This window comes from Cygnus olor, chromosome Z (assembly GCF_009769625.2).
Source record: "Cygnus olor isolate bCygOlo1 chromosome Z, bCygOlo1.pri.v2, whole genome shotgun sequence".
NCBI classification, from domain to species: Eukaryota; Metazoa; Chordata; class Aves; order Anseriformes; family Anatidae; genus Cygnus; species Cygnus olor.
Window position 1 is genome coordinate 18,601,129 of NC_049198.1, and position 144,179 is coordinate 18,745,307.

At 41.5% G+C, this 144,179-nt stretch overlaps 1 protein-coding gene and 1 long non-coding RNA gene across 3 annotated transcripts; one reads left to right on the top strand and one right to left on the bottom strand.

Moving 5' to 3' along the window:
* Positions 1-7,901: 7,901 nt before the first annotated feature.
* Positions 7,902-55,538, bottom strand: ANKRD55 (ankyrin repeat domain 55). Of its 2 annotated transcripts, none has more exons than XM_040541545.1 (11): positions 55,169-55,538; positions 48,419-48,541; positions 46,557-46,687; positions 44,063-44,172; positions 40,746-40,806; positions 36,944-37,072; positions 24,926-25,110; positions 23,093-23,260; positions 20,986-21,644; positions 15,083-15,184; positions 7,902-8,330 (listed from the first exon to the last, which is right to left on the bottom strand). In XM_040541545.1, the coding sequence occupies exons 1-11, from the start codon at positions 55,206-55,208 to the stop codon at positions 8,062-8,064; spliced, it is 1,977 nt and encodes a 658-aa protein (XP_040397479.1). In that variant the 5' UTR covers positions 55,209-55,538; the 3' UTR covers positions 7,902-8,061. The 2 variants fall into 2 exon arrangements, with proteins under 2 accessions (XP_040397479.1, XP_040397478.1); XM_040541544.1 differs by having other exon boundaries at positions 20,986-21,647.
* LOC121062008 lies at positions 24,931-27,713 on the top strand. Its single transcript, XR_005815369.1, has 2 exons — positions 24,931-25,233; positions 26,840-27,713. It is a non-coding gene; the product is annotated as an uncharacterized LOC121062008 (long non-coding RNA).
* Positions 55,539-144,179: the final 88,641 nt, after the last annotated feature.

A 144,179-nucleotide genomic window follows, 5' to 3' on the forward strand; every position in this document is an offset into this window, starting at 1 on the left:
ACGATGCCAAGTACCCTTAGAGCACCACAAACAGTGACATGGAGAATGGGAACTGTACCATGTAGGTTTCTGCAGACTATACCAGACTCAGCAGCAGCTATAGAAGACAGGCCCTTGACAATGTAGGCTGGCAGGCAGGGAACACTTATCTGATGTGCCTGGAGTTTGTTTCTTGGCTCCATGTCACAGCTGCTTCACATCAAGTACTGCTCACTACCAAAGCTTGCATTGACACTGGACACCTAACAGACTCTGGTCTAAACTGTCTCTGTGGTGATGTTGAGCTTTTCCACCAACAGGGACAGCACAGGAAAATCTTCGCTTTTTCTGAAACCAAGGAACACAAGCAAACACTATAAATATAATGAGAGAAAAAATCCTCTTTAGAACACAACAGCGTAATAATGTATCATTGCAATACTTCTGTCTTCTTCAAAATTGTTATTATGGTGCAGATGCCGTGTAGCAGATCTGATGACTGATGGTGACAGTGTGATCACATTATGGAGGTTATTCTGGGAGTTATTGAAAAATACTTGAAAGACTACACAGTCTTTGATCACAGCCAGCACAGGTTCATGAGGGGACAGTCCTGTTTAACTAACCTAATTTCTTTTATGATTAGGTTTGGAAGACTAGGGAAATTATGGGCCCTCTCCGGAAGGAAACAGGAAACCTGGTTACTGGGGATATGGAGGGGGAGGTACCCAAAGATATTTTTGCCTCAATTTTCACTGGCAAGAGCCATAGCCACATGGCCCAAGTCCTAGAAAGCAAAAGCAGGGACTGTGAAAATGAAGAATTGCCCACTCTGGGGAAGATCAGACTCAACACTGTTTAAGGAACCTGAAGGTGCACAAATCCATAGGACCTCATGAGATACATCCATGGGTTCTGAGGGAACTGGCAGATGAAGTTGCTAAGCCACTGTACATCATATCTGAGAGGTTATGGCAGTCTGGTGAAGTTCCCACTGACTGAAGGAGAGGAAACAACCCAATTTTAAAAAAAGGGAAAAAAGAAAGAGATGGGGAACTACAGGCCGGTCAGTTTCACCTCTGCAAGATCATGGAGTAGATCCTCCTGGAAACTATGCTAAGGCATATGGAGAATAAGGAGGTGATTGGTGACAGCCAATATGGCTTCACTAAGGGCAGATTGTGCCTGGCAAATCTGGTGGCCTTCTACAACAGGATTACAGCATTGGTAGATAAGGGAAGAACAACTGACATCATCTACTTGGACTTGTGCAAAGCGTTTGACATTGTCTCCCATGATATCCTTGTCTCTAAGTTGGAGAGACATGGATTTGATGGATGCACCACTCAGTGGATAAGGAATTGGCTGGATGGTTACACCCAGAGTTGTGGTTAATGGCTCAAAGTCCTAGCGGAGATCAGTAATGAGTGTGCTCCTCAGGGCTCAGTATTGGTACCAGTGCTGTTTAACATCTTTGTCAATTACATGAACAGTGGGATTGAGTGCACCGTCATCAAGTCTGCCGATGACACCAAGTTGTGTGGTGCAGTTGACATGACGGAGGGAAGGGATGCCATCCAGAGGGACCTGGGCAGGCCTGAGAGTTGGGCCTGTGTGAACATCATGGAGTTGAACAAGGCCAAGTACACTAGGTCCTGCACCTGGGTTGGGGCAATTCCAAGCACAGATACAGGCTAGGAGGAGAATGGATTGAGAGCAGCCCTGAGAAGAAGGACTAGGGGGTGTTGGTTGATGAGGAGTCAACATGAGCTGGCAATGTGCACTTGCAGTCCAGAAAGCCAAACATGTCTTGGGCTGCATCAAAAGAAGCATGGCCAGCAGATCAAGAGAGGTGATTCTCCCCCTCTACTCTCCTTTTATGAGACCCCACCTGGAGTCCTGCACCCAGCTATGGGGCCCCAGCACAAGAATGGTAGAGATCTATTAGAGCAAGTCCAGAGGAAGGCCATGAGGATGATCAGAGGGCTGGAGCACCTCTCCTATGGACACAGGCTGAGGGAGTTGGGGTTCTTTTCCGGAGAAGAGAAGGCTCCAGGGATACCTTATAGGGGCCTTCCAGTACCTAAAGGGGGCCCACAAGAAGGCTGGGGAAGGACTCTTCATCAAGGATTGTAGTGATAGGACAAGGAGTAATGGCTTTAAATTAAAAAAGGGCAGATTTAGATTAGATATAAGGAAGCAATTCTTTACTGTGAATGTGGTGAGACACTGGCACAGGCTGCCCAGAGAAGCTGTGGATACCCCATCCCTCAAAGTGTTCAAGGCCAGGTTGGATGGGAGCTTTGAGCAACTTGACCTAGTGGGAGGTATCCCTGCCCATGGCAGGGGGCTTGGAACTAGACTCCCTTCCAAACAAAAACATTCTATGATTCTATGATCCTATGTTACCCAGCTGGTTGACCAAGGGAAGCCGGCTGATGTGATTTTTTGGATTTCAGCAAAGTTTTCAATATTGTTTCTCACTGTATCCTACCGCACAAAAAGCCCACCAAGCAGCTCAACAAATACATAATATGATGGGTCAACAGTTGGCTGGGTTGGGCTCAAATGCTTATTGTAAATAGGGTTACATCAGGCTGGCAGCCAGTCACTAGTGGGGTTCCATAGGGCTCCATTTTAGGGCCAGTTCACTTAATGCTTTCAAAAAAGACTTGAATGCAGGACTTGAAGATATACTAAGAAATTTTGGAGATGACACTAAATTGGGAGGAGGTGTTGACTTCCTCAAAGGTAGAGAGGCTTTGCAGAGAGATCTTGACCAATTAGAGGGTTGGGCAATGGCCAACAATATGAAGTTTAACAAGAGCAAGTGCTGGATTCTGCACCTGAGAAGAGGCAACCCTGGCTACATGTACAGACTGGGGGATGAGAGGCTGGAGAGCAGCCCCACAGAAAGGGATCTGGGAGTTTCGTTAACAGCAAGTTGAGCATGAGCCAGCAGTGTGCCCTGGCAGCGAGGAGGGCCAACTGTGCCGTGGCATGCACGAGGCACAGCATTGCTAGCCAGGTGATGGAAGGGATTGTGCTGCTCTGCTCTGCCTCCAGTACTGTGTGCAGGTTTGGTCCGCAGTATAAAAAGGACATAAAACTATCAGAGTGTCCAAAGGAGGAATACAAAGTTGGCGAAGGGTGTAGAGGGCAAGACATATGAGGAGTGGCGGAGGTCCCTTGGTTTGTTCAGCCCAGAGCAGAGCAGGCTGAGGGGAGGCCTCATGGCGGCCTGCAGCTCCTTCACGAGAGGAGCGGAGGGGCAGGTGCTGAGCTCTGCTCTCTGGGGACAGTGACAGGACCCGAGGGAAGGGCATGGAGCTGGGACAGGGGAGGGTCAGGCTGGGTGTTAGGGAAAGGTTCTGCACCCAGAGGGTGGTTGGGCACTGGGACAGGCTCCCCAGGAGGGTGGTCATGGCACTGAGTTGCCAGAGTTCAAGAGGTGCTTGGACAATGCTCTCAGACATAGGGTCTGATTGTTATGTAGTCCTGTGTGGAGCCAGGCGTTGGACGCAATGATCCTTGAGGGTCCCTTCCAAATCAGGATATTCTATGGTTCTGTGATTCTGTGATCAGACGAGCTCTTAGAGCTTTTTTTTTTTTTTTTTTTAAAGTCACTATTCTTTTATGCCCTGAAGTAGTAGCTATGATGCTTCTGATGTTTTGCAGTAAAGGTATATATAGATTGTACATATTTCCCTTTGGTGATGACAGAAGAGTGCAATATTTGAGGTGAAGAGGTAGAGATCTCCAGCTTCGGCAGGGGCAGAGGGTTTAAAATGTCCTAATGGGACCGAGTTTTTGAGGATGTAACTTCCTCTTTAGGCATTCATACCGGAAGAGTAGGCTTTTTCATCAGATACGCTGCTTATCAATAGAATAGCCTTTTAAAGATCCCCATAATATTTACAACTGTTTGTTTTACATGTGAACATTTTTCTCTGTCTGAAAGAAGAGAACAATGCAAACCTCCTGCACAGTTTACTGGAAGCATGCAATACAGTATCAATGGATAAATAAACAGTCCACTGGATTAAAGACCACACTGTTTTCAAATATATTTTCAAATTCTACTTATAAGAATGATATATGGTAAGTAGAACATGTTCCAGTAAGGAAGTATATTGTGTTTTGTTCAGAAAATGTATCCTGTATGTACATATATTTTCTTAGCTCTGTGTGCCAAGCCAAACTCCCCAGACAACTGAGTACTGCAACGCTGTATGAATTAACACTCAGCTAGTGCCACAGGAGAATGTGCCAGAGATGTTTAATCCCTAGGCAGAGGGAGAAAATCTGTGTCATGACCTACTGACCAGACATTTCTTGGCAATTGCTGATCAACTGTTTTAGCCTTGTATTGTCTATCCTGCCATTATCTTCCAGGAAAGGTCTGAGCAAGAGGTCAATGTAGTTTAAGTAGGTACTGGTTCATTTGTTATCTTTGGTGCAGTGTGCTGCAGTGAACACTTTGCACTCTTCTGAAGGTGAAAGACTTCAACATTGTTTGACATGTTTATTTACTGTAGAATTTGGCTATCAAAGCCCAAGGTTAAAAATAGCTTCTGGTGGGAACGTTTCTGAGAAAAATATTCAGTGCTTTCTATAAGCATTATTTTTTTTTGAAGATATATGTTTGGTAAATTGTGAACCCCAGAGGGTTCTGGTAAATGGGGTTACATCAGGCTGGTGATCTGTCACTAGCGGGGTTCCCCAGGGCACAATTTTAGGACCAGTCCTCTTCAATGTTTTCATAAATGATTTGGATGAAGGACTTGAAAGTTTTTTGAGCAAGTTCGTGGATGATACCAAATTGGGTGAAGCTGTTGACTCTGTCGACGGTGGTGAGGTCTTGCAGAGAGATGTGGACAAATTAGAGAGCTGGGCAATCTCCAACAATATGAAGTTTAACAAGAGCAAGTGCTGGATTTGGCTCCTGGTAAGGGGCAGCCCTGACTATACATACAGACTGGGGGATGAGATGCTGGACAGCAGCCCTGCAGAAAGGGATCTGGGAGTTTTGATCGACAGCAAACTGAACATGAGCCAGCAGTGTGCCTTGGTGGCCAGGAGGGCCAACTGTGCCCTGGTGTGCATCAGGCACAGCATGGCTAGTCAGTTGAGGGAAGGGATTGTCCTGCTCTGCTCTGCGCTGGTGCGGCCTCACCTCAAGTACTGTGTGCAGTTCTGGGTGCCAGACTATAAGAAGAAAATAAAGCTGTTAGAGATTGTTCAGAGGAGGGCTACAAAGATGGTAGAGGGTCTAGAGGGGAAGATGTATGTGGAACAGCTGAAGTCACTTGGATTTTTCAGCCTGGAAAGAGCAGGCTGAGAGGAGGCCTCATGGCGGCCTGCAGCTCCCTCACGAGGGGAGCGGAGGGGCAGGCGCTGAGCTCTGCTCTCTGGGGACAGCGACGGAACCTGAGGGAAGGGCATGGAGCTGGGACAGGGGAGGGTCAGGCTGGGTGTTAGGGAAAGGTTCTGCACCCAGAGGGTGGTGGGGCACTGGGACAGGCTCCCCAGGAAGGTGGTCACGGCACTGAGCTGCCGAAATTCAAGGAGGGTTTGGACAATGCTCTCAAACATGTGGTCTGATTTTTGGGTGGTCCTTTGGAGACCCAGGAGTTGGACTCAATGATCCTTATGTGTCCCTTCCAACTCAGATATTCTATGATTCTGTAATAAATGCATTAGAAAAAAGACCTGGATCTCCATTCAGATTACCATGTATTTAAGACTGTCTCTGTTCTGGGAAACACTGTAGTCTACACTTACCTTTGAACAGGCAATTAGTTTTGCATTCCTTTTCTGAAAAAGCCCATTTCCTGGGTTAAAGACTCAGGGAAGAAAAAGTAGTTTCTTCCTAGAAAAAGACTAAGAAAAAAAGGTGGGGAAAGAATAGAAAAGATCAGACAACAGATGTCTTCTGCTAGCTGCTCACACAATTTTTTTGTGTAGAGAGGAGACAGTGGTAAGAGACTGCACCTGAAATTCTGCATTTTCTGAGGAATTTTGTTTGAAAGACAGTATTATCTTTGATCAAAAATGGTTCACTAGTCAGGTTTGTACACCCTTGGTACATTAACAATGGTAATGCCTATGCTGACATTTAAAGTTAATATGGAGGCTATTTGCTGCCAGACAAAGCTGCATGAACTACCTTTTCCTTCTTGTCATTGCAGCCATTTCCTCCTTGTCATTACCTCAAAACCATCGGCTTTGCAATACTGATTTTTCAGTTTTGTTAGTGTTTTAAGGGGCGCACTGAAATTTGAATGATTCTATGACATCTGAATGTGATTTATGAGCCCCCTGTCTCTTGTGTGAGTTGGAGGATATGTCAAAAGGCTGGCATCAGAATAGAGAATTTGGGGGTTGCAGCTGGTTGGCTTCCTGGGCATGGAAGCCTAGGGCTTCTGGAGAGCAGTGCAGCTCAGGCAGTGACCCTGTGCAGTAGAGTGAAGTCTGCAGGGGGGACTCTGGACTTTTTAGTGAATCTGGACTGAGTAGGAACGGTCAGGTGCAAAGACAGAGCATACCAGAACTGATTTTTCCTTTGATCAAGCATGCTTCTGTTGTACAGTATTTCTTCCATCTAGCCTTGAGGACTAGGTTGCCTGTCAGGCAGAAGCACATGAGCTTTTTACTGTCATGGATTTCAGCAAGGAGCTGGGGGCTTATGGCACTTATTCAACTTGAGATTTACACCCTGCTATTTGGATTAGAATATCTGTGCTTTTTGCTCTCAGTGGCTGTCTGTGACAACCACCAGCCATACTTCTATTTACAGTCATTACCACAAGGCAATTGGAAACTGCAGCTCTGTGGACAAGATTATCTTCTCTTTCATGCTAGGTTTGTCTTTTACTGTTACACAGCAAAACAAACATTTGTACAGCTAATAAAACCTTTTTCTAGAGACAGACAGAAATATTACATCCTTGTTGGGTGAGCTTTTGATGTAGGACTAATGTAAGACAGGTTTACCATTAATGGTGATACAGATGAGGTGACAAATGAGGGCTGTCCTCCCCCTCTTGCTGCCCACAGTGTGCTTTCCCCAGTGGTCTTTGGTTAGTCCTAACAAAGTCCCCTGTAATCAGACATGGAGGAGCCTCCTGGGTAATAGCAGTGAGATTTAGATAAGAATCCTGAAGCAAGAGGAGGCTGGCATCTTTGTCAGCCTCTAGGAAAGAGCCTTGCGAAATGTTTAGTCAGAGGCTGCAGCAGTTGCCAAGGCTCTTAACGAAACAGCAGTCTAGTTAGATTTCCTTCAGTTTGTGGCTAAAAGTGATAAAATAATGCCTAATTTCTCAGGACCATACAATCCTTGTTTTATGAAATCGTCAATGAACATCTCCATTTTTGTCAATGAGAAGTATAAAATAATAAATGAAAGAGATATATATCTTTCAATGTAAGGCACAGTTTTGAACATGTGCTATAACCCTGCCTGTCCCACAAGGATTAGTGTTTCATTGTAATTTTTTAGCTTGTAGAAGGAAAGAAAAGAAGAAAAAACCCACAAACTTACAATGTAGAAAATATGTGAAAAATAAAGAGCCAAAAAAAGCTCATTTGATAAAACTGCCTTTTATTTTGAGCTTACATTTTTTATCTTAAAAAGATATTTTTGATGGCACACAGCTTCAGAATCAGCACCTTTGCATTTACAATCTGCAGAGAATCCCCGTTGATTTGTAGTTCTCTAATTCTGACTTAAATCACACAGAAAATCTTACTCTTCCTGTTTTCTGCGGAACGCTTAACAGCACAGTGCTGCAACAAGATTGCATGTTATGAGGGCTCCATTCACAAAATAGATTTACAGAACATTAAATACGGCTTTAGTATTTCCATCATAACAAAAACTATAATGAGGATGCCTATATAAATACACAGTGCAGCTTTTGTGATGCGCTACCCTTTTCTTTCTTTCTTTCTTTTTTTTTTTTTACACTCGAGTTCACAAGAGCATCAGTAGTGCAAATTAATGAGATTTTACTGTATACTTATCTTGTAACAAGCTCTTGGATGTATTTCAGCTGATGTGTTTGATGCCAGTTCAATGAGTTAATTTCCAGTGTCTTGGTTGGTGAGGGATTTCTCAAGCTCTTTCGCAGGGTTGGATTTCTTCTGGCTTGGGATTGCAGGTAGGACACGGCTTGGTTTCAGAGGCTCTCCTGATAGACCAGGCAAGAAAGAATACAGCATATGACTCTGAGAATGTCCCCTCTTCTGGGATCTGGAGTTTGGGGCTGGTGGGAGAATAACTGCGCCAGTCCTTATGGAATTTAAAGGCAGGGACTTAAACTTCTTATCACCCTGAGATGGTAGCTGAACTACAGAAAAAAAAAAAAAAGAGAGAGAGAAAGAATGCACAAGAATGAGAAGCATGACATTTTTACTAATGATATGTTTGTTGCTTTCTTTGAACTGTTCATTTTTTTTTGTTGTATTGTGTATAAATAAACCCGCATTTGAAAGATGTGATAAATATATGTGTAAAAAAACCCTAAAGCCTGTCAGGGCTAATCTTCAGCTGAAGAAAAGAATTCCAGTATCAAGAGATTTACTTCATGTTTGGTGATCCATAAGACCCAACAAGTTCAAAGGTTTACTTTTGATAAGCACAGAATCTGTAGTTTGTCTGAACGAGACTTGGTCTGTTCAGAGAGATTTCCAGAAGACATTTTTTCTTCAGAAAACATAGGCTTGACTGAAACAGAAATGTTCCATGGGAATATATTAATTTTAGCACAACTTTTGTGTGTGGTAGCTGGTCTATAATCCAGGGTAAATTCTGGTAAAAATATTAGGAAAATGAAATGGAAGAGCTTGGGAAAATGTCTCGGTTTCTCTAGGCACAGTCAATCATGAAGGTAGGTCCAAACATCTGCTCTGCATGTCACAGGCCACAAGAGCAGCCCAATACCCTACTGCACACTTAAGACCCACGCTGAAACACAAGAGCTACAGCTGTTGCACGTCTTGTGCTTGTCAACAACCTTGTGAGAAACTGAGGATTTAGAGCACCCTTAACCTCCACCTCACACCCAGCAGTGTAACAGTGTTTGTGCTTTAGGGTTAGTACAGTTCTGTGCCTTCTCTAAAGAAGCTTGTCCTCAAGCTCTTTCAGTCAGGCAACTCTTTACTAATCACACAAGTTTTTAAAAGGAGAACTCAAAACCTTAATTATAGACCTCTTTATCTCTGCCTTAGACTTTATTGTGGATTACACTAGACTCTATTCATTTTATTCACCATTTAATTCACACGCTCTTTGCCTTGGCCAAACTTTTTTTTATTATCAATTTATTTATTTATTTATTTATTTATTTCCAGTCTAGCCATGTCAGGGATTCCCAAAAAGAGTTAACACCTATTTTGGTTACAGATCCTTCCTCATTATTCTTCACATTCGTTTTTCCTTGGTTGCAGTCTCAATCCATCTGCAATTTCCTTCCATCTGCACCTGTCATGATGAATATACAATATCAACATTTGAGTCTGAAATGATTCATGCTACTAGTCATGGCAGCCTCCAGAAGGTTATTTGGATTTTCTGCCCATTTTGATAGCTTTTCCTTTGAAATTAGCCACAAGTACTTCCTAGTGGTTAGGTATTAAAAGCCATTCTCTGACTGGTATCATGCTGGTGTCCTGGTTCTTTGCATGCAGAAAGAATTCTGCTATAAAGTACTCTGCTCAAAAGGTGACTTTCTCAGCCAGGTGTTATCACTTCATTTCCTAGTTAACCTCATTGAAAACCTGAGTATTCTTGTTTACATTTTTCCCAGCAGACCCTTTGATTATTCCTTTTTCATAGTGAGAAATGTTCCTGGTGCAAACTGAGAGAAATTTTACACAAATTAGGAATGGAGAAAAGTATCCTCTCTTAATGCTATGAAAATCATGTGTAATTTCAGAAAAACATCTGAAGGTAATCTAGACTTTTACTGTTTGAATAGAGAATATCATGATAAATAAACTTATTCTTATTAGAAATAACAGGCCAAATAATCAATTGGTATGAACTGAGTAAGTACTGCAGTCAATGCGTCTGTAATAAGCTGGACCTTGCAAGTGAATTTTAATCTAAAAAAAAAAAAAAATCCCCCCAGATAAACTAAACATTAAACACACTTGAGGAACTTATAGACAGAATAGTGGGCAGAGTGTCTTGAAGGCTGTAGATTAAAAATACAGAAAAAAAGAGGTCTTTGGGATTTCAGATATATTAACCTAACTTTCATACATAAAAACCTGTCTGTGCTGGTGTTTCTCAGAAGTGAGTCTTTGAACATGTGAAGTCAACCTTCTCACTGTTCATCAAACAACATCAAAAAGAGTTACTTGAGGTGTAATTATTTCCTGGACAACATGTTTACAGTGCAAAATGACCTTGATAAATTGGAGAAATGGTAAGAAATTTAGATAATGAAATTCAGCAAAACAACATGCAAACTACTATACTTAGGACAAACAAATGAAGAAAGAAAAAAAAAAACAACACTATCCAAGCCACCAAAAGTACACATGAAAAATGGGAAATAGCTGGCTGGGTCAGCAACAGTAGTACAGCTAACTGGGGATACAGTCTGTGCCCAAGTCGGAAATAAAACTGCAAAGTTTCAAACAGAAACCCCACAGCTTCTGTGCCACAGTAAAGCAGAAGCACAACAGTTTTATCATGCAAGCGCTTCTGTGCTAGTAGATTTACCTAGTTTATAATTAAGGAGTCAGAAATTTGTCCTGTTGAACACAAATGAACCTCTCTAATGTCTTTAGTGGGCAGTAGAAGAGTTTTGCAGACGTGTATTTTTTCACTATATTCATTACGACAGAGGCTGAAGTTCTCCTTGCCATCTTCCCCTGTACTACATGCCATAGATGCATTTCAGCTTTCTTTATTTACTTATCGGGGTGGTAATTCTCTAAGAATCACCAGATGTCTATCAGGGGCAAAGCAGAATCTTCACAGAGAGGATTTAAAAATTTGGAAGATTTTTTTCTTTTCAGGCTAATTTCAGTACAATTCAAATTGTGATGGCCAGACCAGGCAGTATTGTACCAGACCTCCTTGTCCCTTGTCAATTTAATGTAATTCACAGATTATGTTCAAGGTTCATTTGTGTTCAGAAGTTCAGGAAATGGCTTAGTTGTTGCTTCCAACAGCAACAAAAAAGCACCATTAATAATTTGCTTCAGTTTATATTTTTTTTTGCATGAGTCAGGGTTAAGTACAATATATTAGCCTATATCTTTTCTGGCACGTGATTAGAATGCTTTGTGTTCACAAAATTTTGGCATGAAAGCCAAAAGCGTACTGAGAGGGCCAGTTGTTTCTCTCTTTGGGGCATAGGCATATGTTCATGCATTCAAAGTTTACACCTGTGTGAAACATCTCCAGAACACTTTATGTACTAGATAAGCCCTTAATGGTGGGTTTAAGTAGGGTGTAAGCAGTTTAGCTTGATTTCACCTCCATGCCATCACAAACCCATACTCCTTGAAGGAAGGAAAAAACATCAGCCAAACATCCATACTGCCCACGTACTATACTCAGGACCTTTGGTTTAGGATGTTCTGTAAGAATCTCAGGACTGGGACAAAGATGACTTTGAAATAATACATTATTATTTGTACTGAAACACAGGAGTTTGGATGCAGCACTGGGGTCTGTGAGAGACAGAACCCTTCAGGCAGGTTGCCTTACATCCAGAAGCTATATAAAACATAAGCACCACTTTGTGTTCATATTTGTGTTCAGAGGGCAGAGTTGGTTACCCAAAAGAGAGTGGTGCTGTAAGACCTACTAATTCAGGGAGCCTTTTTCGCTCAGCAGTGACTCCTGAGCAGTTGCTGTAAACTGCAGAGACCAGAATACTGCTGTCAGGGAAGCATTCCCGAAATATTATGTGCAACCCAGAAGAGGGGATGGTCTTAGACTCCCTCCCCTAACATGGATCATGGATCCCTAATGCACGGATTATGGTGACCCTCTGCAGAGAGGAGGGTGCTTCATGGAATCCTTTACTGTTAACTTGGGAAAGGAGAAATTTCCAGTCATGATAAATAAAGGCAAAAGTAACTATTGATCCCCAGAAATTGTTGTTAAATGACCTGCAGAAATGAATCTTTTTTTTGTTTTGCTCAACAAGTAATAACCCCAGTGTGGCTTCAGACCTTCTGTGCCACATGAAGAAGTGAGAACAGCAGAGTTCTCTTGAATTTCCATATTTGCTTGGAAAATGATTCTGGCACGGTGTGAGTGGTGTGTGATGGCTGTGAGTTTGCTATCCAGGGGTTCTTGGGAGAGTTGCATGATGAAGTAGGAGGGGTGTTTGAGTGGAGGAGCAGCAGCACACAGCATAACAGAGATGCCAGGTCATGAAAAGGCTACTCACGAAGACATTTGACGTACCCCTTTGGCCCTGGGAACATCTGGAGTGTGAGAGTTTATAAACTATGTTTTAAAGTCATTGAAGTATTCTTTTCCTAAGCTACCATATCATTCCTATTATCTTCCTCCTAACCTGTATCTTTAAATATTTTTACTTGGAGGTTAAAGCATCTCTTCCTTTTTTTTTTTTTTTCCCATTGCCCTTCCTTTTCTGGGAGATGTTTCTTCTTTTTGTTTATTTCTGACAAGTTTCAGTTCTCTCTCTAATTTATGCTTATTTTATCTTTCCAACTCCGTGGTTGCCTTTTTTTTTTTTTTCCCTCCACTGGTTTTGTTGCATGTATTTAGCACACATCTAGTGTAACAAAAGAAAATATTAGAAAAACAAAAATGTTTGTACTCAAACTTCTTTGCTGGAACCATATGCCTGAGTAATGGCTGTGTCTGGAACAGTAATATTTTTAGGACTGGATGGTGACTGAAATCTTGGCTCTGAAACAGTTACTTGGAAAGCTCCAGGATGAAATGTGTCATTTGTATTAACAAAGAAGAAATGTAATCTATTTTGCAAATAACTTTCCTTTTCTTTTATTAGCTTGAACTGATGCTCAAGCAGTAATGACACCTGGATAAATGTGCTATGTTAGTTCATTACAAGATGATTATGAACTATAATAGTTATTATCTCATATGTAGAGTACTTTTTTTTTTTTTTTTTTGCATGAGAGTAGAACTAAAATCCTTGTTTGTGAATTTCTGCAAAAACATCAGTGATTATGAAATCTATTTTTTTTTTTAGGATTTTGCTTACAACTATGTTAAATAGAAAACATAAGGAATGTTAATAGAAAGCTTGAAAACACAAAGAAGACTTGGAGCTGGGGTTTTCAAAGCAGTTAGAAGATTTTCCTTCTCCTGAGGAGGCAGGCAATACCACCTCAGTATTCTGCATATTCTTCTTCTTCCTTTCTCACTTACTGTGCTGCAGCAGCAGTGGAGGATTCTGCATTTCCCCTATGCAGTCTGATGTTCCCTATAAAGCTACCTCTGCTGTTTCATTTTTAGTAATGTTTTCATAGCTGCAGAATGGCTTCAGAAGCTCAGATCATAGGAGGCAAAGAATCTTTAGCTCTGAAATTTCAATGCTTTAGGACCTGGCTGATCTGCAGGATTGCAAATAGCAAACTGAAAATCCTTGTTCAAAATACGTGGAGGGATTTGGACTTTGTGGAGCACAAGAGTGTGAGGGCAGGACAATGCCGGGAGTAGTGTTTGTATGTGAAATTTATATGTGCATCCTGCCTGGGACACTCACTAAGTCTTGACACTCCTCCTGGGCTGTTGGAGCAGGATGAGGCTTTACCTGCCCTTCGGGATCTTGCTTCTTACTGCCTTGAGAATTAGGACCTGGCTGATAGTGCAGAAGAAGAAGGCTGATGCTCTCTCAGTCCCTTTATTTTAGTTCCCAAAACAGTTCGTGTTAGAATGAGAGAAGCGAATGGTTCCCATCCTTGTGTAAGAGCTGGTCCAGCTGCTGTGCTTAGGACAGAGTGAGGTCTGTCTTGAAAATCATCAAGGATCATCTGTTTCAGAAACCTGATAACCTCAATCTTATCCTCTTTCCTCTGATTTTCACTAGCAAAAGGATGAAAAAATCAGTGTCTGTTATGATATTTTTCATGCAGTTCGTGGAAGAGTCATTCCTTATCCTGGCTTTCATCTCACATATCCAGCCTTTCTCCAGTGTGCAGTTTTGAGGGTGTTGTCATCCATCTCCAGTGACTCCTTACATAGTGCAAGTCACCATGGTACGTCATGTCGTACCCCCTGTGAAATACTACGAGACGTATAGGCATCCACAAACCTTTCTGAGAGTGAAAAATCCCATATCTATGAGAATACCAGTCTCTGCTCTGGAAAACAAATGTAACACCAGACTCTCCTCTCTGCTGATTTAGATCATATCTGTTAGATCAGCTCTGTGGAACTCACTGGAGAAAAGGGTTGAGATCAGCAGCACAAAGTCCAGCTGGAGGTGGGCCAGTTACTAGTGAGATACCCCTGGATCTGATACCAGGGCCAGTACTGCTTAACATCTTCATTAATGACTTGGATGATGACACAGAGTGGGTGCACAGCAACTCTGCAAACAGCCAAAATCTGGGAGAGTGGCTGATACTGAGGGTGGAAGTGCTGCCATTCAGAGGGACCTGGAAAGGCTGTTGAAATGAACTGACAAGACTCATGATATTCAATAAAGGGAAATGCAAAATCCTGCAAAAACCTGGGGAGGAGTAACACCCTGTACCAATACATATAAATGCCTGACTGGGGAAAGTAAAGAGGGGGGGGCCAGAATCTTCTCAGTGGTAATCTATGAAGGCAAAAGAGTCAGTGGGCACAAACTGAAATACAGGGACTTCTACTTAAACATAAGAAGAAACTTTCTACTTCGGGGGTAGTCAAACACTGGAACAGGTTGCCTGGAGTGGTTGTGCCATCCCATCTTTGGAGACACTCAAAACCTATGTGGTCCTGAGCAACCTGCTGCAGGTGGCCCTGCTGTGGGCAGGGGGTTGGACTGAACAATCTCCAGTGGTGCCTTCCAAGAAACCTCCCTCAAGCACTCAGCTGCCACTTATGGAGGCACACAGTATGATACCGTAGACGAGACTTGGTTGTACTTACTTTTTTGAGCACAGTGGTTAGATATAGGAGCTAGGCTGTTCCGTACTGGAGAAAGATCTTTTATTTTGGGTTGGCCTATGGACTTCTGTTGAAAGTTTTTACCTGTGGAAGAAAAAGATAGTCTATTATTGTGAGAAAATAGTTGTAAATAATAAGATGCACAGTAGATCTCTGGTTTCTTGAAAAAAAAAAAAAAGAAATAGTATTTCTCAGGGATATGTAACAATAAGAAAGCAATGATTGAAAAAAGCTCTTTACATATTTAAAAGAATGACTGATTTAGTATAACTTCTGTGCGTACACTTGCTCTCATATAATATTGTAATTGGTGTTCAAACAGACATGTTCCAGCAGCCAGGTCCACATAAGAATATTTGGACACTAGATGTGAAGAAATGTTCAATTAGACAGATTTGATTTGAGAATAAAATTTTAGAATCCTAGAATCAGAGAATGGTTTGGGTTGGAAGAGACCTTTAAAGACCACCCAGTTCCAACCTCTCCTGCTTGAGCAGGGACACCTCCCACCAGGCCAGGTTGCCCAAAGCCCCATCCAGCCTGGCCTTGAGCACCTCCAGGGATGGGGCATCCACAGCTTCTCTGGGCAGCCTGTGCCAGTGCCTCACCTCCCTCTGAGTGAAAGCTTTGGTTCAAAAACTTTTCTAATATTGTCTCTGCCTTTCCAAGCACTAGAACACAGAGTTCAACTCCTGGTTGGAAAATCAGGCTAGAGGAAGTCTGTCAGCAGATGAGTTTTGAGAGGGTTTTGCTGCAGATGAAATATAGCAGAACTGATACAAACTGATAAGGATTCTTATTAAACTATGTTTCTGGCAATTTGCTTTTACCAAGAATAGACACTAGAAAATGAAAGGTTGATGTTCTAACTGTGGCATTTTACTGGCTTAGACCAAAGTTGACTTTGGTGTTAAAATAGACGATGTGTTAGGTGATATAGTGCATTTCACTACAGAAACACCACATCAAATGTTATTAAAAAAGAAGAAACTCAAAATCCAAATCAACATTTTCCCCAGATCCTTTCTCTGACTTGATCATATTCTGTGATGTTGGCGTCCCTCAGATTTTTCTTTTTTGTTATCCCCAGTAATGTTGGTTAATGTTAGTTAGTTAATGTTATCCCCAGATCTGAGGTGATCCATGTAAGGAGCCTTGAGATGTCTTTCCAAACCGCTGCTTGCCCAGCATGGCATTGCAACACAGCTCATTGCAGAACAAGCATATGCTCTGTTCGCATGCAGAGATGAGGGGAGGCACAGGCTGGATCTAGTAGAACATGTTAAGCAATAACAAGAAATGAAATGATATAAATTGCTTTGATGGCTTTGTGGCTGGTACTTGAATACATCTGTGTATTACTGGTCTGTACAAGCTAAACTATAGAAAAGCAGTTACAGAACAGTTTCCTAGAAGTAATTACTGAAGTAATTGTCAAGACTGCTGTACAAACGTTACTAGCTAAATGGTTTCTGTGTGAAAAGAGCTAAGTTGGTGTATACCAGTTAAAACCCACACAGAGCAGTGCATTCTTCACCTTGGCATGGAACAAGATCCTGGTCCAAAGCCTACAGCAGCTGATAGACATTGGATCATTCTTTTGGTTCCCATGGGTAAAGCTAATGTGTATTGAGCTAAAGCACGAAGAGTCTGTTACAGATGAGCTGCGTCTAATACAAACAGACTTTGTTCTCCTTTTCCCATGTTTTACTCTTTATTTAGTCTTTAATATCTCTCCAAGGTAATCACAAGGTGTGTGTAAAGGTTGGTAAATGTCTTCTACACATATTGCATCCTCTGTGCATAAAGAAATAATTATATTGATTCCAAAATAGAAGAAAATCAAGCCAGCTGCTCCCATTAGCAATTCAAGTTGTATTGGTTTTATTGTGATGCTTACGCTGAGCACTAATGCCTTATTATGTATGTACCATTATGGCCTTGATGAGGGTATGTTGTTTTTTTCTATCATGAGATATGTTTATTTCATAAATGGGGTTATCTGGCAGCAAAACAAAAGTACAAAGCATAATCATATTTGCGAGGCTGATATGAATGCTTGGAAAAAAACCTTGTCTACAGGTTCTGGCATCAAGTGGAACTATTCTTCTGTTCTTCCTTCCTATATGCTTTACATAATATCAGAGAAGAAAAGGATTTTTCTTTCTTTAAGACATCATCTTTGTCACTCCTGAGGGCATATTTATGATGGCATTTGAAATGGAAAAGAAGCAATTTCTAATTTCTTGTTTGTAGAATGCAGGACTGTTCACGTTTTGTTTACTGACTTTTTTTTTTTTTTTTTACAGTTTGATCTCTCATTTTACTTCGTGTTTGGATACACATTTGCATTATAGTTTTGTTTGTTTATTTGTTTTGTGGAAAAGCACTGATGTTATGGTGAATGTCTCGCTGTAAATCAGTTCTTCACTTTGAGTAAGAAACAGCCACATTGATCAGCTTTGCTCTACTCTTTCCTGACATGAACTGTTTCCCTTTTGACTATACCATACTGCTTACGCCAACAGATGAGTAATAATAGCCTTCCTTTTAATGTTACCTATTCAAGCAACTAGAAATTACTGGACTGTTGTACAAACCTATTAAAAAGTATTGCGTTAGACCTGGCAGGTTAGTAATCTACAGGATGAATGGGTGATAGAGGGAGGCTCCATCTGGTTAGAGGGTGATAACAGCTGCCTTTTTGTTTGAGACAGCCCTGCTTTGTCCATGTTACGAGGAATTTCTTCATTTATACCATTTTCCCAATGAAAAGTAGGTGGCAGTGCATTTTGCAAAAAGAGATGATTGCAAAGGTCACAAATGCAAAATGTTTCAGATTGTGGATGCCAGCTCAGCCCTGTGGCTGGCAAGGACTCCTCCTGCAATATTGACAGTCATTTTTGGTACAGTCCATCTCTGTTCAACTCAGCAGAGAGTAAGACAAAGCAGTTATTCTGAGATAAACCGGTGGTGTGATAGGTGAGTCTCACTCCTACCCACAGCAACCTCTTCCCTTTGAATAAGTGTTAGGGCTTGGCTAGTAAATTGACTCATCTTTCATTTCCAGGAGCACAGAAAACAGAACAAAAAAACTCTAGAAATCCCCATCGATATGCCAGCTGCCCTGATAGCAGTAAGTACAAAAAGTAGCTCTGACTTTAATAAAAGGCGTGGTCATGCAAGACAATCAACACCGTGTGTTAGCTGAGAAAATATTTTTCAAATTGAGCTCCCCTAGTTTATCGATACCCACGATCCTGTCTCGGATGTTCAGCGATTCGAAAACTACACGCAGCCCCCGCAGCCATGCCTGGAGAAATTGAGTATTAACACTTCAGTGTCCACCAAAGACCAGATGCTGTTTTCCCCCTCAGCTAGGCCTCCTGCAGAAAAAAAGCAACGAGGAAATGTCTTTCTGAGAGCACCGCCTGCGCGGTGCTGCTGGCTGGGTTGGAGCCAGGGCATGGTTTGCTTCTGATCCCTGCAAGTCGTGCAGGCACAGCACTTCTGTGCGCTGGAGACCTGCAGGCCCTGAAGCTCATACAGTAAATGCAGTTCTAATTCACTGCAAGGCAGGTGGCTTTAATTATGGGGCAGACGGATTTAAACCACACACATGAGCATGAAAAGGGATAAGCTGTTCTTTTTAGCATGAGAAAATGCTAAACAATATCTGGGTTGTGCAATGTATTCCTGCCAGACACTCTGCCTCCTTACATGCTTTTATTCCACTCACTTCAATGGAAGTCCTTTATGCCGGCTAAAGGAATTTTTTGTTGTTGGAAAGTTTTGTTAAAGGGAGCAGGTACACAGAGAGCTGGGCTTGCAGCAGTCTCAGGCTTTTTTCCTCTGAGTAGATAATAAACTGCCAGAGCTCTGTTCTTCCTCTGGACACAGAAAGATAGCTCCCATTGCAATGATTAGAAGATTTCCTGTAATTGATGTGATTTTCCCTTGTTCATGCATGTAGACTGCTGCTCCTCTACTGAGTCCTAGTGCAAATGATGGAGCACTGAGTGGATGCACACAGTCTGTTCTCAGTCAGTTTCCTGTTTTTTTTTTTTTTTTTTTTTTTTTTTGTAATAGGATGTTCTTTCCCATCAAAATGGGTGGGATGGTACTTTCCCATCAAAAGTATTCATAGGCTAGCTAATTCCACCAAGAAGTATTCCCCTATAGTCATCCTCTGGTTTGGTTTATCCACTTTTAGTTCATTTCTCCTTCTGCTGAACAAACAAAAGATCTCAAACACCTCAGCCTCACTGGGCCCTATTATATTTAGGCTGTAAGGAAGCCCTGCAGGTTTTCTTGTCTTCCACATGTGAGATGAACCTTGCAGAGTTCAGTGTAGAACGAATAATGGTGGAGCAATCCTTGATAGCTATGTGGAGTTTGAGGTTTGTATGGTTGAGTGAACAGCTGAAGACTGCACAGTAAAAAAGTAGTTACACCTATAGACCAGGTCTATCGAGTTTTCAGGAACTTGGCCTGATGTTCAGGAAGTGGAACTTTTTGAATAGCTCCTTTTTATGCTGCAAAACTATTTCTAGCCTTTATTTGCACAATGTAAAATCACCTGTCATTCTGAAATCACCTTACCTACTCTCATTATTAGAGAAGTGAATAAAGATTTACTGTTGTACATCTCTCTTTGCTTAGGAGTTACCACAGCTTGCAGTGCCATGCAGAGTTCAGTAGCAACCTGACCTAACCGAGGGTTCCTCTTGGACAGGGTTTCTGTTCACTCCTCTTTCTGCTGGAAGATAATGGCTCATGCCTATTGAGGGGAGATTAGATTAATTCATTGTATAATGTTTACTCCTTGTAATGGTGTACTGGTAGGTTTGGCAATTGCTTTTGCTTGCTTCATTTTCAGCTGGATATTACAGCGGTTGGAAGGCATGCTAGATATGTTTAATTTTGGCATGAGACTAATCCCAAAGGTGATGAGGTTGGAGACTCTGATATGTTAAAGTGAACTCCAGTGTACAGGCCATCCAGCCAGATTCATTTAAACATGGATGAGAGTCAAAGTACTAGATCCCAAATCTTGCCAAACCCTGGTTTTGAGTTTACCTCAGAATTCTGATACTCTACTTCATTATTGTTACACTTCAGTTTCCAAACCACAGCATAAAAGCATTTACGCTCTCTGCAAATTTAGCAACCTGAATTCAGCCATGGAAAAAACCTCAGCACAGCACATTAAACCAAAGAGCTGGCACTTGGGGCTGGGAGAATGGGAAAGGGTGATACTATGGTCTGGAGTCAGGTAAGTCCATGTGTGCTCTGCTGGATGGCTCCGCACCATGCTCATTTCCTCGTGCAGACATACACTGACTTCACCAGAAGCAACTCTAAACAGAGTTAAAGATCCGAATGCAGTACTTCTCCCTTACACATCTGGTTCTAGGGTTAAATGAAGACAGAAGGCAATGGGCATGGCAGTAAGTATTAACTTTCAATTCACAAAACATGTATGTGATCTGGAGGCACTTACCTTGCTCAGGTACCATACTTGTCTCCTAATTACCTGTATTTTTGCTGCTAGGCCTAATCAGATCTCTGATTCTCATAATTAGAACTCTAATGCCTACTCACAACTCTGATTTCCCACACCTTAGCTTCTTGCTTCAGCTGTCAGCTCATGTCCTGACATACAATATCTGCAGTTGCTACTGCTTAGAATAATAGAATATCCTGAGTTTGAGGGGACCACAAAGATCATTGAGTCCAGCTGCTGGACCTACAAAGAAAATAAACTGAAAAAAGATATTAAAGAAATAGAATCATCATGGGGCAGACTTACCTATCTTTTCTTACTCAGCTTGCCACATCAGCAGAGATTGTAGGATATGGGAGATAGAGAAGAAAGAAATTACCTGATGGAGAACTGGGGAGTGAGGGAAGGCGGGGAGGGCACAAAAGCACATGGTGAGATCTATCAGAGTTTACGCCATTTATCATTTTGTCTGCAGGAGTTCTTGGACAGACTTTGTAGGAGTGTATTTGGTTAGAGTCTGTGTTCCAGGGGTTGTCCAGCAAAGCCTGGCAGTTGCTTCTGTGATCCAGCAAGTCATGTTCACTCCTACTCTTTTGAGACCTGTGTGCAAAATGGTGGGTGCTGGTGCTGGAGGAGATGCTTGAAGCTGTGCTCTGGGAAACAGTGAGGAAGGAATTGCCCACCGTGATTGGGGGGAGGCTCTGGGTTCGGATGGGCAGAAGTCCATGACAGTCTGGAGGCTTCTGTTCTGGTATGAGGTACTTTGTGTCTGTGCTCCTTCTTTTGAAGTCAGTGGTGGTCACACACTCATCCAGGATGTCTTTGCAGTTTGTGTCCATGATGCAGTCAAAAGTGGTGATGATATCATCTACTTCCGAAGTCTCTTCTGTAGGATATCTGTCTCTGCTTCTGTCTCTCTGATTGGTTTTCTGGTCCTCTTTCTTCTTTTTGCAGAAGATATTGTTCAGCATACTGAATCTTCCTTCTTTCTTTAGGAGTCTATTGTTTGGAGAGGGAAACTGATGAACCGGCTCAGATCTACTGAAAGTACAAATCAAAATGTGGTGCCATTACTCAGCAAAGAATGAAATAAACACTGCCTGTGTTAGACCACGAAATGGGGTACATACTGTTCAGATACATTTTTCAGGGTGGCTCACAGAGGGAGAAAATGAGGACTCCAAATTTATAATTAACAAAGACTGAAAATGATACTGCATTACTTCACTCTTTCTGGTGGGGTTCATTGCATTACACCTACCTTAAAGCAGGCTCAGTGCAGCTATCAGGAAAAAAAACAAAAAAACAACAAACTTTTCTGGCTTCAGTATCTACCAGCTGCAGAATCATTATTCTTAATAGTGAGACAAGATCCAATAACAACAAGAAGAACACACAGGGATCTTTAAAACCAAGTAGTCTTTGTATTATGTCATATTAGGAAAATGATATTTCCAACAGCACAGTCATTCAGTCATTGCTAACACTGTGAGAAAGACACTACTTCACATTTCTTTTCCTTTCCTTTTCTTTCCTTGCCCTTCCTTGCCTGTTTTTTTTTTTTTTGGAGGTCACCAACCCATGTATTGAACAGGCCTGGCACAGTTTCAGAAGACCTATCAAGATAATTACCTACAGCAGTGTTGCTGTAGTGGTTTTTAGATGAGATTTTGACTAATCAACTTTGCAGACCTACTCAGGCAGAGTGCAGTGCAGTAGTAGTAGGAGGAGATGTAACACTACCCGTGTCTCACCATTTGTAACACAGGAAATAACACTGCCTGCTGACTGGAAAGGAGGGGCAAGCACAAAGAAATGTGATGATAAATGTCTTTGTAAGTGTGTGCTCGTTTACCAGAGTTGAAGAACTGAAATGAATTAAATGACAGCTGCTGAAACCTGAGAAATATGAAGAGAGAGGAAGATCATAAGCAATGGTAAAAGAATTATATTTTTTAACATAAAAAAATCAGGATAAGAAGAGATAATTGGAGTAGAGAACTGAAGTAGACTAAGAAAATAATCCCAAGCCCTTACCCTGAACATGAAAATTTAAAATTTATTTTACTATCTGTCTGGCAAAACTTCTTCTTTTTTTTCAATCTATCTCTCTGTCTGATTACATGAATACACAGCCAGTGTGCAGAGATTTCAGAAAAGTAAAGGGCATATATCTAAAGTCCAAAAGATCAATCTAAAGGCTGTAAGATAGATTTTGTGCACAAAGGTGTCTGAGCAATAGCTATACCCACACTGTCTTGGTTCAGAACCCTCTGCTGACTGGCAGACTAGCACTGTAACCACAGTGATGAGTCTTCAGTAGATGACTAATTCTAACATTGCTATCTTGGTGGAAAATTTGGGTTCAGTATTGCATATGAATTGAGCCATCACACAGGACTCAAACCCTTCAGCAGCATACAGAAAGTAGTGAATTTATTTTCTAGTCAGTGCTAACATGAGCAAAGTGTGAACTTTTCCTTTACCTGCTCTCCTGAGACAGCAGCTTGATGCACGCTGTGTGACCACAGTACATTGCATATGTCAGAGGAGTGTTTTCATTGATGTCTCGAGGGCTGCTGTCTATCCCCAGCTCTAGTAGTGTCTGCACACAGTCAGCTTTCCCTGCTGCTGCAGCCCAGTGCAAAGGTGTCCTAGGGAAAATGGGAGAATATCATTAAAATAAATTAATGAATGTGCTATTGAAACTATTATTGACACAACGAGGTGTGCTCCTATGCTATTTGTCCAGATTCACAACATCCATTTTAAGGAATTCTTCAGCAATTTATCCCACATTGATGTAGTTCCCAGTAGTAGGAATAAAACCGTAGACCAGCATCTGTCTATGTGCATCTACTTGGCTGTAATAAAGGTAGATATGGTGCTGGAGGATGCCAATGCATGCTATATAATAGTATCACTTCTGCTGCTGGAGTTGTAGAGTGGGAGAAGCTTCTGAAGTTTTCAGAGCAGAATTTGAAAAAAATCTTTGTAGTGTCCACCACAGAGGGACAAGCCCTTCTCATCTTTACAGCAAACACAATTAGCCATGGTTGGCTTATGGCTCTCCATGAAGGCAATAGGAAAAGAAGCCTCTCTAAAACAATGAGAAGGACTGGACACATCTACCAGGCTGTCATTGTCTCTGCCAATTTCTGTGTTCCTCGGTGGGCACAGACTGGACAAGGTATAATTGTCTTGAATCTAGAAGGAGAATCAAGCTGATTTTCTTATTGGCAGTGGATGCTCATCTTTGTAAACTTTTGTCCACTTTCAAAATTGTAATAATTTGCTCTTGTGAAATCTCTGAAAGCACAGAAAACACCACAAGCAAAATGTGCAAGAAGAAAGAATAAAATTGACTTTTCTGTGCCCTTTCTTGCAGTCACAGTGATTTCAGATGGGTGCAGTCAGAAACAACATAGAATGGAAAAGTACTGTGTATTTATATTTAACAGCTTATCTTTTCCCTTCTTCAAGTGTGATACCTTCTATGGAAATACCTAAGAACACGTAATAGGAGGTACTTTCTTTACTAACCTCTTAACTGTAGTAGCTCCTCCCTTCCCCCTTCTTTCCACAGAAACGGAGCCTTCTCTACTACGCTTTCCCAATGTTTAGAAACTTCTCCAGAACTCTGTTGATTTTATTTCTGTTCCATTTTATTGGATTTTTCCATGAAGAATGCTATTAAGTACCTGAAGACCTAAGCCAAGAAAACTTTGGCTTTTGCTCCACTGAGCAGGATAATCAACCCAGACTAGGCAGTTGGCTCTATTTGCATTAATTAACTTTGCAGCAAAATTCCAAGGGACGTGGGTATGGTGTGATACAGGGATTTATGATACAGGGGTTTCGTTTCCCTTGTGAGAATAGAAGGCAAAGGCTCCCTGGTCCTTTTAGGAATGCTGTGTTAGCATCTGAACAGCAACAAGGGAATGTTGCAGTGTCTTGTATGCAAATAGCAGCAGGATCACAGCTTCAAGATGTAGGATCCTGTTCTATTGTTCTGAGAAGAATGCCCATTTTGATTAAAAGAAGTTAAGTCAAGCAGTGACAAAGTCCTTTCACATATAGTCTTATCATTTCCTACCAGAAACTCAAAGTTAAATAATATTCCTACTAGCCAGTTATTACACTAGATGTGAGCAGGAGTGCTTTGCCGGGTTTCTGAGCAAACACAGTTCTCCGTAAGTGCAGTTCATTAACTAGGCCATGGCCTGTGAAACAGGAAACATGATTATAAAATAAACAGACCTAGTCTCAGGTTAATAGAAAGGAAGCAGCAATTTCAGTTTCAGAGTTTCCATGGTTACCTGTCATCCACATCAAGGGCCTGCAGGTTGCACTCCGGGACTTTAGCCAGCTCGCTGATAATATCACTGTAGCCTGCTGCAGCAGCAATGTGCATGCATGTTTTGCCATTCTCATCATCGTAGTTGATTATTGATGGTCCCTGGTAGTGGTCCAGGATGATGGAACACAGGATCCTGTTGCCACTCTGGGAGGAAGTTCAGAGAAGAAAAGCATTTTACCATGGAGCTTACATCAAACTGCATTTTCTCTGCTGGAGAAGACTAAACACAGTAACAGTATTCTGTTTTGTGTATACCAGCCTCCCCAGGTATAAAAGCCAAAAGCTTCCAATCTCCTGCTGGGAATTGGGTTTACTTTATGAATTTCCTAGCTGCAAAAATAATAAATAATGTACCACTGCAAATATCTCCAAAAGTTACAGAGTGTAAATTACTCAACAGCTTTCTCAGAAATAGTTTTCTAAGTTTTGCTAAGGCAGAGTCCGGAACAATATGAGCCGATATTTTTCATAGAAATTTAACATTGGAAGGGACCTCAAAAGACTAACTCACTCCTGTAAGCCTGTCCAAGTATACGTGGAAAAGCCATACCAAACGTTTGCTCAAGTGGTTCTTGAAACCACTTGCTTCTTAGCAAGTTTGCTCCAGTGCTTCAGTATCTTAATAAAAAGTTTATATTGTTTTCGAACCTGCAAGTTAAACTGAACATTTCATATCCTATCTTGGATATAGAGAAAAAGTATCTATCTATCTATCTATCTGTCTAACAATATTGTATAAACACTAGGCTGTAAAGGTCTTTCTAGATCATTAAATTCAGTCCCTGCATTCACTTGCTGCTATGGTATACCATCTCTTTCATGAGTGTACTGTGTCCATTAAAAGCAATTAGTTTTTTGTCTCCACTATTCCCTATGGATGGCAGTTCAAGAACTTGTTTGCTTTAATGATTGTACCTCTAATTTCTATTCATACACGTTTGCTCTATGTCCCTTTATTTTTGTGCCATTGTTATTATTTAGATTAAATACTTCTTTCCTCTAACTGGTATTTATTCCTCAGGTCTATTTACAGACAACCATAATATCCCTTCTGAGCCATTCTCTCGCTGCTCTAATAAATCAAGATCTTTCCAATTTTCCTTGTAAAATATACTTTCTATTTTGCTCACCTCATACTAACCTCTCTTCTTTTATGTTGTGTATCCTTGGGAAGGGGTGAATAAAATTGTATCTGGTCATACAAAGATATTGTTGCCAGGTTTTTGTACTAGATCTAGCTCTTCCTTGTTTCTTCTAGAAATGCCTCTTTCGGTATGTCACAGAACCAGCATTTGCCTTATTCACAGCTGTATCCCATTAGAAAAAGCTCCTAGTCATTTTAGAGTAACCCTTTACATCTAGGTACTTCTTTTCCATAGTCATTTCCAAATGCAGGGTTTCTAGTTTGTAGGAGGAACATCTATATTAGTACCCAAGTTCATGACTTAAACGATCTATGCTATTCAATTTTGTCCCATTTGTATTATTTCAGATTTCAAGGTGATCCCACTTTCCCTGTATGATATCCCCATTCTCTTCTGTTAATGCTTTCCAGATGTTGTTTTGTTTGTTTGTTTGTTTGTTTTGTTATGGGCAGACTTCACCAGAAAGCCCCTGTATTTTGTGCCAAGTTATCGTGAAGTATTAAGCAAGACAGATTTCAAGTCTTGTCCCTGAAGGTACATTTGTTCCAGCCTCTGTTCAGCATTAATTATTATTCTTCTTGATCTTGGAGATACAACTTCCTTTGCTTCTCAGTACTTTTCCTCTTTATTTTCTAAGATGTCTACTAATTCCAAATATTTCTTTGAAAGATGGTTAGTCATCCAGCTATAACTGAAGCCTCTTCTACACATTTTTTCTCCTCTTTTAGGATGCGGATTCCTGATAAATTTTACAGCATGGATAGAAGAAATTCCATGGCCTTGGAATATGTAGGAGCCAGAGCTTCTCTGTCCAGATAATAATTCCACTAATTTAACAAGATGTGTCCCTTTGAAATCAAGAATTGTGTTTTGTATGTACTTTGTTTACTCGCCTGTTCAATGTAGAGTCTACTTATGATCATGCCAAACAAGTTTATTTCCTATGACTAGGCATGTTAAAATTGTCATTAGTTCTTCATTGTCTGAATATCTGATGAAAAAAGTGTTGATATTTATATTCAAGAATACCTAGGTCCCACGAATAATAGTTGTTTCTATTCTCCGGTTCCCATGCCAAATATCAATGTTCTCCACACTAAAGTAATTCTGCAGTATCTTACTATTGCTGTATTAATGTTCTAATGATGCTACCATTCCTCTAACCTCATACCGTCTTGGTAAATCACAATTTTACATCCTGCACCTACAGTTTCAGTCCCTTAATATTCTTGCACAACTCGTAGAATTTGCATAAGAAATTTTCCACTGTTCTTACTGGCATTTTATATATTTACAGACTGTTTTGTCTCTCACCAATATTCCATTTTCTAGACTAAACAAACCATTTCAACCTCTCTTCATGGGTCAGGTTTTTCAACCCAGTTATCATACTTGCCTTTGGCCTCCTTCCAGTTTGTCTACAGTGTTCTTCAACCAAGGCACCCTAAATTACATAATTATCCAGCTGTGGCTTCAATTCTGCCATAGAGAAGGAAATTGCTACTTCCTGTACCCCACATGTATCACACTTCTGTTAATATGTCCCAGAACGATGTTTGTTTGTTTTGTATCGACACTACAATTTCAACTCCTACTCACTTCGTAACCCACTAGTCTACTACTCTTCATTTTGTGCAGACATCTGTCACTTTTCATGGTTCTGTACATGGTGTTATTTTATTAATTTCAGTTCATCCCTACAATTTGTCAAAACCATTATGAATTTCATCATGTTCCACCAAACGTGTTCCATCATGCTTGGTGCCCCTCTAATGAGGTTCTACTTTTGGGTTAAATACATTTTGCATTTCATCACCTCACTATGGAACAAATAAAAACATTCTTATGATAAGTTTCTGCAGAAGAGACAACCTAGGAGTCCTGGTGTACTCCAAGTTGAACATGAGAAAGCCATGTGCCTTTGACACTAAGAAAACTAATGGTATTCTTGGCTGCATTAGGCAAAGTATTACCAGCAGGTCAAGAGAGATGATCCTTTTCCTTAACTCAGCCCTGGTGAGGCCACACCTAGAGGACTGTGTCCAATCCTGGGCCCCCCAGTACAAGAGAGACATGGACATAGTGGACAGGATCCAATGGAGGCCATGAAGATGATGAAGGGACTGGAGAACCTCTCACATAATGAGAGGCTGAGAGATCTGGGACTGCTCAGCCTGGAGAAGAGGAGGCTCAGGTGGATCTCATCAATGTCTATAAATACCTGAAGGGAGGGTGCAAAGAGGATGGATCCAGGCTCTTTTCAGTGGTGCCCAGTGCCAGGAAAAGGAGTAATGGGCACAAACTGGAACACAGGAGTTTCCATCCAAACATCAGGCAGCACTTCTCTACTGTGTGGGTGAGGGAGCCCTGGCACAGGTTGCCCAGATGGGTTGTGGGGTCTCCTTGTAGATCTTCAAAAGCCACCTGGATGTGGTCCTGGGCAGCCTTCTCTGGGTTTCCCTTCTTGACCAAGGGTTGGAACAGGTAATCTCTAGAGGTCCCTTCCAACTTAAATCATTCTGAGATTCTGTGAAGGCCCTGGTGGGACTGTCCACAAGGTGTCCACATCCAAAGAGTGTTTGAGCTGTCCTGAGCATGTCACATGGGGAATATATAATGTATGATATAAGTCCCCACGTTGATTTTGATTGTATTACCCTGTCATGTTCTTCCCCACTGGGACATGCTATTTTTGGACTGACTTCTGAGTCCATCATAGCAGGCTGTGCTGATACAAATTGTCCTATGAACTTCTTCGTTGTGATGGAAGTTACATGTGCTGCTTGAGGCAGAAAGGGACAAAGAACTGGACTTTTTATGATCACTCTATTCACCGCCTGCTTAACAAGCTTTCCATACCATGTGATGAATTTTATCTTGTTGGCCGTTTTCTAGTATGTCTGTGTTTACCACATGGTATTACACTGATTTATTGGCATTCAAACACGCCATATCCAACAGCATCTTACCTGAGGAAACAAGGATAGTTTTGAAGATGTCTGTTAAGCTTCTATCCTGTTTTAAAATTCCAGTAAAGTTTTTATTTGTTTGTTTGTTTAAAGTCACCCAAAGACTATTTTAAATATTTTGAATGTTCTTCTGAAAGAAATCTGTGGCCAACTGTTCTGTGGCTTCCCAGCTCTCTCTTTTCAGGAATGCCTTCTTACCTTTACATTCATCTTGGCTTTTTTAAATTGCACACAAAATTCTCCTGAAATGCTTACATTTCCCTTATTCTTGGATTGATAGTTTGAAGCTGAGGTCACCAAAAATGTTGTCTTCCTGTGGTAAATTTACCATGAACCCACAGTACTGTTGTTAGACTAGGATGTTCAGTGGTAAATTTACCATAGGAAAATTACATGTTTTTGTAACTTTATTGTGTGTATCTCTACATTTCATCTTCTTCTTCTTCTTTTTTTTTTTTTTTTTTTTTTTATTTCAAAATCTTTTCATCATTGTTCTCAGAGATTAATAGTTATTTTTTGGTTTTGTGTTTCTATCTCATTCTGTGGGGATCCCAACAGTTTTCTCCCATCTCACACCCTTCAGTTTCCAGCCATTATTCATTCCCTTGATAAAACTTTCTTAGGTCACTCATTGTAATAAAACTTAATTCATGAAGAAGAAATGTTCTAAAGCCTTGGTCAAGGTGAGCTTGAAAAGCAAATTCTCAGTGCACTTTATGCAAGCTTTTGTTTTAAACTTGTGTCATCTCCAGACAGTGGTTAACAAATTCACAAATGTAAGGTTCATTAGCTAACACTTTCACTTGATTACAAGCCCTTTTTCTTTAGGCTGGTTAATATAAAGTCCAGCTTCTGATAGTTGCATCTCTCAGTGCTTTCAAAACAAGAAAATAATTCTTCAGGAAGTATCCACTGTACCAAACACCATGAGGAGAATCCTGCATATTTGGGATGTTTTCCTTCTGTTGACATTTTTATTTTATTTTTTTCCACCTGTGTCTGCTCAATTTATCATCATCTTTGCTACAGCCTTTTTTCTTTTACCTGGACCTTGTGTATGTCCAATGGATGTGTAGAACTATAATTTTATTTGTGTAGTTTATTGTGACTTCTGCAATATTGTGCCACAACATTGCATTTTATTCTGCTAGGTCTTCAGTTACACATAGTACAACATTTTCTATGTTCACTGCACTGTATAGGGGGTTATTTTTTTCCTCTTGTCAGATTACTCTGGTGAAGTAGATGTTACAATGTCAAAAACAGAATAATCATGTGAAGGGAGTCTGCTATGCTGGCTTGTGTCTACCAGTAAAGTACAGGCGGGAGGGGGAGAGGAACAAGCTATGGACCACTTAACTGTTTTCAGGAAGCCCTGACAAAGTGCTTTTCTTCCAAGTGGATGCCTCTGGAGATTATGTGGTTAGGCTATATTAGTTTGCTTATATTTCTGCCTTTTTTTTTTTTAATGTAGTATGCAGTTTAAAGCCTTCCCATATCTATAGCTATATTTGCTAGATAGAAACTCCCCTCTAGCAGAGCAGTTTAAAGCCTTCCCATACCTATAGTTATATTTGCTAGATAGAAATTCCCCACTAGCAGCTCTTATCTTGCTTCTTAACATTAGCATCTCGCTTTAGGGCTGTCTGTGATTCACCTTCTTCCACCTTCCCTTCTTTCAGAATTCCACACTTGTGAATCCAAAGCTTTGACTTTCTCTTTGATGTCTTTCTTCTCTGACTCTGAACGTCTTGCCATTTAAACATCATTTCACTACTGTCTGCAGCAGCAAGCTACTCTGGGAGGTAACTTGTTTTCCTAAAGAAAAACTTTAGATCACATAAAATTTGCAGTAGTACTTCTGGCTTCCTCCTGGAAACCATCCTTGTGCATCATGAGGTGCTGTTTGAGTTGTGTGTTAAAGAATGCTGTCTGGTTTCACAATTCTTTTATCTGTCCTCATATCCCTCACAGACACACACTGTGCATTTTAATATGAAATTTACTGTAAGAACACCAAGAGAGCCTTTGAAGAAAATAAGAAATTTCTTTTTCTCCTTTGCTGAAGTGAAGGCATGTGAGACATTTCAAGTATTTGTTTAGCAATCCATAGCAAAAATGTGAACAGGTAGTTTGCCTGTGGATGGCTTTCTTTTTTAACTCCAGCTGAGGTTATTACATTAGTAAATGCATCTTCCCTTTCAAAGTCACATTTTTTTTCCTTCTTGATTTAGAAATTCAGTACTTACTGAAATCAGATGCCAGCAGTGTATTATATCATTACCTCTACTGCAAGACAAGTTCAGAATTTCAACCTAGAATACATGCAAGACAAACCCAGAGTTGCATTAACAGTGGTTGGAAACAGATATTAAGATTATATGAGAGCAACACATCCGTATCTTGTTGTAGAGGGCCATATCACTGTGAAGGAATTTTCTGTTTTAGTTGAAAGATGCAGTGCCTGATGTTTTAAACACAGAGAATATCATACTCAGGAGAGGAGACATGATGCAGCTCCTACTGCAGTGAAAAGCCTCCATAAAGCTGGCAGCTTGGGTTGATGGGTTGAAGGGTTTTGTGCTCATGGGAGCTTTCTCTCATTGTTAAGGACTTCTGGCACCCCTCCTCTGTACCCTGGATGAGAGAAAGCTCCTCAGAAACGGGAGCATGTTCACTCTGCCTCCGCTGCTGCCATGCCCTGGCTGCCATGTGGCTGTGATGGCAGTGAAGGACCAGTGCAAGAATTTGGAACACCCTGTGGTTTCTCTAGACTCAGGGGACAGAGTCAAATGGGCCCTGTGCTGAGGAAAGGAACAACCCGTAATACCATCGTCAGCTTTCCTCCTGCCAGTGACACTTTGCCAAGAGTTGCCTGGAAGCAGCCCAGGCACTTCACAGGGTGTGTTTCTGATGGCAAACCAACATAAATTAACAACAACTCTACTGACGCCGTTGTAGTTACATTGGTGAGACACAGCCAGCTGACAGAGAAGCTCATTTGTCTTCTCCTAACCCTAGTGCTTCAGCCTCAGACACCCACTGAGACAGCGTCTCTTGCCGACTCAGAGCATCCCAGCTTGGCTTGAATTTGTGATACTTTTGGAAAGAAAACATGTTGTTGTCATACAGGATACTTTGTCCTGTGGTCCTTAGAGCACTGCCTCTACTACAACAAAGGGACAAAGTGTTCCTAATATATTTATCCTCTCAGCAACCTTGGTGGCTGTTGGAAAGAGCTACCAAGTGACAAGGACAGTCAGAGCCCTACCTGTGTGGCTATCATATGTCACTGCCTCTCTCATCCTCACTTTACTCAAACACAAACCTGCATGACATACTAGCCAAGTCTCTCTGAGGATTTATTTTCACTTGGACTCTTCCATAATAACCAAGTGTGATTTACTGTGTACTGTGCCTCTGACTAAAGTTACTTGGCAGCTTTCCCCTGCTAGTACATTGTTGTGAGGACTGATCTCTGTATGAGCTGGTTTTTTTACGTGCTTTGAAAAAGGGGGTCTTTTTTTTTTTTTTTTTTTTTTTTTTTTTTTTCTGCAGTAGCATAAGGATTTATTCCTTACTGCTATCAGAGAAATGGAAATGTTTGTCTCCCAGTGCCTTTTTGTAAGGCATAGGAGATTAGGACATTTATAGATACTGAAAAAGTGTGGTGTGTGCATATTACTCATGTTCTGGCATCCACTTGCAGAGTTACACACGGACTGTGTGCTAAGAAGAGGTCTGGCAATTATCCTGTACTTACCTACAGGTTTTGCCCTAAAAAATTCCTGCTAGCCTCAGTGGGAGTTCTGCAATTGATTTCCTTAGAAATTTGATTGGCACAAATAATTACATTGTCAACAGCATGTTTGTACTTGAAGAATTTACTGTTTAACAATTAATTATTTCATGTAAAGGCAGTTTTTCTGATAATCTGGTTGTACTGATGAGTTTGTATATCAATATTGTGCACTTCTGTACCACATACAAGTCACAGGGGCCTTCGATTTACAATCTGTCATAAATGGAAGTGGAAAAATAGGTCACAGCTACAATAGAAATCTAAGTAGCACTAGGGAATGTCCCTGGGCATCTGAAGTCAGCTGGCCATACTGTAAAATTTTTTAAATCCTTCAAATTAAAAGCTCCTGATGGTATTGGAGCATGTTTGTTTCTTACTCAAAACCAGCCTTTTTGCAATCCCTTTTCTTCCTCATTTTGCAGCTTGACAGCTCATTCCATAGAGCCCTGCTGCTATGCAGTGGCCCATCCTCCATAAGCAACAGCTTTACTTTTGCTGGAATGACAATATTTGCACAAGAAAGGGATTTCTTAAGGTAATGGTTAAAAAAATATAGCGAATCTGTTTTTTCATTCATTTCTTAGCAGTCAAAATTGTCTTTAAATCTTAGTGACTTAAAAAAAATAAAGTGCTGCTCTCCCTTTATAGCTATCTCTAGAAAACTGCATGAAACAAAGAGAAACCACATCCAAATTTGCAGCAAAATAAATCTGCCTGAAACCACCCAGACTGTGAAAGGTGCCCAGTTCATGCATCTTTTCTGGCCTATTCCAGCAGCAAACACATCTGCCATGAAGAAACACCCACTACTTCTTAAGAGCTCTGAGAAGTTTCTGTCTGAATCCTTCCACTACAGGCAGCCCACAGGAGAAAAACTGGGTGCTGGGCAGAGAGGATGAGCGCAGAGTGATGCCTAGGGACAGACCTGGTCCCAGCCACTGCTGCCTGCTCTGGGCCCCTTCCCCTGCCCCTGGGCTGGGTGGCCAGCTGTGCCTTTTGCGATCCCCTGCAGCAACAGAGCAGCTCATTCCTAGACATCCTGAGGTGCAAGCACAGAGAGGCTGCCACACCTTCCCAGACAAACACAAATGAGTAATTGTCTGTGCTTTTCTTTTACGGTGCGTGTGAGTTATACAGGTATTTCTTTCTGCTCTCAGGAAAGGAGTGAATTAAATAATTCATTAGTTTCTAAGAAACAAATATTCCAAGTTTGTATTTTTTTTTAAACATTAGCACCGCAACTCAAAACATATATAAAAAAATCAGAAGTGCAGCTCCACATGGCAGAATATTATATTCAGTAGCTTATTTTTATCCGAGAAGTTCACTTTTTTTTTTTTTTCTTTTTACTTTACAAGAAACAATCACTAGAAATCTTGGTTTGATTGTTTGTTTATTCTTAAAATGAAAGCTGATATTTTTAGATAATCACATGACTTTGTCATCCAGAGTATTAAGAAAGAGACAAAGAAACTTCTGGTAAAAACCATGCCAAGCGGCAAGACAATGCAGGAAGACTATAAATCTTCCTAGACTGTTTCTAGGGTACTAATAATACCATTATGATGTATGCTAGTGTAGCATGCTAGTGTATAATAATATATCATATACTATGTTTTGCAAGGATTTCAATGACATCATTATCTAGGACTTTTAAAAAGGCTTTAAACTTAATTCCAGTATCAGGTAACAGGTTTTCTTTATAACAGTACGCTTCCTTCTGATTACAGCAGTTATTGCTTATTGGAATGAAAGGAGAGAAACACCTCCTGAGACACTCCTACTATAGCCCTGTCTGTACTGACTTTTAAAAATATTGCACGCATGAAAGATTTGACATGAGGCATTCCCACTTCGAACCAGAATGATTCGTGTTTTTGACACTGATGCTGACACATTTGCACTGAAGACATGAACTCGAGCAGCAGGAAGCTCGAGCTTCTCAGTACAGCAGATGTTGGTGTGGGCAAGGTGTCTTTAGGGTTGGGACTCAACAGCCCCTGTCTGTCTGGTGGAAGACCAAGCACCAAACCTGTGTTCTTTGAAACAGACAGCATAGAGCTATTATTCTGTATGGAACACGATTTTTGGTGGTGGATGATGGTTTTTATGTGGTCCTGCTCTGAGTTTCAGTCCAGTGTGCACAAACTGCCTTTTTTTCTGCAGTGTCTGAAACAAGTTTCTATGTTATGGCTGGTCTTCCCCTTACTGAGTTTTTAAAAACTTAAATTAAACACAAGGCCCTATTCAGACAAAAAAAAACCCTGCAGCTGTTACTGCTTGAGCTCTGTGGGTCTCTTGTGCTCTGAAGATATAAAAGCAATTCTTAAAGGAAAATTAGCCCCTTTCCAGCAGCTATGGAAGAGGTTATTAAACATTGCTTAACACAGTCTTCTCAATGAGCACAACTCTGCCTTCATCTTTTGTACTCCAGGGGAAAATATTCACTGAGCATATTAAAAATTGGTACATGGGAATGAGGATCACATGCAGCAGAGCAGTAACAGCAGATGAAGCCATGGCTGTCCACAGTATCTATTTCTCCTGGGCCTAACAGGGCAAGAGAGAGCACTGGCTGAAAATATTTCTTCTTGGCCAAGCCTGAGTAAGGGAAATGCTAACAGATCTATTCCATGCTCTGGTATTTGAACTAGCCCTTCTTGACCTATAGTATGAGAAATATGTGGATGAAGGAAGCAGTTTACAAGGCAGGAATCTGTCAAGAAGAGAAAGGGTGTCATCCTGCTCATATTTTCTCCTATTTCTGGGAGCAGCTTAGAGGGAGGAAGAAGAGTGGTTTATGATTTACCTCCACCTGAGGCAAAGTGGGTTTTGTGCAGTTGCAATTTCTCCCTTTCTTAAGAGTTGTTCTGCACATTTATGAGACGAAGTGGGAGGAGCAAGCCTAGAAAAAACACACAATGGATTTTAGACTAGATAACTAGTTTCCAAAGGCAAAAGAGTAAAGGAAGTAACCCAAGTTCAGACTGATCAGGATTAAAGAATGAAACTGTTGTTGAAATAACACCAGTTGCAGAGGCCAAAATATAACTCAATTTCAGAAAAACAAAATTTGAGCCTATTGTACCTGAACCATCTGTGGGAGGCTGTGGTTGAAGGAAACAGATTATTCTTTCTAGATGTCCTTACTCATTTATAGCATGTGGCAGTTCAAAGCTTTTTTATTTCTTTGTTGACACATATTTTAAGATGAGCGGACTTGGACCAAAAGGTGAGGATGCAAATATTCAGTCATTGTAGGAAAACGTTACTGGATTTTTGTGCAAGTTCTATTTTTGCTTATCTGTTGAGCAGGTGTTTTGAACACTGATACCGGAACTTGCTATGGCAAGTGAGCAAGTACAAACACGTTTGTATGATTGCTATCCTTTCATCTGGGATGTTTTTTTGCAGGAAAGTTTATGCATAACTTTTTAAACTACACTATTTTAGACCACTTGCTAATAAGCATATTACCAATTGTGTAATAGTGTTAAATGTCATATGCATTTATTTACCTGTGTGTTTTTCTTCTCTAATGATCTCCCACACAGTTTTTAGCAATTTGACTTTTTTTTTTTTTGCATAGGAGATAGGGAGATACAGCTGAACAGGAAATGTGTCTGTCTCCCCATCTTCCTTAATCTCCAAGAAGCAGGGGCTCAACCCTTCTACCAATTGTTCCACAACTATTTATTTTTAAAGATATTTTAAATTGCATTTACATTATTCTATTCCCAAAGATCATTAGAAAGACTATTTAAACTGCATATTTCTGCAAACCTAATTCAGTGAAAAAAACAAAGCACGTGTGCAGCATGCATCACACTTGTAGTCCCAGTGAGATAAATGATAACTTTGTTCAGGGCAACAGAGCTCGGTCTGCATGAAGCATGCCTTGCTCTCTGGAGCAGGTGTTGGATCCTTGTCCCATGCCACTGGCAAAATGCTGAGGGTGTTACTGGACATTCTTAGCATCCTTTTTCCTCATTTCATTTAGGAAAACACAATAGCTGGCTCAGTTCAAGCAATTGCCTGATGAAACAGCAGCCGCGCCTCACCTGAACGGCCCAGTGCAGAGCGGTTTTGAAGTCTTTGTCCACCAGGGTCAGGTCTGCTCCCTTGTGCAGCAGGGTCTGCGCGTGCTGGGGCCTGTTGTGGAAAGCAGCCCAGTGGAGTGAAGTCATTCCCTGAAAGCCACAAACCCAGAGAGCAAATAATGATCATGCATGGTAGCTCCCTTCACGTCTCTTTCAACTACAGATAAGCTAGACTGTTCTAAAACCATTTTGGCTGGACTGACTCTTTCCTCTCTGTCTTGATTTGGAAAGATTAGTTACAACTTCTGAATTAATTATAAGAGGGAATCTAGCAATCATCTTTTTGGAGTCATTACAGAAAATCAATACAAATATGAATGTTTGTTCCATGCTCATCTAAAAAATGCATGGTCATCACAAAAAAATGATGGCTGGGGAATGGTTCCTCACTGCTAAGTTTGTATCCAGTGAGAAAGGACTATTTTAGGCTGGTGCTCTGTCACGACACAGTGTGATGTTTATCTTAGACCTTATCTTTGATTATAAGCTTTGTTAAGTATTATAAGCTAGAATTTTAGCTGACACCAATTAGCAAGCTAAAGAACTGCCTCAGTGATGTCAACAAAAAGACACACAATATTAACATCCCATATAAAACAAAGCAAATGTTAACTGGTTTACCTGCATTTTCATTCCATTTTACCTGTGTTTAGTCAGTCTCAGTAGATTAGAGAATTCACGGCCTGTAATTTCACCTTGTCATCAACATTGTTATACACACCTATAGTTTACTCTAAACCCATAATACCAAAGACTTTCTGCATGAAATTACAACAGCAGCATGCTTTTTAAAAATTGCTAGTGTTGTTCAGATGTGGTAACATTTTACTTTGGGGAGGTGCTATTTACTACCTGTTACCCCTGAAAATGTATTTTAAGGGTCTTTTCTGGGTTCTAAAATGTTAAAAACCAAAAAAGTAGAGTGGAAAAAAAAATGTAAACTTGGCATGGAACCCCATAAAGCCAATTGGCAACGACCCAGATAAAGCACAAACTATAAAGCATTCAAGCAGAAAACTTACCAGTGAACTAATACTGGAAGTTGTTAGCAGTATTTTCTATGTAAAAGTTTGAACCCCTTAGCTTTCATTTCTCTGAACTCATCAGGTATATTTTAAGGATTTTCAAGTCCTCACATGGCTTAAATATGGATGATGACAAAATACAACAGTTGAAGAAGAGCAGTTTTGGTCTTAGCTTGGTTTTACAAAGCTTAGGCATGAGGGATTAGGTTTTGTAAAACCAAAAATGAGGATGAAATCCTGTACCCACTGAAATTAATGAGAGCTCTGCTACTGATACCAGTGGACCAAGGTTTTGATACTGGGGACCAATTACTATTGACAGACACACAATGTGATGCTCTTAAGTGAGGTTTGAGTGAAGTGTTTCCAGATTGGACATGGGTCCTCACACCTAACCCTGGAGAGCAGGAAAAGTCACTGGAAGAGGGGAAGCTACAGCATACTAGGCCAGCTTTTCATCATTCACTCTCAGTCTGTTGATATGGACAAAAGGGCAAAATCCTTGAAAAAACAAGTTTTTCTCTGTTCTTGCCGTAGCCATCAGCAGCCAGCTGTAAAGTAAGCGTGTAAAAACTGTGTGTGGGAATCAAAGACCTTCCTAGTCCAGGGTCAGAGGGGTCAGTAGGAGATGTTTAGGGAGAGAACATACGAAGTAAGGCTCAATGTTATACATTCACACAACATTTGGCAATCTCACTAATGACTTCTTGTGCCATCCAGACCTCCACGTGGTAACCACTCATTTTGTGAAAAAGTGGTTCCTTTCATTTTCTTCATATTCATTCACTGCTGCCTGATAATTTCTGTGGGTGCCCGCATTATTTTAGATGCAAAAGACAGTGAACAGTCATTCTCTTTTCATCTTCTCTGTGCTGTTTACGATGTCACGAACTTGTATTATATCATCCCCCTGACATAGTTGCCATCCTGAACATCCTGTTGTAGTTAGTTTGTTCTGGTTATTGACCTACCCGTGAAAGGAAGCTATTCTATAATAATCTTTGAAGTCCTTTTCTGTTCCTGTTGTTGTATATGCTTTTTCAGATGACTCTTGCAGCCGGCATTCAAGGTGCAGGTATACCAAGAATTTAGACAGAGCGTAGGGCTGCTTCCTGTTTTGTTCTCTTTTTCTTTTCTAATAGTTCATGTTCCACGTGTCCTTCTGGAGTGCCCAAAAGAGTACAGAGAGTTGAGCTGGTCAGAGCAGCTCCTCACATGTGTGGGCAGGCTGCAGTGGACAATGGCTGTCCACCTTGTACCCATCTGCTTTGTGCAAGGTGATAGCACCCTTGACCGGCATCTGCGGTTGTGAGAGGAAGGATGAGGGTGATAACAGAACTGTCAAAGCTGTAGGGCTCTGAAGATCTAAAAAATGTAATGTTAAAAATAAGAAAGCCCAACAATTCCACATTTATTAAAAAATAAAGAGCAATAGGGGACATAAAAGGAGAAAAACAAATAGTAAAAACAAAACAAATGGTTATTGATGATTGAACAGCAGTTTCATGAGCATAGATGGGTGCAATCCAGCAAAAGGGGACCTGAAATAGCATTCAGAGGCTGTGTTTGCCTCTGGGAAATATATTGTGATACTACTGCTTTTGCTCAGATTCTAGGCTTTTTCAGGGAATGTTTCTTCCCATTGTTGTCTCACAAGGCTTCATAATAAACCCACAGAAAGCCACAGTTGTGGAAACTATGAAACCTCCAGATGTATTTTTTACCATTTGTGCGTTCATGCATTGATCAGTGTGTTTTTCTCAAGTGTAGATGGGAAAACTGAAGTGTTTTATGTATGCTAGGAGAACAGCCCTATTAGCAGAAATAATTTGTGAGGTTCCACACTTTTCAGAAAACACAAATATTCAGGGTTTAGCAGTGACATTTGAACAAATATCATTCCCATGCCAAATGACCTAGACCAAAAGTTCTAATTTGCATTCAGTGATGCATCACAGCAAACCATTATGGCTTGAAATTGTCATTCATGGTTACATGCAACTCATTAGCAACATAATTCTATGCCAAGACAAACCGTATGTCTGGTTTAGGCTGTTGTAAGTGGGGTCTGCAAACCACCCAGTAGATAAGGGAGACTCATGGGAAGAGGGAAAATTAGCAGCCCTGTGGTGGTTCTGGCACCATGGAGAAGAGAAACACCCTTGAGCAATTGCTAGAGCGAAGACAAACACAGGAAAAGATGTTCAGAGTCTCTCTTGTGCCTTGGCTTCTTTATCTGGAGAACACATCTGGGAAGTTGACGCTCTCCTGTGTACACTGTATGGGTACATGCAGGGCCAAGTTCTTTAAGGGACAGAGTAACCCAGCATAAATTTTTGTTCCTCCAGGCGTGTTCTGTGCAATACCAGGTTTCTGTTATTTTTCCTGTGAACAGTTAGTTCTTTAATGATGGGACGTTTGGAAAAGGTGAAGATTTAATCCAGGGTCCAACTTAAAAAGGATCAAAAGCAATTTATGTTATCTTGGCAAGTGAGTTAAGAGACTGAAGATACCTCATAGCTGGCAGTATATGGACAGGTATTATTAGTGTAAAGGTGCATCACACCTTGTGGGAAAAATGCGATAGGGCTTTGAGAGTTTAGCAACAGCATTACAGAAATACCTGACTTGTGCATAGTCTCATCATAAAATTGATAGTTCAGTGAACTCTTTCTGAACAGCATGAACCCTATGATCCCAGAAACTAGGACAGTGACTTACAGCACAAGCTCACTCACCTCATTGTCCTGATGATTAATTTCACTAAGATTTGACTGCTGCAGAAGCACGTTCAGGAGCCTGTGGAAGCAATGACATAATCAGTGTACTGTGCTCCTGACTAAACCTGAAAATTTGACATTTTATGAGAAAAAAAGGCATGCAAATTCAAGACAAATCAGTATTAGTAACGGGCACAGGTCAGAATCTTAGGTCTGCACTTTGTCATATTAAAAAAGCAAATAAGACTTTATGGTTTATTGTCAGAACTTTGTGAATCAAAAGCAGATCCACTAGGAAGAATTCTTATGGTGATTGCCAGGGTAGAATCAGAATATGTAATGCTATACATGTGTGCAGTTTTTGGTAGCAATACCTCATCATTCTATTTCATAAAGTTTTAAACAAACAGAAATATTAATGACCTGTTTCTAAAATGATTTTTCATGCTCTGTAACTCTCAGAGTAATGTGATATTGTGTATGTGTTTGTGTGTGCGTACCTGCATATATACTATATGTTTACACACACCTAAACCAATAGCATTTGGCAAGACCTTACAGCTTTTCTGCTGGGATAGAGCCATTGTTATGGTATAAAACATAGCAATGCTTCAGTTCACGTTCTTATGGAATATCAGACTACAAACACTCCCCTCTGGTGGAGGGAACAGTTACAATAAAAAAGTCACGTGCAATATTCAACTGCAATAATATTTTTAACACTGCACAGTTTTTACTATTCCTTTCCTTATGGCATCCTGTGAAGATGTTCTGAAATCACTATAGGTTATGTTTCATAGTAGGACGCTAAGTGTTTGGATCGTGTAGAGGACCATGGAAATGAAAAGGACCACCCTGTCAGAGCCTGTAACAAAGCCAAATAGCGTAGGTGCTAACATGGATGTACAGTTGTTCTGATTCTAGGAAAAGGAAAGATATAACCTTAGTGGATCCTTAGGTAAGACCATAATGCAAAACTGTGCTTAAAGACAATGAAGTGTCAAGATGGAAACTCTGATAAATGTACAGATAGTGCACAAATAAATGCAAGCAGTGATGGACTGATTCCCAGGAGACTGAGTGAAAATCTTTTGCTGCTTTTCGTCAGGACAATCTTCAACAACTACCAGCACCTTTTCCAGATTGAACTGTGTTCGGGTGTGTTCATCAGATCAAGCTGAGAGTGTTGCATGTGAAATCTTTTTTTTCTTATTAATAAAAACACAACGTTATTCCAAACAAAACAAACAAACAAACAACAACAACAAAAAAAATTTACAAATGCTTAGGGCAAGTTCTGCAGGTGAAAATCTTATCTGTCTGGTAATGCCATCTTCAGGTGCAAGAAGTCCAGATTTATTTATTTTTTTTAAACTAGAATATCCCTTTAGTAGTGAAGATTGGACAGATCCCAGTCCTTTGTCAGGACTTCATATCCATTTATATATGTATGCAGTCACTTGTAAGAAAGGGGTGTTAGACCTCTTTTTCTGAATCACACAACCAATGGCACAGTGAAGTCATACTATAGAAACTCTGAAAATTATGATTTAGGATTGTTGTGATTAGTTTTAAAAAAAAGTGATAGGGCAGAGACATTTGTGGTCGTTAACTCAAATCAGAATCTCAGAAATTCACTATCCGAAGACAAGTCTGAGTAAAAATGTACTGGTGGGCAGAGAGAATGTGGGATAACAATAATAAGCTGTTAAAACTCCTTTATCTCACTGTTTTATAATCTGTTACGTGGTTCTGTAGTTTAATCCCAGATATCATCAGTGAAACCAGTGTAGGGAAGGACATACCGTTCGAGTGTAAAACCTCTTTCAACAAAATTTGGCTCACTTATTTGCTCAGACCAACAGCAATGCTACCACTCAACTGTGTAGATATTCAGCCATCCCAACTGAAATTTCTCTGATTTCTATTCTTAAAGACAGAATGGGTTCCCTTTCCACCTTGTCTCTTAGGCTCTGTGGTACCTGCATTGAAGCATATTAATCAATTATCGAAATAATACATGAACTGGCTGATCACAGTCTCTGGCTTTCTGTGTGGTCCATGTGCTGGAAACAGCACATGGAGTTTTAGCAGGGGACTGCCAGCTTTTATACTCAGCTGAAAAAGCATTTCATAGCTCACTGCTACATATACTTTTTTAACAATGACATGAGACTCAGGAGTGACAATGAGCATGATGGAAAAGCCCCTGCACAGTGCTTCAGGCATGTCTTCTGGGCATGGGGCAACCCCAGCCAGGAGGAGACAGAGGACAAAGAATTGAGCAGCTGATGAATTCCTGTTTAGAGCAAAGGTCTGCCTGTGTCCATGGAGAATACGAAAAATGTTCAGTGAACCCTGCCTGCTGCTGTTAAAGTAGATTACTGTTCCCTTTCAAGTAGCAGCATGAGCTTTGTACAAACATTGTCTTCTTTCTGTGGAGGCTTTGTTTAATGATAATGTTTTCATACTGCTGCAGAAACCTTAAACTATTCTCTCCAAGTGGTGCATGAACAGCAATGATGAAGGTGGAAAATGAAGTAAGCTGTTAAAAAAGGCCAGACAGCAATATCAGCAGAAATGCAGAGAGCTCTGGGCTGGCCTGCTATGGTGACAATGACAAATCCATAACCTCAGTGATAAAGTCACATGAATATTTTACATCTACTGAATGTTTTAACTGTCTCTAATATCTTCCTGTTCCTCCAGACATGATTTACTTCCTATTTTTTTAATGGGATTTATTAGTAAGTACAAATCAAGACTCAATATATGTTACACCTTCCTATTATCACAGGCTAGAATGAGACAAAGAGAATCTTTGTTGGAACTTCCTATCAAGAGGCATGCTTTAGTTCTTACCAGTAGGAGTAGTTAAAAATGAGACTTTCCACCAAACCTCAGCTTCCCCTTCACAGCAGGGGCTCTCTGAGAGATTGTCATGTGGAAAACTTTTCTCATGCTGGCCCATGCTACTTGGAGGAGAAATCCAGAAATAAAGAACTAGTTGTAACATTTCTTGTGGAGTGGTGCCAGAACAATCAAGGGAAACTAGAGTTTCAACCTTTACTTTATATATATATATACGTATATATATATATATATTTCAATTTTACTATTTTTTCTCTATTTTTTTCTTTTGCTGTTGTTATTTTATATCAGTTTCCTCACCTTGCTTGACTACGTACCACTGTTATAGAAGCATTAGGTAATGCTTTTCCTCCTCTCTGCCCCTGTGACAGCGTGGGATGGGCTCACCATTGGGCTGGGTAGCTATTTTTGGGGACTACCTGTTGAGATTCAACCAGCAAATGCTGGTGGAGCCTGGGACATACCTCACATCAGGCTCTGCAGTAGCAGCATGTAGTGGCAACCTCCCATTTTTATCAGGTATGTTCTGCTTAGCACCGTTTCTGAGCAGGCTTACACAGCCTTCCAGCCATCCCTGAAAAAGAAATTACAGCATGTCAAAGAAGAAAGTAAAATGCATCAGGCTAGATACTTGGTGGTTCTGACATTCATATGTGACCCTAGGTGTTTCTGTCACCTGGGGAAATATACTTTGTTTCTCTCCGCACTCAGAATGCTTTCTTTTTGTAGTCTGACAGAGTAGCTCACCCATTGATTTTTATGGAAAAACCTTCCCTTCCCTTCCCTTCCCTTCCCTTCCCTTCCCTTCCCTTCCCTTCCCTTCCCTTCCCTTCCCTTCCCTTCCCTTCCCTTCCCTTCCCTTCCCTTCCCTTCCCTTCCCTTCCCTTCCCTTCCCTTCCCTTCCCTTCCCTTCCCTTCCCTTCCCTTCCCTTCCCTTCCCTTCCCTTCCCTTCCCTTCCCTTCCCTTCCCTTCCCTTCCCTTCCCTTCCCTTCCCTTCCCTTTTCCCTTCTTCCTTCCCTCTTCCTTCCCTCTTCCTTCCCTCTTCCTTCCCCCCTTCTTTTCTTTTTCCTTATTTCCCCCCCCCCCCCCCTTTTTTTTTTCTTTTCCTGCAGCTATGGCAAGCAGTGAATGAATAAACAGTGATTAAAAATCTGCTAATTCCTGTATCACTAGCAAATGCTACACATATTCCTGCATGTGAATTTAATTATGCTAGTTTAAACCATGAACAAGAGCACTTAATCTCATTTCCTTTATGAGATTTTAGCAGGGAAGGCAAATCAATACTAAAGAGCCTCAGAGTGTGGTCTTAAAAACATTGTTGCAGAAGTTTGAATTAGTGACAATGTTAGACTAAGAACAGCACCAGAACAGATGGAATGAATCAGTTCTTGGACTAAAACCTTCTATTGATCACCTCAGCAAAACAGCGTGTAAACAATCTGGTTGCAATTGCATAAATTTTTCAGCGTATGCTTGAGTCACAGGGAAATCAAGCACATCCTTAAGTATTTTCTTCAAACCTCTGCAAGCAACCGATAAAGACCATTGCCTCCTGTACGAGCTATGTTGGATCAACATCACCAGCATTCATAGAGGAAAGTCAGAACATCCCCGTTGTGGCTCCTGGTGGAAGTCCAGGACTACTGAATTCTGCATGTGATTTTGAACATGGAGCTCTGCTGAATTCAGTTCTCTGGACAGACATCACAGCCAACGCTCTCTAGACCTCTGATTATATCCGTCACAGAAACTGAAGTGGAAACTTTGAAGCCTGGGTGGCTTAAATCTTTTCCAGTCATTTCTTTTTTTCCAAAGAATATCTGTTCCCCTCTGGGAAAAGAGGAAGGAAAAATGGAGCATGACACTAATTACGGGATTTTTTTTCTTTAATATCTGGCAGAGGAAATGTTTATTCTCAAGTAAGTGAGGCATGCCCCTTGCACTGAATAAGTGTCTGTGAATAAGCATGTTTTGCTTTTTTCTACACATATTTTCTGGCTGAATGTCTAATAGCTGAGCAGAAACATTGTTTTTGTCTTGAAATTGCAGGAGTAAACTAGATGCAAGTGTTGAGATTTATTCAGGCTGCCACTATATCTGTTTAAATGTACTGGCAGTCATCCAGCCAGAACTCATACCAAGCGCTATGGGTAAACATTCCTTCCTCCTTTCTTTCCAATGAGTCAAGAAAGCCTATGGCCAACCCTTCTGCCCAACTAACCTGGTCCCCATCCTCTCCCTGAGTTCTGAATCCCCTCCAGCGAAGAGCAGAAGACTAAGAAGAGGGCAATCCTTTCGTATTTCAGACAGACAGCACTACATCTCCCTTCCCAAATTTCTTGATGAGATGTCTTCCCCTACTGTCACTTGCATGTGGGTTTAGTGAGGAGTTGGATTTGCTTAAGAACTGAGTATCTGTGCTGATATCTGCAGCACCTTGAACCTGGCCGTTCAAGGTCCAGCACTATAATGAAGGGAAAAGCAATGCCCTAGGTCCTGGGGTGTGCAGGTAAACATGCTTGCTGGCCACCCAAAGTTGAGATAGGAATGTGTTTCCTGGAGCATAAAAATCTGATACTGAGGGTGAGATGGGAGAAGTTAATCTTTGTATTAAAGCTGGGAAGGAACTTCTATCTCTTTTCCAGTGCACAGGAAACCAGTGACTCCTGAAACCACACAGAGGCTGTAGTGAGAATCCTATACCATACACAGGTTTTACAAGCCAAAATAGGAAGGATATTCTGAAAAGAGTTACGAAACTTTTCTTACAATCATCCAAAGCTTCCAGCTTCCATTGTAAATTTTGCAATTTCACTGCTATCTAGAATCAAATATTTTGTCCTTTTTTTTTTTTTTTTTTTTTTCTGTAATACAAACAGAAATCTTATTTGCTCTACATATTTCCTCTCTTCACTCCACCTATCTTTCCATCCTCCTCCCCCAAGACTTGGTACCAGATAAGTTGCCAGAGATAAACTGGTACGTCCACAAGCATCTTGAGTATTAATATTGGCTCCCATCTTCAGTAAAAGCTTCACGGTATCGACCTGGCGTCCTGACACAGCATGCATCAAAGGTGTGCAACCTGGGGAAGAAAGTCAAATGTTCTTTTACAACTTTTATTTTTTCATAGCCATAAGAGAGAGATATTTTGTTATTTGCTGATGTTAGCATTGGTAAATTGACAAGTCCTTTCTCTCACAACTGTCCAACAGCTCTACTCAGCTTTTTTCAGGCAGGAAGTAACTCCCGTGCCAGCTAGATTGCTACTGATTATAAAAAGAACATAACTTCAGAGCAAAAGCCTTGCTTCATTAACTTTACATCTGGAGTGAATATTGGTTTTCTATTGACAAAATTCCCATATAAACTATTGACTTTGTACACCATTTTGGAGGCTGATATTCTTCAAAGTGAATAGTTGCCAGGTTATGTTTGGCTAATTTTCTCAAGCCACAGCTTTATTCTGTGTCTGTGTTCAAAAGATGTATGAAATCAAGCCATGTCTCCTGCAAAGCTGTGTGTGTTTCAGATGATGCTTTATGTAGACAACGACTTATTTTAAAGACTGGATTTGCCCTAGAGTAGTTTCTTTTCTGCCATCATGAGAACTTATTTTATATTCTGCAAACCATTCCTGTGCTGGAAAGAGACTGAAATCTATGTTCAAACTTAATACTCAGATTTATTTAATACTCCATACTCCGTATTACAGTATCATTTAATTGCTTCCCCTTCCTTCCACTCTGTTAACTGCTCAACAACAGCAAAGTCTTTCCTGCAGAATCTGACAAAGCAATTTCAAGTTACTAAACTGGGAATAAATTTGAATGTTAGAAGCCATAACATGCAACAAGGCACAACTGAAGAATAATTATTCTTTCTGAATTCAGTGAGACTGTTGAGCAAATAAATATGCACTACTCAAGCTAAGATTATGCACACTCTGCCATATGTGTAGGATACAGCCATATGTTTTGTCTTGCAAGACTGGTCTTAGTTACATTTTGTGTACAACCTAGTAAGCAACTGGAGCTGGAGCTGAAATGCTTCCTGTTTTTAATCAGTCTACCTACACTCAGAGCCCTTCATATTAATAAAGATTAGAATACATGGTGTTCATATCAATCCTTCTAAAGAAATTGCAATAAAATATACTCTTAACTAAACCAAGATTTTCTAGAAAAAAGGTTGCAGAGATCTGTAGCTTTAATTGATATGTAAAATGGATACATATAAAACTCAGCCATGGGAGAGTGCTTTGTAACAGTATTACATAGAAACCTGAACACAAAGGAAAAGGAGTGCAGTCTCACAGATTAAACAGATCAGTTAGTTCATTGCATATTGTACAGTTAGCCCTTTGGCAAAAAAAATTGTGTAACAAAATCTTTCAAATTTGTTTGTACCTGTGCACATACTTTTAAAGTGCAAATTACTGGAACCCTTTACTCTAGAGATGTACAGAATTTATAGGATTTAACTTTGATAAAAATATTCTTCTCCCTTCCCTGAAAGAACAGCAGTTTCTCAAGAACCTCCCCAAAGAAGATAAAATAGATTCTTGATACAGTTCTGTTTGATTATGTCAAATCAGCTTATTTTTATTTGTAAAAAAAAGTATCTTAGAGCTACAGGGGAAAAGAAGCATCTAAATTATGCATTTCTAGTGGATGTTCAAAAGAATAACTCAAATTTTCCATATTCTGCTACTAAGCGTAATTTTCTGAACACAAAAATCAGGATTTAAAAATGGAAAATTTAATTGGAATCTGAAGCCCCCAATCCCCTGAGAAAAAGCTCAGCCCTCATTTACCCTCACTGTCGCAGCACTCCAGGATGGAAGGATCTTCTCGAATCACTGCAGTTAGTGTGTTCACATCACCATTAGCTGCTGCTTGGTAAACTACAGTCAAGTCAATCTCTTCTGCTGCATCACCTACACAGAGGAGTACATCCGTGAGTAAGCAGAGAGCAAGTACGAATGATTAACAGCGAAAATAATAGCACATTTCACTGAATTTGTGTGAATGTTGTAGTGGGTTTACGTGGCAAGGTTTTGGTAGTAGGGGGCTGCAGGAATGGCCTCTGTGAGCAGAGTCCAGCAGCTGCCCCATGTTAGATAAGGGCCAGTTTCAGCCAGCTTCAGAAAGGCCCACTGCTGCCCGGAGTTAAGCCAATAAGCAATATTGTTTGTGCCTCTGGGAGAGCAGATTTAAGAAAGGGAAATAGGCATGGGCCATGTACCAATATGCACTTAAGTCATGTATTCAAATTTAATATTCACAAAAACACATAGGGCTATTGTGGACTAGATTTGCAGAGAAGATGAAGTCCCTAACTTGTGAGGCAGACAAAGGGGAGAAATCTGGGGAAAGCCCAACAGCTTGATCTAAGCCAAATTAGTTTCAGAGGCACTGATAACTAAACACATCACTGAGATGATTAATTTATGGAGAAATTATATTCCTGAGTGGTTTAGTAGCTTTACCGGGCACTCAACAATCAATGACAACATTTACTAATTTTGCTCATTAGGCTAGGTTAGGAAATATGCTTGAATGTCTATTTCTTGCTTTTATATGGCATTTTATAATTTAGAAACACTTCTTGGAAGTAAAAATGATTAGCTGCCAATGTTTGGCAATACATTCTTCATTGGGATTAGGATTCTGAACATACTTTTCAACTCTGAGAGTCACACAGGTGACCAATGTGGAGCATGTTGCTTTCTTCATTATCCTTTTTCCATGGAAAGCATTGAGTTTGAAGCTACACTATTTTTATGACTTTCTGTCTACTGAATTTAAACACAAGTGATTATTTTTTGTGGCCCTTGCAATGGAAGGAAAACCTTCACAAGCCTGTGTTGCAGGACCAGTCCCTGAACAGATTTTGGTTCCTAAAGGACTGAATGAGAAGATTTTCCTTGTTTATGGATTCTCTTTTACTAGTAACATGCTTCCAGGCTGCTCATCCCATGTTGCGCATACCTACATTTCCTTTGGCTTCAGGTGGCTATTAACCTCTTAGCTCCAGGAGTCAAATTAATTATTATTATTATTTTTTTTTTGGTATAGGGTCAAATCTGATGTCACAATGAAGGTGTTTGGTTTTGGTCAGCTACAGTCTCATCTTTACTTTTGAAAGAGGAATTTCTGATCTCTGCTAACTCAGAAAGAAGGTACAGCTGCAGTGCGATGTACTGTTTGCCATGGCTGTGGTCAGAACTCAGAGCACAACTGTTGTCCCACCACTGCACCACCTTGTTAACAGGAGAAACTAAAGCTGATGCCTAAATCACATGAGAAAGTTGATTAAAGGAAAGACAGGTTAAGTGACTGATGACTTTTCCTAATGGTTGTGTTTTCCGGAAATAGCATAAATACATAAGCAGTGCAGAAAAGATGTTTAAAGAGAATTTGAAAAGTGTTAGTAAAGTCTTTTTAATATTACTACATTGATACAAATTATATTAAACATTATATATATATATATTTGAGTGAGAAAAGATCTTTAAAGATAATTTTAAAGTAGTTGCCACCCTATTCATGCTTGTGTTCACGTGTGGCAGATGAACCCACATTAGCTCCACACTGGGCTTTGCAACCCAGTGTAATTGCCCACACAAGCCCTTCTGTGCCTGGGACACCATCATCACTCTCTGCTTTAAAACTTGGCTGCCAAGGAAATGCAATTAACTCTTACCTGGGAAAGGTTAGTATCTCAAATCTGGAGCTCTGATTATGAGTTTGGGAAAACTAGAGAGCTGATATTTAATCTGCCTTCACCAGTGCAGAGATTCCCATTTCATCACTACTCCACTGAAGTGAATTTCCTTTCTTTTTCTCCTCTAATTGGTCTTTTAAATTACACATTTGGTAAAATTTGTAAATTAAAAATGCTAACTTAGTTTCTGTTCTACCTGAGAGTCTATCACCCAACAAACTGGTCATTTGGCCCAGAAGCTCTGACCTGCGTGCTGCTCAGGGTGCTTGGGAGATCAGGGGAGATGAAGAGCCCTTGCATCTGGCCAGTCATCATCAGTGACTAGTACATGAATAAAGAAGAGACTTTACCACAGTGCCCATTAATCATGTTTCTGTATCAAAACAAATCTGCAAACTGCTCTCGCAATTGTTAAACTCAGCAAACAGATGTTAAAACAAGCTCACATCTGGTACTTAAAGTGAACTGTGCAACGGGCTGGGTGGAAAGCAAAGGGACAAGGCAGGGATTCACTGCTGGCACTGCTCCCCTTGGCCAGCCTGGAGGTACCCAGGAGGTACCAGCTGAGAGCACTGAGAAAACGCCTCTCACAGCTGCACGTGGTGGCTATCTCATGGGACTGGTGCAGAGAAGATGCTGCTGGCATGGGGAAAGAAATCATTAGATGTATGGGTACAGATAGTAGATCAAAGGGGCCATCATCTCCTTTTATCCATTACACTTATAACTTTTATTCTTTTTGCTGTTTAGCCTTGTAATAGCTGTTACATTTTCCTACAGTGAGTCTGGAGTAGAGCAATCCAGGCAGAAAAGAAATTCTCCATCTCCTGAGCAGAACAGTTGCTTACCCAGAGGGCAAGGTGGCTGGAAGATGAAAGGCATGGATGCACACCTGCACTTGGGACACAGGTTCCCTCTACCATTTTTCATTTAACTGAAACCAAAACGCTTTCTCCCCTGTGGCTTTGCTGTCCCCAGAGCAGTTGTTCTATATAAGGAGAGGAAGCCAAATTCTGAATGATGAATGAACGAGTGAATGAATGGATGAATGAACGGATGAATGAGTTTTCCTTGCACCTGCTTTTAGCAGAACATGGACTTCATGCCTGCTAGGGGACAGTAGCATGAAGCCATGTCCCCGGTGTCTCTAATATGACCAGTGTCTCTGGTGAGGGGAGAGGGGGGAGACAGACTTGTGGTCTTCTGATGCTTCATGTGACAGGGAGTAGGGAAAGCCAAGAGGTCCTGGATGGCATTCACCCTGCCTGCACTTGGCTGCAGGTGATGTGGTGTCTCCTGTTTCATCTTCCTCCAGCTTACCTGTCCAGGAATGAGTGGGCCTGGCTGCAAAGTTTGTAGGGCCTTTCTTTTGGCAGACACCTTCCTGGGCTGAGGAGGAATGTTTTGGAGAGTGGGCATTTGCAGAAGATGACAGAGAGGTACTGAGTGGCTCCCTCCTCTCCTGCTGGGGAGCTGGGCTGCAGCTTGGGGCACCAGCATTGTGCGCCATAAAGGGACTACAAACAGCCAAATGCTTGTCCCTCTGTCTGCAAATGTGTTAGCTTTACTTCTTTTATTGTCTTCAGTTCTGTAAATGGCAGTGAGCACTGGTGCTGTTTCAGATGCATTGTATTTTGGAAAAATACTGTGCCACTGGTGAACGGAAGCTTCAGGAAGGAAGAAGGTCCAACTAACAGCCAGCGTGTGGAGCACGGGGAGGGAGAAACAACAGGCTGGCACAGCAGTGCTGTAGGAAGGTTTGGAAGAGCCTTAAAGAGTAAAGACCAAATGGCATACAAGGTTGAGACATTTTCTTTCATAGCTAAAATACTCAGAAAGCACCAAACTTAAAAGACAATTTATTTGAAATAAGCTGCAGTATTTTTAAAGCATGTCATTTGTTCCAGGTAGAATAAGTCTTTTGGGCTGAAAGGAGGTGTATAAAGAAACATACAGAGTGATCACAGGATTTATAGCAATGAAATTACACTGATTGTGACGCTAACACTCCTCTAGATTCTCATGTGAAGGATGTCCGCTTTACTTGATTTGTGATGTTGGTTGACCTGTTGTTTTGTAAAGTGAATATTGGATGTACATAAGTGCTCACTTCCTATTGCATTGGATTTCAAAGATCTAAATAAAGTCATTGCAGGTTACCTTAGTGTATGTGGTGTGGACAATGATAGATTTAGCCCTGCTAAAATTCATGAATTTTTAGAACTGGAAGCTGGATGACAATAATTTATGTTAACTGGGGAGAAGAAATGTTTATGTATATCATTTACTCCCCTCTTTCATGCAAACACACCCTATCGTGCCCCACCTCCACCTCCCACCCCCATGCTTCTCCCCTCCCCACGCACCCAGTAGCCAAACTCCTGATTTTCTGGGGTTTATCAGCAGGACACAATACTAGACAGCTACGTGATTTGAACAAAAAGATGCTTCCTGGTTTCACCAAAAGACAACAAATCCCGAACACGGACTGAAATGCACCACTGTGATCTCACTTTGCAGTGACTTTTACCACTGGAAAAAACCCTTTGCATCCAGCGGATGCAATTAGCATCCCCTTCTGCCAGCTCCCTGATGTCCCAAGCAGTGGGATGTGCCTCTCCGGCTGTACTGGGATAACCTATGTCAGCAGTGGTAGGCATCTCCTGGTCTTAGCGTGTTAGAGGATGAATGCAAATCTTTTGAAATTGTAACTCTCTCTCTAATATTACAGATTTACTGATTGCTTAACAAAATAATAACCCCTGTGTGTGCCTGGCTATGAGTGTAGCAGCCCAGGTCTTTGGCTCCTCTGTTTACACGGTAAATATCAGAAGCCAGGTACAGCACGCATTTGTATGGCACCGAACAGTGTTGAGAGGGGAGCAGGATCTGATATAATGGCTTTTTGAAGCCCCACATTGCTACTGCTATCACTATTCATAGTAACATAAGCTATTAATGAGTGATGTCACAGGAAGTGTTGCAAAGAGGCAGTGTGATTTTTAAGCCTGGAACCTTGTTTTTTTTGACCTGTAGCTGAGAGGAGTTTTCTGGTGGGTGGGATGGAGAATGGGATTGTAGGGGAAGATTTATTGGTCTGGCAGATACTGATTTGGTGTGCTTGATAGCTAGTCAGAATTATACCTTTTTTATAAATTGCTCCAATGAGCAGCATGCTCTTTCTCCTTAAAAAATACTCTTCCTGCTTAAATTGGTAATGTGTCATGTGTCAAGGGCTAACATGCTATTTAGCTAAAATCCACCGTGCACTCTGCATCTCGAATAGAGCTCTCTTTGTGCGATAACTAGTGGTTTCAGTGTTCCCTTGCTGTGTGCTGCCTGCTCCTGCAGGCGCTCCCTGTCCTCCTCCCACGCAGCAAGTGGGGAGTACAGGCAGTGAAGTCTGATCCTCTGATGAGCCAGCAGCTCCTGTGGCGGCGGTGGAGCGGGGACGGTGGGTGTACCCGGAGGGGGGTATTGCTGGGGAGGTGCTGTGAGCGGAGTGTGGCACGGGGATGGAGGACGGAGCTGGGTGGACACAGGGACGGGGTCGGTGTGCAGGGTCCTGGCAGGAGGAGGGGAGCAGAGCAGAAGTCATGGGAGGTACTGGCAGATGTCACCCCCCGTCTCTCTCATTTCTGTCCGGATAAGTGGGTTGGATCAGTGGTCTCCTGCACTGTTCTCTGCTCCCTTATCCATCTGGAGACCTCACTGCTCCTCTCCAGCCCTGGTTGGGCTCCAGACTCACTGCTCACACCACTTCCATCAGCTCCGTGCCCATCAGCAAGGTGTCCCCTCACCCTCCCCAGGCTCCAAGCACGGCCGTGTTGGGGTGCAGCACACAGTGCCTGCAGAAGGAGAGCTCAACAAAGGCTGCTGGGTGCTGCCAAAGCTCGGTCAGCCTCGCACCTCTGTCCTTTCAAGGAAAATGTCCCAAGCATGATTTTCACATGATCCAGGAGAAACTGTCTGTGTTTCCGTGGCACACATACATGCCTCAGCCTGTTTGGTGTGGGGCGAGCGTGGCTACATCAGCTTTGACTCTTTTCAGGCATGCACTGGAAACTGCGGCCACTGCATACAAATGATTTTGCAAGCTGACTTACAGAGAAATTTGTTGCAACACAGATAATCAGACAGTGACTGCTTCCTGCTCTGAGAATGTGAAAGGAATACCACTATACAGAGGATTAAGCTACAAGAGAGAAAAGCTTGTACGGTCAGATAAATACATGAAATTAAACCATTTAACTTAAAAACAGATGACAAAGTGACATTAGTATTTCCATAGCAACCTTACTATGTAGAAAATCTTCACTTTGGTTCTTTAAAATATATCTTAAATTCATAATTATGGAAATACTTACCTATACAGCTAAGATCTACTGAAGCAAAGTCAGTCACTTATCACCATCTAGTCCTCTCAGTGTATACTATTTAGTAGATTAATAAAACCAGCTTTTCTTAATTTTTTACTCCATTTTAAATTGCTTCGATTGCTAATGTGGAAATTGTTTTATAAATATATATATCCATAAAAGCACCAATATACAATATAAACAACAAATGCTTGCATTCATCTCTCAGTGTTAGGCATAAGAGCAATCAAATGCTGTAGCTTATCTGCTGAAATATGTTATCTTTAAAAATAACTTTAGCTTTAGGCTGAAATATCCACGCCTGAAACTGATGGAAGGGATTCCCTCCTGTGTAACAAAAATAGATCTCCATGAGACCTGATCTTTTCCAAAAATTCTTGCCATTCATTCTGCCAAGTAACATTCATACATCTGCCTGGGAGTACCAGAGATTTTTGAAATTAGGAGCAGTGACTTACCTTTGTGCTGATCAAACACGGATGAGGAACTGAAATCCATTGTGATCTATCTCATTATTTACAACCAGACCCGGCAAAAAGCATCTCTGGGGTTTCCAGGGAGGAATTCTACATATTACAGCAAACAATTCAGTGGTAGCTGTCACCCATCTTCTTGTCAGAGAATTAAACTCGCTTTATGTTTGCACGTTGTTGTCATGATCATTAGCCTGATGGGAACGGAATATTCTGTTTGCTAGGGATGCTCTTAAAATTACAGCCCTGGAAGCTCAACCGAGCTTTTGAAAAATGTCTTCAATGAGCAAAACTGCCTGTGAGCATCTCTGAGAGATGCTGCAGCTCTCCCAGCCTCAGCAGCAGAGTGCTGCCCGTAGACAAACAAGCCTCAGAGGGTGAATGGGATTGTGCTGGCACACAGAGCATGTGCAGAGCTGTGGTGCAGCCTGGGTCCCGCCGGCCTCGCTGTGCTGGTCCAGCGGCATGTGCTGCGCTCACCGACAGCCCTGCCGGGGCCACTGCACGGGCCACTGCGTCTGAGGGTGGTTATTCACATCATGTTTTCAGAGGTTACCTACTTCTTGATTTAACTGCTCTATGCAGAGCATAAAAAATCAAGCCATTGCTGTCTTAGTGTATTAATACCTAATTAATGTACAAGGTGCAACGAAAGGATGGTTCTCAGTAACTGAGGAGCACATCATTGTTGCTGAAGTAGGTAGTGATGCTCCAACAGTGCAGTACAGCAAATATAATAGTTCAAAGGATGCTCCAAACCCTCTGTGTCTACAAAACCAACAGCAGATTTGTGTCGTCAAGCTGTTATTTGGGTTGGGCCTGTGCCTCCCTAAGCTGGGAACTCAGACTGTGTAGTGTAAAGGGGAAGTGACCCTGCTGAGCTTTGCTTCTTTGAGCAGAGGATGTATTTAGCCTTATAAAGCAGGGAGGTGAGTATAACAAATACTCACCCTGTCTTACATTTCATGTGGGAAGATCTAAGTTGTAGCTGTGACATGTTCTCCCTTCTCTAGTCACAGTTTTATCTGGCCAGGTTAAGGTTGTTTGCATGGCAGAAATAACAATAAGTAACAATAAATGGGCTGATTTGGTACATAACTGGAGCAGGGGATCACCAGGTCTTTTCTTGAAACAGTGCCAGGGGTCTGCTGGTTTGGAGGGATACAGGCAAGCTTACCTAGCACTGCTGCGTTGGAAAAGATTTGCCAATACTTCTGAGGAAGGCAAGCTAACATATGAAAATTATGGAAGGCAATGCACTTCTTGTCCAATAGTGCAAAGAGGATCTACAATAAAACTATATCCACATTAGGTCAGCCCTAGACATTATTCACCCCATTGACTATATTCTGCTGCATTGACTGACTCCTGTGGCTACAACAGATCCTAGAGATATAACTTACATGTAGGCACAGTAGGAGGTGTATCCGCAGCTGATTCACATCCCGGACATCTGTGTCTGACCCTAAATCCAAACTATATGTTTGGAAAAGATTGTATGGTCCAGGAAGCAGTACAGCCTTGACAGATTGAAACTGCAGACCAGAGCTGAAATTTTCCAAAATGTGACAGTGTGATCTGCTCAATGGTCCTGACCGTGAGAGCTGTGTGGTGGGACTGTGGGGCAAGAAGCTAGCTCTGTTTGTCTCTTCTGCTGACTCGTTCACACTTGGCTCATTTCTGGCTTTGTTACAGTGGGGAGGGATCCACCATGTGGCAACTGCTGGTTGTGCACAGATAGGGTATGTCTGGGGTTACGTGGCAAGGTTTCGTTGGTAGCAGGGGGCTGCAGGGGTGGCGTTTGTGAGCAGAGCACAGCAGCTGCCCCATGTCAGAGCAGAAGGTGTTTTTAGTTTGCTTTTAGTTCTCACTGTTCTAGTCTGCTGGTGTTGGTTAATATATTACATTAATCTCTCTATGCTGAGCCTGTTTTGCCCGTCACGATAATTTTTGAGTGATCTTCCTGTCCTTATCTCAACCCTTGAGCCCTTTGCATCGTATTTTCTCCCCTTTCCCTTTGAGGAGGGGAGTGAGGGAGCGGTGTGGCAGATTTCAGCTGCCCAGCTGGGTGAAACCACCACAGGTATAATGCAGACGGTCAGCATCTGTCACCTTCACCAGGAGGGTGGCTCAGCTGGTGGCTCTGGCTCTCACCTGGCTCTCAGACAGCCCTCAGGTCCAACACCTCGGTGCTGCTCAAAAACCTGTGGCCGCTGTGGCCTCCGTGGAGAAAAGGCAGGAGCTGGAGGCAGGTCTCTTGGGCAGCTTGTGGTCAGGCACTTCAAACTGCAGGTTATCACACCCTCTGATCTTCAGAAGGCCCCACAAGTGGCCCCTGCTGCCTGCGTGTGGCATGAGGCTCTCTGTGCTTTGTGTGCGGTGTTTCTGCTCAGTTATATCTCTGCATCCATTTCACACCCCAACACTGCCAGTCCCCTTGTTTTGCCTTCGCAGGGCACTCAGAGCAGCCGTGCATGCTCCTGTTGGAGCACTCCCAGGGGCCAGCAGCACCAGGAGTGGTGTTCCCCTACTTTCTTCACAAGCCTGGATGTTTGCACACTTAGTACTGCTTGGTAAGCATGTAATCTCATGAATGGAAGTAAAAATGAACAAAAAGGATAGAATCAACCTTCACTTTCAGCTCCTATTAAATGATAATGATTTAATTATATTAATAGCAATTTGATTATAAATTATTTCAAGTACCGTGCTGTACATAAACTGACTCCTGATTGGATTTTGGATTTGGATTGGGTTGTGCTTCCTGGTGGGGACTGATCCAGGGCCCAGCCAAATGAGCACAATCTCTCTTGCAATGACCAGATAAAACTGTGACTAGGGAATGGAGAACATGTCACAGCTACAACTTAGAGCTTCCCACAGGAAATGTAAGACAGACTGAGTATTTGTTCTACTTGCTTCCTTGCTTTATAAGGCTAAATACATCCTCTGCTAAGTCAATATGTATTTTTGCCCTTGACTTCAATGGAATGAGGGTGGCTCCAATGATGCTATTGTTTTAGATATCACTAGCATCCTCTGAGGCAAATTTAGCAAAAAGCAAATCACACCTGAGAGACTGTTCTGCAATTATAGTAGACTGTCAAGCAGTAACTGCTTCTATGGATATTGTTTTTCCAAATGATAATCTGTGTGCAATGAACTAAAGCAAATTTTTATTTTTGCTCCAAGTGTTGGGTATGGGAAGGAGCGGGAAGTCTCCCAATGAGTTTGTCACCCTTACCATTTAGTAGCTGTCTCTCTTATAGAATAGTTTGAGTTGGAAAGAACCTTAAAGACCACCCAGTTCCAACCCCCCTGCCATCGGCAGGGACACCTCCCACCAGGCCAGGTTGCCCAAAGCCCCATCCAGCCTGGCCTTGAGCACCTCCAGGGATGGGGCATCCACAGCTTCTCTGGGCAGCCTGTGCCAGTGCCTCACCACCCTCACAGTAAAAAATTTCTTCCTTATATCTAATCTAAATCTACCCTCTTTTAGTTTAAAGGCATTCCCCCTTGTCCTATCACGCCACCCCCTGACAAAGAGTCCCTCCCCAGCTTTCCTGTAGGCCCCTTTAGGCACTGGAAGGCCGCTGTAAGGTCTCCCTGGGGCCTTCTCTTCTCCAGGCTGAACAACCCCAGAGAGTCTTATTTGCAAATCAAATTGAATTGAAATCTGAATTTTGACAGAACCTGGGACCTAAGTTCATATTCTGTGGTAATAAGACATCAACACGGTTCTTGAATATTACTCCAGCAGTAATCTGCTCAGAAGACCATCAGCCAAGCCTGAATCTTCAGACAAAGCCCATTGACACCAGAGTGGATGGAGACAGCTTAAACAGGTTGTGAACACTGAATGTGTGTTGGACTTTATGGAAGCTCCAACTCTGAACATTCAATTCAGGTACAGTGGAACATTCCAAAATTTTTCAGTAAAATTACCCATCACACTGACTAAATTTTATCAGCTGGCAGAGATGTCTTCTGAAGACTTTTTCCAGTGTTGGAAGCAGCTGAGGAACACTGAACAAAAAGTACAGGATCTCTCTCTTTACCTTCCAAAGACTTCCTTGTGGTATTTTCAGGTCTGAAACTGCATTCAGTGCCTCTGGTGTGGTGTAAGGTCAGTTTTAAGAGACAGGGAAGCGGGCCAGCCAGATGTGCATGCGGAGCAGCAAAAGGGGTGGGTGTGGATACCTGTCAAGGCAGGAGAGTCAAAGTACATGTGTGTCTGCCCTGGGAGCACATCTGTGTTAGTGGCACCATGGAGCTGGAACTGGGGAGTGTGGAGTGGATTACACAGCTAGAGGGAAATTTATGTTCAAGCCTTTGTATTGTTATTATTATTACTATTATTACCACCACCACCACCACCACCACCATCATCATCATCATCATCATTGTTGTTGTTGTTATGTATTCCATTATTGCTTGCTCTAGAAGATAACATAAGGAAAAAGGAAGGTGTCCGCTCCAGATCAGATCAAACATTCATCTACCTCAGTCACTGCAGTGTCTAAATGGCACTTGCCAGCAGCTTTATGGTGAACTGCAAGACAAGCGTGTGGTGGTTCCTCTGAGCTCTGTTCTGGTCTCCGGCATTTTTCAGCCCAGGGTCCTGCTGAATGCAGCCTCTAAAGCAGCCCTGTAATTCTGCAGAGTTCCAGTAGATGGTGGGGTCTGATTAATACTTGGCTCTTTGAACCAGCAGAAACAGCTCTAAATGGAGATGCTTGCATTGTTTTTCTATTAAATTCTTTTAAACAGAGGAAGAAAAATTCGTTTGTGGGAAAGCAGTAATCTCTGACATTATGCTGTGCATTAAGAATGCCTGCAAATTAACGAAGTTCCATTCCAGATATCAAACAGCAGTACAGAGCATGACTAATCATCTACGAATGGTAAGCTTTGAGAGCCTCTCTATAAACCCTTGTGATAGTAAAGTTTCATTGCTAACATACATGAAAAGTTTAACATGTTTTTAACATATACAACTCCAAAACTCTATTTTAAATCAGGAAAATTGTCCTTTAGAGGTAAATTCAATACAAGTGGGTTGAAAGCAGCGTTGGGAAGCGTGCATCAAAAGGACAAATCACTCTGGCAGGTGTATCTGTGTCTGTATAGTTAGAAGGCAAAGGGAGGAGGTCAGCGTTGCCCCAGGAGAAGCTGGTGGGGCTGCCTCCATCCCAGCAGGTGGGGATGTACACATCGGGAACTCCTGTCCACTGCCACAGGCTAGCTGGGACAGCCAAGTCAGCTCATCTTCCTTACAGTATTTGGACCAATAATACCCAATGGATTGATTCTTGATCCTCGCTACAAGGCTATTCACACCTTTCTGCTGCTGTGTGCTTTCTGTAGTGGTTTTGCTGTAAGACAGGACAGCTGGGCTGGCAAGAACAGCGTTCACTGCTTTGGGAGCGCTGCCTGCTGTGGCAGTGGTTGTGTCTGCACTGTGCAGGGGGACGCTACATGGCAGTGTAACAAATGCAGGCAGGTGAAACTGCACAGAAAACAGGAACTTCCAGTCAGAATTCAGTTCAGAGGGGAGCCAGGTCGTTACCTGTTTGTGGGCACTTTAATATTATGTGAAAGGCAAATATAAAACACCCAGTCCAATTAGCTTTTCTTGTAGAAACAGTAGGAATCTATTTTTTTTTCCTCTCATAGTGCTATTGTTTCACACAAATCCCCTCTGTTCCTCATTTCTCTTTACAACATAAAGATACCAGCCAGCCATGCCTCCTCTTCTCTCTGTAGCAAGCCATGGAAGCCCACACTGTTTTATTTAGTCTTGTTTCTTTTAATCCATTTCTCTGCCTCTTAATGCAGAAACCAAAGGACAATAACAAGATCATATACCACAACCATAACTTTACATAGTGTTCTTTCTAATGATTTCAGTTTCATATATTGGTGGGTGTTTCTGTGGCAGAGTAACTACATGTTTTTGGGATGCGGGGTCCTCCAGTGAAAACCCAGAAATTGCTTCCAGCTCTTCCCCAGACATCTCACCACCTCGCTGCTGGTGTATCATGCTTCAGGAAAGTTATGAAGGGGCACAATGGAATAATGGGGGAGTTGTGAAGGCATAACTGCAACCGGTGGCAAATCAGATTTATACATGGGAAAAGTGAAGAGGTTGCTGGAAAAAAAGAAAAAAGAGTAATCATTGAAAAGAAAAGAAAAGAGAAAAGAAAAGAAAAGAAAAGAAAAGAAAAGAAAAGAAAAGAAAAGAAAAGAAAAGAAAAGAAAAGAAAAGAGAAAATAAGAGAAGAGAAGAGAAGAGAAGAGAAGAGAAAGAGAAGAGAAAAAAGAAAAGAAAAAAAGAAAAAAGAAAAGAAAAAAGAAAAGAAAAGAAAAGAAAAGAAAAGAAAAGAAAAGAAAAGAAAAGAAAAGAAAAGAAAAGAAAAGAAAAGAAAAGAAAGAAGAAAAGAAAAGAAAAAAGAAAAAAGAAAAAAGAAAAAAGAAAAAAGAAAAGGAAAGAAAAGGAAAGAAAAGGAAAGAAAAGAAAAGGAAAGAAAGGAAAAGAGGAAAGAAAAGAAAAGAAAGGAAAAGAAAAGAAAAGAAAAGAAAAGAAAAGAAAAGAAAAGAAAAGAAAAAAGAAAAGAAAAAAGAAAAGAAAAAAAAAGAAGAAAAAAAAAGAAAAAAAGAAAAGAAAAAAATAAAAGAAAAGAAAACGAAAAGAAGAGAAAACACAAGAAAAAAAGAAAAGAAAAAGAAAGAAAGAAAAAAGAAAGAAAAAAAGAAAAGAAAAAAGAAAAGAAAGGTATTTGTGACATACAAACTGCAAACTGTGGCATGAAGGGCTTAGTCTTGAATTCTTTGCATACCTGAGACTCCTGTTGTTATCTCATCCCAGATTGTGAGCCTTATTTAAGCTTGCAAGTTGATAAGTGCATTAGTAGCAATGAAGCACACAGGTCTGAAGTTTGGTATTATTACACTTAAACAGAAGAGGCAATTTAACCATGTGCCAATGAAACTCAAACAGAAATGCAAACAGTTAGCTGGTATCTTGATTTACCTAGAGCACTCACTGTCAGAATGTGAAGGTAAGCATTTACGCCACAGCATCAGAAGTAAATTCAGAAGAAAACCAAGCTCGTTTGGCAAAACAACAATATCCTTTTGAAGACTTACACTATTAGAGGTGTTGAAAGAACATCATATCAGCAACCCAGCTGGACTCCAGTTTGCAGTAGCACTTACTAGTGCCTTGATGCAGCCAGGATAGTTCCCAGACTTACAAGACTCTTCATGGACCCCCCCTCCACCTGTACAGTAGATGCTGTATTTATTGTGATATGATGGTGGTACTCAGCAAGCACAGGGTCCTTGTTGTGTCAGGCAGGGCTGAAACCCATCCTGAAACCCTGTTTGAGACCACCAGACTTTTCAGGCTCAGGGACTCTGCTCCTCCAACTTACTGGCAGTGTGGAAGTGGAACAAATAATGGTAATAAAATTCACAGAAAGGAAAAGATCTGCACGTATAACTTCACTGATTTTAAATGTTTGAAAGGATGTTTGCAGTATGGCTGTTGTAAAATTTGCTCATTTCTTACTGTGATCTCTGCTGTTGCTGTGCAACAGAAATGTAGGAACCTTTTTTTTTGCTACCGAGAAGTGGCTTTTATGTAATTTTTGAGTCTCAGAGGACCCTTTCTGAGACTACAAAACCATTCCAAGTAGGCCAAAGTGTGGCCTTAAGCTGTGTGGGTACTTCAACTGGCAAGAGAAACTGCAAACTCATCGGGATTACTTGAAAACTTGTGCTCATTTGTTCTGCTTACGATGGGCAGGCATGAACTTGCTCGATTTGTGCTCTGACGGAAAGTCAGGCCCGGTTTGTCAGCTCGGGCTCAGCTCCACGCTAGTGCGCTCACACATTTTTCGGCTTGGATGTCTGTCCACTATATCCACACATGTACATGGAGAAAATAAGAACCAATAGGAACATTTCCTCTGCGAATATAATTGAAACCTCCAGATATGTTGGCAATTCACAGATTAAGCACTGTAAATGTTTTTTCCTAAATAGTCCCATGCAATGGGCAGAGTGCAGCAAGATGTGAGCTGAGCAGGTGCTGTGTGATCTCAGTGCGCAGCACGGAAATTTTAGGCCATTTCTTCTGGAAAAGGTAAGTTTCTTGACTCCACATGGGTGTGGGAGGAATGGGAACAGCAGAGCAGAAGAGATGGGGTGCCAAAGGTACCTCCAGCAAGTGCAGCTCAGCTAAAACTGGAAGAATTGCTGCTCAGAAACCGGCCAGGGCTGCTCCTTTATGCCTCGCTCAAGGATACACGGCTCCGCCAACACAAGTCCAGATGCAGGGCTGTGGCTTTCCTGTTTTATCCCAGGGGGTGACAATAAATTAATCCAGTGGAAAGCTACCACTGCGTAACCAACGCAGTTTTGCACTTTTCCAAACACTGGAGGGTGCCAGCAGGGCATAACCATGGCACAAAATGGGGCCTTGCAGTGGCACAGCATGGTCCCAGGTGGTGCAGAGCCGGGTGCTGGGGGGAGGCAGCAGCCATGCAGAGGAGCACGGCTGGGCATTGTGCTCGGTTTGCTGTGGCACACAGTAGGTGACAAGCAAAACCACACAGCTTCCTCCCCACCCTGCTGAGCTGCGCCAGGCTGCCTTGCCAAAGATCAAACCTGTGCAGACCTTCCTGGCACAACTGCTGCTCAGGCTTCAATTTAAAAAATCTTAGAAAAGAGTGAAGTTAAAGCAAAAGATGAAAGTGTGGTCCCTTTGACAATGGCCCCCCACCAGAGACACGAGCAGGCATCACAGCTTATTTGGAGATGTGGCTGGTAGGGAAATGTCTTTGCTGCAGGTGTCTGTCTGAGAAGACAGCTTTCATGGCAGAAATCACCAGCGACGGTGATGGTGGCCTGGCCTGGCCTGGGCGAGCTGCAGCTGCAGGCGCATGGGCTGCCAGCTGGGGTCAGGGACGGTCCGTGGTGGTGGGCAGTGGTGTGGTCCTGCAGCCGGTGAGGCTCTCTGCAGGCACTCCACAAGCTCCCAGGAAGGTCCCATGCCTCCGGGATCTTCCTTGTCCTGGGTGTCTGCCTGGGAGTTAATAAATTATGTTTTTTTTTTTTTTTTTTTTCTTTTGCACTTTTCCTAGCCGAGATGCATTCAAGCAGCAGTGAATTATTAAGAGGAAAGTGAGCACTCGTCTCCCCCAAGCAATGCAGAGGTGCATTCTGCAGCTCCTGGGTTGTGCCAGACTCTTGCAACCCTCTCTCACACAGTTGGTTTTGGGGTGGCACTGCAGCACCCAGCAGCAGAAGGGAAATGGCTAAAGGGAAGTGCTTACATGCAGCAGCCTTTCCTAACTGGAGTCTGTAAGTCTCAAGCTGTGAGTTACAACATTATGAGGAAGGGTTAGGGCTGTGTGGCTGTAAACATAGCAAGCACCTTCACTGTTAGAAATAGAGAGTCTTATGGAATAGGCACGGATATTTTTGAACAGAGAAAATGACATGCTTACTTTGTATCGGTTAGCATTGCAGTTGGCTGAATAGTAAAGAAAGACCTTTGTAAATTTTGTTTCTGTTTCAGAGTTGGCTGCCACTTGTGAGGTTGTTTACAATCCACAACTGGTTTGACAGTACATGAATATGAAATTGTCACGTCTGCAAGTCATGAAAATGTCATGAGTCTCAATATGGATGAATGAGAAATTTCAGCTGGTCTTTATTGTTCTGCCAGTCTAAAATATCATCTGTCATCTACTTTTTTTTTTTTTTTAATTTTCTCATTTTTTTTTCCAAAAGTGAATAGTATACATAAATCTTCTATGATAACTCAGGAATTTATGCAAGCAAGCCTGTAGCTTTACACATCAATGAAGTATTGTAGCAAGTTATTTTTGTTATACACCACGACCTTAGATGACCACTCAAAGTGAACAACAAATAGTTAACAGTCATTTGCCTAATTACCTTTGGAAAATCACACACACATGGGCACACAACATATATCTATACAAACATGCAGTAGGATCCTTACCAACTTTTAACTGGGAGCTGGAGCAGATTATAGTTCACCAAAAATAATATTGCAGTGGGCTCAGACACAGAATCAAAGGTATGAAATAAAGCCAGATAACAGACAACCTTATACTGAACTTGCTTAATCCAGGAGGAGATTTACTGGCGGATGGTGGGGAGAGGACAGGAGGCTGACCTTCCCCTCGGATGTGGCACATGCTTCATTTCACATGCACGGGGAGCAGCTGTGCAGTCTCTCCAAGCCACCCTGTGGCTGCAGTGAGCTCTGGTTAATCCATGGCAGATTTGTAACTCAGCTCAGGTGGGGCTTGTGAAATCTCTTCTCCATCACAGCTCCATCCAGCCAGGAACTGTTGTCTAAAATGAAGACAGTGAATATAGACACACAGCCCAATTGCTGAAGCTACTAAAAGTCTGTGCACTTGTCTGGAAAGATGGCTTGTCTGAGCAAGGGCTTCCTGAGGGCCCATCCACGTTGCATGATGGCTATCTTCAAAGATACTGAGACTACAGGACCTATGGTATCTGTGAGACCAGTAAGCTGTCACCTCTGGGGTTGTTTCTCCAGCAACAGCGAGCAGCAGGTGTAGAAACTGATCGTATATAGAAAAACCTTTCTGTGGTATATCCTATTACTGGCTATCCATGCTTCAAAGGCTTTCTGTGCTGGAGGTTGTCCCTCCATGATCATGGGTAAATGTCATCAGTGGATCTATTCCTCATCTGTTTGTCAGGTTATTGGACTTGCAAAAGCTTTTGGCTTCTATGCTATCCTAAAGTACTTGTTTAAATATTTTTGTACCTAGAAATCTTGTACTTTCAGAAACAGTGATTGCTATTCTCTGCAGTATTCCTCATTTTATGGGTGATGCTCCTTCTGCATAGATGTTTCTTAAGCTAGTAGCCAGTGCAGATGCTTTGAGTTTGGTGGAAGTCTGCAATACTGAAGAACAGCAAGACGGTGATTTTTTTTTTTTTCAGTAGAAACAAACTATTTTTCTCTGCCTAATTTTTACAATTGAGAACCATGCAATGGAATAAATTGAGGGAAGTTATGAGAAGAGCTTCCTGAAATATATTCTTCTGCAAAAGAGGGAAAGGGATACAGACGTTTCTGTGAGCATTTTCTCAGGTGGCCACAGGGTCAATTTAGAGCTGAGGCAGAGCAGGTTCAGCAGCTGCTTAAACACGGGAATAGATTTATCTAGGAAGGTTTGCTGATGAATCAATCAGGTTTTGACAGTGATGAATTTAGGCCAGTAATTAGTAAAGCAAATGAAAAACAGCAGCCATAGGTTATAGTACAAAACACCTGCCATTAGTATCTGTCATTATTCCAGAAAGGCTTCTCAAGTGCCTCGGAGCAGGTTTGCTTTCCTCTAGTATGAGGGTGCTCAAGAGAGGAGAGGAGATAAACTTCTTTCTTAGACTGTAAAGAGGCTAGAAAGCTTAACATACTTAAAATTGCTTAGCAAACACCAGCAAACTCAAGTTTACAGTAAGGCCCTTTCTTGTGCAATCTGCTGCCACATTTTGCTTTGGGCAAGGAAGACAGGGTTTCGCAGTGCTGTTATCGGAGGTGGAGCAAATTAGCCCCCAGGTGTCACTGGGCCACCCACCGTGTGGTAGAAACTATATGTTCTCAATGCCAAGACAAGTAAAGCCAAAGCTACAAGGGATGAAGGGATATGGCGTACCAGTTGTTTTATGGGATACAGCACTCCTCAAGCCTTAATTCTGGTTGCACAAAAGCTGATAGTGTTGCAACTAATGTGATGTTATAGTCAGTATTTTTCTCTACTGGGTGCTAAGAATCTCAAAAATATAACACAACATATGTGTTATATATATACATATCTGTGTGTATGTATGTATACACCCATATTCACATAAATATTTACACTCGTAGATAGTGACTAACCTAATACATATGTACAAATGAGATATGTCTAATATATAATACATTTATTTGAGATGCCACTGAGGGCATATAGGATGCTGTGTTTACCTATGAGTCTATTGTGAAGTCTCCTATTTCTTTTTATGTAATGCTATTTGTGAAGATCCTTCAAATGTAAAAAGCTGGATTTATTATTTGAGAACAATTTAAAATCCAGATTTTCTTTGGATTCATGTTTTTATTCATCTCATTAAATGTTGGTTGCCTGGACAATTTAATCTGGATTATGGTGTCTAATGAGATTAGTTAGATAACACTTCTTGTTAATTAGGGTAGCCTGCCCACTAGACTTTTTCTGAAGGGTATGTTGGTGCATGAAGCAAAATGCTTTGGAGGACAAGGGACTGTGTGAGACCAAGGTCAGAAGCAGGATGCTGCAGGATATGTGAGAGCGCAAACATGACTGTTACATGGAAGTGCTTTTTAAACCAATCATTTAAAAAGGCACAGAAAGAAAGAAAGAAAGAAAAAGAAAGAAAGACAACAGACATATACTTTTATAGGAGTAGCTGTATCTATTCAATTGATACTGAAATGATAACCAGTCAGGATCATTTAGGTTGGAAAAGACCTCTAAGATCACCAAGTTCAATGAAGTCCAATTGTACCTATTGAATCTGAAGAAATGAAGTGAACTGAGAGTAAAGCCAAAAAAAAAAAAAGTGATGAGAAAGTTCATTTTAAAGAAACTACTAGAAAATAGCTAAGTAATTTCTTGCTCTGAATAGTTCTGAGTTAGAGGTGTTTGCATTCTGCTGGGCACCATAACTGTTTGAGAAAGTTTCAATTCGGTGCACTTGAGACCCACTTACATTTTCTGTCTACTTAGGGTTTTTCATCACCTGAAGTCAAGCCTTTTTCTATTTCCCAAGAAGACAGAACACAAAGAGATCCTGATTCTTTTCTTAACTGATTACTTAGGAGGAAGGACAACAATTCAGAATATTGGGACGAAACTGTGTGTAGTAAAATGTAGGCTGAATATCTGGATGGATGTCATGGTAGTAAGAAAAATTAAGCTGTAAGAGTCTGATGAAAGCCTGAGAGTCATTTAAACTAGAAAGAACAAAGCTGTCTGACATATATTGTAGAGAACCACCCTGCATTCATAGGGAGAGACAAGATGATATCATACATCTTCTCCATCATTTATTTTCTAACATCTATAATCTGTGATAAAACATACTTCTATGGAGAAGGGCCAATATTTTGAAGCCTAGGTACTGGTATTTGGATCTAGTTTAAAGAAGTATTTATCAGTCACAGGGAACATTTCCAAAACTCTAAGATATGATGCAAAAGGAGCTGAGGGGTTATTGTGTTAAATAGACAGACCATGCTTAAAAAAGCAGGAGCTGACCAAGAGCCCTTGTCTGCATAGAAGTTAGCCTTACAGTACTCCATTTGCAGTTGGCTCTTATCACAAAAACCCATAATAAAAATCATCATAATTAGAAATAGCAGGGTATTGTTTTTGTAATACTGATAGTTGTATCCAAAGCCTCTAACTTCAGCCTGCATGTGGATCTTGCAAAGCATGTGATGGTTTCAGAGTATATGAAGACATTTTTTTTTTAGCACTGGAGTCTTATCCTTGCATAGTTACAAGAAAGCACATCCACCTTCTTCTAGTGTCATAAGAATTAATAACAAAAGCTGCCAAGAAAAAATATGGCCTCTGGCTGCCACATGACCAGTGTAATCATACTGTTAGCTGCTGGCCTGAGCATACAACCCACATGAGAATGAGAATATACAATAGCCTTGAAGTTTTTGTGCTCATAATACTATAGCACTATTTCCCCCTCAGCTTTATAGACATGGCAATTACAAATAACAAAAGCAATGTGTATTGCAGGAAATTATACACAAAATTTCCCTATACTCTTTACACTGATTTTTTTTTTCTTTTATTAAATAAAAACTAGTGTGTATGAAGAGAACATAATTAAAGAAAATTTTATTTGTCTTACCTAAACTTACTGATTCTGTAAAATCCATGAGAGGACAAAGAAGAACTGACGATTAAACATAACCTCAGCCAGTTTAAGAAATGAACATTTGCAGGCCATGTCTTTACAGGGAAGGAGATGATATCTCCTGTCAGCGTGGAAGCTCCCAAAGCATTTATCCCAGATTCAACCCGATGGGTAAGCCCAAAGTCATTGCCTACTGCTTACTGTTTATTTGCTTCAGCTCTTCAGATGTGTCTAGCCAACATGAAAGAGAAAGATGCAATTTTGACCGTTTGAACTTGGAGCTCTCTCTTCTCCTACTGAGATCAGCATGAGTTGTGTGCTTATTTGAGGCAAGTGTACAATATATTTTTTAATCTCACTCCTGGTACACATGTAATGAGTATCTTATTTTATTTTTGACATCTCAGCTCTGGGTGCCTGCAGGAAACAAGATGAATGACCAGCTGTGCTGTCAGGCATGGCATTTGCTGGGGTCATGGCACCCATCTTCTGTGCTGGCTAAATCCTCTGCCATATGACTCAGTGGCATGAGTCACAAGCTACCCTCTGAAACAGGCTAACCATTCTTATCTCTATCTGTGTGTTTCATTTGTGGTCATAATACTTATTATCAACTTTGTGAGCTACAAGTGTTAAGTGGTTGCTTACCGTTTCACTGTCTGCACACATCTATTTGCCTACTAAAAACTACATAACATTGCTAAAAATAACTTGTAAATGAGTGAGCCTCATCACCTCATAGTTATTTAAAGTCTGATTTTACATCTTCACTATGTTTCAGTTTAAACATGTGAGATACCTTAAAATGTATGGCTGATTTCCCCTTATTTTTCCAGCAAAGGAGTAGTTCCAAGGTCAAGTGCTTTCATATATTAATGGGGTTCACAGGTGTTTTCCCTAGCCAAGCTATCACAGCATAACCAGCCATAAAAAGTGTTTCAGTTAATCATTGCTTGAAATACTTTTAGCAGTCACTGTGCTAAATCCAATTACAGTGGAGAATCCCTAAATTCCCTTCGAAGTTGCAGCTGATACAGAGAACAGATAAGTTAATAATGCCAGGCTCGGGGGACACTTGACAAACAAAATTGCAGATGGGAAGCCTGGCCTGACTTCCGTGTGTTTCTTGGAAGCCTTTCAGAAGGTTGATTATAACCTAATGAGCCCCGTGCTGTACTCTTTGAGAGATGCTGGAGTTTCAACACATGGTGGTGGCCTCGGTTACTCACAGCTTTTTTCTGAGGAAGGTGAGGAATCAGCTAGCTTAATTTAACCTCAAATAGGGAGGGTCGGTACTTTTCCTGCCCCGCTGATGTGGTTTGCACCGTGTTTCTGGAATCTGGCTAACACCTTCAGCGTGAAGGGCGATTTCAAGATGTCATGGTATGTCAGCAAAAGTTATTAGAGAAAGAATGTGAGCTGGCACTTGCATTAATGCTTCCTAGTAATTAACAGCGTTGCTACAACCTCTCTGGCTTCTGTAGCAATCTCCAGGCTTGAGCCAGAGCTTCTGCTTTCCTTTCTGTCTGCCTGCTTTGAATAACTCTCCTATACCACCCTTCTGAACAGTTGCGGAGGAGACTGTTTTGGCTGGAATTAGACATCCCCAGATGGTACTTTAATGCTCAACACCTGCTACAACTCCCTCAGTACTTGTTATCTCTGCCACAGCTTTTATACATGCCTTTTATCAGCTAGTTGGGTGGAGGAGGGAGAGGAAGGAATGCTCACCGTCCGGCTCAAAGCAGATGCAGGGCTGTGGTGTTTGTGCTGTGCTTCACCCACACACGAGCTGCAGCACAGGAACTGCCAGCACCCTGGGTCAGCACTGACTCTATTGAGTTATTTTTTTCTGTATGCTGATTTAAGAGACACTGAACGCTCACAACTCAGGAAAAATACATTATCTGGCTTGTTCAAAACGACAAGAATTTTCATGGAGTTATTTTCCCCTCCTCTCTCCATTACTGCAGCTATCAAACATTGTGGACCACCACTCCTGAAGGACTGCCAAAATGAAACAATGCCATGCTTACATTAATTTTAGTGAAAAGACCTTGTCTGTGCAGCCCTCTTTAAGACATCTTTCAATATCTACCTTGGGGCCCTTCTTGGTCCAGCTGTGTCTTTTAAACTACTGCTGAAGACATGACTGACATTTCTACAGCTCACAGGAATAAAAGCCCAGATGCTTTCTGAGGTAGTCACAGAAAAAAAGATCAAATTAGTGTACTGGTCTTGTGTTGTAATTGAAAAGTTCTATTAAATCAGGATTTCCCACTGCTAGTTCCAGTTGGGCTAATACATATTTGTGGTTGGAACTGAGAAGATGTTCGTCTGGTCCTCCTGATAGACCTTGTTTATTGACTTGTGAATATTGCCAGATTGATTTTATTTCAAGAGGATATGGATTCATTGTTCCCCCTGATCAGACAGCTTCTCCAGAGTGGGGCACGTCCTCAGCTGCTGCAAACCAGCATGGCGTCATTGAAGCCATTTTACTCCAAATCAACACCTGAGGTAACCCTAACCATCCCAGATTTGACACACATCAGATTGTGGATGAAATGTACCCTTCACCTCTGGACCTCACAGCAGTCAGTTTTGACTGTGTCCTGTGCACATCAGCAAAAGGACAGCAATCCTTTGAAACAAATCCACATTACTTACTAGCAAAGAGGAAAAAAAAGAAAAGGGCCACAAGGTTGGGAGAGTGTGAAATGCTAGCTGGGCATCTGCTAAACCTTCAGTACATGTTGTCCACTCTCTTGCTAGCTGATCAAAGTGTTTGGTTAATGGAGACAGCTCAAACAAATTTTAACTGATAAATTAAGAAATGTGTTCAGAAGAAATTTGGCATAAGAACCGTAGTTCTGTCAGAAAGCAGTCATAGCCTGGTTTTAGGGTTCCCAGGACATGACATGGAGTGTGAAATGACAGAATGTCTGACATAGCCAGCGTGATACTTTAATATCAAGAAATATTAAAATAACAAGTTTCAGGATCTGCTCAGGGTATGCCTCTTTGGACCATGAGGTTTGTTATTTTTGATCTTTTTACAAATCCTTTATGAGAAAAATATTTTCCTTCTGTACATTATAGCTCCAAATAAAATATTCTGCACAGACTAACCTATCAAGCAGTATCTAGTGTACACATATATAACATAGTAAAGTTATGAGAGGATTGTCAGGTGGTTTTCTTCCAGAGATTCTATTTTATTCACTTCAGAAATGACCATAGAATGTCAGCCACATCAGAAGTAACTTGTTGGTGAGTACTGGTGCTGTACGTCACTATGCAGACATAAAAATGTAGAGATCAGCTAGTTCACTCTCTCTCTTAGATTCTTGTTGGGATAAATTAATGACTTCTGTGACTAATTATGGTTCAAGATAGCATCCAGCAACTGCTTCAATAGAAGACATTTTACTTTCCTGTAGAAGGAAATGTTTGGTAGCTGGACAAGCCACTTTTATTTTATCTTTCCTGACCAGGGGAAATTCCTGAGGCAGGGTTTCTATCCTGGAACAAGACATTGGTATTGGGCTGAGATCCTGGAAGAAACAGATTGCTTTGCAAGGCTTGTAATCCTCTTTATTTCAGGATAAGTATGTGCTTGCAAATAAAGCAAGTTATACTTAGAAATCCATAGATGGGATCTATCTAACAAAACTATGCAGTAAATATTTGTACCGTAGTTACCAATTTCTGAGCTATTGTCTATAAAGTCAAGAGAAAAATATATGCTACTAGCTCACAACTCATTTCATCCTTAAGCAAATGTCAAAAGCATATCAGATGAATGGCACCCTTAACATTTAGGTTGTGTGAGAAATACATGAAATAGAGTTGGAGAAACAGGCAACAATACATGTGCTTCTTTTACATGACTGCAAAGTAAAATGAAATCAGGTCCTTATGAACTGTCAACACTAAAGCATTTGTGATTCTACAGGGTCCCTGGGCACCAGCCCCAGTTTTAAAGTCTCCACACACTCTTGCACTATGACGTGGATTCTATGAACTTCTGTGGGAATTTCCATTGTTAAGAACTGACATCAGTGTGGTATCGTCAATTATTTATTTTAATATTATTTTTTCAAAGATGCTGTCAAATTATAATGATATTATCCAGGTCTCCTGAAATCAGAAAGGACATAGCATTTATTTCAAAGCATTGTGGGAGATCGAATCTGAAATATAAAAAGCATGGCCTCAGAAGTGAGCTCTAGCACCCATTAGCAAGCATTATTTTTTTTCTGCATTTTCTCATGTAGTTTTCTTTTTGGGTGACCTACTGCAATTTACACAGGCTTTTGACTAAACATATTTCAAACGTGCTCTTTCTTCAGGTTCAGTGACAAAAGAGTACGTGATGATGGGTTATGCAGGTTTGTCTTTCAATCAGGTTAAGTCAGCTGAGCAAGGTTAAGATTACTGGAAAGACCAATACACTTGAAGGCATGTTATCTGTTATCACTGGAGTCACGTGTGGAATACAAGCAGATCCTGAAAAGTCTTTGTGAATTTCCAGAATAGGTTGATAAAAATTACTTTGCCTTTGGTTTACAGTCCAAGCCAAGATAACCTTATCTCTCAGGAGGTATATCTTTCACCCTTCCAACTTCACCTTTTCCCTTTGTCGTGAATTCATTAAGCTTGAGGATCTCAATATCTAAAGACAAATTCCAGTGTCAATAGGCCATTTGTTGTCATGTGAACCTCACCTTCTCAAGGGTCACCTTACCTAATGCCAGTAGATATCTGTGAGCTTCTTTCTTTTATGCTTGTTCAGTTGCATTATTTTTTTAACATATTTTTAGCATATATTTTCAGTATTTATAAATAAGGTGTTTATAGGTGCATTATTATGTTTTTCTCCCAGCATTGGTTTCTGATTTCCCAATTTGTTTACTACCAGCTAAGGGCATGCCACATCCAGTTAATTTGCTTCCGAACTACTGGTAGGTCTGTTAGCAAGTTAATTGTGATTGACCATACATTCATTAGCATGCAGAAATATTTCTTAATTCTTCTGTGCATTATGTTAACAATTTACTTAATCCAAACATTTATTAAACTGGAATTTGCTAGATACTCATGAGAACCAGAGTGGGTCCATCCAAAGTGTTTTTATTCCTGTTTTCCATCCACATTCTGTACATCTTGATTTGCTCTTTCTGTCCTGTCTTTACTTTGTGGGTGATAAAACTTGCCATATTTGTAAGTTTACTGCATAAATTGTTTACTTCAGTACTTCCTGGCATGCTAAGTTAATTAGCTTTCAATAGGCTTGCAGCACTTACAAAACAAACATGGCAGCTGTATCTAAAACAATTTCATCTGTGATTTGGCTTTCGAGAACCTGAAGACACAGACACTTGCTAAGATGAAGCTGAAGTCAGCTCTGAAGGCCAATGAGGCTGATTTGAAAGCACTCATTTTGTTCACTAGATAACTTACGTCTGGAAGTGATTTCATGTGTCTTGAAATAATTCCATGAAAGTCATCATGAAGGAGGATATTCACTTGACCTATAAATCATTTTTATTGGAATCTACTTAATAATGGTTGGGCAAATCCTGAAATGCCTACCAAGTCTATAAACAAACAATTTTAAATCTTCGCCTCAAGATATTCTCCTCAATCACAGTAACTTCTGGATTTGCCCAGGCATTAACAGCTTGCATGTTTGCATTCATAAATACAGGCTGGTGGTATGCACACTCCAGTGTGTGTTCTAAAATACTCTGGTGCTGAAAGATATCGTATCTGCTTTTAATTAATAGGCTGAAGGTCCTGAAAGGACAATGAAATAACTGAGTAGATAAAGTTCAAAAGAAGAAAAGAGTAAGGGAAAAAAAATATAGTAAATGCACCTATTGATCACAAATAGCTGTCTCTTTCAAGTACTTCCAACACTATGAAGGTCTTCTTGCAGATCACAAAATAGCAATATTACAATAAGTTATGATGTACACTCTTCACTGTTCACTGAACTTGGCTGGCACTTCACTGAGTTGCTTCATTCCAGCTCAGAACCTATCCTTTTCAGATTAAAGAGCTATTATAACTCACTGTTGTTTAAAAACAGATTAATGATATCCCTTCTGTTTTCTCAAACTATTCTAAGTGCAAGTTATCAAGAAGCCCAGCCTTGTTGCCCTAGCTGAAAGATTAAAGATATAAAATCAACCAGCTTTGACATAAACGAGACGCCATATTTTAGCTACAGTTTCATTTGATATAGGTTCTTTATCTACGTAGCTCTAGTGTAAAAGATACAGCTTGTCTGAGAGAGAAGTCAAATGGCTGTGATTTTTGCATAGTGTACTATAGTTTATTTCACTGAGCTGCAAAACAGCAATGTACACAGAAAAATCCAAAACCTGTATTGGTTCCCGACCAGCTGCTTACCTCTTTTCCATCTTTCATAAATAATAATAGGTTAAATGTAGAGATTATGTGAGGTAATGGCATATAATTTCTTTCTCTGGCACTGCCTCACTTCATCATCAGTGTTGTCATCATCACCACCACCATCGTAAAGTTTCCCAGTTTGTGCCTGATATAGTTCTTCACTCATGAATACTTTCACGTAACCTTTTCCCCACACTTGTCTGTGGTCATTGGCTGAGTAGATCAGCTTTGTCTTGTCCTTTTGTCAGGCTCCATCTACTTTGCAAAGAAGGCAGAGCTGGAGAATGGTCTAAAGCAGGGCATTGCTGAGCCATGTTCGTACACTGCATGTGACCCTGGTGTCCTCTGCGTCCCACTCAGTTCTTTTGGCCCACGGAGCTGTTTGTGTGCTTTTGTTGTTTTCAGTTCAAGGTATTTGAAATAATACAACCCCTGTTTTGTACAGTGATGTCACCAGTATGAAACTGAGGTGAGGACACAAAAGCTACTAGGGTAGAGTTTGAGGAGAGGGTAGGGTGGAGAAAGCTGAAACTTGCACAGTGATAAACATGCAGCCTAACAGATTCCTAGTGCAGTGCTATAGATACTGCCTTCTTTAATGCTCCTATATTCTCCTGGAGGAGAGGCTTTTTGTGTACAAGCATTGTGCTGGCTCTAAAAATAATAATTTAGCTCTTTGATGTCCCACAAATATTGATTTGATTCAGAAAAAGAACCTCAATGAATTACTTTTCCTTCTGTCCTTGCAGGTTTAGCCCCCAAAAGAGAGTTTTAAGCTCAAAGGAATGCACTGTTATTAAGCGTTTCTGGTTGCCAAACAAGAAACCATTGTTACTACTCTTTCATCTAAGTTTGCCCATGCTGCTCCAAAACAGGGTCTTCTGGCAGTGTTGTGTGAGAAAACTTTCATCCTGACTTCTGAACCTACTGAAGGACTCCACAGCCACTCACAGCTCCTGATCTGTCCTGCTAAGCCACCCTGCTAGCAGGGGTCTCTCCTGAACTCACAAGCAGTTGAGATCATACCTGCAACTTTACATACAGCTTTTGCAAGCCGCATGGATAGATCTGTCAAAGCCTGCATTCACAAGGGTTTTTCATTCCTCTTTCTCCTCCTGTTGTGTTCATTGTTCCATAAAATCAAAGTATTTTCTAGGTAGATACTTTTCAAGTTTTTTTTTTTTCTTTTTTTTTTTTTTTTCACTTGTGCACTTGGATGCACTCAACTAACTGTACAACCCTCCGACTTCTCTGTTTTTCGAGCTCTTTCTGCACTTTCTACTCATGCATCTGCATGTTTTAAAAGAGCAGTACTATGCTTACTCTCCAGCATTTGGCCAGACCCTTGCAGCCACTTGAAGCCTCTTTGAGGTAGAGGGTTACCAGAAGTGAATGGCTGAGGTGGCTATGGCCTTTCCTCCACCACCATCACTGGTGGCACAGTACAGTCCCCAGCTTAACACAGAATGGTGGGGTTGCAGCTGTGGCACTCATCGATTTAGTTCACAATAGCATCTGTATGAGGGAGTGTGTGTTATTGCAAGTGGACTGGGATAAGAGCATGTCTGATGGATGTCATCATTATTTTTGTACTCCCTTGAGTGAGGCCTGAGGGTAAAGAAGAATGGGTGCAGCCTACAAAGTATGTCTCTTCACCTGGAAGCAGAAATTGCTCCATTAACAGAGCCATTACCAAAGCTCAATGGAATATAGCTAAGTGAAAAAATGCATGTCTGTATATTATCTGTATGTTCAGAAAAAAAGCAAAAACACCCTTCAGAGAGCAAGGAAAGGCTTCGGTGCCCACAACAAAGCCACTAAAACCAACAAAACCCTTCCTGCAACTTCAGAAAGTGCAGCTGTCTCTGATTTTCTCTGTCAGGTTCATTTGTGATAGCACACACTGCTGAGATCTTACCTAATGACAATAATTTTTTCGGTCTTTTTTTTTTTTTTTCAGTCTTTTTTTTTTTTTTTTTTATTGATCAACACCTAATGAGAACTGCAAATTCTACATCCCAGGAGCCAGCTCCATCTGGTGGCTGTGAGCATCTTTCTCTTTTCCAGGACTATGCAGCTTCATTGAGATCTAGGACAGATCACCTCCTGTCTGCCTCTCTGACCTGGTAGTACATGTCAACAAATAAACCTTTAAGAAAACTGAGCAATGCATTCTTGAATCTGTTGGATGGCTAGCACCAGTGCCAGTAAATTACATGCATGCATAGTGAAAACAGACAGTCTTTAAGGATCGTATCTTCAAGGCACTTTCAAATGGTCACTAAATCCAAATGCTTAAGTACTTTTTTGTTTGCTTTCTTATACACTGGACTGTTTGTGCTTACAAGACAAGGTATCATTGCTATCATATTTCCTCCAAAACCCATGCATTTATAACATTCTCAAAGATCAGCATATTTCCTTACACGATTTTAGAGTGGTATCTTACACACTGGGTCACTCCCATTTGTGTCCAACTAACAGCTTGAAGTATGAAATCACTGATTTCAGTCACTAATCAGACTAGAATTTTTTTTTTTTAACTCTGACTGGCATCAGAATAACAGAGCAAAATCTGAAACTTTAATTTTAAATTATTTTAGTGTCAGTTCTAAGCTAATTATATGTATTTCAAGAAAGATATTCTGATATTCCGTGTATGAAAAGCACATTCTTTCAAAATATTTTCACTATACTAGAGCTGATACATTGGTAATTCTTTGAATTGTTCATAGGGTAAAATCTGTCAAAAATAATCTAATCCATTTGTGATATACTAAAAATATAAAGCATCTCTTATTCTTGCCATGCAGGAAGGTTGTAGGAAAAATATAAAAGCCTTATATGTGAAAAATACTGAAATCTGAAATACTCTTGCATCCAAGCTGAAGCAGGGGCAATGAAAGAGATTTGGCTGATAAATAGAGATGGCAGGCAAAGAGAGAGCAAGGGAAAAGGAGTTGATCAGTTATAAGTGAAATGCAGTTGGCAAGCATCCATGACATCTCCACTGAATAAACTTCAACTGTGGTTTGTCTTACTCATGTACTAAACCTCACATGCACATCTGTTTACTCTGTAGAGAAAGGCCTGCCAGGGAGATACGCACCAGGAATAAATACATCTCTCTCTCTTTATTTATATACTATATATGTACATGTACATACACACACATGCACACATGCATGTGGCATGAAAAACCATTTTTACATCAGGCAGCCCGGAATCCCAAGAGACTCAAAGACAATTCATCTCTTTGCATATTCCAGTTTTTCTCATTTTCTGTTCACTTCCCAAATTGTCCTCATCTTGTGGTAGGAGTGTGGTAGGACTTGTGTGGATGTGGAATTTTATTAGAGATGTTTGAATGTATTATTCTATACTGGTAAGAATTCCCTTTTAAATAAATACTCAGAGCACACGTGCAGAATATTTCTTTCAAAATGGGTATGCTATTGTAGACTGATTTATTTATAAGAGTACATTTAGAAGGGAAGGCTCTGTTTCTCAGGGAAAATGCATATATATGCGGAAAAAGGCAAAAGAAAAAAAGGCCAAATTCTCCCATACGAGCTCCTCAGAGCATTTTGCATCAATCTTTAATGGGTTCATGCTTTTTTTTTTTTTTTTTTTTTCCCGTATTGTTTCCCCAGCTTCGCTTATGCTGTTTATAATAAAACATAGCTGTTAGAAAATTTGACGAAAGATAAAGAGTGATTTTAAAGTAGTTCTGCAAAGCCTGTTTATGTTTCCTGTCAGGTCATTTTTCAGAAGGGAAAAAAAAAAGACTTACAATAAACTATAAAATGTGGTCCTTTCACTGATGTATGAGACAGGCCTGTAAGTTCAAGAAACACTGAGCATATTTTAACCTCTTCATTTCTTAATTCAGATTTTTTTCTGATTGTGATATCTGGACATTTCGTATCCACTGCACTGTGCTGTTCTGTGTAAGGCCTTGCCATGCCTAGAGAAAAGCGGTCCAAACTCATTTCTACATCATTTTTTTTCTTCTGTATTTAATATATTTCTGTCTTAGGCTGTCATGGGGATTTAATAAAAAAGCAATTTCAAAACCAAAGCGATCCTTCTGTTTGTGTGTGCAAATCTACCTTTTTCATCCTAGATAGAGCAGCATGGCCTAGGGAAGGGCCGTAGGCTCACCTCAGTCCCTAGGGACTGAAAGCCACACCTTCCATTTCCCAGCAGCTACTTTAATCATTAGCTAGGCTATAACTGGGGAAAAGAAGGGAAAAGATTAACTGCCATTGTTCCCACAAAGGTTACTGACCCTGGTGAAAATAATGTTAAGAAGACAGAAGGGACCAATGCTTAGCAGATATAACACTGTTTGGGCACAGAGCCCCTGCTTGGCACAGTGTGTGCTCTGGAACTGCAGGACGTAGCCCTGTCATCTGGCTGGGAAGCCCTTCACTTAGGACAAGGCTCTGGCTGCAGCTGAAACAATTTTTCTCATTTAAATTTTTTTTTTCCTCAGTAAAAACATATTCATAGAATCATAGAATGGCTTGGGTTGGAAGGAACGTTAGAGACCACCTTGTTCCAAACCCCCTGCCATAGGCAGGAATGCCACCCACTATATCAGGTTGCCCAGGACCCCATCCAGCCTGGCCTTGAACACTTCCAAGGATGGGGCATCCATGGGGCGTCCCACCTCTCTAGGCAACCTGTGCCAGTGCCTCACCACTCTCTGAGTGAAGAATTTCCTCCTAACCTCTAGTCTAAATCTCCCCTTTTTCAGTTTAAAACCATTCCCCCTTGTCCTGTCATTATTTACCTGAACAAAAAGTTGTTCTCCACCTTTTTTTATAAGCACCCTTTAACTATTGAAAAGCTGCAATAAGGTCTCCCTGGAGCCCTCTCTTCTCCAGGCTGAACATCCCCAGCTCTCTCAGCCTTTCTTCACAGGAGAGGTGCTCCAGCCCTCTGATCATCTTAGTGGCCCTCCTCTGGACCTGCTCTAACAGCCCCACATCCTTCTTGTGCTGGGGGCCCCAGACCAGGACGCAGCACTCCAGGTGGGACCTCACAAGGGCAGAGCAGAGGGGCACAATCCCCTCCCTCCACCTGCTGCCCGCCCCTCTGTTGATGCAGCCCAGGACGCAGTTGGCCTTCTGGGCTGCAAGCACACACTGCTGGCTCATGTCGAGCTTTTTGTCCACCAGAACCCCCAGGTCCTTCTCTGCAGGGCTGCTCTCAATTTCTTTTCCCTGTCTGGGAAAAGAAGTTTCAAGTCGGAAATTAGGAGAAATTTCTTCTCAGAAAGAGTTGGAATGGGTTGGATAGGGTTGCCCAGGGAGGTGGTGGTGTCACTGTCCCTGGGGATGTTCAAGAAATGGTTGGACATGGTGCTTAGACATGGCTTAGCTGGACATGATTTAGTGGGTGATGTTGGTGGTAGGGGGATGGTTGGACCAGATGATCTTGGAGGTCTCTTCCAACTTTAATGATTCTATGATTCTGTGTCAGGTGGGACCATGTCAAAGGCCTTGCAGAAATCCACGTAGATGACATTGGTTGGTCTTGTCAACTGATGCAGTCACTCCATCATAGAAGGCCACCAGATTGGTCAGGCACAATATGTCCATGGTGAAACTTGGCTGGCTGTCTCAGATCACGTACTTGTCTTGCATGTGCCTTGATTGCTTCCAGGAGGATCTGTTCCACTGGTCTGTAGTTCTCTGGGTCCTCCTTTCTATCCTTTTAAAAATGGGATTGATGTTTCCTTTTCTCCAGTCACGAGGGACTTCACCTGACTGCCAAGACTTTTCAGATATGATGGAGAGAGGCTTGGCAGCTACATCAGCCAGTTCCCTCAGGACCCTGGGATGCATGGCATCGGCCCCACAGACTTCTACTTGTTTATTTTCACCAGGTGGTCCCAAACCTGCTCTTTGCTTACAGTGGGAGGTACTTTGCTCCCCCAGTCCCTGCCCAGAGGGACTCAAGAGACGTGGGAAGCCTGACTGGCAGTGAAGGCTGAGGCACAGAAGTTGCTGAGTACCCCAGCCTTCTCCACGTCTGTTGTTACCTGTCCTCCCTTCCCATTTATCAGAGGGGACACACTCTCCTTGGCCTTTCTTTTCTGGCCGATGCACCTACAGAACCCCTTCTTGTTACTCTTTGCATCCCTTGCCAAGCCCATTTCCATCTGTGCCTCAGTTTTCCTGGTCCCATCCCTGCATACCCAGACAGCATCCCTGTGCTCTCCCCAGGCCATGTGTCCCTGCTTCCACTGTCTGTGCATTTCCTTCTAGTGCCTCTGTCTGACCAGCAGGTCCTTGCTCAGCCACCCTGGTTTTCTGCCCTCCTTGCCCGCTTTCTTACACAGGGCGATGGAGAGTTCTTGTGCTCTAAGGAAAACATCGTTAACGAGTTGCCAGCTCTGTTCAGCTCCTTTGTCCCTAAGGACAGTGCTCCAGGGGATCTCATCCACTAGGTCTTCAAATAGCTCAAAGTTCGCTCTTCAGAAGTTCCGGGCCCTGACTCTGCTCTTTGCCAGGCCCATATTCCTTGAGATCACAAACTCAACCAGGGAGTGGTCACTGCAGCCCAGACTGCCTCCAGTCTTAACCTCCTTAATGAGTTCATGCACACTGGTGGATACCAGGTCCAGTAACACTTCTCCTCTGGTTGGTTTGTCTGGTACCTGGACCAAGAAATTGTCCTTAATGCACTCAGGGAGTCTCCTGGATTGCTCAGTGCCAGCTGTGCAGCTCTTCCAGCAGACGTCTGGGTGGTTGAAGTCCCCCATCAGGATGAGAGCCTGCAGGTGTGATGCTTCTTGTATCTGAAGCAGGAAGCCCTCATCAACAGGCTCCTCTTAATCAGGTGGCCTGCAGTACAACCAAAAAACCAGCCACAAGGTGTCTGTTATTGGTCCTGTCCTTAACTTTTACCCACTAGCTCTCAGCCTGTCTGTGACTGTTTCTCAGAGGCAGCTCTTCACACTTAGTCCATTCCCTAACACAGAGGGCAACACCCCCATCCCTCCTTCCCTGACTATATGCTTGAGATATTTCCCTTGGCCCTCATATTTGGACTGATTTTTTACCCCATCCACGTACTGCAAAAGCAGATGTATATAACTGGTTAAGTTCAGGTGGGAAACACCTGGGGCTTTTCCAAAATTTAGAACCTAACTAATATGCCAAGAATACTAGTGGGCACTTAATGGATTGAGACTGAGCCCCAGACAAAGTCTAGCATCTGAACCAATTTTATTTTATTATAGACTGGATCTAAAGGCCAATCCTGTGGTGTCAAAAAAAAAAAAAGAAAAAAAGAAAAAAAGCCACTCATAACAGATAAAATGTGTCAACTGGATCCCTTCATCAGAAAAGAATAGATCACCTGAAACCAGAACTGTGCTTTAAACATAAAAAGCAAGTACACTGCTTAAAATGAAGAGTTTAACATGCTTACTTTCAGTCTGGATTCAATTTGCATATTAATGCTGAAGCTGATGGAGAACATGAAGATTTGCTCTACATCTGTGTACAGATTTACAGTGAATCAGGGTCAATTCAACCAGAAAGCTGCAAATGGTACCATTATTTGTTGGGTGTTTGGCAGTAAAGGCAAGTTGTTTTCTGACCTTATTCTAGACTAACCATAAATATGAGAAATGACCTGGCATAGTGTAAATCCTCAGGAAAGACCTATGGAATGCAGACATCCAGCTAATGTAATCAGTCATGAGGGGTTACTCTTGCTTTATGCAAACAGGAGAGAGAGACCATTAGTCTGGCAATGAACCCCATGGTTTTATAGAGGCATTCTTATATGTCAGTTATCATTTTCTCATTTTTTTCCCCACAAAAAAGGTGATCTTCCCAAGAGAACCTCCCTGGACCTACAAGCTGCTTGTTCTCACTTATTTGTAACTGACTGTTGCTCACAAAGGCCACCAAAGTTTCTCAACAACAAGGGCTGTTTATCAAATCCATCAAATGTCTGGGCACATGTACAGCGTTTGCTAATGATCATGCAGTTGTTCTGTAACAATGAATTCCAACAATATCACGTGAGAAGAGAATCTTTAATTATTTCGGCCACTCATAATTAGTTTAATGATCTGAGCTTACTTGGTTGATTACGCTGTGGTAAATGGGTCTAACATGTTCTGGCTTCTTCACTGATTTTTGAAGTATTCCATGTAATGTTAACATCTGACAAGTGATTACTCAAAGCCTTCACAATGTGCAGAAAGATATTTGCATACCCTGGCTACTGTTCTCTGCCTGCATACTTTAGACAACATATTTCATAGCAGCATCAGAGCTTGGAAAGGTTCTGTTGCAGGTCTTCTGCTTTTTATTTTTATTATGTAGGAAGTAAAACATAGTGTTGCATTGAAAAAAAAGTGATAAATAAGGCTTCCTTGTTATGCAGTTCTTCTGTTTATGAAATATTAAAGGTTTTTATACTGTTAGCTGTATTGCGTTCTTAGTCATGCATTCAACAACATGCTATAAAGCAAACTGATGTTCTCTTTTGCTTTCTTTGTCCATGTCTGAAGAAATGTTAACATTCCGTGGACTCAGCTGAGAGGGGAAAAGGGGTGAAGGGAACTGGAGCACATTAGCATTATGCCTGACCTCCCTGTCCTCACACCATCCAGTTCTCCTAGTCATGAAACAGCAGCAGGGCAGGTCTGTGCATCTGGCCATGCAGGGGAACTGGTGGCCAGCACACAAGCCAGTGCAGAGCTCCTGCTTGCTGATCATAACTTCACCTGATCCTACTCGCTTAATCTCTTGTACCCTCTTTGGGAAAACTAAACAAAACAAAAGAATACAAACAAACAAAAAAAGCCCACCAAACCAACCAACCAAACAAACAAGCCAAACAAAAAATACCACGACCAGCCAGTCTACTATGTAATCTAGATCCACATTTATTTAATCAAAGGACATAACTGCCAAATGACAGATCTTTTGACAGGTTTAGGATGTGTTTTTTTTTTTTTTTTTCCCACTTGGCTGATCGTGGAGCTCTAGATTTTTTCTAGCTTTCTTGTAAAATGCTCCAAGTTCAGTTATTGTGTGGAGCGTTATTACAAGTCATAATTATTTAGACTGCAACACAGACTTAGATCCAGATGCTTCCTATAATGAGGAAACTTCCTGTTCAAGAGCAATCATTCGTATGCAGTTTATAGACAAGCATGATGTGTGTTGCTATATCTGTAAGATATTCGAGCAGGGCAAAGCAGTAGGTTCACTTGTAAGGACACAGGTCCTTCTCCAGGTAGCCAGCCTTCAGCCTTTTCTGCAGCCCCCAGGTTTGAATGCTTCATGATAGGCTTTTATGAGAGTTTAATTTATTTCTAGGGTTAGGTACACCAATGGTAGCAAACTCCCTCAAAACAGTTTTTGCAATCACTTTCAGTTCTTCTTAGAAAGCAGAAACAAGAAGACAAAAGGATTTGCTTTGATTTCAAAACTTCTGTTTTCCCCTTTATGATATTTTCGTGTGAGGATTTTTTCTGTCCCCTTATTTATGCTAATTCTTTTTCAGGCCTGTTTTTTATACCTGTATGTCATGGACCTTCTAACTCGTAGGGATGCAAGGCAGGCAGTAGGCAAGGCTGGTTTCACCAAACTGTATGTACCAGTGGACATTTATGCACCTGTGGTCTGTGAGCTGCCAAAACCTTGGCCCAGTACCTGCCTAAATCTGTGGCAGCCTTAAGCTCAGGATGGAGAATCTCATGCTCCCCTGGCTCCTCAACTTCCCTTTCTGCAGCAATCTCAAAACATCTCAGACTTAGAGGTTGAAACATATTCAGCCACATATTCCACTAACATGCCTTTGGGTTGCACAAATAAGGAGTTCATCTGCTGTTACTGGAAGGTAGACCCAGAGCACTAGTAATGTGTTATCCACAAGATTAGGCTCCAGAGGAAACACAGTCACAAGCAAATGCTTTTATTTAAATTGGAGGAGCTGTGCAAGAGCATGTTTCTTTGGTATAGATGTCCAGTGGCTAGAATTGATATCAAAGATACAAAATATAACATTTTAATTCCCTCCTGTGCTATATGGCACTAAGGGGCAAAATGCCTGCCCCTTAGTCAATCATGTTTTGACTGACTACATAAACCTTAGAGTTTGTAGTAACACTGGAGCAATCTATAAAACTTCCTTGTTTCAGATAACAGCTTGTAAATTGGTTTTCTACTACTAAAGGTTTTCAGTTTATGATCCATCTCCCAAAACATGCACCCACATCAGGGGGATAAGCAGCACACTGGTCATGAGGTTGCACCTGTGGATCTGCCAGGGCACTTGCTGACATCCAGAAGGCTTTTGGGACAAAGGAACTCATTTACCTCTGCTCTGCATTCTCTGTGTTGGTCCCCAGGGGTGTGGGTTAGGAACATTGTTTTCCTGCCCCTGAGGACCTCACTGGCATCAAGGATCCCACCAGATCCTGATGCCACAGGCATGATGCCCTTCCTCTCCTCTGCTGCCCGGGGAAGGGAGCCTAACAAATGCACCATGAGGAAGGCATGTAGACCTCTTGCAGCCACCTTGATGAAAACACCTCCTCTGCAACGCAGTAGTGGTGTCCAGCACACCAGGCTGGGGCATCTGGATCAGGGCCATCTGCAGGATCAGGGCCAGGCTGAAGTGGAGGCCTGGGATGGGGCTGGAGCAGGGTCAGGAGCAAGGGGCTGTGGGCAAGAGCCAAAGAAGGAAAAGGGCAGACCACAAGTCAAGGGAGCAGCAGCGTGGTCAGGAGACAGGCTTTAGGTCTTTGGCCAATTAAAGCATTAGTAATAACAGATTTGGGGGTGGTTAAAGGAGTAGGCGGGCCTGGGGTGTGGCTGGAAGTCAACCGGGAGCTGGAAACAGGGCTGGGAGAGAGCAGCAGGACAGGACCTAACCTCCCTTCCCCAGGTATTGCAGATTTTCTGATTATTTGATCTTCAGCTCAGCCTCTGGCCACATTTTCACCTTGCCCATTTGCCAACAAGACAAGGTGACCTGTCCTGTACTGGTTTCAGCAGCAGCCTCTCAGATCCTCACCCACCCCAGCATCCTAATTGTCAGGCCAATGCCTGTATCTTCTGGTCCAGATTTCCTGTAAACTGACTTTCCTGAAGGAACTAGTGGGCTACACTTGTGTAATAGATGTAACTGTGTTATATCCATGCGGACAACTGTAAGCTTAATTTCCCAGGTAAAGAATTGCACTGGCCAGTTGTGGTCTGCAATTCAGCTGTTTGGGCTAAACTTGAGTGGGACTGGCAGATGCCCCATGGGGTTTCTTTAGGCATCTTCTGGGTAAGGGCTGGAGAAAGTTCAGAAGCTTTTATCACTTCAAAGAGGCATGATGTGAATCTCTTCCTCTGGGTCCAGCATGCCTCCCAGCCTCTAGGAATCTCAAGAAGGGCCACAGGAGAATAGACCAGACCTCTGGGCCTTGAGCACAGGGCTGACTGTCATCGTGCCTTCTTTGTGGTAAGCATCACAGAAAATAAAACTAACCAAACCAGATCAGTTCAAAGAGTCTTGAAATCAAGTGCTCTGTCTCCAGCAGTGGCTAACACTGAAGGAAAGGAATAAGGAATCTTATTGTGGTACTAATTACTCAAAAGTTTCTTTCAGCTTACATTGTGCTGCAAATGAGCTGAGGGAGTACATGAAGGAGGAGGGACAAGCTTAGAGCTCCCTTGTGCTGCCTTCCATCCACATCAGATGTGATTTAATCCTACATTGCAAAAATATCACAAAAAGGATGGGAAAGTGGCAGCTATTTTTATTGTGACATGACATTCCTGAAACTAGGGGAGGATGGTGACAGTGATGAAGGAAGAGAAGGAAGTGTCCCAAGGCTTTATAAAGAAAGGAACAAGTAACAGAAATGATGAAGCGTTGCCCACCATATGGCCTTTTCATGTTAGTGTCTTTTGCTGTTGCTTTTGAAAACCTCATTTCAGCTGGCTTCATATGTTCTCTCAAAGCAAAGTTCAAGTGTTACAGATATTTGTAAGAACTGATTTCCAGCGCCTGTAAACAGTAATTATCCATTAATAGGAGAGAATTAGTCAGTGTTTTGCAAACTAGCATGTCTAAGTTACTACTGTTCCTTCCTATAAGTAAGATAAAAAAACAGCTATGGCAACTGTGGCCTCTGCTGTCAACACACTGGCTTTTGGAGTAGGGCCTGTTGTGCATTGGCTCCAGCATTTAATATATCTATATGTGCACCCATAAGCAGGGCAACAACATATAAAATGCATTCCAGTCAAGACAGCAAGGGACTGCAGAGTTCATGACCATTAATTCTTCCTCTTCAAACATTTCTTGCATTAAAAATTGAATGAAATGATGAGACAGGGAGGGCTTGTGAAAAGCTTATCAGGAATAAATATTTAGAAAACTTTGCTATTATAGCATCATTCCTGACAAGTTTATCTTAAAAAATCTTGCTTTACTCTATCTTCCAGCCCAGAATTTGCACAAAAATGGACATTCAAAGTGGTTTCATCTGAAGCATATTCAGGCTTTCCATATGTGTTTCTAATGTTTCCCTAGACACCACTTTGAACTATTTAGGAAATCTCTAGGGTGGTGTTTGTTTAAGACTGGTGAACAGAATGGCACTACAGCCTGGGAACCACATAACTGAAAGAGAAATACTGTCCTTATGAAACACACTGTGGATGCCTTGAATTACTCTGTATTATAGCTGACACTAAAAATAGCCGTGCAGTGCTATTGTTCTGGGGGCATGGTGGAGCAGAAGCAGGAGTTGCAGTGTAGCACCCAGTCCCGGATGGGATGGGAGCTCCCATTGTTCCCCACCTCTTTCTCCCACATTTCATAATTTCATTTCTAAAAAAGTATTACTTTCACTCTACATGGAAAATATGAGGCACATAAATTTTCTTTCTTCTTACACACTAAAACCTTGTCATGACTGTAATGTACTTAGTGTTTTAGTCCTGACAAACCTTATTGTGAGTTAACACCTCTCACATCAGTAAAGGCTGAAAAGTCTGGTCCTCATGTGAACAGAAACCATTCTCATGGGTGGAAAAGGGAGTTTGCATTTTATTTGTACTTTCCAGCAGCAGCTTATATTAGCTATTCATAGTATCATCCAGATTGGATAAAGGCAAACAATGAAGGAGCGTTTTCTCCCAGGTTGTCATGACTATTTGTTTGTAATGTTTTTATTTCCAAAATAAAGAAAACAGTTCTGTGATTCTGTTGGTCTTTCAGCCTGAAGTCATGTTCCTATGTCTAGCTTTGCTCCAGCCCTCCTGTGCTTGTATGTCCTCAGACTCCTTGGGAACATGGAACCAGAGTTTTTTTATTTAAGAAAACAGGAAAAAAATCAGGAGAAGATTGGCAACTCTCCCTGTGTTTTTGTACAAGAGAATGAACAGCACAAAAAACTGTAACCGCAGCTTTGCCCATTGCCTGGAAGAAAAGCATAAACGCCTGGCTTTATACTTCAGACATCTCAGTTGTATTTTCAGTTCCACCTTTCTCCATCTTTACTTACAGACCCAGACAAGAACAGGGCTGGGACAACCCCATTCTATCTGCTGCTTTGGTAGCCGGCTATTCTACCAAATCCACCTGTTCAGTTCTGTAATCTCTCCTGCATGGGCAGACGTAGCTGTACCTACATTTTCACTACAAAGTCAGCGTCAGCTTCAGATCAGTGCTGCCCTTGGGTCCATGTAGTCCAATTTTACAGGTATTTAATTATTTATTCCTTACTCGCTTACTTAGTTACAGAGAGCAGGCAGTTTTACAAGGAGCAGGGATGGTATAGAGAATCTGGTCGGAGCAGGGATTTCTCTTAGCGGGAGCAGATGGCTCCATGGCTCCATCACTGTGCCACATAACTCAGAGCATGCTAGAGAAAACAGGATTATTTGCTAAGGGCAATGCTTGTGAGAGAACGCCAGGCATTACATGTAAAGTAAATCTTATTCATTACAGAGTATTGTCTCTCTTTCACAATATTTTTTGCTGCTCCTCTCTCAGGTAGCAGCAGATGTAGCTGGGCTTGCTAATCAACTTGCAAGTGAATGAAAAGTTATCTAAGAGGAATCTGGTTGTTTTGCAATGTAGATCGTTGTATTTAAATACCTCCATCAATGTAGGAAAGTCAAACAGCTAAGCAGAAAATCTTTTCTTTCAGGAGTCTCACCTCAGCACTCTACCTCTGTTCCAGGAAAACAGCTTTCCCTTGAAAACAACTATGAGTCAGAGATTTTTTGAATCGAGTGCATGCAGATAAGCCTTGGTGAATTTGGAGCTACACTTTAAAATGCTATCCTCCCCTCCCCAAACTATCCGCTCCACTTCTCTGCCAAATATTGACTCTGGGACAGGAGAAAGAGTGAAAGGGAAATCACACCAATCCCTCAGCTGCTTCGATACAGAATCTGATGTCTCAGTATAAAGACAGGTTGATGGGCAACTTAAGAGAAGATGTTGGACCTTATGGTGGTGCAGCTGGTGCATGGGCATGCATTACCTTCCATGGCTCTGCTGTGAGAAAGGAGTGGAGCTGATGCAGTCTGTGCATCTTGGGTACCAGAGCTCGTTGCTCAGTGCTGTGAAAAAGACTAGCTCTTCTGATACCAGAGCACACCTCTGCAAGCCATCACCCTGTTCCTGGCCCTTGCACAAGATCCACCGCAGACCGTATCACCACAGGGGCTAGCAGGCAAGGAGCTACTGGGGACATGCGTAGCAAATCTAACCTGCTTATGCCTATCACAAATATACAAATGTCAGCTGGAGGCGGCAGCACACAATAGATCTGTTTTAAACTTGGTGCTTGTAGGTCTCCAGGGGTTGTGCAAATATTTGCTTCGCTCCGCAGTATCATGGCACTCCCTAAGTTTCTGCTTTGAATGGGCCCAAAACACTCAAGTCAAGCTCAAGTGAAACTGCCATTCTTCAGGTGGTTTTGCACTGAAACCATGTCAAATAGATGGCAGCTATTTCACAGAGGGCTGTGGAATGGTATATTTAGAAAAGTTAAAAAGAACAGTGATATTTTGGCAAACTATGGCATTGCAGGCCACTTTAGACTTAAAGATGAATCCAGAGTTTTCAAGCATTAGAATGAATGAAAAGACATCTTGCTCATAATCGTTCAGTACCTCTTTCATGAGATATTCTTTAATCCCACACCATTTAGCTTAAAGATGTTAAACTATCCAGACAGGTCCTGACTCACCTTCTCTCCTATGAGTCCAAGTGCCTGTTGCAGTGTCAGCTATCATGCCTTTCTAGGGCAGGACTAAGGCAACAGCCGAAACTCAGGCTTGACATTAACGTTATCAGAAGGTATTACATGGGAGGAAGTCTTGTAGATGGCAAACCGTGATTATGTTTGCTGAAACACCAGGGCTGGAAACAATGATTATAGAAAAGAACAAGATTAGCAGCACAGAGTGACTAGATTAGCACTCGCTGAGCTGCTGTAGCTCAAAGCTGCTAAATCCCCCCTCTGCCCACGGTTCTAACTTGACTGCACTTAAAGCTATCCACTGCTGTCACCTCAGGTGAGCTCAGAGACTATGTGCTTTGCTTGCACTGGGTCAAGCTTACCTTTAAATTACAGTGGTTATGGTTTTCATAACCTTACATTTTTCATAATAAACTTAAATCCCTCTTTTCAACAGTGAGACTCTGAGTTTAAAATCCTTTTGAAAACATGGCATACACATTTGAAGCTGTGTGAGAGCACAAGTATTGTCTCTCCCAGATAGAAATATGTGACTGTGTGTGTCTGGACTGAAGCTGAATCATTGCAGAGTGTAAATGGAGCTGACGGGCAGCTGTCTATACCCAGGCATATAGTCATAGCCTATGACATAAAGAACTTAACATTGTGTGGAGCAGTGGCTAAGTGCATTTAGTCTCTGAATTGCCTTTAAAAATACAGTATAGGGAGCTCAAGACACTTAAGTATATTTGACCTTATTATTCTAATGACTGAATGATAATGCTTAAGAAACAAACACCTGCAAAATGGTTAGTTTTTCTTTAGATAAGACTACCACAAATAGAAAAAAAAAGTTATGTCAACAGTAAATAGAGGCACTGAATGAACACAGTGAATACTCGTTAAGAAAAATACATAGATTAAGGTAGGCGAGCATACTATGGAAGGAGGCATATTTTTTTTTTTATCAAAAGGAGAGGCAAATGCTAGAAGAACCAAGCCTGCATAAACCCCACATTGAACAATGTCCTGGCGTGCTAACACCTCAAGAGACTTGTTGATGTTTATGACCGGGGTCTGCACTTAAAGTAGGAAGGAACGAAGGGGCACATCTCAATTATGTTTCTAATCCCATTGAGATATGATTTTAATAAAGCTGAAGACCGATGCTGTGGTACAGCACTATTAAGTTGGGCTTTCAAAAGGACAATGTTGGTATAAAGGAGATGTATGTACTGTCTCAAACTGGACAGTGAATAGGATGCAGTACAGCCAGGAGACAACAGTTAGGCAGCTCTTGCACATGGCATTTTGAGTTAATTATAACGTGTTATTTCTCCAGATAAACTCTGATTTCTGAAAACACTGATGAATTGCAGCATATGCTGTATTTATTCAGTAGATCATGCAACCTGCTATTGAAGAGAGGATCAGAAGATTAGAGCTAGCAGTATCTGCTCCCACATTACACCACTCCAGGCTATGCTCAGTCATATTCTTGGGGACAGACTCGTGTTTTGGAGTGACTTTTGGTTTCTGACACCTCAGACTGTGGGCACTGGCTGATATTTTTAAGCAGTCTGTTGCTAATCAGCAAGGATTTCTTCTTCAGAACCACTTGCCTGTTTGTATTCCACACAAGGACTTGTAAGAGGCAATGAGAAATAAAGGAAGAGATAGAGTGAGGAAAAAAGGCAGAAAAAAAGTGAAAAGTGATTCAGAAATGTGTCTGTTCTTTCCATTCAAGCCACTGTACAGAAACTTAGCTCCTATTGTGGGACAAAGACCTTTGAGCACAGTGAGATGTGTTTATGCTGCTCCTATCAAAGAGCCTTTCATCTCCACAAAGCAAATTATTAACACATTCCACTGAAGATGTGGGGGTGGAGGCCTGGCCTTGGAAAAAAAAGCTGGCCAAAAATGAACATTTTTTTTTATAAACACTTTTAATGATAGTGAATGGCTACTTGCCAAGACCCTTATGCCCAGTGAAGCACTGCAGGCTGATTGTTTGTCTGGAGAAGTCCCGTGGGCAGAGCCTTTTGTGCCGAGGAATTTCTAATTTGAAAGGCAGTGGTGTGGGAGGTGTAGGCTCTTCCAGGTTCATCGAGTTAAGGCCTGCACTGTCAGTTGCCTTAAACCTGCACCAGAGACTAATTTTTGTTGGATGAATGAACACCCGCCTCTGTTCCAGACAGTAAATCTTGGCCTTTCAGGAGAAACTCAAAACATGAGGAGTAACCTACACGAACTGTGCAGAACAGCTTTGTTAATAGACTACTCGCCTTGTGCTCCCTGCATCCCATGCAGATGTCTGGGCTACCTGGCATGAATTTTGCTTACTGTTTTTCTGTGAATAAGTAAATGTTTTCTGTTTTCTCCTTGCTCCATGGATCATTATTGGCTTGCTTAGGGAAATAGATTTGCTGTTGGTAAATAGAGACCTAAATTTATTTTATCAACAATTACTATAAAAATCAATTTTTTCACTTTTTTTTTGGTCTTATGTTTCATTTGAGAATAATGCCACTATTTGCCTGAGCATCACATTTCTTCACTACTATTTTTGTCACAGCACAGGATATATGCATGTGTGTGTGTATAAATGAATTGTGAAGACTTCGTAAGGTTCCTGTAATTCAAAGGGCAGCTGCTGTCCTTGGAAGTCAGTGTATTTATTCTCTAGCAGTGTTTAAATAGAGCTCAACAGGTTCCAGAAAAGTGGAGTACCCATGGGTTTTTGTCCATGCCCAAGTGCCTCTTTCACAGCTAACATTTAGGCAGTCAGACACAGCAGAGAAAATGAGTTTCTAAATACTTGGTATCCTCACAGATGTTTGTGTCCGTGTATTAGCTGATTCCCAGTTAACTTAAAATACTTAAGGAGGTCTTTCAAATGTTTCTTTCTGCGATACAAGTGGTCATGCTGAGTGCTGAGAAGTAGGCCAAGAGTTTGAATAAAAGCCACCTGCCAATTGTGGTTTGCAATGCACAGACAAGCCCTGGTTGACAATAAGGAATACTGCCAGCTGAGATGGTAAAAATTAGGCCCTGGAATCTTCAGCTCCCAGCTGTAAAAAATGGACATTTCATGCTTGAGACTATGATGAGTGATGGGTGGAAAAAACACTTCCAAACTGTGGAAAACACTAATATTTAAAAAAAACATGAGTCTTGATCTGATCTTTGCCAAAATCCAAGTGCAAGGTCCTGCAGCTGGGCCAGGGTAATCCCAAGCACAATTACAGGCTGGGAGAAGAATGGATTGAGAGCAACCCTGAGGAGAAGGACCTGGGGGTGTTGGCTGATGAGAAGCTCAACATGAGCCTGCAATGTGCGCTTGCAGCCCGGAAAGCCTACTGTAACCTGGGCTGCATCAAAAGTAGCATGGCCAGCAGGGTGAGGGAGGGGATTCTGCCCCTCTGCTCTGCTCTTGTGAGACCCCACACGGAGTCCTGCGTTCAGCTCTGGGGCCCCAACAAAACAAGGTCAAAGACTCATTGGAGCGAGTCCAGAAGGAGGGCCATGAAGACGATCAGAGGGCTGGAGCACCTCTTCTATGAAGACAGGCTGAGGGAGTTGGGGTTGTTCAGTCTGGAGAAGAGAAGGCCCCACGGAGACATCATAGCGGCCTTCTAGTATCTAAAGGGGGCCTTGCAGGAAAGCTGGGGAGGAACTGTTTGTCAGAGAATGTAGTGGTAGGACAAAGAACAATGGATTTGAACTAAAAGGGGGTAGGTTTAGATGAGATATAAGGAAGAAATTCTTCACTCAGAGTGTTGTGAGGCACTGGCACAGGTTGCCCAGAGAAGCTGTGGATGCCCTATCTCTGGAGGTGCTCAAGGCCAGGCTGGATGGGGCTTTGACCAACCTGGTCTGGTGGGAGGTGTCCCTGCCCATGGCAGGGGGGCTGGAACTGGATGGTCTTTAAGGTCTCTTCTAACCCAGACCATTCTGTGATTCTATGAAGATGAAAAGTTGAAAAATGCTCTGTGGAAAAGGAGAAGATCCTCCTTTGTAGGATATTGTTTCAGAGCTGTGGGCCCCAAAGGCCCCATTGTCATAAATTGAAGGCAGCTGATATGAGACCTGAGGACTTCAAAACACCTGGGAAATACTTGGAGCTCAGAAGCTCACAGAATCACAGAATCATCTGGGTTGGAAGAGACCTCCAAGATCATCTAGTCCAGCCTCTGATCTAACACTAACAAGTCCTCCACTAAACCATATCACTAAGCTCTAAATCTAAACGTCTTTCTTCTCGTTCCTTGGTCATACTTTGGCCCAGGTGTACAGGTGAGGAGAAATCAGGAGAAATATCTGCAAAATTAAGGCAAATCTTTGGAACTTTTCCATGTCAACAAGCTGTTCATCAAAAAATGTTTGTCAGAAATTTTCTACCTATCTTGAGTTGAATGACAGCTGAATTATATACAGGCTAGTGATAAAAAGCATATAGCCCAGGGATAGGTAAATTATTGTAATGTTTCAAAAGTAGGCACAGACAAAAATAATCTCAGTGAGTTTTTCTGTATGTGCATGTATACATGTAGATGTATAACACATGTACATACTCCATCTGACACTATTAAGTTGATAACTACAAGACTTTATTATTTTTGAAGACCACACATGCAGCTTTTGTCAAAGGTGTAAATGTACCGTACTGACAATTTGACGCCTATGTGAGAGTTGACATGTATTTGAACTGTAGCAGTAACAATCTTAATATATCTCTTAGTAATGCATATTGTTCATCTCAGATGGAAATAAAGTTTCTTAATTTATTTCTAATAGATTAATCCAAGTAACGAATTTTCAAAATTTTTAAACTCTCCAAGGGGAAACTATTTATAAGGCGAATACCCTTACTGAACTCTGTAGTTAAAGCCTGGCTCTGCAGCAGTCAAAAGCAAAGCTCCTATTTGATTGTAGCAGTACTAGGATTTCATCCAGCAAACTTCACTGACAAACACATTTCCCCATTCACGCCTAGCCTTGTTTTAGTTTTTCTCCTGCAGAAATCTAGTTATTTGGCATTATTTTTCCTCAGTCAGCTCTCCTCTGTTCTGCTGGAGAATGGCTGAGTCCAAAAGATCAAAAGATTCCCAGACTCTTAATCTATCCTTACTTAGAGGCATTTGTTTTGTTTTGTTGTATGCTTGCTTTTCCACTAAAAGCTGTTTCCCTGCTCTACTTACTCTGCGTGAGAAAGTCAGAGCAGAAATAACACTGGAAACAGCATCTCCGTAATACTTGTGATCAGAGGCATCCTGTCACCAGACCAATGGAAAGCTATTGTTTAGAGAGAATCAATGTTTGCATTGAAACCCTTCAGGGCTTTGCTTTCTTTGCCTTGGATGCAGTGCAGATACACAAGCACAGTCTCTTCTGCAGAAACATTACCCACCTAGCCTACCAATTTAGGCATTAGACAATAATATTAGCTTATTATGTATCTTACATCCAATGTTTTAAGAAGCTTTTAAGGGTCAAGATGAATAAGACTGGGTTCTCAGATGTGTCAATCTGTGTAACCATATAGCAGCTAATATGTTCCTGAGGCTATAAGCACAAGTAACCAGCAGTTGTCTATGAGGTGGAGTGTTTAAAAGCCATCATGTTTGAGCATGTGTGCCTAAGATTAAAGTTAAAATCCATTCCTGTGTTCCTGAATAAAATCAGAATAAACTTAAAAGCCTCCTTAAACTCCAAATCACTTCAGGAGTCTCCATCTTCTAGTTTTAATTGCTGTTACCTAGACATAGAATACAATGAGGGTACAACAGTTATTGGGGATCTGATGCCTCTTTGGAGTCTGCTTTCACTTTAGCTGCTCTTCAATATGCATTTTATGGAAGTGCTCCAGGCAACCCTGCTTTGTTACTTCAACTTGTCTTAACCCTGCGTGCAAACCAAGGCCCTTGCTCAACCAGCAGTGGTCTGACATTTAGTTTCACTGTAATAAACACCAGGCCGCTACTTATTTCATACTCTTGATTTCCTTTTGGCCAGCGCTTCACCATTGCTTGGGAATATAAAGGTATGTGTGAATTGACTCTCTTCAGTTGTATAATTTCAGAAGTATGAACAAAATACGTCAGTTTTCTGAAATACTAGAATTGAACTACATAATCACAGATGTCTTGCTTATTGTATTTTGAGTTTCACAACAGGTCAATGGTGTCATGAAACATAGGGACCTGGCACATTGAAGTCCTGTGTTTTACAACTGCTTTTTACAAGGTTTGCCATGAAACTTATCTGGATCTTCCCAGAGAGCTCATGTTCTATTTGATTTAACTTTCTTCGGGGGACCTTTTCCATTTCTAAAGTCCTAGAAGAAGATTTCAGATTCCTTACTATAAATGTTAGTGCTTTGTCTATGTCAATGCTCCTAAGGGACAATTTGGACTGGAACACTTATTTCTTGTTGTCCACTCTTCTGCACATTTGTTCTATTTAGCCCTCCAGTGCAGGTGCTAGAGTCATATGTAGTTTGTGACCTGTAATCTAGGTGCTTAATCTAGCCAGACATGGTTTTCAGGGATATTTTTTTTTCCTTTGGCTGGGCAGTCCTCCCCATGGGATTTGATTTATAATATGACAGACCATGGTACCATCTGGGTAAGTATAAATTACAGGATTCTGCTAATGTTTTGAAAGGAACAGGGCTAAAGTGGGTTGAAGTTAGTCTACGTTTAAACAAATTCAGAAGCAGATGAATGAAATGAGCATTATCATCTGACAGGGTTGGTGTTTCAATCTGCTTTTCTTTCTTTTGCTGTGACATAGGGAGAGGGAAGCTCAATGTTTGAAAGAGACGCCTGTTGATCACTTGCAAAAGTTGAAGTTTAGTACTAACAACTGTCTGTGACTGGCTCTTGCAGTAGGATATTCTGGGAGATGACAGGTAAAGATCAAGTCTTAGTAATAGTTTTAAGTACTTTCCTCCTTACAGTGGCCCGAGTACAGACAGACTTTACATAAAAACAGTAGCAAATGCTAGGTCTTTGTAATGTTCTCCCAGCCTTTGGCTTTACAACTTAGTTTCCAATTTCTCTTTGATTTTTTTTTCCTATTATTAATTTGTCACAGCTGCTGCCAGCTGAGTTTCCTGATGGGAGGCAGGAAGCTACAAATGGGGAAACACCTTTCTTCACATTGGTTGATTTTTGATTAAGGGGATATTTCCTAGGATAGGAAACTGTTGGAGGAAGTGAGTATGTTGAGAAGCTGGGAGGAAATGGAGAAAGAGGGAGCTCTGACTGGTCTGCCAACAGCAGTGAAGCTGCTCAAGCTTTGCACAGTTAAGTTCTTAGGGTGGTGGTGAAGCCAAAACTTTAAGCAATCAACCAAGACCTAGAGGGAAAAAAAATGTCTGAGGAGAGCAATTGGCTCAGTGGCATTAGTAGGAGGAAAATGAGATGTGAGGAAGGAGATGATTAGCCTCACGGGGGGAGTGGAGATTGGGATATGCTGCTGGGGAGACTCATTCCGCAAAGAGAGGGAGCTGTGCCCTAGAAAATCCCCGTATCTAGAAAATCCCCGAAGCGTTCATTCTGAGACTGTTAAAAAGCATTGGGACTCATATAAAAGTCAGGTACATATTTATGAACAGTTGTGTTATACTACTGTTGACCTTGATCTTTTTGATGGCCAGTCTCTGCAGGCATTTGAAGGAAGTCAGGTACTGATCCAGAGTGAACCACATTCAACTTTTGAATTTGTGCATTCACTGTGTGCAAAGTCTACATGGGGAAATTTGACTTGCACTTGCTGATTCCATATACTTTAAACGTATCAAAGCCATTGATGTTGGCTAAAAGGAGAGCAGGCTGGCTCTGAAAGCAAACAAGCTGTCCCAGTACCTTGCCATTCAGGTTTCAATACTGGGTCATTGGCAAGGGACAAAATCAAGAAAGCAGCTTGGCAAAAGGCATTATGCTCCTAGCTGGGCTAAAAGAGACCTTTCCTGGGCTGAAGCAACTGAAGGTGACACAGGAGGATCTAACACAGCAGCCATAAGAGAACTGCACACACAGGGTCAGTCTTGGCTGTTGCAGTCTCATCCATGTTCCCTGACCTAGTCTTCTGCTATAAGTCATAAATAGGAACCTGTAAGATATGATTTAAGCTTTTGATTTTGAAAAAAAAAAAAAAAGGAGAAATTTGGCAAACTCTAGGCTTTGTTATTTATGGCCTTGTAGGAAACAAACTAAAGAATCAAACATTTGTGTGTCTGTTCTTAGATATGCAAAATGTGAGGGAAAAGCATCTAGCTTTTTTGCTGTATTGAAGTTGCTTTAGAAATACGGAAGAACTACAGAAATCAAGTAACTGCAAAAATAGCAATCATTAAAGGAACTATTTATATGAACGCATTTTTATATACTTTGATTTATAGGTAGCTGCCTATAACAGCTGGGTTAATTTTAGATCAGCTGTGTTATTCATAAGGCTTTGTCAGGATGTGTAGTATGTTGTATTATTTTTAGTTCAGGGCAAGCCAGTAAGTTAATACAAATCACTCTGGACTTCCCACTCTGGCATGCAGCAGCTCCAGCTTCAGAGAGGGCCGGAGAGAGGAACAGACACAAACTATTTGTCATAGTTTTCTCCAGGCATTATCTCCCTCCCTGATCTCGTGATAACAGAGAAGCCAGAGGATTCTGTTAGGTATGCAGCAGTGACCCCTTCTAACAATACACAGCAGCCATGGCCTGGGGAAAGATGCGTGTTGCTTCCCATAGGGAAGGCCAGAGAGTGGCCGTGGTGTCCCGTCAGCACAGGCACAGATACTCACAAATGCTTAGTACGACGTCTCTGATGACAGGCACCTTGTGCCTCATAATCACACCCTGAGAAACAAAGCTCTTCATGCTGCTCTGTGCTGAGAATGTTTGTTGTTGAGGGGTACTAAAGTGATGTGCCCCTCTGCTTTGGCCCTTTTACTGGAGGATGTTTGATAACGCAGACAGCTGCTTCTCTGGCATGTATCCATCATGTTGTGTCTGGAAACTAGGTCAGAGAAGACTAGCTTTTTGACATACACTTTCTAATCATCACTCTTCATTGTGCACTGCAAGGCCACATGATTCAGTGGCCTGAGGAGAGGCATGGATGCACTGAACCACTGCCAGAGCAGCTGAAAAAGAGCTCCTATTCATTGCAGATTACATGTTTTGACCTAACTGTGACAGAAAAGCATACCTGTCAGCTCCATGGCAAGCTGATTAGGTTAATTAAGTCCTTGCCTATGAGTACAATAATTAGAACTGTCAGTTATTTAAATGATGATAGAAGAAAGGCAAGATTCAAGGAGCAACACTGGAGTTTGGAAGTGCTAATCGTATAGGGGGAATCCATAACAGGCTGTGATTTAATACTTCCCTTCAGGCAACCTCATTTCTGAATAATGCTGGGGGGAGGGGAGGAGAAAATAGTGTCCCATGGGGTTTATTTTGTTTTGCACTTACAGTAATGAGAACTGAGATGGACAATGAGTTTATAAATCAGATTTATCGGCTGCAAGCACAACTGTAGCCTTGGGGTAACCTTGGAAAACCACTCTTTTCATGAGGAAAGTCTACAGGACAAAGAGAATAGTGTGTATTTTCATTTCATCTCAACAGAGACATAAGGAGCCATCTCACGTGTTCTTGTAGCTTTGGCTTTGTTAGTAAATGAGTTGGGCCAGGATGATGAGATATAGCAGTAGCACAGTCAGCAGCAAAAAATGGGAAGAGAGGTCCTGAGAGAAACAAAACCAGTAAAGTCAGAAGTGAAACTATATAATAACTACTCTGCTCAGTCCTGAGAAGACTGTTTGGGAGTTTGATTTTTATGTCATAGAATCGCAGAATCATTAGGGTTAGAAAAGAGCTCCAAGATCATCTGGTCCAACCATCACCCTACCACCAATATCACCCACTAAACCATATCCCTAAGCACCATGTCCAACCTCTCCCTAAACACCCCCAGGGGCGGTGACTCCACCACCTCCCTGCACAACCCATTCCAATGCCTGACTGCTCTTGCTGAGAAGAAATGTCTCCTAATTTCCAACCTGAACCTCCCCTGGTGCAACTTGAGGCCATTCCCTCTACTGCTATCACTAGTTATCTGCGAGAAGAGGCCGACCCCCAGCTCCTCACACCTCCCTTCAGGTAGCTGTAGAGAGCAATAAAGTCTCCCCTGAGCCTCCTCTTCTCCAGACTAAACAACTCCAGTTTCCTCAGCCACTCCTCACTGAACACAGGTCCAGGCCCTTCACAGGCTTCGTAGCCCTTCTCTGGACACGCTACAGGGCCTTGATGTCCTTCTTGTAGTGAGGGGCCCAAAGCTGAACACAGTAAAGTAAATCTCTCTTGCTTTCAGATGTAAACACATTTGTAGGAGACTGGAGAATATGGAATGAAATGACAATGGGTCTGGAAAACACTTGCCACGAGCACAGTTGTGTTTGCTTATTTGAAACAAAGAGAATACTGGTGAGGATGGAGGGAACTCATGGCAATGTCCTTCCAATATTTGGAAGTGTGTTGCAAAGGAGATGATAATCACCTAAATCCCATGCCAGGTGGGGGAGGGACAGGAAGAAATCACCTTTCATCTCAGCAGAAAAGTTATGTTGGAAGTGGAAAACTGTCTAAGAGTTACCATGGTCAGATGTTAAGAGAGATTGCCTGAGGATGTGGTGAAAGTACTAGAAAGCATTAAGAAGATGACAGGTAAACATTCATTTTGTCATTGGAAGAACATATCTGGCCATCTCTTATGACTCTATGCATTGGTGACTGTCGGGAATTAAGATTTAGCCATGTTCAGGTTAAGAATGTGAGCAATGTATCTCCTGGACAAAAATAAAAATAAAGGTGAAGGGAGATGGTGGAGAGAGAGATTGGGAGTGGCAAGACAATTCTGAGAATTGGGACAAAGAGGGGGTCTGGAACTATGGGTGGGCCATGTAATCCAAATGCAGAACAGCTTGATAAAAAGACCAAAGTCTAAAAAAGCAGCACAGGCACTCCAGTGAAGTCTGTTATAAAGACAGAAGGAGAGTGGAGTTGAACAGGTGGAGAGAAAAGCAATGGAGACCTGCCACATTTTGTAAAAGAGAGTATGACTAATGGCAGAACTGAGAGAGAAGGGAATGAGCACTGTCCTGAAGACCTGGTCATGGAGAGGTCCATAAAACCTCAGTCATGTGAGGCCTAAGGTATTGTGTCCTGATGTACAAAAGGCCTGAAGCCTGTCTTTATTTTAACTGTGCAGCATTAAAATCAGATTGAAAGAATGTAATTCCATGTCTTTTTAAAGGGGCACATCTGTCCCTAATTTTCTAGCAAGCACGCATACACCACAAAGAAATAATGTAAGCCAAGCATTAATTAGAAAAACCTTTCAGAAAGCATTAATGACTTGTCTTTGTGGAACTGAACAGTTTCTCAGCGGACTAGCTAATTCTGAGAAAATGAATGTTAAAAAGCCTGTGTAACCATAACCAATGTTCATTTTGATTTTGACATAGTTTGGGGAACGAGAAGTAACAACCAGATGTGAGGTTCTCAGCCATTTCCTGATTTCGCTTAAGAAAATACAATTGTTGTAAAGTACAGAACATTTTGTAAGCATGGCAGTGATAACAGCCTCATTTTTCACCAAAACTAGATAAGTTTTCTGAGTGGTTGGCACCAGATGCCAGAAGAAACTCATATGTTGCCTTCGTCTTGAGGACAAGTGCCAGAACCATCCCCTTCCCACCAGCAGAGACTGTTGACGTGTGTGAGTAGCTTATCAGCTTAATGAATTAGGTCATATACAGTGGTGATTCCTTGGGGTAAGGATTGCCTGTGCTGCTTTGTGTTAAAAGGAGGCATCCCTAGGCACCACCAAAAGCCATGTTGCCTGCCCACTGCCAGCTGTTGGATGCCAGTTGTGGAGACAACTTCACTGCTGCCTTTTTTCTGTGGTATTTAAATGGCATAATGTCACACCCTGCTCTCTGACTATGGTTTAATTACTAGGGGTCATGAGTCACCAATCCCTGACAGGGACGGTGCATGTGCACACTCTCAAGTTTTAGCTGCAGCCTTGGGAAATCTCAACTGAACTGGGCTGCATCCTTTTTAACTTTTTATCTTCTGAAAAACTGTAAAAAATTCCTACCTTTGGCCTGCATTGTGGTCTTAAGGCAGTGTTTTGAGAGCTCTGCTTTGAAATGGCATGAATTTCTCTGGTGGCGAGGGCCTGGAACTGCTATTTGAGAAGGGATAGTCCAGATGAACCCTGCAGGTTTGGACATAATTTTGGTGACGTTTTTGTGTGGACTTACTCTGTGTAGAGCAGCTGCTTTGATACTTACCAAAAGAGATCTGCAGTCAGAGCAGATCTGATGTACCTAGGTGCAGTGTTCACCCAGAGGGCTTGTGTCTCACAGATGGTGATTTCAGGGAGGACCTTTGTGGTGTTCCGAAGGTACTGGAGACCAAGTAGGAGACAACACAGGGCCATTTGATGACTCCTTGCTCTAGATTTACAAGGTAGTTCCTGAAGCCAATGAGGTATAAAGAACAATATATTGTACTTTATAAACAAAAAACAATGTAGGGCCAATCTAAGCACAGACTGATAAGGATGTCTGCATTTATCTGCTACAACATATGCAAGGTGCTGATGGCATGAATGAAAGAGTCAGGGTTAGCTGAAGGCTGACTTGTTAAAGAAACAAAAAACAAGCAAACAAGTAAAAAAAAAACACAAACACAAACCTAAAACAACAAGAACCAGAAAAAATACACAGTAAAACCTCTGATAACGATGACAGGCTTTATCTGCAAAATGGATTTCAATACCCAGGATTTTAACTCTTCCTAAATTTGAGGCTGTTTGGATGTGCAGTTCTATTTTGGGCATGGCTCTATTTATAAATAACAAAAAGGTCTTCACGCAACCTGCCAATTTACACAGATGGACGAAGACAGCTTTGGAGTCTTAATAAACCCCCTTTTTGTTTTACAGTACTACATCTGTTTTAGATAATAGAGGAACGCAGTTTAATAAGATCTTTCATATATGCTTCCAGTTTAATATCTCTCTATAATCACTTCAGATACTGATATTAGAGAAATTAAACTAGACAAATAGTACAGTGACAAGACTTGGATCTGAGCAATGATATAAACCAGAGAAGCAGACTCAATCTGCAGCAATGCCCTCATCAACAAACTAATAAAATTTTCTTTTCTTCCCCCTTGACAAAGGCTACATTTTATTAAGCAGCCTCCTTCTAACAGCTGTGTTAATACAGTTGGATGTTGTTGCTGAGAAACTAATCAGAGAAATGTCTGGAAATGGGTTAGGTCTCCTTTTTGATTTAAAAGCAGAGTGGAGTTTGAAATATGTCCATTTAAAAATAGATCCAGCCTCTGAGTTGCCATTGTGAATAACTCAAAACTCATTGATGGACTAAAAACTGATCACTCAGCCAGAGTTTTCACAAGACTGCAAAACCAACAGTGTTCTTTCTTGTCTGATCTCTCACTCATTCATATCAGTGTTCAACACCTCATCTAATTATATTATTTGCAAAAAAAACAGAAGAGTAATATTTAGTACTGAATCTCAGCTGATATAATCCCACGTAATTTGATTTACCCCAGTTTACCCCAGGAATACATGCGACCATTTAAAATTTTACTAAATGCCAAATACAGTAAGGCTAAATCTTTAGTTTCAGGACTATTCTAAGTGCCAGAATTGAAAGATCATTAGCAAATATATGTAGTTATACCTTTATGGAGAGCACCCCCTCCCTACTTCCAGTACCCAAGTTTTGCAAAGAAAAGTCGGCAGAGGTAGAGATTACTTGTGAACATCAGAAGATCTTTGCATGGGGAAAACTGAACTTGTGTCTTGCTGTCCCAGACATCCCTGCAGCTCAGTGCTGACATTTTTTCATCGTGCTAATTCCTTAATAGTAGCTAACTCCACAGCGTGCTGCAGTGTCAGCTCTCTGCTGTACATTGATTTACAGAGGCCTTTTGTTAGCACAGATTGCTGGAGGAAGTTGCTCAGGTCCACCGAGATCCACCCAGGTCAACTTGCAGACCCGTTCAGCTGATGCTTACAGCCGGGGAACAAACAATTATAAATGGTTTCTCCGTGGGCTTCTGGAAACCAGTGCAAGCCCTTGGCTGCACGGAGCGTGTTCTCTGTGCCATTCATTCATTTCAAGAGGCTGCCTGCAATCATAGCGGCCTTCGCTGCACGGCTGGGCCGTCATCAGCATTCGGGAGGCTGTGGGTGGGGTAATGAAAGGAGCACTGCGGAAGTGCCAAGAGCTGTGAGGAAGCACCATAATTCATGCAGCCCAACTTGCCCCCGAGCCTTACTAACACATTTGGCACAGAGGGACAGTATAGCCTCTGTTTGTATCAGTGGCCCTTTTAGTGTGTGTTTGGAGAGTCAGCTTGCTTCAGAAAGAGAGTGGCTACAGCTAGGGAAACTCAGGTATCTCAGCAAAACAAATTCCTTCCTCCCCACAGTCATTCACAGGCTTCACGGTGTATGCATTGAGTAAGCAATATCTTAATTTGCCTGCCTACTTCAGATGGATGACCCAAACAGAAGTGAGGCAGGTCATACATGTGTGTGCATATGCTTGTGCATATATACGAAACTGTAATTGCACAGAAAAGTCTGTGAAATCAGGCATTTAAAAGGTAAAGAAAAATCAAGAAGGGGCAGAATGGAAGAGCTGAGAGTGCATTTCAATGACAACACAACCTTTTGCAGTAGGTGCCAGCCCAGCTTCATAATTTCTTCCTTCTCTCTCTGTCTGCATCTTCTCTCCATCCCGTCGGTACTTTTCCCTGTGCTAGTGGTCAGGTGCTGTGAGCACAGCAAGCTAGCGGCTTGCTTTGATGCTGGGTGCCACAGTGTCCTCAGCAGCAGGGAAGCATGGCTGTTGGAAAACACCTTCCCAGTCCCCATGGCCAGATGCTGCTCTCAGCTGCACATTTACACAGACCCCCCTTGGCGCTGCCTGCAGACAAGGACTGCTCCAGGTCACGGGGGACTGAGAGCACTGAGAGAAAAAAACCCAGTGCATGTTCCCTGCATGCCTTTATGTTCAGAGGTACACAATCTGACAAAGTGTTTGAAGGCATTTTACAGCATCCCAGAATGGCTGAGGCTGGCAGGGACCTCTGGAGGCCACCTGGTCCAACTCTTTTGCTCAAAGCAGGCTGCCCGTGTTTCAGGGACAAACCTGGAGATCCCCACTGCCAAGTCTCAAGCCATGGCTTTGAAGAGCTGGAGGATTTAGGTAATATCTACAAGGCATATTTAAATGTGGACAAAGCAGAAGGCATTTGGTATAGGCAACTGCAGCCCAGATGGTTAAATTTGGCGAAGCAACTAGAAACAGAGTTTTATAATGGGGAATGTCAGGCGGCTGTAATAACAGGCTGTGCTACCAAGGCAGCTCACAGGGGCACCGCACTGTTGTCATTACCACAGTTTAGCTATCACACAGTGGTTGCTCAGACACCCCAGCCATTTCCTGCACTGAACCCCTACATCCAATCACATACGTATGCCTTCAGACCTGTGATACAATGGAGCTCTTTAGACTTCGACCTCATTTTTTTTTTTTTAATCCCAAACAATACAGGAAGTCAACAGAAGCTGGCATAGTTTTGAAAGGAGATGATATTTTTTTTCTCCTCTGCAGTAAAAGATTCTGCCCAATGTGGGTAATCATTAAAGATCTCTTATTCACCGCTAATGAGAGAGGAGTGGTGGCCTCAGTGTTTCCTATTCCTCAAGGACTGCTTGGCATTATCCTGCAAATCTGCCGGAGTACTGCTTTTATGTGTGTGACACAAAATCAAAGCAGCCCTCTTAAAACTGGAAGGCTTTGCTGATAATAAAAGAATATGTTCCTGAAATTATGGGCCGCAAAACATTTTAGGCTTTATTTTACACTAGCTACCTTACCTTTGAACTCACCATTATAAGTTATTTAGACTCTGTGAGAAAGTAATGAGTGAGAGACTTTATTAATGAAATCCAGTTCCCACCATTCTGATTAAAAAGTAGATGTTTAATGTCCCCTGTTATTGCATTTTAATATATACTTACTAAAACTCTTTCAAACTCAAGCCCCAAACCCTTATGTGCAGATCAACTGTCTGATACCCTTAGGGTCTTTTTATCATGTTTTGTTTTCCCTGCTCCAAAGATCCTGATAATTTAGGCTCTGTGGTCTGGTGGAGCTGTTCTCCACCCTAATCTCAAAGGGAGAAGTAGCAGCTCCCTGGTATGGTGCTGGAGCTGGAAATGTGAAACAAAAAGGCTTGACTTTGCTCTGTCTGTTGTTGTCTGCCATCATTTATCAGGAGCCACTGCTCCAGCTAAAAGTCACAAGAGGCAGATACATTTTGCTCTCCTTCTTCCTTCCTGTGGCTACGGTCAAAGAGGCGATGACAGAAACATCTCCAAAGAGTCCTAAGGGAGCACAGAGAAGCCTGAGATCTCCCTGCATATCAGGAGGCGAATTCTTTCCTGAGCAGTTGGACTGGCCTAAAGTTTCTGTGAGGCTTCAAATTTGTCCCTACACCATAACATATGGCTATATACACCGTGGGGAGGAAATCAAAGGAGTCTGAACTGAGGATGACTACCTGGATGGGAATGGAGCTGAGGCTGACTACACACGAAGGAAAATCTTGATCACCTCTGAACTTCAAGCCCTTTTGAACATCACTGAAGAAACGAACTAGCATTGTGTTTGGACCTAATTCTGGGTATCTCTGTCTACCTGTAAGCCGTTGGCTGGGTTGAGTTGGCTGCCATGGTGCTAAGCAGGTGCTGCTCTCTTGGCTGGCCATGCCACTAGGGTTTCTACGTGTGGTTTCAGATCCTTCAGGAAAATAATTGCTGTTGTGAGTACCATATATACTCACATACACAGACTCATCACAAATAGTATGATGTATGCAGCTCCTGCAAACAGTTACTATTACAGTGGATTCTAATCATATGGCAGACTACAATACATTCATTTTTTCTTACCAAGTCAAGGGAATAAAACATACTCTTTCTGATTAACAAGGAAGCCAGATGTTCAGAATAATTTTTGAAGCATGAGCAAATTCAAAGCCAAATTAAGGAAGTATGTCTGGACATAGCCTTTCCAAGCCCTGTTTTCTCTTCCTTAAGTCTCTCATCATGAAAAAATAAAAATCTTGCTGGGTGGTAACATGAAAGTTGATGATTAATTATAACCTTCTCTCAGGGGTATTTCATTGCTGGGAATCACATCACGCAGCCCTCAGCTGACACTAGGAGTTATCCATATGCAGTAAAATATTATAAAGATTTATCCCTATGTTCAACCCCTCTTACGGTATAAATAATGTCAAGGGCTCAATTCTGCTTCCTTATTTAGAATTTTAAGTACCTCATTTAAAGGACACTACGGGCTACATTTTCAAAATGAAAGGCAGAGATTCATGCAGGACTTATCAAACTTACTCATGACAGCACTGAAAGGGTTCTGACTTTGTGTGAACATTTCTTAATTAAATTTGTGAGAAATGCATGTGTTTGGTGAGCTGTATTCCTGTTTGTATGTGCAAACAGGGACTGGATTTTTACAAGTAGAGAAGTTCTTGAATGTATGGTTTCTTACAGGCCCTTTAGAACAACTAGGTCTTCTGTTCTGTAACCAAAACCAGGCAAGCACAAAATCCTCAGGATGTTGAAGTATGTCTTTTACAAAATGAAAACATACCCACCTTTCTAAGTGTAGGAGACTTTCCTGAAGGAAAATTCATCCAGATCACCAGTTTTGGGGCAAATGATCAGTCAATTCTTTACAATGTTTTAGTGTCTGTCTTTCATGAGGTGCTACTTGAACATACATTGCACATCTCAGTGCATGTACATTCATGCATACTGTACACTACTACCATACAGGAAGGTGCTTATTTTAATCTAGAAATAGTTTCTCGTGATCTGGTTATGGTCTGGTTTTGATTCATTTGCTTTGCTCAGGTCCCTGCAGAATAATTTAGGAATGTAAGTAACTTACAGAAGCTTTGTAGGATGTAGACTTTGGAAAGTAGCATAATTCATTGTACCAGTATCTGATGCTGTGGAGCATTAACTTCTTAATAATGGAGTCTTTCAAATCAAACACTACTGGCACAATAGCACACTTGAATCTAGTGGCTTGGCTGAACACGAGATAGAGATTGTTTCCTTTATCCTTTTGTCCAATATATTAACTTTGATCTCTATGTATGGGTAGTTCTCATTACGCTACATTTTTCTTAAATATGAACTCACTACGTACATCTCATGTATATTTTCAGCTGTTCACTCTCTCTACCACATAAAAAGAATTGCTCAGCCAGATATGGAACCTTGCATGCTAATGGAGGTCAGGGCAAACTGTGCTTTCCTTTGTTTATCTCAACTGAAATCTTATCACGGATTATTTTTCATTAATCTCAAATCTGTAATATATTGTAGCAGAAATAAAAGCCAAACTGATATCTTTCCTAGATCACCATTAAGTACAAAGACGTTGTTGTTTTCTGGCTCCATAACCCTTCTCAACTTGCAGAAATGAAGTATCTTTTATGAGTGTCTTAAGAGGAAGAAAGTTGCAGTTGCAGGAATTAAGATTGACTTCTACCGTGGAGTCCCAGTTCTGAGGCACTTGGGATGTGCTGTCTTGAGGAGTTCAGCTTTATACAGTGCTACAAGCAGCACTGATGTCAATACAGCTGTAAATATTTAGCTTTTATTCTGACTGAGCCTGAAAGTCTCAAGCCAGTCACTAAGAATCAGAGCATCTGGAAGATATTTACTTGAAGTGATCTGAGAGACAAGGAAAAATCCTAGTGTCCAGGGACACCACAGGGCTGAGCCCAATTGGACAGGTATTCTGTGGCGAAACTCTATGTGGTCAGTAATTGAAGGCTCTATCCTGTGTCAGGGTGGGGTTTGGGAAGAAAAGGAATTAAGGTCTCATACGATGTTTGGACATTTCAGTTTTTGGCTCATTTACCTTCTACTCTTTTAATGCATTTCTGTATGTAAAACTTCCTAGGGTTATGGGAAAGCAAACTAGGAAAACAAAACAAAACAAAACAAAAACACCTCCCAGCCCCCAAACAAAACAAAACAAAACAAAAACCAAAACAACCATCATTCATCACCGCATTACAATCACATCCTGCCAAAGCAGATAACATTAGACTCATATCCCAGTCATTTGCCACATAAGCTGTTTCAGTAATGGTCAGCAGTACTGCTTATCACTCCCTGTTTAAATTCTATGGACTTTTTTTCAGTGTATAGAACATGTTGGTTGACTGTACCTTGGCCAGTCCAAATCCCCAGGGCCAGGTTTTTGTCCTCTTTGCTGGATATAGATCAGGCTCGGGAAGAGGGGCATTGACAAGCAACGTCCTGCCCAATGTGGTCAGACATTTGCTGACCACAAGCTGTGGGAGTGTGGGGAGTCTTGATTCCAGCTCCAGTCGTGGACTGGGAACAGACAGGAGCACATGTGGTTCCCTTCCCAAACTGCCCCTTCCGAGTTGTTTCTCTTTGTTGGTCTTCAACCTTCTTCCCTCAGCTCTGTCCAACCCTTGATTTTATCACCCAGCTCCCAAGATGGGACTGATAACTGATCAGAAAAGAACAGAAAAGGTGCTGAGACATGCAAGGAGCTACCAAGCCTGTGCAAACAGTAGAAGTAACTAGTCTATAGCTTTGCCAGAAACTACTGTGACTCTGTATATAATGCCTTCATGCAAAGCACTGCTGCCCTACCTCAGCAAAATTTCAAGTCTTCCTCTTCTTGCATGTAAAAGCTTTAAGCATTCCATATAACATTTCAGTCACAGCACAATTACTTTGAACACATTCAAACTCCTATTTTTTTTTCCCAGGATGAGACTTTGAGCAGTAAAAATGGCCCAGGGTGAAGTAGGTCAGTAGCATGGAAAATTTCAGCCCATCATTTAAAGTTTGGCAAAACTCTGTACAACAGGAAAGGGATACCTCTTACGGCATGACTTCTTTCAAGTCACGTATCTGAAATAATCCTGATCCTGGCCTACTTCATTCTCAAGAAAATTTACCAGATATATTCTTTTGTTGACACTATCCATGAAAACGCAACCACACAAGCTTCTGGAGGCCCATGAAAACACCACATAACTGTTTTAATGACCTTTCCCCTGGGAAAGGAGGAAGAAATCGAGCAAGTGACCAGAATTTCACCAGAACTGCACCAGGGTTAACTCACCCTTTCCTTTTTCCTCCTTTTGTTTGTTTATTTATTTATTTATTTTTTCCTGTAACAGTGATATGGGATCTTTATTGACCACAAGAGGTCAGGGCCTCCCAGTGTTACCTCCTGCCTGAGCACCGAGGCGGGTGTGGGATACTTCCCGGTCAGGAGGAGATGGGCTCAGGGTTGGAGATGGGGAAAGTTGCCATCTGGGGAAGCAATCAAACACCCTCCACTAGCACCCAGGTGTAAGGTGAGGATTGCAGAGCCAAAAAATGAATACTGGATACTTAACCTGTCACATCACAGCACGATGGGATGTGGCTACAGCCTGTTCAGAATCCATTCTGTAGTTTATGTGGACTGAAGAGGGATTAACAGTATATTTTTTGTTGTGGAGTGGTCAGGGGCCTCAGCTGAGCTCTCACAAGTAGTGGCAGCCTCTACCGTGGCGAGCCGGCAAAATTTAGCTGGACAAGGGAAACAGAAAGATGAACTAACTTTTTCAGGGTCATCCAGTACATTAATAAGAAAATGTCATGTCTTCCAACAATACCTTCAGAAAACCACCATATTTCTTCCTGTTTGTGAGGTAATCAGAGAACTATAGGGTTAATCCTCCAATGATGCTAAATTTTGTTGATGGGAATCTTCACTGATTTTAGGTAGACACGTCTCTACATCAAACTTAAATTTGTCAAAAATCCAGCACTATTGCTCTTTCCTTCCTTCCCACCATTCCTGTTCAGGAATAGTCTCTTCTTGCTGCCCTCCCTATACTTACTAGTGAGATGTTTGTTGCAAAGCTTTTCACTTAATTTTATTATGCCATACACAGAGCAGAGGGACGCAGTCATTCCTGAGTCAATGAATTTTATATTCATTTAAGTGGCAAAAAACTATAACAATACTCTGGGAAGCTGTTTGCAGCATGGCAGGAACACCTTTGCACTGAGTCACCTAATGTTACATGATAGTCCTCTGGATATCAAAACCTGTTAAATTTCAAGTAATTTCTAAACTATTTCTGTCTGACTTTGGACCAGTTTCATGCTTCAAAGCCTAAATTAGTCAATCTGAAATAAATAAATTTTTCAGTGTTAGAAGTTTGTTTGTTCCTAATTTTTGGTGTTGATTCATGCAAATAATAAATTGTTTTTAGACCTTTCTTTCTTGTTGCTATTTTACTGAATACTCATTTATATGCGCTCATAAAATGGATCATAAAATACATCCAAATTATATAAATTTTACCCTATAATAGTTGTGTCCTCTTTCTACGTATCCATAGAACACACTAAATTGTGTTGCAAACAACAGTCTTAAAACAAAAGTCTTCATTTTTTCTGCTTTTCCCATATTTAAAATGTCTGAAGTACCCAACATAAACATTATTTAAAGGCATGTTTTTCACAGTCAGGATGAGCTCCAGATATATAACCACAGAAAGTCTTATACAGCTTTCTGTATGGGAGAGAAAAAGAGAAGGAACTTGATCCTACATAACTGACTGAAGTGGGAGAGAATATTTTATTACAGTGGGCTCCTTAATCAAGTAAAGAAACAAATTAAGTGTAATGATTCAAAGGTGAAACTGGAGAAAATGGAAACTAGGGCATGTTTGTAAAATCAGAAATATCTGCCTAGGCAGCATGTCACAGGATGCAGCTGGAAAGCAGGCAGTCTTCAAAACATTTGTGTCTGCCAGGAACAGGCAGGGGACATCCCCATGCATCACTGGAGCTGGAGAACAACTCATGCGTGCTGGACACCATGGGTGTTCGAGAGGTGGCCCCAGTGTGGTGGCCCAACATGGGACATCTGATGCCATGTGAGCCCAGGCTGCATCTCTGGTCCCAGCTGAAGGCTGGGTGGGAACCCCTGAAGGTGGACATGATGAACAGGAAACAAGAGAACATCTGGAATTAATCCGTTCCAGTGAACTGCCATTTTCTCATTAAAATGTGTTCAGTCAGGCCCATGCAGAAGGGAAAGGCTGCACTCCCCCAAATTATATGCCTGTTCTCACACAGCTTGTTTATTCAGGATATGAAACTAGATGATGGTTCCTTCCAGCTTCTACATGAATTTCTGGCACTTGTTTACATTTGTGGCAGGTCTGGATGATGTCTTGGCTTCATTAGGAAGCAAGAATCAGCTCTACAATTTTCAATGACCCATGCTCAAAAATATATTACAGAAGGCTTAGTTGTGAAAATAAGATTTAGTTTTGAAAATAACAAGTCCTGCTAAACTTCTTCAGCAGTCATATTGTTTAAATAAGCTCATAGCATGCTATCTGCATTAAGAGTTGAATGTAAAGGTCAGAAAATCACGTTTTTTTCCTTCACTTCCGTGAAAAGAGAATGCATTAATGCATTACTTACCCATGCACATTTCACTATCAAAATTAGTAAGAAAACCAAGAGAATCTCTTTTATTTTGTGTGTGTGTAAAACAGCTGGATTAATTGTGGTCAGATGCTGACTTGAGTTAATTGGAGTGAACAGGTTGTTTTTGCGTAGAAGTGCAGCAGTTTGGAAGGAGAACATTTCAACAGGAAAAGACCAGGACTTGTTTTCCATTAGGCTGAATACAACAAGTATATTGTATTCTAAATAAGGGTCCACAAACTGCTGAGGAAGAAAACACGGCTCTGAAGGACCTTCATGTTATTAAAATGTTTATAACAGCTTTCCCTCTTAGTTTTTGGACTTAATTTCTTTGTTTATTCCAATATTCTTTATTCTTAAGTTCATACTAGCTGGAGTGAAAGTATTAGAGATATATCTCTGTCCCAAACAGCAGCATAAAGCCAAAACCTCACTATCAAGGTATCTCGTGCATTCACAAAAAAGATCTTGCTACAGGAGATGGGTGAAGGAGCTTGCAGGACAAAACAGGAGGCATTTCCCTGTGTTACCCTCCTGGAGGGAAACCCTTTTCCCTGGATGACCAAACGCAGAAGCCCTGAGGTTAAGTCTCCTGGGACCTCAGCTCTGTGAGCAAATCTGACTTTGGTTTATGGGGGCAAGTTGGATTCCTTCTGCATGGAACTTCAGCAATTTCTTCCGTCTCATTTGCAGGGGAAGGACAATCTCAGATTTCAAGGCAGCAGCTTCCTGTACTTTTTTGCACAAGCCCAGTGTGGTGTGCTGGACGCCCCATGCTCAGGAGTGGCTTCATTTTGAGGACAGTCTGCCCTGGGGCCAAAGAGCTGCAAGAAGCCCACGTCGCACCCTGAAGCCTGCATGAGCTTCAGACTGCCTCAAATGCTCCAGATGCCTTTCTTCAGACTTGCTGGCCCAGACATTTAGCTGCGTCCTCCACATGCCTGAGCAGGGGCAAGGTGCTCTGCATCTTCAAAGCATTCATGGGGTGCCTGATGCTGCCTCTGCCCTCTACCCTGCTCTGTAGCACTGTGTATTATGCCAAATATTGTGCTTTCAGTGTTTACCCTGTTATGCCTTTATCCTGTCTCTCTGTTTTCATCTCTTTCTATCCCTCTTTCCATTTTGATTTCAGCCAATACTGACACGTATCAGTCCCAGATGAGTACATTTATGCTTCAGTCTTATCTGTCTCACCAAAACATTATTAGCATTGTGCTGAGTGCTTCGCAATTCCTGGTTTCAGCTCTGTCCTCACTGACACTGATGGAAATCAAATGTTACTTTGGGGTATCCAGAGCAGTGTAAAATCTATGCAAAATATGCCTGATTTTATTTAAAAGCTTCCACCTCACTTGCATCAGTGACTGGGCAGTTTGATCAGAGAAAATAAAACCTAGGAGCTGTGGTATGGAAAGTGAGCATCTGGGGTGTTGTTTCTGATGGGTGCCACTGCACCTGCTGAATCAGCCATGAATACCTACAAGTTCAGTTGTTATCTGGAGAGGTAATCAGGTCCTCCAGATATGGACTCTCACATGCACTGATTTGGCTTCTCTTTAGCATGTTTTGCAGTGTTGCTCCTTTATGTTTTTACTGGGATTCAAACATCTGTTTCTGACAACTATAATGAAAGTGCCATGCACAACAAAAAAGTCACATGAAGTTTGCTCTGCTAGGCATTTATCCCTGATGTGCTGCTCTAACTGCTAAGCTGCACTTATAGATACAGCTAAGAGCAAGCCCTCTTGTCATGCATTTGTGCACAAACATCCCACATTGCCTCTTGTAACAACAGCTACATTATGCTTCCTTGCACAAAACCAGCTGTCAGTTTAGATTTCCTTAATCCTGTCAGATTCCAACTCAGCCAACTAACAACCATTATGTATGGGAAACTCTTCTGCGAAATAAAGCAATGTCCTTGCTGAAATGACATGTCATAAAAATTAGTTTGGTCACCAACCCAAGGAAATACTTTGTTTAAGTCTGAAAATTGCAGACTAGTGGTATCGTATTCCTTGGTGCTATGGATCTCAGAAATGATGAACAGAACAGTGCACAAACAGCACACACAACTAGAGCCCTGCTCGCTGTGTTCACATAACACACCTGAAAAGTGCAATTGTGTTTTGCAAGTTGTTGCTACGTGGGACTCACACACACGTGGTCAGCGGCACAACACTCTTGGGCATAACCTCCTAATTTCCAAACCTGATCAATGTGAACAAGCCTAGGAGTGTGAATGTTGAGGATTTTGACCTGGCAGAGCTAGGATGGCTCATGCAAAAGCACAATGCTGCTGCCAGAGAAAGAGTCAAAAGTGAGAAGCGTTCTCCAAGAGGACATGGGAAAGACTAAGAAGAATGCAGGGCCCACACTCTTCACAGTTTATTTCTGCCTGTGGTAAAGAGAAGGCAGGAGGAAACAAAGCCATGTTTTCTGACCCTGAACACAACCCAGGTTTGGAATCCTATGGGAGACATCAGTGAATGACAGTGAGCATCTTCAATGCTGTGACCCTCAGCCTCTTGAGCCCACAGTGAAACCTACATATGATCTGTGCTTCCCCATGTGCCTAGCTCACTAGGCAGAAGGAAGGAGGAAGGCTGGGAGGGGAGCTCAGCCCATACGGAGCACATCCTGCTGGCTGTGATAGGGAAGCCATCCCCAAAACAAGTCAAATGCTTCAAATGTGTTGCCACTGCCCGGCCTACAACCACAAGACGCTTTGACAAGAGTTGTATCTTCTTGGGGCACCTGTTGGGGACGGCTGGACATTTACCCCAGGTTCTTCTGTTTTGCTGTTGGCTCTGTGTGTGTGTAGCTTTAATGAGGAGCAGAGCTGCTAACCACAGCCAGTTTAGAATCAGGACCCAGTTTTTGATACAGCAGTAGATTTTCTTAAAAAAATGTATAAAGCTATGGGATTTTTCATTTACACTGTATATACCATTAAAAGCAACAGGAGAATAGTTTTTTGCCTTTCTTCCCCTCCACAGCAATGAGGGAGAAATTTATTTTTTCCTTTGTAATGAAAGCTGTGACCTTTATCTCTTTATGTGATTTGGCATCAGGGACTTTCAGGGGGAAAAAAAAAACAAAAAAAAAACAAAAAACAACACACCAAAACCAAACCAAACTAACAACAACAATTCACAAACATGAAGTATAATGAGACTCATGATAAAAATCCCAAGAGCTGCCAATGCCTACATGATCTGATAATCCTTTTATATCCTGGTCATTAAAGTGAAGTTTTTAGTGTGTTAGAATTGAATCTCTCTGTGACATTTCATGCCACTTGCTAATATATTTTTAAAAGCAAAGGACCGGATTTTGTTTTCAGTTCACAAAATAGAGTACAACCCACAGCTGTGCTACAGCCACACAAATAAAAACACATACTTCCTTGTGCAGGAGCAATGTCATGCCTTTTTGAAGACAACTTTTATGTGAAAAAAAGAAGAGGGAGTTACACCTCTTCTAATAAATGCAATAAATTCTATTTTATCAAATTTCTTTTCAAACTTTTGGTTGTCCAAATTAAAATGATGCTTCTTTAATAACTGTTACTCCAAACCTAATTAATTTGGTTCTATCAAGTTCAAACTGCTACTTAGAGAGGAAAAAAAAGGCCTAATCTGAGAACTAATCTGAGAACAGTCTCAGGGTCTGGGTGATCTCTGCAGAGATCTCTGCAAAGGCTGCAGGTGAGCTCTTCACATCATGTTGGTAAGTTTTGCATGTTTTATATAAAAGGTGATAGGCACAAGCACACAATAATCCAAAGCAAGCAATAAAGGGATTTCTAAAGGAGAGTAGTTCAAGCCTGTTTCACAAACTCAGCATTAAACCACATGTAGCAACTGTACTTTTGGAAACAGGAAAAAAAAGGAAAAGGAAAAGGAAAAGGAAAAGGAAAAGGAAAAGGAAAAGGAAAAGGAAAAGAGAAAGAGAAAGAGAAAGAGAAAGAGAAAGAGAAAGAGAAAGAGAAAGAGAAAGAGAAAGAGAAAGAGAAAGAGAAAGAGAAAGAAAGAGAAAACAAAAAGGAAAAGAAAAAAGGAAAAGTAAAAGGAAAAGTAAAAGGAAAAGAAAGATAAAGAAAAAGAAAGAAAAAAGAAATAAAAAAAGAAAAAGAAAAAGAAAAAGAAAAAGAAAAAGAAAAAGAAAAAGAAAAAGAAAAAGAAAAAGAAAAAGAAAAAGAAAAAGAAAAAGAAAAAGAAAAAGAAAAAAAGAAAGAAAAAGAAAAAGAGAAAAAGAAAAAGAAAAAGAAAAAGAAAAAGAAAAAGAAAAAGAAAAAGAAAAAGAAAAAGAAAAAGAAAAAAAAAAAGAAAAAAAAAAGAAAAAGAAAAAGAAAAAGAAAAAGAAAAAGAAAAAGAAAAAGAAAAAGAAAAAGAAAAAGAAAAAGAAAAAGAAAAAGAAAAAGAGAAAGAGAAAGAGAAAGAAAAAGAGAAAGAGAAAGGAAAAGAACAAAAACTTCCCAGAAGCATTGTTTCTGGGAGAAAACAATAAAAGGAATGTCTTGGGGTAACATGGTTAGAGAAAAGCTGGGAGTGCGAATCTGTTTCCACTGCAGACCTCCAGTGTGATCTTATGGTAGTGCCTGTGCTTAAATTTCTTTCTTCCGCTGTTGAAGGGACATTATGTCCTTTCTGGAGCCCTTTGTCCTGTCTGTTTAAACATAAGTGCTTAATGTTAGATCCTCTCTCTTCCTTGATGGTGGTACAGCAGCCTGCACAAGGAAACCCTAATCTCTGCTGATACCCACTGTTGCTGTGATAGCAATAGTGAGAATGAAGTAGAAAGTGCAAAATTTAAAGACAACAAGAGAAAGTGGTTAGGCAAGATCACCTTGGTCAAACCCTTTCTGACTGGGATAATGAGTGAACAATACACATCGTATGGCTGACTTTTTTGAAAGCAGAAATGGCTTGAGAAGGCATACAGCTCATTGATATTGGTAGGCCTTCTGTCAGAACTCCTTTCATCTACTCTGGTGGATGAAAGATTTCAAAATCCCATGCATGGTTCTTAAGCCTCAGTATGTACATGCAAAAAGCCCGTAAACATTGTTAGAGTTTCAAAGTCAAACATTGAACTGCCAAGAAATTGGCAACAAAACTGTAGTTCAGCCCTTGCCATGCATGTTATGATAGTGTCTGAGCATGTGATTGTATACCATTTTGCTGTATAGTCCTTCCCTCGTTTAGTGCAGATGATGGACAATAGTTGACTAGTGCTAATTAGGACTACTGCCATGGAAAAATTTTGGAAAGGCTGCATTTATTGCTACTGTAAACTAGGGTCAGGCCTACAACTGTCTGAAAATAAAGCTCTCCCTGTTAGTAGGTTTAAGGAAAGGGGCACAGATCTAAATGTCCAGATGCTGTAGAATTTTTCTACAGAAAGATTAAGCATGAAGAGAAGGGCAGTGCTGGAGGAGAAAGAAGAAAAGGACCTCTTTTGGCAACCTTCATGGCTTGAGAAATGTGGTGGATAAAGAAATCTGCTTGGAGTTTGAATCAGAAGGACCAGGTCCCACCATCCCAAAAGACTCACTTTGTTTTCCCCCGAAAAGTTTGCAATGGCCAGGACAAGGACTGCAGAAGAGAAAGGATGGTTTCTTGGTAAGGATAATTTAAATATTGCCCAGAGAACTGCATTCTGTTTCTGCTCATGCCCCTCAGCATTTTGCCGTATTACTAGGAAACTCGTTTAAAACAGGTGGAAACTCCCTGTGTGTTCCTGCTTCTCTGGTGTCTGTTTCCTGAGACATCTGGGTCTGATTTGTGGGACACCACAGTACCTGCTGAGACAGCTGAAGGCTATGGGGATGGTTCTCTGAGCTGCCATGACATTTGCACAGTACGAACTGCAGCCTGACGAACTAGGCCTCAGGCATGGCTGCACGCCCAGGGAAAGACCAATTGCCTGCTGACTCTGCCTTCCAGGTACTTTGCTTTGCCACCTAATTATTAATAATTTTGTGTTAAATAAAGTGCAATTAATTTTTTTCCAGGACAGTATGAAAAGTGTCACTGCCAAAGGGACATTTTAGGGCTGGTTTAACACTCAGTCCCATGCAGAGTGCACTGAACTGGCGTTCAGATAGCACAGGTTGGTTCCAGGCAATTGCTCGTCTCTGTTGTCAGATTATTCCTCTACAACCTCTCTGCAGATCTACTTTCCTCTGTGGAAATGCAGATACCCTGCATTGTAAAACTCTTGAACTTCCTTATTTAGAAGTTGCAGAACCCACTTTAATGATATGCATTAAAATACCAGTCAATCCCTGGACACGCCCTGATGCACTTGACCAGACTGGATTTCTGTGGCAGGGCCAATTACAGCAGGCTGAAAGAGCTAGAAGTAGATTTATGGAGATGGAATATTACAAAAACTCTTGAAGTTCAAGAGTGACTGGTTGTATGCAGGAACACTGTATTTTCTGTGCAAAAACCAAGGCAGCAGTACTGTGCAGAGTAAGTGTGAGGCGTGTTTAGAGCTAATCCAGCTCAGACCAGGCAGAACTAGGAACTGTGAAACAAAAATGGTATTTTTTTTCAGATAAGACTCTTGTTTTGAAAGGTTTCTCTAAATACTAGAAAAGCAAGAGAAGAGCAACGTAAACAGTAATAAAGAAACTTAATTTCATGGAATGAGAATACAGTAATTTGTGCAAGAAAATATTGAACTGTTGATGATTCCTGTGGGTTTAAACACCTTCAAAGCACAGAATGGGCTGGTCAGGCGATAAAATTAATGGCAATACCTGGCAAGTTTAGAGCAAAACTAGTCAGTGGTGTGGGACTGGTCTACCTTGCTTCTGCTTACTGAATGGAAAGATCTATTTTATGTGGCTGTCTAATAATGACTATTAGTTTATCTTTTCCTCTGCAGAGAGGGCAGAGGGGTGTTCTTCATTTCCCTTGACATTCACATGGCAGTATTACACACGCCCCAGCTGGCCCCTGCTCTCCCACTGTTGGACTTTGTGCTTACTGGGGTCAGTGTGGTCTGCAAATGCACAGAGGCCTCTTGCATAGGGAGTACAGCAATAACCAATTCTGCAAGCAAAGAAGAAGCTGAATACTATTTTAAGCAAACATTTCCTGTACAGACTTCCGGTATTTCTTCCCTTTGTGTTTGCATTTCTCTAAAAGTATTGCATGTGGCCACAGATGCAATTTTCCCTACTCCATTTACAGTACTTATCTATTATTTTGCAACCCAAAACAGCTGGAAAGTAAGATAGCTTGAAAGTTTTGCTCTTGACAGGAACCAGACCTTGCTCTTTTTTTCATTTGTAAGTTTAAGTCTCAACAGGAAATTTCACATGCATTAATTAACTTCATAAAGACTTCACCTCAATTAATTTAGTTTTAGTTTTCTACATCACATTGTTAAAAAACATGCTTTTTTTTTTTTTTTCCAGGTCTCATTGATGCAGAAAGAGAATAGCAACTGGAGACAAAGTTTTTTGCTTCTTGATTTATAATTGAATAACAAGAAAGAAAGACAACATATAGCAATATCCGGTCCTGAAGAGAGATGATTATGAATGGAAGATGGGGTAGCATTTGGGAAGAGAAATGAATGTCCTTCCTTTATGACTTCGTCCACATAAAGCTGCAGTTTCATAGCTGTATAGGATTTTAGCTGTGCGGATGTTTGTATCAGTATTTCTCAGATTTTTGTTTTGGACTGAAGCCATGTTAGAGGCGATCAGCCTGAGCTAGCTTTACAATCCTGGAGGCTTGTCTTTAAAAGCAATTCAGATGAAGAAAAGACTGTTTTATAGAATTCCCTCAGTGGCAGAAGTTTGCATCCTGATTGTTTTGTTTGGCTCCTGAGTCCTGGCCTTCCTCTGCCGTCATTAGCATTGAACAGCTTCTGCCATTTATCAGCTTTCTGATGCATCCCAGGAAGAATACCAGAAAAACCTGAGAGCAAGACAGTTCTTCGGGTGTTATGTGAGCTTTCTAAAATGGCACTCAAATTGTTCTTTTTGTATAACACACCTCGTAGAGTGTATAGATGTTTATATTTATTTTAGCTAACCTCTTTTTGGGCTTACTATAGGGATTGTGCTCTCTTTCAAGGAGAAAGTGCCATGTTACAGGAATTCCTCATGCTAATGGGGAACAGACACGGGGCTGGATGTTAGATGCATTGAGGTCTTCCCTTGGTTGTGCTGTGGCTTAGAAACCTTTGGCAAAGTTTATAGTCTTTCTTTTCTGCTTCCTTTTGTCTTCTCATCTTCTATTTTTTCTTTATATTATATTATTTCTGTCCTGTCCATGTACCACACATACCACAAGAGAACTCCAGGCTTGCTCAGGGTTGTGGGCAGTAGGAAAACACAGATTAACTTGCCACTGTGGCTACTTGGAGATTATGAATTTTGTTTAAACAGGAACTGACACACATTTAATTGTGTAGGAGATTCCAGGAAGCACGGTTCTGCTGTATGCTTCATTCCTGTAAGCAGGGAGCATCCCCAAAGAAAGCCCTCTCTGCTCACCCTGCTGCTTGTTTCTTTCATATGCAGAAATGGCATATGTGGTGTTAGAAATTTCATACCCTGGATCTAATGATTTAACTGGGGGAGTTAATATTTTCACACAGTGAGGATCAGTCAAAGATGTTTTCAGTCCTCCCAGCTCTGCTTTTGTTGTACAGTGACTCTTTAGGATGTGAGCCGTGTAATTTTGTCCACCCTACATGCAGGCATGATCCCAGGGAATACTCACGTGCATTCCCTGCTCACCATTTGGTCACCACTTCAGGAGTTATGCCACCCATCATCCAGCACCAGCTTCTGGTTTGCTTCTATTACTGCATATTCCCTCTTCTTGGTAATCAGCATAAAGGTAATTTTTTTATTCACTAATCCATGGATTTGCACACAGCTGGACCACAGCTAACTCTTGGACACAGGCAAGCATGGATTTGCTGAGAGAGGCTGAGGAGAATGTTGCTTCTGGTTGGAGATGGGGGTGAAGAGTAGAAGGGCTGTGCAGTTGCAGTCCTTCCTCCATCCTGCAATGCTGGGTCACTCTATCCTATTTTGCAAACTTTGCCTACACTTGTATGTAAAATTTTTATACTTAGCTATTTCTTCAGCCTTGTCCCTGCCAGGCAGGCTGGGAACCACCTCAGCCAGTGCAGAAGACAGCTTGGAGACCTTCCCCAAACTGCCTTGCTGGGGTAAAAGGCCACTGCTGGCCATTCCTGCTGTTCAACCCCATGCATATTTTATTGCTGGTTCATGGAAGCAGGCTCCAGAAATTCAAAAAATCTTTGTAAAAACATGAGATTATACCAAGTTATAAACTTCGGGATTTTTCATTAGCTTTTGGGGTTTTAGCTTTTGCCACGAAACTGCAAGGAATAAATATTTATTTTATCTTAAATATAAGCTCTGTTTCCCACATAATCATACACAGACACAGGCCAGACACTGAAGAGAAGATGTGGGAAACAATAAGAAAAGGCTGTCAGTGTAATTAATGCCTGTCAATGGGATAACAAAGTTGCTAGACCTCCCTTTCCTGTAACAGTTATCCAAGTTGATGAGACTGTAATCTGGTAAAGGTAACTGGCTGTCAGTCTCTGTGGTGGGTGCAAATAATGGCATCATCTTTGCATCCTGGCCCAGACAGATATGAGCCAGTGCTGGCTGAAAAAGCCATGCTGCTGTGTTACCATGCTCTTATGCCCAGAAACAAACACCTATAGACTCCTGTACAACATTGTTAAAAAAAGAATATATATATAGTAGGCCAAATGGACACAGACTATATCAGGTGGGTGAACTGATGGATATTAAAGAGTGGTTGTAAAAGTCAGATCCTCATCCAACAGAAGAACTGTGTGGGCAAACCTCTTGTGATGGCATCTGGGCCAATGCTATCTAGTACCTTCACCCAGCCTGAAGGAATAGGTGTGACTGCTGCTGGTGAAAACTGCAGACATCACAAACGCCCTAATTTGTGTTTTAATATGATAAAAAGCAGAATCACTCTGGGAAAGATGAAGAGCACAGAAGGAAATGCACATCAGTGGAACAGACTCAGGGAAATAGTGGATAATCCACTATGCATCAGCTCCCAGGACAATTATTGTTAAGTCTATGAGACTATGACTCCGAGAACTTTAAAATAAACACTGACCATTACAAAATTCATGATAAAGTCATGAGAGTTGGCTACATTATCAGCCCCCACCCCCTCTGGGATGCTTCTGGTATCAGGGGCTCTTGTGTGCGTGAGGGAATGTGCCTGTCTGTGGTTTCTGCATAAGGGCTAGTGTGTTCAGTGTGTTCCCCATGAGCCTGTGGCTCCTTTTTTAGGGCTGCTTGCCTTGGAGGGATAGTATGTGGGGATGTCTCCCTAACACTCTGCACACCTCAGAGCTTCAACTTGCTTACTAATGGAAATGTGACATCTGCTATTTCACGTAATTGTAGAAACAGAGAACATGAGACCTATTTTTGTTGTGAACTTTGCTGTACCCATCCATTGGGGTTACCCTCTAAGGGCTGCAGGCGATGGTGAAGAGCCAAGTGATGCACACTCACCCTGAGACCACAAAGCAGGACAAATGGCCGTGATTAGGATATACCATAGTTACAGCAACCCAGAGCTATTTTCCAGGCTGGTTACAAGATGGGGCAAGTCAGAGCAGCCTCTGTAAAACAGCCTACGGTGGACACAACACACCTTGGAGCAGGCAGTTCCAAGAGGATAACCAAATCCCTAGTTCATGCTAATTGCACCCTGATTCCTCCTGAGGCTCTCTCATTATCTTCCGTGTGAAAGTATTTATGCATCAATAGTTTGTACAGTGCCCAGGTGAAATGGGAGGGTTACAGACTTCAGTTTTTCCTCTCTTGCTCCTCTCCCCACAGTGTGAATCTACAGGTTTAATGTATTTTCCCTTCTGTTCCTAGGAGACAGATGCCTTTACTTCACAAGATTATTTGAGAGGTTTTGAGTCTTTTTGAGCTCTGACAGAGGAACCTCACTGATAGTGTTTGTCTCTATGAGGCAAAAATATCAGCAATATTACAGAACTCATAATATCCTGGTCGTGTTGCTCAATTTTTCCTGTTATATCCAGGCCATGTACCATGTGTAATTTATCTTTGAAGAGCCCATGGATATTTCTATAGTGAGAAAACTGTACAGCTATGTACAGAGGAGATAAGCTTTAGAGGAGTTTCAGTGGTGCTAGCCAGGAGCAGGTATCTAATATTTGTCATCTGATACTTGTGTGGTGGCAAAGAGTGCAGCTAGCCAAAATGACGTTTTCTGGGAAAGGGTACACAAGGCAACTGCGTGAAGAAAGAGGAACAGAAAGTGTCAGGAGGAACACAAATGAGAAAGAGGAGAATGAAGGAAGATGAAAGTTGTGGAGATACAGACAGAGAGATGTTGGAAACACATTGCAACCACATGAGGGAAAGGCTGATCAAAAGTGCAAGGGCTCAGACATAGGATTCATATCCCCAGATTTTAGCTATTTTCTAGTTGGCCATTTTCATTGACCTGTTTTTTGAGGTCTCTGTCTGTTACAGAGGAGGACTAAACAGTTACCACAGACCAGACTGATAACCTCCAAACGGCTTATTTCGTCTCAGGTGATGGGAATTGATCTCAGGAGGAAGTTCAGAGCTGCTCAACCAGTTGCTTGGACTCTCCACATGAAACAGCTTTGCTTTGTGGGCCTTGAGAACTTGAAATCACTTCCCATGAAGTTGGCATATGGTGATTTCAGATTGCTACTGGCTTCTTAATAATGCTTCCAGGTATAGCAAAAACTCCATTAGCAGTTGTTGTAGCTCAGTCTGCATCTGGTACAGGATATAATCATATCAGACAAAGCACTATTTCTTTCTTGCTACGCCGGGAGACAAAGCAGGAGCAGTTTTACTTGGAATAGTTTAATCATTATGTACTATATAATTATATTAATTATATATAAATGGTATATATGTTATAAACTATATTCTGTTACATGTTATGTGCATAATACATATATAATTTATATAAAATCATATATATATTGGTTTATAACTATTACATAAGATAAAGTTTGAGCTTTTAAGTCCACTGTGAATTCTGCTTACCTTTCTGTTAGTGGGGCACATGACTTACTGACAAAAATTGAAAGTCAAAATACATGAAAGGTAGAGAAGTCTTATAACACTGGCCTTGCAGCTCATGGGGATCCAAGAGAAAACAGATCCTGTGGAACCACAAAAACCTCTGTGAAGGGCCCTGAGCAATGCTGACAGCAGATGAACTTTGCTGAATAGAAAAAAAAAAAAAAAAAAAAAGTTAAGGATGAGCATACAGAGAAAGTTTGGGAAAGTCAAATGAAAAAGGAGAGTTGTGGTTTGCATTTTTGTGAGGGAAGGGACATTGATATTTGGCACAAATGAAGACATTTGGCACAAACATGGCAGGACTTGGTGCATATGGGAAAGAGCTACCAACGCAGATAAGATGCCTTCTCTGTATTGTCACTTTTGAGCAGAGTAGGCGTCCCTGAAATTGCTCTCTTGTCACATGTGGCATATTGCTCTGTCTCAAGGGCAGGACAAGTCAAGAGGCAGGAATATCCTGAGTTTGAAATGCAAGACAGCATCTTGCCATGTGAAGTATGCAGGCAGGAAGATATCACTTGATATTACTTGTCACAAGAAATACCCAATAAACAGAAACCATATTTTCAAAAATTTTATGGTATTTCCATTCATAAGGAGAATTAATCACAGACACAGTCTGCTGGCAACTCAAAACTAAACAGCAACCAGTAGAAATACAAATCAAACAAGTCCAAAGAAATGCAGTTGTCAGTAGTGTCAGATAGTGGCTAGTTTCTCAAACATGAAGAGGGTCCACAGGGAGGACCAGCTACAGGGCAGCCACACTGGTGTCTGTGTGCTGATTAGCAGGGATGGAGTAACTCTTCCTGCCCTCTGGGACAGCTGTACATTTCTTGGTGAGCTTTTACACTCTGAACAGGAGGGACATTCCCTCCTTGGGAACTTCCCTCTTTGGAGTTCTTCAAAAGCCACCTGGCTATGCCCTGGGCAGGCTGCTCTGGGTGTCCCTGCTTGAGCAGGGGTTGGGCCAGATGGACCCAGAGGTCCCTGCCAGCTTCAGCCCTTCTGGGATTCTGTGATGCTGACATACAAAGAGTGGCAAACCTTTAGGCTGGAACACCAACTTTTGGGAAGGTTATGTCCTTAAGAAAAAAGCTGAAAAGATAAGAGCAGAATCTAGGATCATCTACTTCTTGTTTTGGTGCTCTCCATGTCTAGGAAGCTGTATGAGAACTTCTCAGCCCATTATTTCATTTTAACAAAGTTAAAGACAATAATTTCCAAGTGCTAAAGCCTTATGGGCAAAATTAATTCTTAAGCAACATCCAGTCCTCTGCAAAGCAGAAGTGCACAGAAAGAAAGGATGACCACTCCTGGGGGAGTTTCAGAAGCTATCTGTGATGGAGAGGGAAGACACTGCATGAGCTACCCAAGTTAATTCTGTGTCCCAATTTACCAGCTATGTGGAAATTTCTGGAGGTGTGACTGCAGTTAAGAGGAGAAAGGAAGGCAGCATTTCCTGCAGCTATGGTCCCCAGTGCAGCATGAGACTTGTGTAGCAAGGTAAGGGGGTGACATGAGACTCCATCACAGCTGTGCTCAGCCCAGGTTCACAATACACATCATGCATTATATCATTGCGTAACATTCAGGTGGAAGTGTTCCCATGTGTTGGTGAGTGTAGTACCAGCACTTCAGGGGCTTTGCTCCAAGACTTGCATCAGGACTCCACCAAACCATGTAGTTTATTTTGAACAGCTGCACATTGCCTGGTGGTATTTGCTGTTAGTGGCAAAGAAAATAACGCTCAGAATCAATCAATCAATCAATCAAACAAAAAACTTATTATTTGAAACAAGGTCATAGAGAAAGTATTTTTTTGGATGGAAATAACCTGGATGAACTGGAATGTAATGTTTTGTTTATTACAGTGGAGCTATGTATTAATTCAGAGGTTGTTAATCCTTATGCTAGAGGAGCACAGAGGCTGGCCAGACAATAATTGTCCTCTCAAGCCAAAGTGAAGTCAGGACTTTGACAGTCAGCATATTCTGTATTTTAAGCGTTATGTTATAAATCTTCCAAATCTAAACAAGGCTGAGAAATCACATAACAAGTAATGATCTATTAATGCACATTATGTTTTTTTTTTTTTTTTTTTTCCTTGAGAGAAGGGAGATTGTATAAAATTATACAGTCAAATTGTATTGGATTTTGGCTAAATACATGCACTTTAATGGGTGGATGCAACTACTATTATGCTTGCTTTTATTCATTTACTTTTCAGAAAAAAATAATAGCAAAGCATAACACAGATGACCCAGCATCATCCAGTGCACTTAATCCCAGGCAAAAATCCAGAAAGCCTTTTAGGGAATGACGGGGAAATAATGTTCACATTATAGATTCTTGAAGAAGTGCAAATATCTAGTCGAGTGGTGTACTTAAAACTTTGTAATAATAGAGAAATTGATGTAGAAGGAAAGATCTTTAAATCTGGAGTAAATTCAGTACTGTATTTGAATCAACATTGGAAAACAGGCATTAGCTTTGGGGAACAAATTATCTGACCTGTACATTACAAGGGCATGTAGTGATAGAACAAGGCATAACAATTTTAAAGTAAATGAGGGTGGGTTTAGGTTTGATATAAGGAAGGATTTCTTCACTATGAGGTTGGTGAGGCACTGGGGCAGGCTGCCCAGAGAAGCTGTGGATGCCCCATCCCTGGAGGTGCTCAAGGCCAGGCTGGATGGGGCTTTGAGCAACCTGGTCTGGCGGGAGGTGTCCCTGCCCATGGCATGAAGATGGGAACTAGATGGTCTTTAAGGTCCCTTCCAACCCAAACCATTCTGTGATTCTATGATTAATTTAAGTGGATAAATGAGAGATGCAGCATCTATTCAAACAAGTATTTTTCCCCTCATTTTTTGACCCATGGGTTCTGTAGCATGAGAAAAATGTATCAGAATTTGTTATTTTTATGTTAAAGCTGTACTAATAAGCCAATAGCAATAATGGAGCCATCAACACTTTCAAAATTACATAATAGAAAGGGAAAGGTCATTCTCTCCTGCTAGGAATCCAGTCCAATTTCTGAAAATGCCATGGCATCTTAGAAAAATAATCCTCACTTGTAAGTGATACCAAATCATTTGCTGAACAGATGGGGCCTGGGCAGGCAGCAGTAGGGGGATGCCCGAGGCTGGAGGTGACTGGTGAGGACGCGGGAATGCCGAGTAGCACTGCAGTCAGCAGAGACAACTGCTGCCAATTCCCCATGCAAAACAAACAGAAAACTCATCCTGTTCCTCTTGCCTCTCAGCAGTCGCTTCCTATTTCTAAACTGGGGTTTGTTGCTGACTACAGAGGAATGTAGTAATAACCTGAAGTGACAAAATTCCTCATTTGATGGGTATGTGCAAGCTTTCTAAAGCTGCTTAGATACCTAATTCCTTCTGAAATGAATGAACTGAGATGCCTAAGTGCCTTTTATCAAAGTCCAAAATTCTGTCTTGTTGTTTTCATGGTTTAAGTCTCCTCTGGCAACCCAGACAGCCCCCAGAGGATTACATACCTTAACCTTTCCTGAGGAAATGATCTTGGGTATCACCAGAGAGGGGCTTGGACGGGATAGTGAGGTGGGATGGGGTGACCCGATGGGCACAGCAGGCACCCCTGCTGCTGTGCCTCTCCACTGCTCTGCAGCAGTGGCATGGCAGGAGGGGTAGGCCTGGAGAGGACCTAGCATTGAACATGTGTGTCTCACCAGACATTCATCTCCTATAGGCCTGCCAGCGAGCATCTCCTACTTTGTGTACAGAAGGAACTGCAGCATTTCTTGATGCACATGGACAGCAGGGATGTCACCTGTGCACTCGTGGTGGGGGGTTGAAAAGAAAGACTCTGTCCTCACGTGTAACCAGTTGTCTTCATGTTGGTGATTGCAAGTAGGAGGCCTAGCCAGTTACTTGCTGTCTGTGTACAGTTTGTTTTGGTGATCTCCTAGGCCTCATGACACAACACCCTGTCAGATGAAATGTAAGCACAGTAGTGCAGCTGTAGCTGTAAATCAGGGGAATCAGCAGGAGACCAGTTCTCCCTTACCCTCCGCTTTGCTCAAAATTCATCTTGTGTTGAGCAAGCCTTTGCTTGGAAGACTGCGTGCCGTTGCTCCTGCTCTTGGTGGAAGGTGAGACTTGCATTTCATTTAGCCAGATATTCCCGTTTACCAACATCTCCCACAGCCCTGCCTGTGTCCCCTTTCCCAAGCAATGCCAAGGAGACAACATCGATGCCAGTCTCCCTTGCTCAGCTGCATCCCTGGGCGGTGTTCCCTCTGCTTCCAACTGAAGTCACCTCCCCAGCTGACAGAGCTGCCCAGAGGACTGCCCTGCCCAGACTGCTGTCATTGCTCATTCCTCTTGCCAGAAAAAAAAAAAAAAAAAAAGCTTTCTTTCTATTTTCTTTTATTTTCTTTTATTTTCAGATTTGGCCAGCCAATAAGTAAAAACTTTGTCTCTCAAGCAGAGGTGAAGTCATGCAGATATTGAGCAGAGTTGGGAGCCTGAATGAGCCAGTTATGTCAGCCAGTTAATAACTTTCCTGTTGTCATTTATTTGTCATTCATCCAGAAGAATCCAAATGTGCTTCACATTCTTTACAATCAGATTATAAACCCTTCTTGCTAATGGAGATGCTTTGCACACCATGGAGAGTGCATCACCTCTCGGGAGCAGCGCAGAGCTGCTGGGCTGTGCTCTGTCCCACTGCTCTGTCATCGGGGACAGGAGGCCAGGACAATACATGTCAGGGAGCTGAAGCAGCAAGGGAGCTTGGTGCTAAAGCAAGGGACACCCCAAGTGGCTGCCTGGAATTTGTTCCTGGGCTCAGGGCAAATGTTTCCAACAAAGTACTGTGAGAATAGGACATTGCATCAGGGCCACCACCCTACAGGACAGGGCCTTCTGCTGCTCTCTAACTTCTCAATTCCTGCTAGCCTGGGCATGAGCCAGAATCAGACATATACTTATGGACTTTGCTGTTTCTCAGTGAGATTGTGGAAATTACTATATGGAAATTCAGTGCTGAGAATCACTTTCATCTCTTCTTACATGGGGAAAATACCGCTGGCTGGGCTACCTCAGAAACAGTTTGCGTGGGTTAATTAATTCAGCTTTGCATGGTATGTTGAGAAAGGCTCAGAACAAAGTAGTGCATGCCCTGCCATCATCCATGGTGCTTTCCTGCTTTTAAGGAGAGAGAGAAGCTGCACAAATGGGAACACAGTGCAGTGACTTCCAAACCCAGCTTACAGGACACGGTTTGTTCAGCAAATTTTGACTCCCTCCCTTCTGGCAACTCTACTCCAGAAATGGGCTGCAATATGTTCAAATGCATCTGCAGCTCAAACCCAGGTTTCTTTTTAAGAGCAGACCAAAGACAGATTTTTTTATGACAATATGATTGTTTTGTTCATCTATTTCTTTGTTTCTTTGTTTTATTTTTCCTCTGTGGCTGAATACCTTATTTAATGAACTAAAGTAGTGAACACTTGTCTGAAGTTTTCACAGTGTTGATGATGAGAAACCACTTGATATGGTCCAAGGGGCATCTGCAGTTTGCTCTGAGAGTGGAGGGCTGTTGTCACCTGGGAGGGAAGGGGATGCTGAAGGGATGAAGGGATACCCCATACCCCCTTCACTCTCTGAGGCCACTTTGACCATTTTAGGCCAGCTTCCCATCAGTGCAGAGCCCATCCCTGACATGGCCTCTGACCCAGCTCATAACCATCTTTCTCCACTGCCTCACCATTGGATACCTCACCCAAATCTCCCAGCATCCACTCCAGCTCTCAGAAAAATTTCTTACAGTCCTCTTCCCTCCAAGAGCTGTTTCAATCACACTGCTGTGAAGTATTTAGTCAGTAATTCACAAACAGGTTTTGTTTGTTCATTTTGTTGTGTTCCACCCCCCACCCCCCAGGAAAAAAAAAAAAAAAAAAAGTAAAAGAAACTTGCATAGGTAATTACCCACAGAAAAAAAAAGTTATGGAGCTCACAGCTCCTGCATTTCAACAGCTTGTGGAATGCAAGTACAAGTCTCTGGTCTGTGACAAAATATTCAGAAAGCTTCAAGGCAAGTTTGAAAAACATCTGCCCACACTTTTCCTAACTACCCTTTCCTGGAAGAAGGCATATTTATTTACTGCATAAGCTGGTGAAATCCTTATCAAAATCAGTGGTGCCTGAAAAGCCACAATTACCCTGGGTTTCCTTTGTATATTTTTCTCCTTGTATGCTAATGGAAGTGCTCTAGATAAGTGAACTGTGCTTTCCTATGGCTTACTTTGTACTGTCCTGTAAGGAATGGTAAAAGAAATGATGCAATGCTATGTTTGATTAGTAATAGTGCTCTTATGAATAATGATAAGCAAAAGCTGGTAGGTGGAAGGGCCTTGGACCTTGCTTTAGTTAATCCTTCCACTGTAGACCATTTTTGATCCTATTATGTGCTGTCTCATACCTCATGAAAAACCTGGCAAACTTTTAGAGAAATTCCAGGAATTAATGACGATAGAGTTAGGGTTAATTCTGGAGTTAATAAAAAGGAAAAGTACCCACAGAAAATACTTTACTATTCTCTGTCTCTCAGCTTCTCTTTCTCTCTCTCTCCTTTTCTCTCTCTTTTTAGAGTAATGTGAACCTCCACATTTCTTGGCTGACACTGAAATATTTGTCTTGGAAAATTAATCTCGTATTCCCCTTTGCTTTTAGAGCCTGGGCCCTTCTGTCACACTTTTTTTCCCCATGTTGCACTGCACTCTCCCCTGGAGAAATGAACTGGTGTGATGGGATCACAAATGCAATGCAATAAGGAAGATGGGAGCTGGTCTGAAATACAACAGACATTTTGCTTGCATGAAATACCTTTAATCAAAACCATTTTCCATGAAAAACCATCTTCAGAAAGGCATTTAGGGCCAGCAGTAATTAACCCCCTTTGGTCCTGCTTCCATTTCTGAAAGGTGCTGGGAAGAAACCGTTGTTGGTTTCTTCTTCTTCAGTGGGTTACCAAGTACTTGGGGTATGGTAGCTAATACTCAGGAAGTGCAGGATTAGGAACAATTTTGATGATGTGGGAAATGTGATGATTATCAGTCAAGTGTAGATTCATCCTATCATTTCAATCTCTGCTGTTTCTTTTCTGTTTCCTGCTTCTTTGCTGCCAGTCTCTAACACCAGAGCTGGACAGACTGAGACACTGATGCCCATGGGTAGATGTATGAGAGGAATCCAATCTGGTGCCTTCCTCTGGGCTTCCCTACCCACCCATTCTCCAACAGTGAATGTATCATTCAAGCTCTCTATTAGTTTTGCTCTTAGATGTGCTTATAGCCAACCCTCTACAAATTGAAGGTGCTGGCAGACCTGGAGCTTAGCTGAAAGACTGAACTTTTGTCCAGAGAGACCTGGATGAACTCAGCCCTCGTGGGGCTCAGCATGTTCAGTAAGTAGAAATGCGGAGGTCTGGAGCTGGGGTAGAATAACCTGGTGCATCTGCACAGGCTGGGCAGCGACAGGCTGAATGGCACCTGGGTGAAAAGAATCCAGAAGTTATTGTGGGTGCCAGGGTGAATAAGAGAGAGATGTGCTCCCATCATGAATAAAGGCAAGATGCATGCTGGGCTATGTAAGGAAGGATGTGGCCAGCAGACTGGGAGGAGTAATTTTCCTCCTTTACCCAGTGTTGGTGAGGTCATAACTGGATGACTGAGTTCAGTTTGGGGCCTCCTGTTCAAGGGGGATGTAGAAAAAAATGGAGAAAGTCCAAGGGAGGGCTCTAAGGTGTTGGGACCTAAATTCCAGGACCTGTAAGGAGGGACTAAGGGGGCTGAGCTTGTCTAATTTGATGAGAAGAAAGGAAGGGCTGATCTTATAAAAGTGTATATGGTCTTGAAGCAGAGCTCCTAAGACTATGGAGCCTAACTCTTCTTAGTTGTGATGGGTGATGTGACAAGGGGCAACAGCAACAAACTGCAGTGCAGGTTTTTCAGGGTGCACATTAAGGAAAGCTTTGTCATCAGTAGGTTGTTGCAGCACTGGAATGAGTTACCGAGGTAGGTTTTCAAATCACCACCTCTGAAGGTTTTCATCACTTGGCTATTCAAACCCACAGCTGGCCTGATCTGGTGCTGATGATAGGCCTCTGAGCAGGAGATCATACAAAAAGACCTGCAGAGCTACAAGAAACATTTCCATGGCTCTTTGAGTCTCTCACAAACTTGGGTTTGGAGCTGAAAAAAACATATGTGAGAGAAATCTATGTGCTTCTCTACCTCTGTCTCTAGCACTGCCCCCATTCTCCCAGCCTGCTCCTGGCACCCCTCTATGTTCATCTGATGATGTGACAAATTATGCCTATGATTGCCTTTGGGTTAAAGATTAACTTCATGACAGTCATTAATTATTTCCAGAATTTACTACCTACAAAGTATTTCTCTTAATTAAATCTCTTATACATCCTCACCTGGTGGAATTCAGCAGATCTGCTAATTTATGTTAATTCCTATTCCAAGCCCAGCTTTTTAAACCATGTACAAAGTTCATTTGATCATTTTAGACAATAGCTGCCGACTCTTAGTGTAGCAATCTCAAAGCTGTTTTGTGCAATGAAACAGACGGGACAAGTCAAACTTGCATGGGGTTTGATGCAGGAAGGTGTTCCGGCTGCTTTGTAATTAATATTATGTCAGTGCATGATGAACGCACGAAAGGGCAACATCACTCCAAAACAGTTCTGCAAGCAAAAACTGTAAGCCCATTGGTTTTACCTTCTTAGTATTTCCAAGATGCTTTTTGCTACTGGAAGCCACCTGTGCCTATCTGTTATCAGAATATCTGGTTCTGATAGTGTCTTTTCATTGGGCTTTAATATATGAAAAGGGCAGTCTCTATTTTTTTTTTTTATTAAATAGATAAAGCTTCAGACAGCTCCTCCAGATGACCTGCAGACTCTGCAGCCTTGGCAAATTTCCTGATGTAATTTACTAAGAGTGGTATTATATGCAGTGCTGATAAAGGTCTCACTTTCAAACTGTTGTCAGCTAGTCTTTAAATCCCTGCCAAGACCTGGTATTGAAAGGTTTGACTTTTTGTCATCCTTAGCTAGGCATACATAAGAATAATGTCAAAACCAAACCAAACCAAAACTGTTTTTCCTTGATTACTTAAGTCAAACTCCAGCATTTCAACAGTAAAATTTTTGCATTCTTCAGTATCCTGTCCATATGCCATTGTGCACATTATTATCAGGAAAATAAGACCTACTGGCTGATTTTGTTTTGTGAAACAGCAGGGTAATTTACTGCAAAGGCATGATTCCTGTGTTTGCTTATGAGTGTGACCTACCCCATGAAAGGAGAATTTATCTAGATTGTTCATGACAAATATTTTCTGCATATGAATACTCTGTACATGATGCACTTCCGTCCCTGGGTTTAAAATATTCTTAAACTGAATTTGGAAATTGAACTAGAGGTTGTGAATACTGATGTGATAATGGGATGTGAAATGCCACAATAGCCAACCTGATTTAAGAGACCTAATTCTGCTTCCATTTAACTCCATTAGTAAATAGATCACACTCATCAAGACACAGAAGCTAAAACCAGATAATAGACTGAAGTATCCAGTTCAGTGTGTAGCAGGATGAATCTGTTTGTCTCTTTATTCCTTGGCTGTAATCAATCTGTAATGCCTTATTGATAGACAAAACAAATTGGGAGAATAATTGCTCTCATTTCATTAGGTAGTGGTGTTTGTGAATAGCAACTGATGTTTTTTATTTTTTTTTTTTTTTTTTTTTTTTTTTTTTTTTTAAATCTTGAGTATCTGGTCTCAGAGGTAATACAGGTCATAAATGAAGTGGGTTTCTTGTGGACCCATAGTTGTCAAAGGTTTTGTATGCATCCCCTTCCAATGTTTTGTTTCCTTCCCCAGAGGGAGCAGCGGCTCAGTCCCTCTGAGCCAGGTCAGGCTGACTGCAGGGTCAGCCTCATGCTCCCACCCTGCAGGAGGTGCCAACAGGTAAAGTCAGATAGATGGCCCTGAGCTAGTCCAAGTTATGATTAAAATCAATAAATAGTCACTAGTTTTCCTCAATCTGTTGGCTGTTATATCAGAATAAGGTAAAAGAACTAGAAACTGTGGGGTTTTTTTGGTGGTTTTTTTTTTTTTTTTTTGGTTTTGTCTTTGTATAAAGCTGTGGAGGAATGAGGTCTAGAAATGAGGGAAATAACACTTTCACACACATCTTTTCAAACTGAGAATGTCTTACCTGTGAGCAAGGTGTGGCTCAAGAAACAAAAATGAGACCAGACATCTTTGGATACACCAAAGTCAATGAGAAGGCTCCTCTTTTATTTTGAGCATGCTGTAATGCAAGTAGATCACTATGTCTAACTGCTTCTATTAATTATTTTTAAGAACCATAAGAAATACATAGAAAAATTAGTCTGAAAAGGGGACAATCTTGACCTTGAAAAATGCTTCACATAAAACAAGCAAGCTAAAGAAATTTTTCATCAATTTCCTAGGCTTGTGAATAACCAAAGGTGAAATTTGAATCTTTGTAGCCTATTCAGGTCCCAAAGTTTGTAGAAGTAGGAGGTTTTGCTAACTGATTTGGGCCTTGCTGCCTCTCAAGCATTGGGTGGTGTTTGTTTTTCAGAGCCTTACCAGATTTGCGTTTCAAATGAGTAACAGTAACAAAACAATGGCAGTAAGACACTTTTCATTTCTAAATGTTCTTCCATCTGAGATGTCAAAGTGCTTTGCACAAGTCAAACACTTCTCCCAATATTGAAATATGGATATGGATTATGGATCCCCATGGCAGCAGTAGTTAGGAAGAGAGAGATTGAATGGTTTACTGGAGCTGGTGGCAAAAATGGAAACGGAGTCTGGGGCAGAAATTACTATACACATGGTTCAGGGGAAGGCAAATATTCAGGGGAAGAAAAGTATTATTTTCTCTCCCCTTCTCTCATGATACCTACCACCTGCCAAAGTGTTCAACCTCCTCTGCAACTGTAATTTTGAACTAGTGAAATGTCAACAGAAATGTCATAGCCCAAACAGTACTGCAGTCACCACATAAATTATGACTTTTGATGCAAACCAAGATAATCTGAATGTATATCAATGGCTTTCACAACAAATGAGATTGGGGAGATTGAGCAGAAGTCACACCCTCGCTATAGTGTGCTGCCTTGATGGCGATGTTGTAGCAGAGGGTGCAGCCAAGCTCTTCAAGAAGAACTGGGTAGCGTGGGTCATGCTGCATTAAGCTGTGAGCTGGGCTCGGAAGAGACATCACCACGCTAATGATCCTGTGGTCTGTAACTTCCATGCCATCTGCTCACACTGCTGCCTACAGCCTGGCTGCAGACAGATCTCAAGGCCTGCAGCATTGCAGAGTGTTTGCCTCTGCCTTGTGTCCCCCCAAGACTGCATGGACAGGCAGGTTGGAGCCTGTGAGACAAGGAAACACTGTGATCTGCTCTCTCCAGAGACTGATGGAGCTTACAGCATAGTGTCCTCTGAGATATTGTGTCTATGTACATCATAGACAGTGAGCAGGCCCAGTCTTGAGATGATCCTCAAACCAAGCTTCCTGTGCCAGAACAACCCAAACATGCTTTGTGTTGCTGTATCTTGAGGTAGTTGAGAACATGTCTCTGCACATGCAGCTGGTACGGGCACCCTTACTCCAGGCAGGCTTTGCACTTCTCACTCTGTGTGTTGGCTGTCTGGAGTCCCGGAGCAGCTCCACCAACAGACCTGAGTGGATAACTGAGGAAGACAAAGCCATCCCACTTTCCTTTACTAGATGGCCCTGAGGTTTTGGAACTGCCAGGCTTTGTGGCATCCTTTCCAAACCTGAAGACTATTTACTGGTCCTCAGCATGTCTTTTTAGGTTTTCTTTTCCTTCTCTCCTTCCCTCCTTTTTTTCATTTAACATGAAAGGTTGGAAAAGTGGAGCAGAGCTTATTTACTCAGTGAGTTGTTTTGTTACTATTTTTCAGCAGGTATTAAGAAACCCATCTGGATTTCATAGTGACTGAAAAACACCCTCTGCCAGTGTATTTTCCAGTGCCTTGGGATGCTTCTGGATTTTCTACTGTAATGGCAATTATCTTAGTGGAACAGCAGTTTCCCCCCTCCCAACTGCGCTCTGCACTGATACAAAGAGGAAACTGGTGTCTGCTTGTTTAATGCAACTTGACCCCCAGCCTGCAATTTTTATGATTTGTGTGGCAGTGAAAGGTAAAGAAAGGGGAAAAATGCAAGTGCACAAGGAAGACAAGGAGAAAGAAGCTTCATTTTCCCAGACCGCCCTAGGACTGACTGCAACTCAGCTAGGGCTGATTTGTGGCCATCAAGCAAGTTAACACAAAAGCATCAGGGAAAAGGCACAAAGGCTCTCCTTCAAGACTGACAGCTTGTTAAGGACCATTATTAATACAAGTTCAGCTTAAATGACAGGGTCACCTATATGATTGTGTTTTGATTCCCTGCCTGAGTCTCATAGCATCTTGCCACATCTTTATTCAGAAGGTTTATCTGTCAAGCACATCACCCCAAATTACCCATCATTTATTCTCAGTTATCTCTATGTATAGACTCTGCACTCACTCATCACTGGCTGAAAGATGTCGCACTCACCGCTATCCTCCCATATCGTTAGTGGAAGGAGAAATTGCTTGGATAAGAATCTGCTTTTTGTTTGAACTTTAAAAGCTACATTTCATTAGGAAAATGAAATCAATTAGTGGCAAGGGACTATGTGGGAAGTATTACAGTGGTCTATTATTTAGAGGCATTTTTACAGATGTCTAATATAACAGCTGTGTCCTAGGCATCCTGCAGCCCGGGATGATGACAACGCATGATTCTGCTGCAGGACTGGAAAATGGAAGAACCATTCCTAAACTCCAGAATAGTAGGACCATAGCTGAAGAGAACACAATTTGCCAAGAGAGTGAAAATGTGAAATAGTTTAATGTTTTCTGTAGTTAATTGGTTCCTTAAAAAGTCCCAAATTAATTAGTCTTATTTTTTGCCTCCCTGTTGTAAAGTACTTTAATGAGAGCATTCCAAAGAACCTTCAGTTACATGAAACATTAAAAAATTGAAATATTATAGATGAAAGTTGATAAGCATCCTATGTATGGGAGAAAGAAAAAAATGAAAAAGCACATTCATTTTTGGAAGAGCAGAATTGATTATTAGGTTGTCAGAGGTCTCCCTACTGACAGTTCCTGCAAGACATCATGAAATTTTTTAAGCAAGAGACAACTGAAGAAGAATAATTGAACTGAACATGCACCTTCCACATCTGTCACGGAGGGCCCATGATGTTCCCCAGTTTCCCAGCAGCATTTGGGAAAGGAGGCACATGGGGAATGGAAAGTTAAGTTGATATGGTCCACCCTGGTCCCACTTCTCTCTCTGCTCAGAAGTCATGCAAAATCTCTGGCTCCTGTGCATCATTACCAGCAGAGGACTGCTTAACTTAACCAGCTTGTCATGAGGTTTTATGGTCTTTCAGGCTTTGTATGAAAGACAATACTTGTTTTAGAAAACCACTTCTTTTGTCCTTTGGAAACTAATACTAATTTGAATAAAGAACCGGTGACAGAGCAAAGACAAAAACAAATAAAAGGCACAGCAGATGTAAATCAGCATGAATCTATTGACTTCAGTGGAGCTACACCAGTGTGGACAAACTGAGGTTATCAACTCCATTATCACTGGAGATGTGACGTTCTCTTTGGGAGGAGTTTTATCTGTGACAGTTTATTTTATTACCTTTTCTCTGCTTAGCCCATACTTGCTTGAGATTGCATTGGCATCTTCTTCTCTTCTAGATGCTGAAGTTAAGCATTTTTTCTCTTTTAGATGCTGAAGTTAAGCACTGTGCAACTTTAACACTGGATCAAGCTGGAGAAGTGGCCACTGGCATCTTGTAACTCTTCAATGATGTTTGTGCATTAAAAGAAAATTGAAGAAACTAGGACAATTTGGTTAAAAAAGAACGTTGTGCGAGTTTAAGGCTGCTCAAGGGCAACCTTAATTTATGTGCCAATAAGTTACACAAATATTTTCTCTACTATTCAATTAAGAACAAGTAGTTTCCTTGGCAACGGTTACATTACATGGAACTTACCCGAGCCCTGAGTTCCAGCAGAGTACTTTCCCTAAGAAAGGAACATACTCATCTATCATGTAAATGTCTAATTTGTACACGGTTTTGAGAGAGAAGGGAGAAAATGGAATTTCCGGCAAATTAACACAGCCCTTCTCTTGTACTGGAGTCAGAGACATGCTCTTTTCTGTAGTTTTCTCCTGCTTTTCATTTCTCTCTCAATGTTAACTTGCTTATGAAAACTGTGAAAGAGTAGGATTGTGAAGTGGGTATATTAAAAACTGCAAAAGGAGGGCAGGCTGTTGGCCAAAAGGATGTATTGGGGGGTGGCTGGGGTTCTGCTTTAAAAACAGAAAGGTGGCAGTCTTCTCCATTCAGTGTTGCTGCTGAAAATGTGCTCTGTAGTTCAGTTATGATGACTGCGATTAGTCCTTTTGTGGGAAAAAATAAAAGATCCCAGCCTGATTATGCTTCAAGTTGCTGCTTCCTTTTAAACTATCAGCTTTCACAGTGATGCAGTTACTCTGGCCCATAAATGTTGCCAAGTTTCTGGCTTCTTTTATATGCAGGTCCCTTCGGAGGTGTACCTCCAGCATGGCTGTCACCATGCTAAGAGACCTCTTCTGTTCCTGAGGCATTCCCCCAAAACAAACTGAAAAGCTGCCATTGGATCCAAGAGTAAACATCATCCCTGGGTGTGGAAACACCCAGCTCTATAGAAAGGGGGGAAAAAAAAGCCTGCTCCACCTTCCCCTTGGAAGCAATCCATTGTTTCCTTTCCATAGACTCCAACCCTATTTTCAGCTGAGGCTGTGATGGGCTTCCCCAGCAAAGTCCGTGCTTTGCTCTCCCACTCTCATGACCCTGCCATGGAAAATGGATTTGACATTGTCAGATTTAATCTCCCATGGAATGTTTCTGCAAAGCTGGAATAAAATTTTTCCCTCTGCTTTTATCCTGTGGCTTACATTCAATCCATAAGTCAATTTTAGGTCTTTAAGATGTTGTTACCCCATTCCTGTGTCCATCAGCAGTATTAAGCTTGAATTCATTATTTTGTTAGTGAGAATATTCCTATAGTGGCAGGATGCTGCACTCTCTGTGCCTATTCCACTTTCCTCCCATCTGTCTATTTGCTTTAGTTTAATTAATATGAAAATGAAAGGTCTCTGATTTAATCACATCTTTCATCCTTTATACACACAAGCACATTTAGGATTATGTAACAGGCTTCTTATTGTAGCTCCCCTATCCTACTGAAACAGTCATTTTGTGTAGCCTTGCAAAATCATAGTAAACAATTAGATTAATTATTTTCTGTTTTACACGTCTCTAAGGTACCAAACCCCAGAGATAATATGTAATTACACTACTCCAATTATAGGTCGGCATGAAAGTGTGATTGTGATGAAGCACATGCTTCTCAGTTGGTAAAACGTACAGGGATATTCTGTGGTTAATGTAAGATTTATGGAGCCTGTCATAATTTATTTTCTCTAAGTGCCTGAGCATTGTATATGGTGCAATAAATACATTCTCATCACGATTGACTTTATCTAGTTCTGCTCCCCTCCTCCCAGCATTTAGCCACACATGTCCTTCAGCCAGCCATCTCCCACTGAATTACATGTCATAACATGAATTTCTCTGGCTAGTGACTGTTTGCAGGCAGGGATACAAAAAGTCACAGCAAAGGCACCTCATCTGTGAACTGCCAGAATAGGGGTGAGACAGGAAGCATGGGTCACAGCCTGTTGCTGTGTGTGAAAACAAGATCTAATTTTTCTTTTGTCCGCAGGGAACAGAAACATTTTTGCTAACTTTGGGGTATTTTCCTTGCCCCACTAACTCCAGTCAGAAGCTGCTACAAACTGGGATTTTGCTAGCTCAGGAGATGGCGTGAATTTTTTCCTCATTTTTGTGGGATGAGGTAAAGACTGCCCAGTATCTGTGTGGTGACTTGCAAGTCTGTTTGCTTGAATTTTGGAGAATGTGTAAATACCTAACCTTCCCCCCCCCCGCCCCCAACACATCAATAGTGCTAAGTTACATCATCAAATACTGTACTGTCCTGCTATGCCGGAAAGAAATAACTTATAAGACCCATTTTGAACTAGATACTAAATATTGCCCTATCTCCTTCTAGTTAAATTGTTTGACAAAATCACCAGGGACACAACCAAAACCTGACTTCTCTTAGGCCCTTAAACTCATCGTATCCTTCTATGGAGCTCTGACACATTCAGCCACACCATTCTCATAAATCTGGACATACTTTTAAATCAAAATCACTCTGACATACTCTAAATTTTCCTTCCTTCAAGTAATAAAATACTCCAGGCCACAACACTGAACTTATTTAGCACTATCTTAGAAAATGCTTTCCATACCCATTTCACACACTATCTCCTTTAAAGAGGAAAAAGTATGCTTGAGCAGCAAAAAGATGTAACAGAAACCATCACTGCGCATACCAAGGCCACTAAAAAGGCACACACACAAAATAAAAATCCCTTTGATGTTAGCCATCAATAAAATCATAATTTTGATATTTGGGGGCAATAACTGTAGCATCTTCTTTAAATGCTACAAGAACACACTTATACGTGTCTTGATTTAGGCAGTACAAGGTTTCCTCACCTCTAGTCAAATCACACCCAGCTAGGCAATCATCTGTGATGGGGTTCAGAGACAGTGGAGATAGACAACAGCTCAACTCATCCAGGCATTGAATAAGATTCACTTAACCGATGCTGGAAGGCTAAACCCCTTTTTACAGAACTAGATCTGAGCTTTACCAATTTGGCCCTGTCTTTTTAATAAAACGTGCCAAATTATCTTTACCAAATCAAATAGTCATGGTTCTCTGTGCTCTATGATAGCATACATGCTACTCATTTGTCTAATGGTTATGTTTTTGTGAACATACTGTAATGTTGAAATGGTCTTTCTAGAGAACAGAGACCATTTCCTCTGAGTGAAACATGTTCAGCTACTGTGAGGATTTCACTATTGTTTTCATCTTGGCTTCTGATGCCCTTCCCACTGAAAGCTTGAAGTTAGGAAGAAAGTAAAGGATGAAAGACTGTAAGATAGCTCTATAATGAGCTAGGTGTCACTTCTATGTAAATTACTATTTAAAAGATTGCCTTGTAGCTCTGACCTTGAACTCTCTGCTGTAAATAAGAGTCTCTACTTTATTTTGAAGAACCTCTTTGAAATGTTGAAATGCTGCAGCATTTCAACAGACATCTGTGCCACAAGCACAAAAGCAGTTTTAAACATTAATCATTTCCTCTTTAATTTGTTTTCTGTGGAAGTGGAGCAGTGTCTAATTATTTATTTTGCTGATAGAGTTAAATACGTGACTTAATCCATGCCCCATCCCTGAAGGTGTTCAAGGCCAGGCTGGATGGGGCCTTGGGCAACCTGATCTAGTGGGTGACATTCCTGCCTGTGGCAGGGGGGGTTGGAGTTAGATGATCTTTAAGGTCCCTTCCAACCCAAGCCATTCTATCATTCTATGATTCTATGATTAACATTCTTGTTGCCTGCTTTAATTATTCAGCTGTCTAATACACCACATCTCTATTTTCAAGACAGCTTACCGTGCTGATTATTTTTGATACATTATTTGTGAGTATAGAAAGCCCATAGAGCAACCCACAACTTGACCTACCAGTGGTAAATGGAAACTTTTGGAACAAGTTCCATCAGTCTAACTATGACTGCATTGGTTATATTACTGAGACAACAGTCTGCTCTTCTACAGTCACCAAAATAATGTGAAAGTGGTGGTGTAGGTAAGGACTCGTGCAGAAGTGTGGAGACAGTAGCTTTTCACCCTTTCCTCTTCAGGACCAAGGCAGAACTATTTCCTTTACACAAATAATATGGCAAATGCATCCCTCAGTTGCTTCAGTACCATCCTACTACATTTCAAATTGCAGTGGCAATGATGTAACAGAGTTTGGTACAATATGCTTTGTTCAGCCATCTGCCAAATTTAATGATAGGGAAGTGACAGAGAATCTTTTAAGCTGGATTTGGCCTGCATCATATGATTAAATGGGGGAAGTGCCACCATTATGTGTTAGATGTGTACTTTTAAGTAAAGATCAGATTTGCCTGACTGGCTGAATTCAGAGTATTTTACCTTTCTGGGTCCATCAGATCTGACAATAATTTTCAGTGTTATTTTGTGCCCCATTCAGACCAGCTATCTTCCATTCTGTTGACAAGGAGCCAAATTCCTTGTATGCCTTATTAAACTTTATTTACCATCTTTCTACTTTTCATGATTCCTATATTTTGAATCAGT

Excerpts from the sequence above, each read along its gene's own strand:
- ANKRD55 (XM_040541544.1), bottom strand. The coding sequence starts at position 55,208 with ATGGATTTCAGTTCCTCATCCGTGTTTGATCAGCACAAAG. Across the intron at positions 37,073-40,745 it reads TTAATCATCAGGACAATGAG|GGAATGACTTCACTCCACTG; the intron begins GTGAGTGAGCTT and ends TGTGGCTTTCAG. Across the intron at positions 8,331-15,082 it reads TAACCACTGTGCTCAAAAAA|TTCAGCTACCATCTCAGGGT; the intron begins GTAAGTACAACC and ends TTTTTTCTGTAG.